This window comes from Pleurodeles waltl, chromosome 2_2 (genome assembly GCF_031143425.1).
Source record: "Pleurodeles waltl isolate 20211129_DDA chromosome 2_2, aPleWal1.hap1.20221129, whole genome shotgun sequence".
NCBI classification, from domain to species: Eukaryota; Metazoa; Chordata; class Amphibia; order Caudata; family Salamandridae; genus Pleurodeles; species Pleurodeles waltl.
The window spans coordinates 283,171,848-283,316,026 of NC_090439.1; positions in this window are offsets into that span (position 1 = coordinate 283,171,848).

A 144,179-nucleotide genomic window follows, 5' to 3' on the forward strand; every position below is an offset into this window, starting at 1 on the left:
AAGTAAAATGATCAGTGAACATTTCAGAGCCACAGCAAAATATCACAGTGACATAACCAGCTGCAGTGCAGACATTATTCACAATGAACCATATACACTAGTGGAGATTAAGAAATGAAACAGTACCTTATGGAATGCAAGTGGATTTGATTAATAGTGCAGTAAATTTGATTTGCATAGGTGAAATGTAAAAATGCTATGCCTATAATACTAGAAATTAAAATATAAGCAACATGCAAAGACATGTGTTGAACCTGGCCCTTTTGTTTTTTTTAGGTATCACCACCAGATAGCTGCCTTCTGTTCCTGAATTTGTTTTTGTTGGCATTGGGACTCGGTGGACTTTTCTTCCTGAAAACCAGTGATGGAGTGCTTGTGCTCACTCCATAAAATATGGTTCAATTGGTATATACTATATTGGTACATTTAATTTACCTGCAAGTCCCTGTTAAATGGCACTAGATGTGCCGTAGGTCTGTATATTAAATGCTTCTATTGGACAGCAGCACTCCTTGTGGTACCCACTAAAGTAGACTTTTTTTAGACAAGCCTCACGCCTGCTACTTCAACCCGTCTGTACAGTTTTAAACTGCCAATTCAACCTGGCAAAATAACCTTTTTCCAGGCCAAAACCTTTGTTTATAATACTTAGAATTCACCTTTAATGTAGACCCTAATGGCAGTGACAGGGAGTTTCGAGAATTTTCCTCTCTTGTTTGTTCAAAGTATAAGAGGCAGAGACCGGATGGACTGGGGTATGAGTGATTCAGATCTCAGACATGCACAGAACGCTGAGGTGTGTCATCCTTCCAGTGAGGATAATTATTCTCTCTCTCCATGATCAATTCTGGGATCTGGCGATCTGATGCTGATAGGAGAGAGATAAAGTAGATGTGCTTTTGCCTCATGGTGTTATCTGCTTTGCATTTTTACATATATACATAAATATAGATACATATATATGCTGTGTATATTGCAGTAGAGAATCATTTGTATATGTTTTCATTTCATTGATGTGACCATTTTTAAACATGTGCTTTCAGCATGCTAATCTCCTTTACGAACCTTGCGAAGTGAATTAATAAATGTCTTCTTTAGACTAAGAATTGCATTCCAGAGATTTTTGTCAGTGCATGAGAGTTTTAGCTCAGTGATTAGTAAAGCAAAACACCCTATCTGTCCATACTTAGTCCATGAGAGGAGCACCCACCCCCATTACCTGGTGAACAGTGAAATGTCATGCAGTGTGGATGGATATCCTGGCTGAAATGACCTCCCTGTATTCCCTTGGCCTGTAAAATGCTTTTATAAAAAACATATTTGTATTCCATGAAAGAGGCCTAACATGGACATGTGCCTAGGTGTCAGATGGCTTACATTCTCTTGAAGCAGCACTGCTAGCTGTATTATCATGTACTGTTCTTATCAGCCTTTGTCAAAGGTACATAGTGAAATGTTGTGCACAGAAATATTAAAAACACATTTGCAGGATTAATAATTAGAAAAATAAAAACATCCAGCTGAAAAGCAAGGTAACTAAAATTAATAAAAATGTATAAATTAATAAATGAAATCAGAGCACATATGTAGATGAAAAGGCACAGGCAGCAAGCCTATGATAAGCTAAGTATATGTGCTCAAGAAAGGTGTAAAATGAACCAGAAACAGCCTCCCTATTGTCAGGACAAGAGGCCAAATTCTAAAACTAAAATGCTCTAAAACTTAAAACGCTAAAAGCAAATTAAAATAGCCATAAAAGAGTTCAACATGTTGAAGTTGATAAGCCAATTTAAATGGCAATTTAGTGTTTCGTATTTCAAAAAATGCCAATGTTCGGATTTCAACAATAAATACGGTCTTGTGGGAAATATCCGATGTATTCAATGGTGATGGACGTCAAGAAGGATTCCACTTCAGAAGGCAGCAAGTTAACCAGCGCTTTAACTGCAGGATTCAAAGACTATGGGGGACATTCCAACCCTGGCGGTCGGTGTTAAAGCGGCGGCCAACCCGCCAACAGGCAGGAGGTAAAAAAAATGGAATTCTGACCCTGGCGGGAACCGCCAACACGGCCCGCCACTTTAACACTCCGACCGCCACGGAGGGGCAAACAAACAGCGCGGCGGTCACCGCCAACAGACAGGCGGGAGACAATGTACCGCCCACCCTATCACGACCCACCAATCCGCCACCTTTTCCGGGGCGGGAGCCCCACCGATAAAAACATGGCGGAAACAGACCAAGAACGGGAAAACGCTCACCTCTATACACTCCACGAGGAATCTGGACAGCATGGAACCCGAATTAAACATCCTACCAGCTATTGTCTACCTTCTCCTCTACCAGGAGCACGAACGCCGCCGCAGGAGACAACGGTGAGTACTGCACCTACGACACAGGGGAGGGGGGAGGAGAAAAGATTACGGGCACACACATACGCGACACCCCCTCCCCCCCAAATCCCCACACACCAATGCAGAGCAACAAGTCAGGGTGACACCCCCCTAACCTCCCGGAATAATTCAAAGACAAAATAAAATGATCATTAAAATAGAATTTTATTAAAGCATATTTGAACTTAAGTGAAATATGAAATTTATAAAGTAAATAAATTACAACATGAACAATGTATACATAGTCCAAAAGTCCGGCACATATTGGCTACATGCCATTGTTCGTGGGCCAATGTGCATAAACACATGGGCAAAGCCCACACACGAGACCCGATTCCATTGGAGAGAACACTGCTGGGGCATCAGATAATAAAACCACAGGCACCTCAGGGGGAAGGGAAGGGGGGGCACCTCAGCCACATGAGTCCACGACGCCAGATCCACGAGGGGCCTCCATGCCCACTGTACCATCCTGGGGAGTGCAAAGCCACAGTCTCTCAAGTCTCTACAGTGGGTGGATTGCCCACTGTACCATCCTGGGGAGTGCAAAGCCACAGTCCTTCAGGTGGATTACAGACTCCACTGGTTATGGAGGAGGCATGGTGCCCAGAGTGCTTCGTGAAGCTCTGCCCGACACAGATCCGGCCCTGCCAATGAGCTAGCAGTGCTTGAGATGAAGGGCCCAGCGGAGCGGTGCTTGACAGGAGGGGCCCAGCGGAGCGGTGCTTGAGATGAAGGGCCCAGCGGAGCGGTGCTTGACAGGAGGGGCCCAGCGGAGCGGTGCTTGACAGGAAGGGCCCAGCGGAGCGGTGCTTGACAGGAAGGGCCCAGCGGAGCGGTGCTTGACAGGAAGGGCCCAGCGGAGCGGTGCAGAGAAGGCGGGGCCCAGCGGAGCGGTGCTTGAGATGAAGGGCCCAGCGGAGCGGTGCTTGACAGGAGGGGCCCAGCGGAGCGGTGCTTGACAGGAAGGGCCCAGCGGAGCGGTGCTTGAGATGAAGGGCCCAGTGGAGCGGTGCTTGACAGGAAGGGCCCAGCGGAGCGGTGCTTGACAGGAAGGGCCCAGCGGAGCGGTGCTTGACAGGAAAGGCCAAGCGGAGCGGTGCTTGACAGGAATGGCCCAGCGGAGCGGTGCAGAGACGGTGGGGCCCAGCGGAGCGGTGCTTGAGATGAAGAGCCCAGCGGAGCGGTGCTTGACAGTAGGGGCCCAGCGGAGCGGTGCTTGACAGGAAGGGCCCAGCGGAGCTGTGCTTGACAGGAAGGGCCCAGCGGAGCGGTGCTTGAGATGAAGGGCCCAACGGAGTGGTGCTTGACAGGAGGGGCCCAGCGGAGCGGTGCTTGACAGGAAGGGCCCAGCGGAGCGGTGCTTGACAGGAAGGGCCCAGCGGAGCGGTGCTTGAGATGAAGGGCCCAGCGGAGCGGTGCTTGACAGGAGGGGCCCAGCGGAGCGGTGCTTGACAGGAAGGGCCCAGCGGAGCGGTGCTTGACAGGAAGGGCCCAGCGGAGCGGTGCTTGACAGGAGGGGCCCAACGGAGCGGTGCTTGACAGGAAGGGCCCAGCGGAGCGGTGCTTGACAGGAAGGGCCCAGCGGAGCGGTGCTTGACAGGAAGGGCCCAGCGGAGCGGTGTAGAGACGGCGGGGCCCAGCGGAGCGGTGCTTGAGATGAAGGGCCCAGCGGAGTGGTGCTTGACAGGAAAGGTCCAGCGGAGCGGTGCTTGACAGGAGGGGCCCAGCGGAGCGGTGCTTCTCACGGCGGGGCCCTGTTCAGCGGTGCTTCTCACGGCGGGGCCCTGTTCAGCGGTGCTTCTCACGGCGGGCCCTGTTCAGCGGTGCTTCTCTTGGCGTGGCCCTGTTCAGCGGTGCTTCTCACGGCGGGGCCCTGTTCAGCGGTGCTTCTCACGGCGGGGCCCTGTTCAGCGGTGCTTCTCACGGCGGGGCCCTGTTCAGCGGTGCTTGTCTTGGCGGGGCCCTGTTCAGCGGTGCTTCTCACGGCGGGGCCCTGTTCAGCGGTGCTTGTCTTGTGTTCCTAGGGAACTAGATCTGGGCCATTATTCCCGCTCAGTCGCCATCCAACCTATCGCTTGCAGGGCCCTCCTGTGCTGGACTCCTGGGCCCGTGGGTGTCCTCCGTCACACCCCAAATGGGGCTGGTGGGGCCCTCCTGGGCAGCTCGCCTGCTGCCGGACTTGTCTGCCCTGCTGCCCTTGCCCCCCTTGGCCGAATCTCTGGGGCCCTTGCCTCCCTTTGTGGATGGACCAGGTGACAGTGCAAGGGTGGTGTCCTTGGGGGCAGCCGTCTCAGGCCTGTCACGCCGGCCCTTCCCTTTTTTGGTTCTTTTCCCAGGGGGTGGGCTGGCTGTCCCCTTGCTGCTGGCCAATGTTCCTGCCCTAGGAGCTGGTGGACTCCAATAGCCCTGTACGATGGTCCTAGTAGGTGCAGGGCTTGTGGTGGCTGAGGTGCTGTTTGTACTCTTACGAGATGGAGGGGGTGGGTCAGGTGATGAAAAGAGGTTAATTTTGGAGAGGAACAACTTTTTAGGAGCAATGGGAAGGGTAGGTGCAGTGGGTATGGGAGTGGAGGAAGAGGATGTGGTTGTAGGAGAGTCAAGTGTGCTGTCTTTGGATGCAGGTGCTTGTGCTGGAGGCTGTGGTGAGGTGGATGGCTGTTGGGTGGGTGGCTGCCGGCATTTGTGTGGCTTGGAAGAGGGAGTGACAGACACACTGGGAGAGGACACAGGGGACGTGTAAATGGCAGTGGGGGTTGTGACTGCACGTGTGCGGACTGTTCTGGTGGGTGTGGTGGTGATGGAGGTACTGGCTGATGGTGGTGTGCATGCAGGTGTGAGTGGAGACGTCACAGGGAGGGAGGGGGGAGACGAGGAGGAGGGGGACACAGAGGAGGCAGTGGCTGTTGGCATGTCTGCATGTGGATGTTGCTTGGGTGAATGCTTGTGTGATCTGTGGTGCTTATGTCTGGATGAGCTGCCCTTGGGTGTTGAGGTGTGTGCAGGCTGGTCTGTAGGTGTGTCTGGGATAGGCTGAGGAGCAGGGGAGTGGGACTGGGTTGAGGAAGTTGGAGGGGGAGGCTAGAGACAGGGACAATGGCTGCCGTCAGTGCTGAGGCCAGAGCGTTGAACGATCGCTGATGGGCAGCCCGACCCGAATGAATGCCCTCCAGGTATGCATTGCTCCGATGCACCTCCCTTTCTACCCCCTGGATGGCATTCAAAAGGGTAGACTGCCCAACAATGAGCATCTGGAGGAGGTCAATGACCTCCGCACTGAGGGCAGCAGGGGTAACTGGGGCAGGACCTGAGGTGCCAGGGGCGAAGGAGATGGCCGCCTTCCTGCCCGAGCGGGCACGGGGCGGAAGCTGAGGGGCTGCTGGGAGGGCGGAGCTGGTGCGCTGGGTGGCGGCTGTACCTGTTGTTTCGGTGGGCACGGATGTTGCCGCCACCACAAGGGAGCTCCCTTCCGAGGATGTGTCGGTGTCGCTGAAGTCTCCACGGGTCCCCGTTGTGGAGCCCCCCTCGCCCTCCGTCTCACTGGTTAACTCTGAGTCGGTTGCAGGGCCCTCTGGGGCCATGTGAGATGCAGCTCCCTCGTGCGCCGATGCCACTTCTCCTGCGCCTGATGATGCTAATGCACACATGAACATGAAAACCGAAAAAAAGGGGGGGGGAGAAGAAAGAAAGACATGTTGAGTGCATGCATTGGCGGCACCGTTGGTGGAGAGGACAGACACAGAAGCCCCCTGCACTACGCTGCGCACTCGGGGTACACTACTCAATTATATTGACTTGTCCTACAAGTCTATGGACGACAAATGCACACATAGGTGAGCCCGGGCCATGGATAGCTGTACTTAGCACCCTACAGATGTGGGGGGCGGGGGCACAGGGCCATGTCTAACGGAGGGGCCTAGCCTACAGAAACCGCCCTGGCCTAGAGATAGCCACAGCCCTCCTCCCCCACCCAGACGCCTCCACTGTGCGCTAATTTAGCGGAATGTGCTGATACTCAACCCCTTGTGTCTGCTGTGATGTCCTCACGTGCCCATCCAAATCGGGGTAGGCCACCGCCAGGATCCGGGACATCAGGGGGGTCAATTGACGACTGGCACCCCTCCTACGTTGGGAGGCCATCCCCAGCAGAGCCTCGGCGGTCTTTCTGCTCCCACGGCGGATGTCCTCCCACCTCTTGCGGCAGTGGGTGCCCCATCTGTTGTGGACCCCCAGGGCCCGGACGTCCTTGGCGATGGCACGCCAAATGTCGATCTTCTGATGGGCGCTGACCTATGTGACATGTACAGGGTTGAAAAATAAATATCATCACTTTTCTGCATGGTAGATGTGAGTGGCCCCCCCTCCCCAACCTTGCCATGTGGCACATGCTCTCATCTGTCGTGCGTTGCAGTCCTCATTCGCTCCCCTCCCCACCATCTTACATCCACCCCACTCAACACAGGCATAGCCCATACTACGTGCTCCCAGTGTACTTACCTGTTGGTCTGGAGGACCGTAGAGTAGCGCATACTGGGGGAGGACCCCATCAACAAGTTTATCCAATTCCTCAGATGTGAAGGCAGGGGCCCTTTCCCCAGTCGCAGCAGCCATTGTCTCTTCCAGACCGAGTTCACAGCAGCACTTGCAGTATAGGTCCTCTCCTGTGGATGATCAGGTCTCGAGTGATTAAGCAGTTCGAAAATGGCGGTCACGCCCGCGGCGGTGCGTACCACGCCAGCGCATTGACCTCACATCCCATTGTCACACTTCACAGGTCAGGCAGCCGCCATTTCAAGGGCCCACATGGCTGAATTTCTACTGCGTCACACAGGTCTAGGCCTTGCATTGCCACTCATACAAGCCATTCAATGCATAGCGAATCGTGTACTCTGCAAGCTGTGGTTACGTACCTGTGGGTTGCTTGATTCTGTGCTCCATGTTGTCCTTCCTAGGCACCGCCGCTGGGACTTGCGAGGAGATGGAGGAATCCTCCTGTGTACAGACCGCTAGTGGACCTGTCGACAATGGAAGAAAGACATGTCATACTTACATACAGACTTGACCAAGCCACTATACAGGAACTGTGTGCCCAGCTGGAGCCAGACCTGATGTCCCCCATTCGCCAACCCACAGGGATTCCCCCTCTGGTGCAGGTTCTGTCAGTACTCCATTTTTTGGCAAGTGGATCATTCCAAACAACAGTGGCCATATCATCAGGGATGTCTCAGCCTATGTTTTCTAAGGTTTTGTCCAGAGTGTTGTCTGCCCTGATGAAATACATGCGGAGCTACATTGTTTTCCCTGAGGTGGCCGATTTGGCTACAGTGAAGCGTGATTTCTATGCCCTTGGACATATCCCCAACATCATTGGTGCCATTGATGGGACCCATGTGGCCTTGGTTCCCCCCAGTGGAAGTGAGCAGGTGTACAGGAACCGAAAAAAGTTATCATTCTATGAATGTGCAGGTGGTCTGTTTGGCTGACCAGTACATCTCCCATGTAAATGCCAAGTTCCCTGGGTCTGTGCATGACGCGTACATCATGCGAAATAGCAGCATCCCTTATGTGATGGAACAGCTACAGAGACACCGTGTGTGGCTAATAGGTGACTCTGGTTACCCCAACCTGTCGTGGCTACTTACCCCAGTGAGGAATCCCAGGACAAGGGCAGAGGAACGATACAATGAGGCCCATGGGCGAACTAGGAGGATTATAGAAAGAACCTTCGGCCTCCTGAAGGCTAGGTTTAGGTGCCTGCATATGACAGGGGGATCCCTAATGGACTCACCAAAGAAGGTGTGCCATATCATCGTGGCCTGCTGTATGCTTCACAACCTGGCTTTGCGACGCCATGTGCCTTTCCTGCAGGAGGATGGTCCAGACGGTGGTGTTGTAGCAGCTGTGGAGCCTGTGGAGAGTGAAGAGGAGGAGGACGATGGGGACGACACAGACAACAGGGACACAGTGATACAACAGTATTTTCAGTAGCACACAGGTACGAATCAACCACGCCATTTTACATTTACTTAAAGTCTCCTGCCTCTCTACTGTCTGAGTTCCCCCCCCAGTTCCTGTTAACTGAGTTGTGACTTTCCCTTCCGTTTTCAGAGCTGTGGGCCCCACTGCGTGACCTCTGCTTTGTTTGTCCATGGACTACAGCTGTGTGACAGTGGTATGTTGTCATCACAATGTAACTGAACATTTTGGCACCGTTATGTCTAATACATTTTTTCAAAATACAAGCAGACTCCAGATTTTTTTAGTGCAAGAAGTGATTTATTTAAAGTGCTAAATTTAAGGAACATGATTGTAAAACGGGGATGGGTGATGGTGGAGTAATGTCCATGGCAGAGTCCAGTTCTCAGTCGCACAGGTGCATTGTCCATATGCCTGTGGAAGGATGGAGCAGGGGCAGTTCAAGGTTGGACAGGGTGACAATGTGGGACAGTGGGATGACATCAGGGGGTATCGTTTGCTGGCGGGGGTCTTGGCATCCTACTCTGTCTTTTTGTGAGATCTCAGGTTCCGCTTGCGGGGTGGTTCTTCTTCTGCAGGAGGTGGGGTTCTGGTGGCCTGTCGTTGTGTGGGGGCCTCCTGTCCACTAGCGCCGGCGGAGGTGGTAGGCTGTTCCTGGTCCAGGCTAGTGACAGGGGCCCTTTGTGGTGCCACATGGTCCCGCAATGTGGTGACTATCTGGTTGAGGGCCACTACGATGGTCCCCATTGCGGAACTAATGCTCCTCAGTTCCTCTCTGAACCCCATGTACTGTTCCTCCTGCAGTACCTGGATCTCCTGGAACCTGGCCAGTACCGTAGCCATCGTCTCCTGGGAGCGGTGGTATGCTCCCATGATGGAGGAGAGGGCCTCCTGGAGAGTCGGTTCCCTGGGCCTGTCCCCCCCCTGTCGCACAGCAGCCCTCCCAGCTCCCCTGTGTTCCTGGGCCTCTGTCCCCTGGACAGTGTGCCCACTACCACTGCCCCCAGGTCCCTGTTGTTGTTGGGGTGGTGGGTCAACCTGGGTGCCCTGTAGTGGTGGACACACCGCTGATTGACGTGTCCTGGAGACAGAGGCATGGGCCAGCTGGGTGGGAGCTGTGCTGGTGTTCCCAGAGGGGGTTAGGTCTGGTGTAGCCTGTGGCTGTCTGTGGGGAACCGACTGTCCCGAGGTCCCCGATGGGCCGGGCTGGTCATCAGGGTCCAGGGAGACAGAGCTGCTGTCATCACTGGGGGCCTCTTCTGGGGGTGGGATGGACATCTCTGGACCCTCTGTGGTGGTGTGGTGGCATTCGGGTCCTGCAGGGGTATAAGAGTATGGTTATTGCTTCTGTGTGTGGCATTTCGTGTAATGGGTCGGTGGCCGTGTCCCCCAGTGCTGGCATTCCCTTGTGGGGGTTTTTGTGACGGTGGCTTGTGGGGGTGATGGGTGTGTGCACTGGGCAAGCTTTGGGGATTGGTGTCCATGCTTTGGGGACGCACGCAGGGCTAGGTTTTGGGATGGGTGGGATGTGATGGTGAGCCATTTGCAAGGAGTTGGTGTGCTGGGGGTGAGGGTGGGGGTATGATTTGGCATGCAGGTGGGGCGGGGGGAATGAAGTAGTGAAGATTTGACTTACCAGAGTCCATTCCTCCGCCTACTCCTGCGAGGCCCTCAGGATGCAGGATGTGCAAGACTTCCTCCTCCCATGCTGTGAATTCTGGGGGAGTAGGTGGGAGTCCGCCGCCAGTCTTCTGCACCGCAATGTTGTGCCTTGACACCATGGAACGCACCTTCCCCCGTAGGTCGTTCCACCGCTTCCTGATGTCGTCCCGATTGCGTGGATGCTGTCCCACTGCGTTGACCCTGTATACTATTCTTTGCCATAGCTCCATCTTCCTGGCAATGGTGGTGTGCTGCACCTGTGCCCCGAAGAGCTGGGGCTCTAAACAAACTATTTCCTCCACCATGACCCTGAGTTCTGCGTCAGAGAACCTGGGGTGTCTTTGGGGTGCCATGGGGTGGTGTGGATGAGGTGAGGGGTGGTGTATGTGTTGTAGAGTGTGGTGAGTGTGGTGGTGTATGGTGTTTTATGCGTGGAAATTGTGTGGGTGATGTTGTGATTTGCCTCTGTGTGATGGTCTACTCTATGCTGTGCTCTCTCTCTCTGTCCTTCACTCGCAATTGTGGTCGTAAGGGTTTGTGGGTGATGTGGGTGTGTGTTTTATATTTAATTGGGTGTGTGGGAGTGGTGTGTGTATGTGTCTCAGGTGTGTGTATCTTGAATTATCCAATGTGGTTGTGTTTTGTAAAGGTGTGTGTATTTTGACCGCGGCGGTGTGTACCGCCAATGGAATACCGCGGTTGAAAGACTGCTGCAGGGATTTGTGGGTCGGAATGGTATGGGCGTATTTCTGTTGGCGTGACGGTGGAGGTTTGGTCATCGCCAGTTTCCCACTGACCTTTGGTGTGGCGGACTTTTGTGGATGTCGGGTTTTTGGCGGTTTGCCAGTTGCGGGTCAAAATGACCGTGGCGGTTTACCGCGACCGCGGCGGTGTTATGGCAGCCTTCCGACCGGCGGTAAGCAACTTTTACCGCCGAGGTCAGAATGACCCCCTATATGTGTGCAGATGCCTCAACCAGTGGACCGGCTGAGGGGGCTACATTCCTCGCAGTGCCAAAGGTGGAAGGAACCAGGAAATCCACAAGTGGTGGCTAATAAGATGGCTTGTATATCAACAGTAGCCTCAATGGGCATGTCCACAATTGAACCCTCATCAAGAACATTAACAGATCTGTGTCCACAGAAGGCACAGGCTGCATGACAAAATACACCTTCGGGGCACACTCCAAGAAGCTCCACAAGCAGTGGAAAATTGGCTACACACAAGTTAGTATAGGTCACAATGTCAATGACCAATTCAGCTCAAGCTCCTTCAGCAGTTAAACTCCAAAGTACTGAATCATGCAATCACAACACAGGTGGGCTGATGGGGGCTCCATTAATCTGCTTTGCTGAGATGGGACAGCCATTGAATTAAAAAAACAACAACTGCAGAATTACATCAATCAATGTGAAAGCTATTGGGAATCCATCAAAGACACTCGAGAGGAGTGAATGGTTAGCTGAGGGTATCACTCCAAATACAGTCTTGAATGTGATAACAAATCCAGAACCGACAGCCTTAAAAAAGTTCACAATTCCAGCGGTGTTTGATGCATTGAAAATCCTCCTCACAAACTTTGAAAATATTTAGGGGAGTTGGTATTTCTTAAGGACTGTATCTCTGCTGATGACCTTGCTACTTGGAGGTCATTGGTCTCCCTGGCTGATGTCAGAGCCACATGTTTTTAAAACAATAGTGCCTTTATTCTGCTCAGCTTGTCAAAATTTACATTTGAAGTAGCAATGTATGGCCATATTTCTGCTACTTTTATCTCTTGTGTTAGAGACAATAACACATGGCTATAGCAAGTTGCAATTTGAGAAAACAAAATCAGTTCGGCAGTTCTAGGCTTCATCTCACAACTGCTTTCACTACTCAGTATCACATAACTTCCATCTAAAAATATCTGAAATACTGGGTGAATCAAAGGGACAGGAGTACCCATCAGATAGCAGGCCTAGTTTACTATGGTCACAGTACAAGTGGTGTGAAAGGAAATCTGCTTACCAATCATAGGCTACCTAACAGCAATCTCACATAGGCTTTGGCTAAAAAATATATCTGTTTCACTGTTTAGACATTTGTAATAAAAAGGTAACTCCCACACATCATGAATGTAACTGTCCCCTAACAGCTCAAACCTGTCAACTGCAAACTGTTTCAAAAACGTGCTAAACTGAAATATGGACATGGGCAGATTAATCATACTGCTGATGGAATTTCTGCCACAATAAAAGACAACTTCTTCAATTTCTCAATGTTAAGCATAATATAACTTGCTTCTTTTTAGCCCTTATCTGCTCTTGTCTTGTCAGATTGAAGGCAGCAAATAACTCAATAGAGTTAACATGCTGCCAGAGCACGCAGCCACTTCTAAGAACCTGTAATGTCCAACCCAGCTGTACAAGTTGACTCTGTCCATGATGTAAAAATTATGTTTCATTCTGAATGAAGTCTACTGCAGATGACATGATGTTATTTACCATGTAAATGCAGTTGGACAATGTGTTCATACCATTATTGACAACTGCAAGAGCCTTTTCCAAGTTCTCTTTATCAATCTGCCTTAAACATGCAGCAGCTTCCATTGCAAAAGTTTCCAAATTTCATTGTATGTGGCATATCAGAAATGTTTTGAGCGTGGCTTTCTAGGGCTCAACAAGTAATCTTGTAGGTCTACTTCTTCTAAAAGGAGACACAGGGGGTTATTACAACTTTGGAGGAGGTGTTAATCCGTCCCAAAAGTGATGGTAAAGTGACGGATATACCACCAGCTGTACTACGAGTTCCATAGGATATAATGGACTCGTAATACGGCTGGTGGTATATCCGTCACTTTACCGTCACTTTTGGGATGGATTAACACCTCTTCCAAAGTTGTAATAACCCCCTAAGTTTTTTTTGACAGTTGGAAATGTGGAAGTAACTACTGTTGGCAAAGATTACCCACACTATTTGGGGTAATGATACCTGAGTGTTGAACTGTCAAATAGTGAGGGTCCGGTTGGCTTGCTCTAAAAACCCGTGTGGAATTTCTAAAATGTGACTGACAATGATTTGCATCCACTGGCCACAATAACCACACACAGGGATGCGAAAGTGAGGAATTAAAGATACCATTCTGAACCCAACTAGTGAGCTGTTCTTCGATTACATTTGAAAGTGTATGACAATTGTTAAATATAGCTAGTGTCCTTTGGAAAAATAAATTGTAAAGGAATGAGGCATGTTCTAAATAAAGCTTCCTTACCCTGTTTAGAAATGGGGTATTTGGTTGGCAGTCAGGTTACCCCCTGTCCAAACAAGGACCCTCTCTCTAGTCAGGGTAAGTCACACACAATCCAAATTATCCTGTGCCCACCCTCTGATAGCTTGGCACTGAGCAGTGAGGCTTAACTTAGAAGGCAATGTGTAAAGTATTTGTGCAATAAATCATGCAGTAACACAGTATAAACACCACAAAAATACACCACACAGGGTTTAGACAAATATAGAATATTTATCTGGTTAAAATAAGGTCAAAACGATCAAGATTTGATAAGTACAAGTTGACATATCACTTTGGTAATGATAAATGGTCTTTTAGTTCTTAAAAAGCAATTTGACTCTTGCAAGCACAAAGTACCTGGTTTACGTCTAAATTATCTGCACGGCACCGCAGAGGAGGAGATGCGTGAAAAACTGGGAAGTGTGCATCGGTTTCTCCGGGTGCGCACAGACGATGCATTGATGCTTTTCCACGCAACAAGGGCATTGCATCAATTTCTGGTGTGCAAACTCAGATCCTTGTCGGTTTGCGGGGTATTTTGACGACACAGGGATGATGCAGAGAAATCCTGGCATACAGGATGAAGTAACAGGAGCTGCGTCGATCCGGTGGGTGATGTGGGGAAGTTTCTGTTGCACGGCAGGTGCTGCATCGATTCTTCTTGCAGGAAGTCGGGCTGAGTCATTCCGGCTCAGCTATGCATCGATCCAGGGTGCTGTGCGTCGAAGTTTTGGTCACAATGCTGGTGCTGCATCGATCTCCACTCAGGGAGCCGGGCTGCATTGTTCCAGTTCGGCGTGCGGTGATTTCCTCACTTCAATGCAGGCAGTGCATCGATTCCAGCAGGCTGTGCGTCGAAATTTCATCGCACAAGGAGTTCTTTGCAGATATGAAGTCTTTTTGGCCCTGAGGCTTCAGAAAACAGGAGGCAGCTCAATCCAAGCCCTTGGAGAGCACTTCTCAGCAGAGCCAGAGGGCAGCAAGGCAGCAGGGCAACAGCAAGGCAGTCCTTTGGGCAGCCAGGCAGCTTCTCTTAGCAGGTTGCAGGTGCTGGTTCACAGTTCCTTTCCAAGTAGGTATCTTGTCAAGTTGTGTCTGCAGATGTTTCTTCAGAAGTGTCTCAGTTGGTAGCGTCAGAGGCCCTGTTTAAATACCCAAATGTGCCTTTGAATTGAAGGAGACTTCAGAGAGTGACTTAGAAGTGCACAAGGTCCCCATTCAGTTCCATCCTGTCTGCCAGGGTCCCAGTAGGGGGTTTGACAGTCCATTGTGTGAGGGCAGGCCACTGTTCTTTGACCTGTAAGTGTCAGTCCCTCCACCCCCCCAAGCCAGGGAGACCCATTCAGTATGCAGATGTGGGCAGGTGTGACTGAGCATCCTGTATTTGGGGTTGTCTGAGTGAAATTAACAAGGAAGCTGTCAACTAACCCAGCTAGATGTGGATTGTAAGGCACAGAAGGATTTAAGTACAGAGAAATGCTCACTTTCCAAAATAGTAATATTAAATCCAACTTCACCAGTCAGCAGGATTTTGTATTACCATCCTGGCCATACTAAATATGACCTTGTTACTCCTTTCAGATCAGAATCTACCACTCAAACAGTATATGAGGGTAGCCTTGATGTTAGCCTATGAAAGGAGCAGGCCTCACAACAGTGTAAAACAAATTTAGGAGTTTTACACTATCAGGACGTGTAAACTACAAAGGTGCATGTCCTGCCGTTTCCCTACATAGCACCCAGCACTAAAGGTTACCTAGGGCCTGCCTTATGGGTAACTTATATGTAGAAAAAAAGGGGAGTTTTAAGGCTTGGCAAGTACTTTTAAATGCCAAGTCGAATTGGCAGTTGAACAGCACACACAGGCCTTGCAATGGCATGCCTGAGTCATGGTAGGGGGGACACTTATGTGAGTGGCACAATCAGTGCTGCTGTCCCACTAGTAGCATTTGATCTACAGGCCCTGGGCACATGTAGTACACTTTTACTAGGGACTTATAAGTAAATGAAATAAGCCAATTGGGTATGAGCCAAAGTCACCATGTTCTAAGGGAGAGAGCATATGCACTTTAGAACTGGTTAGCAGTGGTAAAGTGCGCAGAGTCCTAGAACCAGCAAAAACAGTGTCAAAAAGTGGATGGAGGCAGGCAAAAAGTTGAGGGTGATCACCCTAAGGGTGTCAGGTCTAACACCCTGTATTTGCCAATCATGTGTTCCCCATACACTCTTCACATTCATAGAGTGTTTTCAAAATTCATTACCCTCGATGACCAGCCAGGAAACAAGGGAATTTGAATAGATTAATTATGTGTTGGTTACCAATATCTATTTAACTTTTGAATGAGATCATTTAAAATAATATGGCTCTTCGTACTAGTATTAGACCCTGAAAATACTTTTCTACATATGTTTTGGAATTCCTAACTGGTGGAGTCAGACAATGCTCCTATTGTGTGCAATTAAAAATCTAATCTAGGTGTTCTAGCTTGGCACATAAAGTAATGTCTATAATGACAGTAACAGAACATTTCCCAATAATTCACTGTGTTTATATATCCTTCTTCACATTCAAATACCCACATTCAATTCAAATATTCACATTCACATTCTAATATTCTAATATTCAAGCTCAGAATCAACAGTTTTAACATCCCAGTCATCACAAACAACCCCAGCTGTAAAAATATCATTCACAGAAATTTTGAAGACATATGTAATTTGAATGACCACAGCAGAACCAAATATATCATATGGTACTTTATCCAACACAATCCCAACAGGAATCGGAGCAGCTAAAATGTTCATAAGGGACAGGTCTCTTCGGACCTCATGGTTACATAGGTAAGGTGTCAAAACCTCATTCACCAGTTCAACAAAACAGCTTTCAGGAAGATAGTGACCATTTTTCAACAAAAAGAAAACAATGAAAATCCCAATCCAAAGCAGGAAGTCAAGCAAAGTCAGTCATATCCATAGATATTACCATAGATGAACCAAATAATTGTTATTAAGCCAGTTAAAAAGCTTCCATGCTGTTGAGACAGGTGCAATCACATATGCAGAGGAATTTTTGAAGTAAAATTGTCAACAAAATAACCAGAAGTAATTTGTGCAAAAACAGGAGCCGGTGCAGAACTGGTAGATGAAACCAATTGTGGTTGTTAATATTAAACACTATCATCCATTTGTGTTGAACTGGAATAGTGAAAATCCATGTTTTTAATGTTTCTTGTTGGTGAAGTGGTGACAAGAAGTAACAAAAGTTAATTCTTTGCCCTCCCCAAGCTCGGGGAGACAATTGCACCATTGGTACTTGCTGAGCATTGTTGAGTGCTAGAAGAGGTATATCCCATTGGGTAGTGAGGGGAGCTAGGGAACTACCCAGGAATCCTCTGGGCCACTGTGCAGGATAGGCCACATGGTGCAATTGAACATTGTCAATTGAAACAAAGCAGTTTTCTTGGAACCAGGCAGCGGTGGTATGTTGACAGTTCTGTTACCATGTATTCCCAGGACTAGAACTGGAGCTCTACATGATGGGCCAAACTCTTTTTTCACAGACTTCTTTTCTTGTACTAGATCCGAACTTGGCAAATTCCTCATCCCCAAGGTGGTGGCAGGTGAATTTCCATCACGGAATTGTTGTGTTTCCTATAAATCAGTGACATATTAATTTAAGTCAAAAAGTTGTTTCTGCCCCCGCTGTGCCAGGGCTATCAAAATCTTGGATATATATATATATATATATAAATGTATCTGAAACAGGACCTTATAAGGGGTGCATCCTCCAAAAGACCTTCTGGGGAGAATATTTAGTGCTCTCTGGACCACATATAGGTAATGGAGTCATATAAGACCAGAACCTAATACCCTTGCTGTTAAGGATTGATTTAGTCTTGTTTCTTTCACTCCACACCAGAATTTCCCCCAGGAAGATATGGAGATGAGAAATGGAGTTGAACACCCACCATTGCCATGGGGTCCCTGAATGCTCTGGAGACAAATGCAGGGCTCTGGTCCGAGTGGAATGCTACTACAGCATATGTCCAGATGAAGACTTTCAAATCTTTAATAACAGTTCAGACATCAACCGATCGTTGTGACCCTACCCACAAGAATCTAGAACAAGAATCAACTGTGATGAAGATGTATTTGAATGCACCATCAGGTGGTAAGGGACCGAAATGGTCCAGGTATATAATTTGTAGTGGTTTTAGGACACTAGGAGGGGTGTCTTTGGTGGGAGTTTGATGGTGGATCCTTTAATTTCTTAACACATGTCAAAACAAAGGACATACTGTTTGGTCTGCTTGTATAGACCTGGCCACCAATTGCATTTCTGTAGCAGGTAAACAGTAGCCACCACATCAGCATGGGCAGAAGCAACACTCTCATGCACTGCTTTAATGAGATTTAGTCTCTGATCTTGGTTGGGGAACACACCATGACCCACACCTGGGATAGTTGCAAATACAATATCCTCGGCACTGAGGTGGTAGGTATGTTTAGCAGGGTATGCTTTTGGTAAAGGCTTGCATCAGCCAAAGCTTTCACAGCAACCAATGTCTCATTATCCAATCTCGTACAAGAATAAGTAATAGCAGCAACAGAAGCCGTAGCTAGTGTAGATTTGGCAGTTTCATCTGCCTAAGTGTTTCCTACAATGTGTACTCCTACACATTGATGGCCTAATTCTGTGAACAACGTGAGCTTTCGGAAGGCTGTCCTTAAGATCTGCTACCCTCCCCCACATGTTTTTGTGTTTGATGGTACTCCCTTGTGAATCTCTGAACCCATTTAGGCACCAATGATGTAAGTAAACATTGTAGGACGGGGCACAGTAGCATGAATCACACACAATCAATGTAGACTGTTCAGGATCCATATGTTCCAGTTCCAAAATTGGACCCTTCATCTCTGCAAGTTGTGCAGTGCAGTCCTCTAGGGATTGCATGTAGGGATGGTGGGGATTAAATGAACCATCTCTCATTATGCTGCGAACAGCTGCATGAGAGGCAGAGTATTGATGTTTTGTATCTACAACTAGTTGTGCCAAACCATCGTTGTACATGATTGTTTTGTGTTGATCAAGAGGAATGATATTAGAGAGCATGGGGTAACGTATTTCTACATCAATAGCAGTCAGGGAGGTTGCTCATTGAATACAATGTGGATGTAATGCTTTTGTAGTTGGAATACCAGCTTAGGCAACTGCCTCAAGGGGTAGCACCGGGGTAATGAAAGTAATGCATTTCCCTTGGGCACATGGCCTCTTCTTAATGACAGCCATCTGTGCAGTACTCAGTATTTTTTCTGTTGGTGCAATCTGTTGTTCTGCATTGGAGTATCAGAGTGATGTGTCTGCTGTGTCACTCTCATTAACTGTGACATAGGTGAGCCCGATGACACCATGAACTATTCTGATCTCCAAATTTGTTTTGTTGTCACATGTGTGTAAGTGTTGTGCTTCTATCATGTCCTCTTGTAAATCTCTGAGTATGTGTGTATGTCCTGGTGTCCAGTGTTAGCTCGAAAAATCTGGATGAATTGAATGATAAAGTGGTTTTATGCATTGTGCATAGTAAAGAGTGTATGTTCTGACAAAATTTAAAAAAACCACCAGAAATGACTGTAGTTTCTTGATGGTTTTTGGAAGTTGATGTTGAGCGCATTTTTCTAGATAGTATGGGGCTAACTCTTGCCCTCATCAGTTAGTCTGTATCCTAGAAATAGGACACTAAAAAAAGCAATTTTGGTTTTCTTGAGATTGAATGTATAGCCTTGGGCAGCCAATCCTAAAACAATGCATTCCACCCAGGTAAATGTGCATTGAGGTTATTATTTCTGAGATAGATGTAAGCGACATAAGACAATGCATTGGGCTCTATATCATGTAATATTGATGTTACACCGGCAGAAAATACCCCAGGGCTGTTCTAATACCCCTGAGGTAAATGGCAAAAGTTTCTCTGAGAGCCAAGCGCACTGAAGGCACTTGAATACCAGCTTTCAGGTACTAGATTTTGGCAGGAATAAAAACATTAGAAACGTTCAAGGTTGTTTTGTATTTCTTACTCACTAAATTGATATTTAATTGGATATTTAGGCTGGATCTGAGGAATATGATCTAATTGGTATTACATGGTAGGGAGAGTTGATATCCCACCCTATGTTGTTGCAATACAGTGCAGGAGCCTATGCCAGGGCCCAATCGGCAGCATATGCTTTGTTTACTACGTCTGGAACTAGGACTGAGAAAGTAGGCAAAATGACATCTTCCCTTTGTGGTAGCAGACGGACAAATTCAGGTGACCAGTCTATTTCTGCCAATAAAATATCATAATTTACTGTTAATTTTCTCCAGAAGATAACATTAATAGTATGCGCTATGTCTCCCTCAATCTGGATACTCTGTCAGTGGGGAGACGCGCCTGTCCGCTGTTTCAACTTCAAGGAAGTTGTTAGTCGCTGTTACATCCAGGCGATCTATAAAACTCTGGCAGCATATTGTGACCTTTTCTGCTCTGTTTAGAGGACTCACTGCCCACATCCTGTTCTTCAACAACGTTCTCAATACGAGTGGCGTCTCACTGAAATTGCGGCAACCTTTTTCTTCTTACGCTGAGGAACATGGTGAGTCCTTTTTTGGCTTCATGCACTCGCTTCGGTGTTCTGACTGCCCTCCTCTGTCACTTCCTTTATCCGGTGTGTCCTGGAAAGAACATGATTGATGACTGTCAGTATATTAATATCTATCTAGTGTTTTTAAAAGTTCCCTATTTCTAAGATTGTATCGTATCTGAGGTCTCCGGTGGTGGAGATTCTCCTCTTTGTGTTCTTCTATCTTTGTTTTGTTTTTGTTTATCCTAGTGTTTTTATCGCTCTCTTGTGCTTGCTTAGTACCCTCCTTAGTGGAAGTATTCTGTAATTGAGGTTTAGTTGGTCTGGCCCCAGGCTTTCCAGAACTATGTTAGTGTAAATTTCAGAAATAATATTTGCAAGCTCACGCTCCTGATCCCACTGAGAAACATCTGAGAACCACTGGTGAATTGCCAGAGCTGCTGCTTTCCCTTTAATACTGCTTAAAATTATTGAGGACACAGTGTCAAATTGTGCATCAATTTCATGCCCATGTTCAGGACCAGGGCTGCCCTGTGTTCATTTTGAATTCCATTTCAACTCTTCTAATCCATTTGCAAGTGTCAGTGTACCATGTGAAGTGGCATATATTGTGTCAATGACTGTTCCCCAAGTGGTACAGTCTTCTTTTGAGGCTACCATTCCAAATGGCAAGCACATTGTGAGAAGAACTGTATTTTTATCATCTTGGAGTCCAGTATAAGGAAACACTGCTTCCAGCTGGTTTGTTTTTTGCACAACCCAGAACAGAATCTTCTCCTAATCAGTGGGTACTTCTCCCATTATTGAATGGATAAGTTGTGAATGTATCCATGTCACTAAAAACTGATTTATAGCTGATGCAGCACTAGCTGGGGCAGAGTTTAAGATCCACATTACGATTTGTATAAAGCATCTATATATTGCTATTATCTCATTTTAAAATGTGCGTACTTCAGGTACCTGCAAGGCTTGCACATTGGCCTGCTGTACATATGTGGACAATGTTGGCCAGATTGGTCTGTCATTGCTTAAAGGCCCTAACCTAATAAGTTGATTTACATGTAAAAGGGCATCATTGAACCAATCTTGGTGTTCTTGATAATTTAAATATATTTCTAAGAATTGTTATGCTCTGTATTGTCGTGGTACATTTGTTATTCTGTAAACAAGAAACGTCTGCGTTTATTGCTGGGAAGGTGACCCATGAGCAAATATTTCTGTTCTGTACGTGTCTTGATCTTCAATGACGAATGTGACATACCGCCCTCATTTGTTATTCCATTAGCTAAAATAAACTGTGTAACATGGTGTCTGCAGTTCTCTCAGATGTTTACTGTTTGTGTCATATTAAAGAATACGTATCAGAGTTGGGAACATCTATGGGGGAATCATTTTAAGGTTTAAGCCTGAACAACCTACAGCCTAGATAGGTGCTCCCTATTCAGCTTAGGAGTATTTTCCCTAAGACCACGGACATCTCTGTATAATAGTACTTAGGGTACCTTTAGTATGTGTGTGAGACAGAGATACTCAGGGGACCTGTATAATTAGTGCCTTACCAACATTGGCAGTGCCATGTCATAGGACTCTCGTTATTGGAACAAGACTTCTGGATTTGGGGCTGCAGCACCACCGTTTGTGGATGACTGAGCCAATCCCATACCATCTTTGCAGCTGTTGGCCCAACCCTTTAGACTAACTAGCAGGACCTCACCCAAACATAGAAAGTAAAGGTGATTTGTGGCAGCCTAATGTATGACACTCAGTGACTTCTCAGGTGAAGTCATGGTTGACAAATCTCACCCCTTTCTCTCATTAGCAAAGGTCTGAAACACACTCATAGGTCAAAGGAAATATGCAGGATATATTTCAATACATGTATTGAAAAGACTGCAATCTACAATAAAATATATAAGCTTCAATTATTACAGGGATGAGACATAACAAGTTTGGATTTGTTGTGAGCAGCAAGAGGAAAGTAAACAACCCAAGGATATTGGAATAACATGCATGTATGAATTCTACCTCATCTCTATCTTCCAAGCGACAGCATAACAGCGATAGCCCAATCTGTCTGTACTTAGTCCATGAGAGGAGCACCATCCCCATTACCTGGAAAACACCGGTTTGCCCGCCGTCTCCGTCGCTGGTTGTAGAGACAGGGCTGAGGTCAGCTGTGAAATGTCATGCAGCATGGATGGATATATATCCTGGGCAGTATGACCTCCCTATTTTTCTTTGATCTATACAATGTTTTTTTGAGAAACATATTTCTGCACTGTGAAATAGGCCTTATGCGGGTAAGTGTCAGGCTGTTTACTTTCTCTTGTTGAGACAATGCTAGTTGTATTTTCATGTACTATTCTTATCACCTTTAGACAGAGGTATCTGGTGAAATGTTGTGCACAGAAATAGTAACGCATTCACAAAATCACAACTGATTAGTAAAATAAAAACTTTCCAGCTGAAAAGCAGGCTAACTAAAATTAATACATGAAATCAGAGCACATCTGTAGGTGAGAGGGCAGAATCCACAGGTCTAAGCTAAATATGTATGCCCAAGTAAGGTGAAAAATGAGCCCATGACAACCTTTCTATTTCACCTGTCAATAATGTGAATGAGAGAGCGCCTTGTCCTTAGTAAGTAAACTTACAAGGAGCCGCGTATAGGTCGATGAACCTTTTGATCGCATGGAGTATCCTATCTACGGTATAACCAATGTGCATCAATAATCAATGCACGATTCAATAACCAGTAAGGAAAAACATTAATCATCAGTGAATAGTGTCAACGTTTCATGAATAATCACAACTCAAATACAAGTTTTATCAATTTTATTTCCCTATTAGTTACAATACTGTCATGAGGTTAATACAAACTTAATTCAATTTAACTCAAAATTAATTAATTAGTGACCGCCAATAGCATAACCTAATCAGAACTTGAGAAAACATATGTTCTAATGCCTCAACATAAGCCAATAACAATGAATATGTTAACATGAGTAGCAGAGTTCAGCAAATCAGTCCATCAATCATTTGTCAATGAATATGTCAACGTCTCATAATCAGAACCCTACCTAACACAGATTAGCATTGGCATGTAGAACTTCAAGCGAAAACAATTTAGAACATGAATTTGGAAAAACATCTAGCTAGGAGAAAAACTATAAAAACAGCACAGTTGGTACCTAGAAAGAAAAGGCACAAAAGGTCAATCAGTCACATTGTCATAGCTACCTCTCCACAGTATGGATTCAGCGACAAAGTCAGTCTTCGTCTTCACGTCATCAATCGATCAGTAATGCATCAGGCTCTCAAATGCTTGAGCCCAATGACAGAATCTTGCATCAATTTCAGCAAAAAGTGTCTCCCCTATCATCTGCCTCTAACATGTCCCCGTCAGTTCTCTCTCTAGATCTGAAGTTTCCCCCTTTGTCATGACATTATATTAAAGTTGCCCAGTCTATCCCCCAAATCCTAATTGCTCAATTAGCCACCATATATGATGCTACCCAATACATTCAGCTCTTCAAATCTATGAATTCTAAAATTACACCGTTCTCAGGGTGTAGATTGGTTCACTGTATGATGTCCTTATCTTCCGGTTCATCAGGTATAAAAAATGTTGCATCTTCTTCTCCAGTCAGTGTCTCTACTGTTCAAGTCCTGGGAAGGTACATCTTGTCTGCTTAACACGGAATTGGATACATACTCTAGTCCTCATCTCCTGGCCGTCAATTCATTGCAGAAAATTCTAGCTAAGCAGATTTTATCAACACGAATAGTTCATGGTCAGTTCAGCAGGTTAGCTTTTCTACATTGCATGATTATTCAGCTTCTGCGTGAGGCCTGTCAAAACTAGGCCACAACTTCGGCTAAGTTAGCTCTACAATATAATTAAAAAAATATGTCATATAGCTCAATATGACATATTACTACATTATTATTATGCACTTTCAACATATCACATATTTTTTGTAATGTTTAGTGTGATTCGTGAATCTTGGTAGCCATTCTCTGTGGGCACATTTTCAAACGTGCACATTATTTTTCTACATTAATTTTCTCTACAATTTATTAATATTATTCAAAATGCATGAACACTCACTAAGAATTTTAAAGTAACATATCTGCTTCAGCAATCCCTCCTCTGATGACTAAATTTGTCATCACATTACCTTTTACCATCTTCATTTTCACAATTAAATCTCCTCAGTGTTTTGTCTCCTTCCTAAATCTTCCCTATAAATTCTTTCCCTGTCTCGTTCTTCCCTCCTCTGATTATTTTTAGAGCTTTTCAATTTAATCTTTTGCCACAATTTACATGCACCCGATAATATTAATATGCAAGTAATCACAATTATCATTCCCTGTATGATTTTTAATAATACCTCATTCCAAATGTTATTAGGCCAATTTCCCACTGAAGCAAATCCTTTTCCAACCTTTTCCCAAACACCTGGTTCGTTTAATTTCTTCAAATCCCTACTTGAGTTTGTCAGGTTAGTGAGTAAGTCCCTTATCTCCTTACTGTTATCAGGTATATAAGAGCAGCAATGCCTAGAGTTAATCATTTTACAGACTCTGCCGTCCTTCGCTAGAAGGATGTCTAAAGCAAGGCGAATCTGAAGCGTCATAGCTCTATCCGCAGCTAATTCTATATCTACCAGGAGTATTGCCCCTGTAAAATTTGTCAACATGTTATCCACAATAGTAGGCAACTTTTGTATCTTGATTGAATTCAGGATGACTCCCAGTGAAGGAATCACCTCACCAAAGATATATCCCACAACTGCAGAAGAGGTTTCCCTCCTCTGTCACTTATAATGTAATTCAGTCAATTTTGGAAACTTCTTTAAGTCATCTATCTGATAAATCTTTGGGAAAACTATCCCCAAATAACATGTCTCATACCATCCTCTTGGAAGACGATAATAAGCATTAAGTCAACAAATATAATAGATACCAGGAATAGCAGGGTCCTAACCATTCAACATAAAAGTCCACTTACTCTGAAAAAGAAACACATGCCTACATTCACTCGTTCCCACACATAAAGTGTCAGTGCATGATTTTGTCCTGTATATACAAAGCTTTCCTATGTGTAATGCATCTAATGCTAATTTCCCTTGCGTTGTAATTGCAGTGTAAGCATAATCATTCTTATAAGTTCTTTTCTCTAAGCCTTTTTCTAATCTTTCTTTTAATGCCTTTCTCCTGTCATCATTATGCCCTATGAAGCTCTTTTCTAAAGGTGTAAGCAAGCATGTGAGATTTATTTTCTGCGCATAAGCGGTTCCAAATGTTAATGCAGGATCAAAGAATCCACTAACTAATACTATGGTCCTCATTATGACATTTACGGTAAGTACCGCTTACCGCCATGCTCACTGCCGCCAACATACTGCTGCTGCAGCGGATTACCGCTACCCATATTATGACACACACACATGGCAATCCATCACTATATAGCCACACACACAAGTCCGCCAGCCCAAAAGTCAGTGATAAACTGGCGGTAGCAAAACCCACACTGTTACGCCAACAGAACTACACCCACAGCATTATGACCCATGAATCAGCACACACATACAAAACAACACTACATTGGACAATTCAAAGTACACACACCTGACACCCATACACACACCACACCCACATACCCACACCACTATAAAACACCCCCCCACGTTACCCACAACCCTTTATGACTACAAACAAGTGCCACAAGAGAGATAGCAAGACCACAGACAAGATCACAGCCACACACCACCATCACCTATACACCATCCACGCACCTTACATCACACACCCCAACACATCACTCCACACACCCTCTCCCACACCATACCACTCACACTACACTCATGGCACCACAACAACACCCCAGGTTCTCAGAGGAGGAGTTAAGGGTCATGGTGGAGGAAATCATCCAGGTAGAGCCACAGCTATTCGGATCACAGGTGCAGCAGACATGCATTGCTAGGAAGATGGAGCTGTGGCGGAGAATCATGGACAGGATCAACGCCATGGGACAGCACCCCAGAAAAAGGGATGACATCAGGAAGAGGTGGAACGACCTACGGGGGAAGGTGCGTTCCGTGGCAGCAAGACACCAAATAGCTGTACAGAGGACTCCCACCTCCTCCCCCACAACTAACAACATGGGAGGAGCAAGTCTTGGCAATCATGCATCCTGAGGGCCTTGCAGGAGTAGGAGGAGGACTGGACTCTGGTAAGCCAAATCCCTCTTACTATCACCCTCTCTACCTGTATGCCATCACATACCCCACCCTTACCCTCACTCCCATCACTCTACCACCTCCCACACACCCCACCATCACAACCCACCTGCCCCAATAAAAAGCCCTGCATGCTCTACCAAAGCATGGACCACCATCACAGATCTGCATGGACACCCATCACTAAAGCATGCACACTAGAGGGAAACAGCAAGCCCACCAAATAACTACTCACGCAAGGCAAAGCTGCCAGGGCAATAACAACCATAGAATGCAAAACACCTATGCACAAGATGTCACACGCAGAAACAATAACACTGCATTTACATCCCCACAGGTCCCCCACCCAACATCACTGGAGAGGAGGTGCCAGCAACATCCAGTCCCCCCCCAGAAAATGCCCACAGTGATGACAGCAGCTCTGGACGCCTGGATCTGGATGACCAACCTGGCCCATCAGTGATCTCCGGACAGTCAGTTACCCAGGCACAGTCCCGTACCACCACAGAGCCTACCCCCTGAGGAAACACCAGCACAGTACCCACCCAGCGGGCCCACACCTCTGTCCCCAGGACATGTCAATCAGCAGAGTGTCCACCACTACAGGGACCCGAGGCCACCCTACAAAAACAGGATGATCAGGGCCCTGGGGTCAGTGGCAGTGGGCACACGGTTCAGGGGACAGAGGCACAGGACAACAAGGAAGCTGGGAGAACTGCTGTGCCACAGGGGGAAGACAGGCCCAGGGAACCGACTCTCCAAGAGGCAATCACCAAGATCCTGTGAGCACACCACCAGGAGACGATGGGCCAGATACTGGACAAGATGCAGGAGAACCAGAGGCTGCAGGAGGGACAGGAACTGGGGATCAGGGAGGACTTGAAGTCCATTAACACCACCCTTGTCTCCATTGCAGGGGTGCTGGCAAACATGGCCAACAGTATGAGGGAGGCAGTGGCACACCGATGAACAGTCCTCCACCTCCGCTGCTGCTAGTGGACAGTAGGCCCCCCCACAGGACCAACACGCCACCAGTACCCCTCCCCCTGCAGAAGGAGAATCACCCTCCAAACGTTCTCTGCAATCCAGGCAGAAGCCAGAGACTATTGCCAAAACCCCTGCTAGGAAATAAGACTCTCCTGATTGTCACCCTTGTGTCCCACCCTGTCACCCTGTCCACCTTGAACTGCAATTACTCCACTTCCTATGCTCCCTTGGACAATGCACCTGTGATCCACATAGACAGGACTCTATCATGGACTTTCCTCCACCTTCACCCCAGCCCATTGCACATCCGCCTCTACTTATTAGCACTTAAATAAACACCATTTGAAAAAACACAAGTATGGAGTCTGTCAAATAATTTAACTATGTATTCAGTTAACAAGCTTTAAACACTGCAATACAACTGTACAGTAATTTATACATACAAATTACCTGTAGTTGGCTGCCGTCAACACAACAGGCACGATAGTGGGGCACAAATATCTGCAGATAGAGATGCCAAAGGGTACAGTAAGTGGCCATAGGAGTGGAAAAATCAGCATGCCAGTGACAATGTCAAACACAAAACTGTAAATTATAAATGAAGTTACATTGTCTTACCTGTGTGTCATTGGAAATATTGACAAATTATTGCACTTCTGTAGTCCTCATCCTCTGCCTCCTAATCTTCACTGTCCACACAGTCCACTGCTGCCACACGCCCATATCCAGCCTCATGCTCCTGCAGAAAAGGCACCTGGCAACATAAGGCAAGGTTGTGCAACATACAGCATGCCACGACGATCTGGCAGACCTTCTTGGGTGAGCAGAACAGGGAACTGCCTGTCAGATGGAGGCAATGCAACCTAGCCTTCAGGATGCCTAATATCCTCTCTATGATTCATCTTGTTTGCCCATGTGCCTCATTGTAATGTTCCTGTGCCCTTGTCATGGGATTCCGCACTGGGGTCAGTAGCCATGAGAGGATGGGATAACCAGAGTCACCTGCAAATATCGAGGGACAACTGTTAGACACACAATAACCCTTAGGGCCCACACCATACCCATACACCAACATCCACTGTGTGGGAACCAGGGCTCACCTATTAGTCACACCCTGTGCCTCTAGAGTTGAGCCATCAACTGCTATTCCTCAGGATAAAGGTATCATGGACGGATCCAGGATACTTTGCAATGACATGGGAGATGTAATGGTCCGCCAGGCACACTATCTGCACATTTATTGAGTAAAAGCTCTTTTGATTTCTGAACACCTGTTCATTTCTCCAGGGGGGGGGGGCAAATGCAATGCATGTGCCACCAATAGCACCAATATTGTTGGGGATATGTCCCATTGCATAGAAATCAGCTTTCACTGTGGCCAAATCCTCCACCTGGGGGAAAACGATGTAGCTGCACATGTGTTTAATCAAGGCAGACAACACTCTGGTCAGCACTATTGAGAACATTGGCTCTGACATTCCTGCTGCCTAGCCCACTGTCACTTGGAAAGAGCCACTTGCCAGGAAATGGAGCACAGATAGGACTTGCACAAGAGAGGTGATCCCAGTGGGGTGACGGATAGCAAATGTCAGGTTCCAATTGGGCACACAGCTCTGTGATTGTGGCCCTGTCTAGTCTATAGGTGAGGATAATGTGCCTGTCCTCCATTGTTGCCAAGTCCACCAGGGGCCTGTACACAGGGGATGTCTCCATCTCCTATTCATCTCCAGCAGTTGGAATCTAGAGGGCACAGCTGGTCAGTATCCCATATTTCCAAACACTACACTTCATTGCATGTTGTGACTGTAACAGTATATTGTTGGATAGGCACAAATGGTGCTTATGTGTACTGTGACGCAGTTAGGTGCCCCCCCTGAAATTGCATCTGTCTGTCCTGTTAGGAGGGACATGTGGAAATGAGGTAATTCCGCAGACGTTGTGCACCGTTGCGGGAGGTGGTCTAGAACTGCTGTGCAAATCCTTATTGGTTACCATTATGCCCCATGGATTACAGTGGCCAATGGTGAGGTACGCCAGCAGTGACGGTATGCACCGCCGCGGACGTGACCAGCATTTTCTGTCTGTTCACTCACTTGCTATCTGACCTTCAACAGGAGAGGACCTACAATGCATGTGCTGCTGTGACCTGTGTCTGGAACCGAGCATGGCTCCTGTCACTGGGGAAAGGGCCCTTGCCTTCACTGCGGTGGCGTTAGAGAGACTGGTGGATGGGGTCCTACCCCAGTACCGAAGGCTGTATGGGCCTGCAGACCAACAGGTGAGTACACTGTGAGCACGATGCGTGGGGCATGAATGCATGGAGAGGTGTTTGTGAAAGCCTCGTGTAGGGAGGGGGGTTCGTGGAAGGGCCCTGGGCAGCGTACTGCATGCATGCTGGGCCATGTCTGTGCATAAGGAGATGGGAGTGCTATGGTGGGCCATGAGTGTAACAGGCGGGACGGTCTAACTAATACCTTTCCCTGTGTGTATTTCCCTGCAGGTCAGCCCCCATCAGAAAAAAGGTATATGGTGTGCCATTGCCAAGGACGTGCGGACCTTGGGGGTCTACGGCAGGCAGAGCACCCACTGTCAGAAACAGTGGGAGGACCTGAGACGCTGGGCATGGAAGACTGCGGAGGCCCAGCTACGGATGGCCTCCTGTTAGAAATGGGGTCTTTGGTTGACAGTCAGGTTACCCCCTGTTCAAGCAAGGACCCTCACTCTAGTCAGGGTAAAAGAGAATCACCCTCAGCTAACCCCTGCTTACCCCCTTGGTAGCTTGGCAGAGCAGTAGGCTTAACCTCAGAGTGCTAGGTGTAAAGTATTTGTACCAACACACACAGTAACTTAATGAAAACACTACAAAATGACACAACACCAGTTTTGAAAAATAGGAAATATTTATCTAAACAAAACAAGACCAAAACGACACAAATCCGACATACACAAGTCAAGTTATGATTTTTTAGAGATTAAACTCAAAAATAGCACTTAGAAACAAAAATGCTTCGATGAGATGATAACACGGCGTGGTGACGGAGTCGTTCCCAACAAGCCAACACCAGCGGCGCCGGACACGGAGTCGTGTAGACCCCCAAGTACAGTACCTTTGGTGAAGAGTGAAAACAAGCCGATGCGCGAAGTCGGGGATCGCGGCATCTGTGCGAAACGTTGAATCCGTGCACTTCGAGTGGCGTCGGTCACGATGTGGTGCGGCAACTTCCACGGAGTCGCGGACTTCAGCGGAGCTGCTGCAGCGTCGGGCCTGCGAAGAGCGTTGCGTTCCAGCGAAGGTCACGGCGTCAGGTGCAGGCGGTGTTACCGGATTCAGCAGCGGCGTCGGTCCGGAGTCGTCCGAAGTCGATTTCTTTGGATTTCCACCAGCTTTCCTTTCAAGGGCCCAGTGACTGGATAGAGCGCCACTTGTCTGGCAGGAGCCTCTCCAGAGACTCCAGGTGCTGGCAGAGAGAAGTCTTTGCTGCCCCTGAGACTTCAAACAACAGGAGGCAAGTTCTAAATCAAGCCCTTGGAGATTTCTTCACAAGATGGAAGGCACACAAAGTCCAGTCTTTGCCCTCTTACTCTGGCAGAAGCAGCACTGCAGGAAAGCTCCACAAAGCACAGTCACAGGCAGGGCAGCACTTCTTCCTCAGCTATCAGCTCTTCTCCAGGCAGAGGTTCCTCTTGGTTCCAGAAGTGTTTCTAAAGTCTGTAGATTTGGGTGCCCTTCTTATACCCATTTTAGTCTTTGAAGTCACCTTTCTTCAAATGGGGCTCACACCTACTTGTGAAATCCTGCCTTGCCCAGGCAAGGCCTCAGACACACACCAGGGGGTTGGAGCCAGCATTGTCAGAGGCAGGCACAGTCCTTTCAGATGAGAGTGACCACTTCACCCCTCCCTCCTAGCAGAGATGGCTAATCAGGAAATGCAGGTTACACCCCAGCCCCCTTTGTGTCACTGTCTAGTGCGAGGTGAAAAACAACCCAACTGTCAAACTGACCCAGACAGGGAATCCACAAACAAGGCAGAGTCACAGAAGGGTTTAAGCAAGAAAATGCTCACTTTCTAAAAGTGGCATTTTCAAACGCACAATCTTAAAATCAACTTTACTAAAAGATGTATTTTTTAATTGTGAGTTCAGGGACCCCAAACTCCACATGTCCATCTACCCTCCTGGGGAAATCTACACTTTAATCAATTCAAAGAAGCTTTATTGCGGCTACAAGAGCCAAAAAAAGCGCGAGCAGTAATAAATACAAATAAATACACAATAAAATTGCAGGTAAATATAATGATAAAAGGGAGTAAAAGATAAGAGAAAAAAAAAAAAAATGTAATAAAAATGGAATAAAATGAGATAAAATGAAATGAAATGAGATGCGCTGCGCAGGATGTTGGGACAGTCTTATTTGGAGTCATTGTCCAGAAGAGTTTTCCCTCTGACAAGCCAACTAGCTCCGATGAATTTGGCGATAGCGATCACTAGCGTTGGCCTGGTGTCTGATCTAAGGATTCGCAGGGCTAGCGCAGAGCAGCGTACTCCCAGTAGTCTGCATGCCGGGGCCAGCCATTTCCTACGGGGGGTGGTATACGCGGGGCATGCAAAAAGGAGGTGAGGGAGATTCTCGACGGGGGCTTTGCAAGCAGGGCATGCGGTGGATTAATTGTGTGACCAGCTGCTGGTGAAAAGTCTTAATGGGAGTGTTCCAATGCGGAGCTGGAAGTACAGTTTCCTTTCCCTTGGGGCCGTGATTAGGTCCCAAAAAGTTTCGTACTTGCATGACTCTTTTAGGTTGGCAAAGTCACAAGATAATGTAGTGTGGAGTGCAGCCCGTGTGTCTTCGTGGTTGGCCATATGCCAGTATAGTTTCTTTAGTTCACTTTTCGAGGGAAAGACTGACGTGGCTGGTGAGTTCCAGAGATCATCGAGCCCGAGAGAGTATAGTAAATCCTTGATGGATCGTAGCCAGGGGATTCTGTGAAGGTGGTCGGCTTTTAGGATGACCTGTAGAGCTTCGGTGAAGATGTCAAGCTCCGTAGTGGTCCAGAGACGCTGCCAGTACAGCAGAGGTCGCAGGCGGGCTTTGTGACCAATGCGTTTGATGCTGAGATCCTTGAAAAGAGGGAACAGTGGGGTGCTTAGCAGAAGGGACACAAGGTTTCTTAGGAAGTTGTTTTCAGCGGTGGTTAGGTCTTGGGTTTTGGTATAACCCCAAAGTTCAGCCCCGTAAAGCGCTGAGGAAACTGCCTGGGCTTCGTATCACTGTAATGCTGGGCGAATTGGTTTTGTGTGTGAGAGGTGGAAATTTTTTAGTAGAGCCCCAGTTGTTTGTCTTAATTTAAGGGCTTGTTTTCCTATGTGTGGCTTCCAGGACATGTTGTCAGTGAGTGTTATGCCCAGGTAGCTGAAAATACCCACCTTCTCAAGTGAGGAGCCCTCTAAAGTAAATTTCCCTTTGAAAGATCTGTGGGGATTAAGGGTCATTAGTTTTGTTTTCGAGGCGTTGATTTCGAGTCCCTGGGATGAGCAGAAATGCTCGAAGCACGCAAGGAGTTTCCTTAGACCACTGGGGGTCTTGGATATCAAAAGAGTGTCATCGGCAAAAAGTAAGACTGGGATTTTTTGTGTGCCAAGTGAAGGTGTGTCAGCCTGCAGTCTGAGGAGGGAGGGGACAATTTCATTGATATACAGGGAAAAGAGGGTCAGGGCAAGTACGCAACCTTGCCGCACACCCCGGGAAACGTGAATTCTATCGGTTAGTTGGCCCTTGTTGCCCCACCTGACTTGTGCGTAGTTGTCCTCGTGGAGTCGTATCAAAATGGCAAGGATGTGTTCCGGGATTCCCATCCGAGAGAGCGTGACCCAAAGTTTGTTGCGAGGTACTAGGTCAAAAGCAGATTTGAGGTCCACAAAAGCTACATAAAGGCTGCCTTTACCAATGAACACTGTTTTCCAATATAATAATAGGAATCTGAGGGCTTGATCAGTGGTGGAAATCTTCTTTCGGAAACCGGCTTGGAGGGGGCTAAGGATATCGTGGTCAGTTATCCATTCTTCGATCTTCCCTAGGAGGCAGTGGCAGAAGACTTTTTGGACACAGTCAATTAGGCTAATAGGTCTATAGTTACAGGGAAGAGATCTGTCGCCCTTTTTAAAGATTGGAATAACAATGGCCGCTTTCCAAGAATCGGGAATTGGCGCCCCAGATGCTATTACGTTAGCTAGAATGGTGAGGTATCTTGACCAGGATGCTAGGTCTGTTGAGAATAGGTCTGCTGGGACGCAGTCTGATCCAGGGACCCTGCCGCGTTTTAAAGTGCTTAGAGAATAGGTTATATCACTTTGAGAGAACAACAGGGGTGCTGCGGTGGTGTGTGCTAATGAGTGAAATAGGAGGGGGCCCGTACAAATAGAGGTGGGGCTGTCATGATCAGGGGAGTACAGACTACTAAAGTGGACTAACCAGTCTCTTGGGGCAATGTTGGTTGTAATGTCCAAACCACTGGTTTCTGGGCCTCGCGCTGCCAGGGACCAGAACAGACTATAATTCCTCTTGCGCACAGCGTCACTGAGTGCTGTCCACCATTTGTTATCTTGATCACGCTTGGCTATGCATATTGCAGATTTATAGGACTTCCTAGCTACGCGGATGGCGGTGGGGTCCATGGATTTAATGGCTTGAACTAGGCGCTTGTTTAGGACCGACACGTTTTGTTGAACCAGCTGTGCCTGCCTTTGGGTCGTTTGTCGTCGTGGGCTGGGGGTGCTGAGAAGTGGGCTGCGATATCCCTAAAGCAGGAGATGTGGATTGTGCTTATTTCCTGGTGGGGAGTTGCAGAACCTGCCTCTAGGTCCATTAGTGTGGATTTTAGGGTGTTATTGGCAGCGTTGATGAGTGCAGGCCGAGCCACGATGTTGTCCCATTTTAGGTGTCTTTTGTTATTGGCCAGGCTAATACCCTCAGGTGCTACTGCTGCGGGGTTAGACGTGGCTGGGAGGTTACGTAGGGCTAATGTGTGGACAGAGAGAGGGTTGTGATCACTTTCAGTCCTTTCGATGATTGTCATATCGATGACTAGAGGCCATAATCTTATATCGAATAGGCAATAATCGATTCTGCTGGTGTGGTTCGTTTTGTTGTACGTGTGACTACCGTTGGTGTCTGAATTGGTTCTGCCATTTAGCGCCCTGAGTCCAAACTCCATGGTCAGTGATTTGACCTGAATAGCAACCGACGTCCACCTCTTGATGGGTGGGATTGACAGGGCGGGGATAGACCAGGCTTGATCTTCCTCGCGGGTGGACCTGAGATCGTCCCAGTCAAGGGGTTCGAATGTGACGTTGAAGTCCCCAGCCACAATGGTTTTGTGATGGCGGGGATAATTTTGTAAGAGGGCTACGAGGGCGCAGAGGGTTTTGGAGACTTGACCCCCCCTGACCCCTCGAGTGTAGATATTAAAGATGTTCACCACAGAGTCAGGCCCAAAGGATAGACGAAGGCCTAACAGGTCGGGAGAGACGGTAGGTAGCTGTGATATATGGCAGCTAAGTGATGTTTTGATCCAGATGGTCAGACCCCCTGAGGGCCTGCCTCTCGTGCTGGCCACAGCGGGGATGTGGAAATTTGTGTAGCCTGTTCGGAAGAGTGGGTCGAGTGACCATGTTTCCTGGAGGAGACATATGTCATGTTCGTCAATAAATGAGGAGAAGGATGGAAGGGGAAGAACAGATTTCAGACCTGCCACGTTCCATGAAACAAGTCGTACCCCAGATTGTGGCTGAGTTGTCCTGTCTAAGTGCCCGGGGTTTGTAAAGTTGGCTGTCGGGGTTGGTCTAGCAGATGTGGCTGAAGGAGCAGAGATGGGTTGATACCAATGTTTGCCCGTGAGGCTTGCGGTGGTTGGTGATGTTCCTCTGTTGGAACTGGCCTGGTCCTGATCCAGGAAGTGCTTGTGGGCCTAGGCAGCAGCACTAGGTTTGGTGGGCAATGTGCCTGCAAGATGGAAGGAGCATCGTTGTCATGATTGCTCAGTGAACCGGAAGTGTTCTCGGTGTCATGGGTAGGGGAGTGAATACATGGACAAACAGTGGTGAGGTAAAAGGGGGATCTGGGGGTGATAGATGTTAGAAGGTTGCAAGGTTTGCCTGCATAGATTTTAGGTGGGGCTGTGAGTCAATCATATTTACCAAGAGAGGATAGGTTTTCTGCTGGGTGGTAACTCGGGCACTCCTCGTGGAGCGTGGGTGACCTGGGGTATTTAAACTGGATGCGTGAGTGTGCAGGTGGGCTTGTTCTTGCGTCTAGTGCCATCAGATTGTTCACCATGGTCCTGTTCTTGAGTGTCAGTTTTAGGATATCAAAGTGAGTTCCCGGGTCTGGCCGTCGTACTACGTTAATTAGGTCCTCGCGTATTATGGATCGGCAGCCTCTAACGTGGCGAATCCAATGGATTGCCTTGTTTTTGATAGAGTCTACCCCTTCCTTGCGTGTCAATGTGGTTAACTTGGGAACGTTAACCATTAGAACTATATTACCTAAATGGGACTGATCAGTGGCAGGTTGCGCAGAGTATTTTGAGGCGGTGTTGCTCATGGGTTTGAGGGTATTATGATAGATGTCTAGTGAGTTTCCTATGCCTGGATTGTGGAAGAAGGGTGTCTGGTGAGAGTTCATGGTCTTTTCTTCGATAGGGTGAGGGCCAGCGAGGCAAGAAGCAGAGGAGTTGGGCGGGTTTGTTGTGATGCCTGATAGGGTTGGGTTTTGGGCATGGTTAGTGGTGGTCGTGTTATTTGCGTGGGTTAGCTGTTTTACTATTGCAAGTAATGAGTTAACCATATGCTTGAGTTCTGTGACTTCCTTCCTTAGAGCTTGTATGCATTCGATATGCTGTGGGGTTACATGAGGAGAGTGCATGTTGGTTGCTGCTGGCCCATCTGCCAGGGTGTCTGGGTTGATGTCGTCGTATGATTCAGGGATGTTGGTTAAGGGATTGAAGCGGTTACTGAGCTGGATGGAATCGTTGGTGGCAAGTGGTAGGTCTTCTGCTAGGGAGGGGGCGGCATGGTTGATAACATTCCTACTTTCGCCCACCCCTGTAGTGTCAGTGACTTGTTGCCCACGTTTCACGAAAATCTCAGCGATTTTCATGGAACCATCCTTCCTGTTAGTTGAAGTGGGCCCCTCCCCAGTTTCAATAGAAATATTTCCCTGGGGGCTAGTTAGTATTCCGTTGCATTCGCCCAGGAGGGAGTCGATTCTATCCATGACGCAGTTGCTAGCTGCATGCTTATGCCTTTTTCGCTTGGCTTTTAGCACTGCCCCGGCCCCTGCCTCTATTGCTTTCCTTTTGCCCATCTGATGTTAGTGTAGGTGCAAGGTTGAACGATAAGGTGTCAGTTTAAATGGAGCAGCTGACTGGGGACACAGAGTTGGAGATAACAAATGGGACTAAGTACGATGTGGCCTTCTTGGGAGATAGATGTTAGGGGGGTTGCCCAGCCCAGCCTCTGTCAGTCGCTGACGGCGGGAGCGCGAGAGAGTTTTAAAGGGCTCCTGCCCCGCCTCCTGACTTCACAGCGCTTCCCGCGACGGCGGGAGCACGAGATAGTTTTAAAGGGCTCCTGCCCCGCCTCCTGACTTCACAGCGCTTCCCGCGACGGCGGGAGTGCAAGAGAGTTTTAAAGGGCTCCTGCCCCGCCTCCTGATTTCACAGCGCTTCCCCACTTTAATCATATTTAAAGGTAGCCCCCATATTATCCTATGAGAGAGACAGGCCTTGCAATAGTGAAAACCGAAATTGGCAGTATTTCACTGTCAGGACATATAAACCACATTACTATATGTCCTACCTTATCCATACACTGCACCCTGCCCTTGGGGCTACCTAGGGCCTACCTTAGGGGTGCCTTACATGTAAGAAAAGGGAAGGTTTAGGCCTGGCAAGTTGGTACACTTGTCAAGTCGAATTTACAGTGTAAGAATACACTTACAGACACTGCAGTGGCAGGTCTGAGACATGATTACAGGGTTACTTGTGTGTGTGGCACAACCAGTGCTGCAGGCCCACTAGTAACATTTGATTTACAGGCCCTGGGCAGCTCTAGTGCACTTTACTAGGGACTTAACAGTAAAATAAATATGCCAATCATGGAGAACCAATTACGTACACATTTTAAACAGGAGCACTTGCACTTTAGCACTGGTTAGCAGTGGTAAAGTGCCCAGAGTAACAAAAACAGTAAAATCAGAGTCCAGCACACATCAACAACCTGGGGAACAGAGGCAAAAAGTTAAGGGAGACCAGGTCAAGGATGAAAAGTCTAACATCTACCAACGAAGAAGGAGTGCCCGTCGAACCCTGACCACCCTGATAGCCCGCATACTGGCGGTGGCCTATCCGGAGCTGGATGGGCGCTTGGGGGCATCACAGCAGCCACAAGAGGGTGAGTACAGTGCCCCGATACACTACTTGCGCATGGTGGGGTGGCATCAGGGTCGGGGATGGGGGCCTGTGGGTGCCCCTAGGCCAGGCCGGACATTGCAGGGTAGGTCCCATTTTGGGTGGGGTCTGATGTAAACTTCCTCCAACCAAGCTAGTAGGCATCCACTACTGAGCAGGGGTCTGTGGGTCTCAGGTATGCTGCAATTGGTGTTAGGTGTCCCTGTCCATGGGCTGGTGACTAGCATTGTGACTGTTAGAGCATTGCCTAGTGCGTAGGGCTGTTCCCTGTGTGTGTGTGTGTGTGGTGAACACCAATGGTGGAGTTGTTGCCGCCATTGACCAAGTCTATCCTTTGTCTCTTCCCCCCCTTTTTGTTTTGTTACCCTGTCCTTATGTGCATTAACATCATCTGACAGAGGAGCAGAGGCACCAGCGATGCGGAGAGCTGCATCCCACAGGACCCAGGAGCCTGAATCCACCGACGGTGAGGGCACCAGTGGGACGGAGGGCGACGAGAGCACCACGGCGGAGACTCAAGGGGACAGTTCGGACAGTGATACCTCCTCCGATGGAAGCTTCCAGGTGGTGGCGGACACCTCTGTGCCCACTCTCACTACAGGTACAGCTGCCACCCCGTACCAGCACCGTCCTCCCAGCAGCCCCTCAGCGTGTTTCCTGTGACCGCTCACCCAGGAGGGTGGGCATCTCCTTCGTCCCAGGCACCCCAGGCCCTGCCCCAGTTACCTCTGCTGCCCGGATTGAGGAGGCTATTGAACTCCTGCGATCCATCTCTGTTGGGCATGCAACCACTGTGAATGCCAGCCAGGGGCTTGCAGCCTATTTGCAACAGACAAATGCATTCCTGGAAGGCATTCACTCTGGCATGGTGGCCCAACAGAGATCAATGCAGGCTCTGGGCTCCTCCCTGATGGCAGCCATTGTCCCTGTTTCTAGCCTTCCCCTCCAACTTCCTCTACCCAATCCCATTACCCTCAACCCAAACCTATCCCAAGCACACAGGCAGACCGGCATGCATACAGGACAACACACAGGAGTGGTTCAGGCAAACACAAGCATCACACATCATCCCACAGACACTCACACAAACACCATCCAGATGCAGACATACCAATATTCAGTGCCGCCACTGTGTCCCCCTCCTCCTCCTCGTCCACCTCCCTCCCAGTAGCATCTACACTCACACCTGCATGCACTACATCCTCATCCACTACCACCATCACGCCTATCACTACACACCCCTCACTGACAGTCACCACCCCCACATCCATGCACATGTCCCCTGTGTCCTGTCCCACTGTGTCTGTGCCCCTTCCTCCCAAAGTACACAAATACAAGCACTTAGACACCCAACAGCCATCCACCTCACAACAGCATCCAGCCCATGCACCTGCACCCACAATCAGCAGACAATCTCCTCCTACAATCACTTCCTCTTCCTCCACTCTTAAACCTTTACCCTCTTCCCGCCACAATGTCCCTAAGAAGCTTTTCCTCTCCAACGTTGACCTCTTCCCTACCACTACCCCCATCCTTCATGTCTGGCAAGGGTGGTCAGAACCCAGACGAGCACCTCAGCCACCCAGTCCACGGCCACAGTAGTGTCAACAGCTACTCCAGGTAGGAGAGGATCCTGGGCACCAGACAGGCACACTGAAAGGGGGCCTGCACCAGGTGCTTCAAGGAAGGGTAAGGAGGCACCACCAGCTGCGTCTAGGAAGGGCATGGAGGCCCCACCAGCTGCGTCTAGGAAGGGCAAGGAGGCACCACCAGCTGCGTCTAGGAAGGGCATGGAGGCACCACCAGCTGCTACAGGGAAGGGCAATGGGCAATCCCCAGCTGCTGACATGAAGGGCAAGGGGCCTGCACCAGCAGGCAGGAAGGACAGGAGGCATGGTGCTGGGACTCATTCAGAGCTCCCATCACCAACCATGGAGGTTCAGCTGTCGGAGGTTACAAGGGAAGGGATGGAGCCTCCCCCTACCACTGGCAGCACCGCCACCAGCACCGCCGCCAGCAGTAGCATCCCCATTGGGCAGCCGTCCGAGGCAGCAGGGGAAGGGCAGGAGCCTCCCTTCACCACTGCCAGCACCGCCACCAGCACCGCCGCTATCTGAGGCTGCAGGGAAAGGGCTGGAGCCTCCCCCCACCACTGCCAATACCGCCACCAGCACCACCGCCAGAACTGCCACAAGCACCACCAGCAGCAGCCCCAGTGGGCAGCCGTCCAAGGCTGCAGGTGAAGGGCTGGAACCTCCCCCCACCACTGCCAGCACCGCCACCAGTACCACCACCAGCAGCAGCAGCCCCAGTAGGTAGCTGTCTGAGGCTGCAGGGGAAGGGCCGGACCCTCCCCCCACGACTGCCAACACCACCACCAGCACTACCACCAGCACTGCTACCAGCACTGCCACCAGCAGCAGCAGCCCCAGTGGGCAGCCGTCCAAGGCTGCAGGGGAAGGGCTGGAACCTCCCCCCACCACTGCTAGCACTGCCACCAGCACCACCACCAGCAGCAGCAGCCCCAGTGGGTAGCCGTCCGAGGCTGCAGTGGAAGGGCTGGAGCCTCCCCCCACCACTGCCAACACCACCACCAGCACCACTGCCAGCACTGCCACCAGTACCGCCAGCAGCAGCCCCAGTGGGCAGCCATCCGAGGCTGCAGAGGAAGGGCTGGAACCTCCCCCCACAACTGCCAGCATCACCACCAGCAGCAGCAGCCCCAGTGGGTAGCCATCCGAGGCTGCAGGGGAAGGGCTGGAGCCTCCCAACATCACTGCCAGCACCAACACCTGCACCGCCACTGCCACCACTGAGCAGCTGTCAGCGCCAGAGGGCAGTGTGTAGTCCTGCATCCATGGGCTGTTGTGCGGCCTGGGTCCTGCATATCCTGTGGGTCTGACACCCAGGTGAGAGACTGTGACCTTGCAATCCACAAGATCTGCATCACAGGGCACAATGCTCCCCCCAGAACCAGTGGAATAATCCATCCACTCACCCCATCCTTCCCAGGATGAAGCAAGGGCACAATGCTCCCTCCAGAACCAGTGGAAGAAGCCATCCACTCACCGCATCCTTCCCAGGATGAAGCACACTGGGCACAATGCCCCCTCAGGATCAGTGGGGAACCCATCCACTCACCCCATCCTTCCCAGGATGAAGCACACTGGGCACAATGCCTCCTCCAGAACCAGTGGAAGAAGCCATCCACTCACCCCATACTTTCCAGGATGAAGCACACTGGGCATAATGCCCCCTCCAGAACCAGTGGAAGTAGCCACCCACTAGAGAGACTGTGGCCATGTACTCCCCTGGACCAAGCAGTGGGCAAACCACCCACTAGAGAGACTGTGGCCTTCCACTCCCTGGGACCAAGCAGTGGGCAAACCATCCACCAGAGAGACTGTGGCCTTCCACTCCCCAGGACCAAGCAGTGGGCAAACCACCCACTAGAGAGACTGTGGCCTTGCACTCCCAGGACCAAGCAGTAGGCAAACCACCCACTTGAGAGACTGTGGCCTTGCACTTCCCAGGACTAAGCAGTGGGCAAACCACCCAATAGAGAGACTGTGGCCTTGCACTCCCCACGACCAAGCAGTTGGCATGTAGCCCCATCCAGGACCAGTGGTGCTGTGCCATCTTCTGGCTGAGGTGCCCTCCCATCCCCCATCCCCCTGAGGTGCCTGTGTATTTTCGACCTGATTCCCCGAAGTATTCTCTCCGTGTTGTTGCAGTTGTGGCCCACGGACATTGAGGACTGGGCAGTGTCCCTACATTTGTATATATGTATATACGTTTGGATTTTGATGCACTTATTCATAGTATTTTGTCGTATTGCACTCACTTTCTTCAAATCATTTTGTCATTGCACTCCGTATTCCTGAGGGGTACGGGGTGAATATGTAATGTTAGTGCCTCTGGTTGTTTGTAAGGTGTTGGGGTGGGGGTGGGGGTGTTGAGTGTGTATGTCACTCTCTTTTTCCTCCCCCTCTCTTGTGTGCTAGGCAGCAGTACTCACCGTGGTCGTCTTTGCCAGCATTGATGTTCATAATTCAGCAGAAGGTAGACAAGCAAGGGGAATATGTGAAGCTTGGGCTCCATGGGTCGTGGTTATTCCCTGAGTCTCCACAGGTGAGTCCTTTGACTTCTGATATCTGTTTCTGCCAGGCTTTTGATGTTGCTGGTACATTGTCTTCCGCCAGGGTTGTAATGAAGGCCTATATCATGATCCTTCAATCAATTAATCAATCAAAAAATGTATAGAGTGTGCTACTCACCTGTGAGGGTCTCAAGGCGCTTGTGGGAGGGGTGGGGGGGTTACTGTTTGAACAACCATGTCTTGAGGTTTTTTCTGAAGAGTAGGGGGTCTTTGGTTTTGCGGAGGTTGGTGGGGAGGGAGTTCCAGGTTGTGGGGGCGAGGTAAGAGAAGGCCCTGCCTCCTGTGGTGGTTCTTTGGATGTGGTGGACTGTGGCTAGTGCGATGTCGGCTGATCAGAGGTTGCAGGTGGGAGTGCGGAAGTTCACTCTTTCGTTGAGGTAGGTCGGGCCGGTGTTGTGGAGGCATTTGTGTGCGTGGATGAGGATCTTGAAAGAGATTCTCTTGTCTATGGGGAGCCAGTGAAGGGATTTGAGGTGTGGTCTGTCTTCCTGGTCTCTGGGGGAATCCATTTGAATTATTGTTTTTAGAGTGCGGAGTGTGTGGAAGCAGGAGGAAGTTAGTGCATTGATTTGCTGTGTCATGGAGAGGGAGGGGTCCAGGATGATGCTGAGGTTGCATGCGTGGTATTTGGGGGTGGGTACGGGGCCTAGGGCAGTGGTTTTGTTGGGGCCAAAGAGGATGATCTCGGTTTTGTTGGAGTTCAGCTTGAGGTGGTTAGTTGTCATCCAGTTGGCGGGGTCGAGGAGAGCAGCGTGAAGGTTGGTTTTGGCGGTGGTGGGGAGAGGATGAGTTGGGTGTCGTCTGCGTAGGAGAAGATGGTGATTCCGTGTGGTCGGAGGATGTTGGCTAGGGGGATCCTGTAAATGTTGAAGAGTGTGGGGCTGAGGGAGGACCCTTGGGGGACTCCGCATATAGGGGGTCATTCCTACCCTGGCGGTCCGAGACCGCCAGGGTAGGGGACGGAGGAAGCACCGCCAACAGGCTGGCGGTGCTTCTGGGGCTATTCTGACCGCGGCGGTAAAGCTGCAGTCAGAAAAGGGAAGCCGGCGGTTTCCCGCTGCCCCTGTGAATCCTCCACGGCGGCGCTGCAAGCAGAGCCGCCATGGGGATTCCGACCCCCTTCCCGCCAGCCTGGTTCTGGCGGTTTTCACCGCCAGAACCAGGCTGGCGGGAACGGGTGTCGTGGGGCCCCTGGGGGCCCCTGCAGTGCCCATGCCACTGGCATGGGCACTGCAGGGGCTCCCTAACAGGGCCCCACATTGATTTTCAGTGTCTGCTTGGCAGACACTGAAAATCGCGACGGGTGCAACTGCACCCGTCGCACACCAGCAACTCCGCCGGCTCCATTCAGAGCCGGCTTCCTCGTTGCTGGTGCTTTCCCGCTGGGCGGGCGGGCGGCCTTTTGGCGGTCGCCCGCCAGCCCAGCGGGAAAGTCAGAATGACCGCCGCGGTCTTTTGACCGTGGTACGGTCTTCTGGCGGTTCCCGCTTGGCGGGCGGCGACCGCCGCCCGCCAAAGTAGGAATGAGGGCCATAATCTTGGTAGCGGTGGAGTGGAAAGGTGGAAAGCGGACTCTTTGGGTCCAGTCGGTGAGGAAGGAGGTGAGCCATTCTAAGGCTTTGTGGCGAATTCCTGTAATGTGGACGCATGTGGGGAGTGTGTGGTGGCAGACAGTGTCAAAGGCTGCGGAGAGGTGTAGGAGGATGAGTGCAACACTCTTGCCTTTGTCGCCTTTGGTCCTGATGTCGTCAGTGCATGCAATGAGGGCGGTTTCCGTGCTGTGGTTCTTGTGGAACCCGGATTGTGAGGGGTCAAGAGTGTTGTTTTCTTTGAGAAAGTGGGATAGGAGGGCATTGACTAGTTTCTCAGCAACCTTGGCGGAGAAAGGGAAGAGGGAGATGGGGCGATAGTTGGAGAGGACCTCCGGGTCGGCTTTGTTTTTTTTAGGAGAGTGGTGATTTCTGCGTGCTAGGTGGCAGAGTTGAAAGAGGAGTTGATTATGTCACGGAGTATGGGGGCGATGGTTGGGCTGGCTTTGTTGTAGATGCGATGAGGACAGGGGTCGGTGGGGGATCCGGAGTGGATGGAGTTCATGGTTTTTCGGTTTCTTTGTGTGTGGTGGAGGCCCAGGTGGTGAGTGTGGTGGGGGGGGGTTATGAGTGGGGGTTGAGTTGGGTGAGTGAGGGGTGTGTGTGGTGGGTGTGTGTGGTATGAAGAGGTTGTGGATGTACAGGATTTTGTCGTGGAAGTGATTGGAGAGGGCGTCACATAGGGGCTCTGTGTGTGTGGGGTCTATGTTGCTGGCTTTGGGTTTGGCTAGCTCTTTAATGATGGTGAAGAGTTCTTTGCTATTTTGGGAGTTGTTGTCAAGGCGTGTCTTGTAGTGATCTCTTTTAGTGGTGCGTATGAGTTGGTGATGGGTGCGAATGGTGGTTTTCAGGGTGGAGAAGTTGTTTGTAGAGGGTTCTTGTCGCCATATTTCTCCACTTGGCGGCATTTGCACTTGGAGTTTGAGGGTGAACCATGATGCGTTCTTGATTTTGCGGGTAGCGATGTGTTTTCTGAGGGGGGCTAGTGTGTCTGCGCAGGTAGTGATCCATTTAGAGAGGTTGTTTGCTCCTGCGTTGGGGTCGTTGGTTTGGGGGGGAGGTTGTGAGCCAGTTGGGAGTTCAGGCGTTCTGTGGAGATTTTGTCCCACATGCGGTAGGGTGTGGTGTGGTGTGTTGATGGTGGTGTGTGGGGGGTTTGGTGAAGGTGATGTGGACGCAGTGGTGGTCAGTCCATTGGAGTTCGGTGGTGTGGGTGTAGGCTATGTGTTGGCTTGAGGTGAAAATTGCGTCAAGCATGTGTCCTGCTGAGTGGGTGGGTGCAGTGACCAGTTGTTTGAGTCAGAGATTTGTGAGGATGTCTATGAGGGAGGTTGAGTTGTGGTCTTGAAGGTTCTCCAAGTGAAAGTTGAAATCACCGAGGAGGATGTAGTCTGTGGAGGTGAAGGCGTGTGAGCTGATGGTGTTGGCGATGGTGTCGCAGAAGGCAGGGCGTGGTCCTGGTGGTCTGTAGATTAGTGTACCTCTGAGGGTGGAGTTGTTGTTAATGTGGATTAGGAAGTGCATGTGTTCTGTGTTGTCAATAGTGTCTTGGGAGCTGGGGGTGACTTTGATGGTGTCCCTGTGTAGGATGGCGATGCCACCACCTGGCCTGTTGAGGCGGTCTTCGCATTGGAGTTTGTATCCCTTGGGGGTGGCGATGGCTATGTCTGGTTCCGAGGAGGGGTTGGTCCAGGTTTCCGTGAGGAAGGCGATGTCAGGTGAGTGTGATGTGATGAGGTCCCAGAGTTCTATGGCATGTTTGTGAAGGGAGCAGGTGTTGAGGAGCAGGCAGTTGAGCTGGTTGTGGTGGGTGGTGTTGGTGTGGTGCGTGAGGGTGTTGGTGCGGGGTGTGTTCTGGTTGTGGGGTGGTGTGCGGTGGGGCTGGTTGGTGGGGGTGGGGGCAGAGCAGGTGAGTATTGCATTGGGGGTGTTGTGTTTGTTGTTGGGGGGTCGCTATGGTTGGTGTGTGGTGTGAGGGATGAGGAGCAGGAGAAATGACAGGTGTGGCAGGTGAAGCAGCCATGAATGTGTGTGGGGTTGGAAAGGGTGCAGGTGGGACAAGGGCCTGGGTTGAGTGAGTGGAGGGTGAGGGAGGAGTAAATTTGTCTAAGGGGGCCAGGGGGACTGGCGCTGGGTGCGGTCTTGGAGCGGAAGGGCGCAGACGGGCTTGCTTTGGCGCGGCTTCGGCGTGCCAGTGGCACGTCTGCGCCGCGGCTGCCATAAATGGGGAGGGCGAGGGAGTGGCAGCTGGGAGGAGGGATGGTTGGGAAAATGGGAAGGTTGAGGTGGTGGGGCCGCAGGGATTAGCAGTGGCGGGAGATTTAAAAAGGTAAAACCGGACGGAGAGGAGGTGGGGGGAGGTGGGAGGGGCCACGGGGAAGCAGTGGCAGGGGAATTCAAAAAGGTAAAACTGGACGGAGAGGAGGTGGGGAAGGAGGGAGGGGCCGCGGGGACGCAGCGGTAGGGGAATTTAGAAAAAGAAAAGATGAAACCGGCAAAGTGGAAGCGGCGTGGGGCGGCAGCGCGGGGTGGCGGCGCAAGGAGAAGCCTGCCTGCTGGAAGCAGGGTCAATCGTTGCTCCTGTTACTGCACCCCGGCTGCCATAAATGGGGAGGAGGGAGAGAGTGGCAGCTGGGAGGAGGGAGGGTTGGGCGAATGAGAAGGTTGGGGGGTGAGGCCGCAGGGATTAGCAGTGGCGGGAGATTTGAAAAGGTAAAACTGGACGGAGAGGAGGTAGGGGAGGAGGGTGGGGCTGCGGGGAAGCAGCGGCATGGGAATTCAAAAAGGTAAAACCGGATGGAGAGGAGGTGGGGGAGGAGGGAGGGGCCGGGGGACGCAGCTGCAGGGGAATTTAGAAAAAGAAAAAGAAAAGAAAAGATGAAACCGGCAAAGTGGAGGCGGCGCGAGGCGGCAGCGCAAGGAGCGACCTGCCTGCTGGAAGCAGGGTCAAGGGCTGCTCCTGTTACTGCGCCGCGGCTGCCATAAATGGGGAGGAGGGAGGAAGTGGCACCTGGGAGGAGGGAGGGTTGGACAAATGAGAAGACTGGGGGTGGGGCTGCATGGATTAGCAGCGGCGGGAGATTTAAAAAGGTAAAACCAGACGGAGAGGAGGTGGGGGGAGGAGGGAGGGGCCGCGGGGAAGCAGCTGCAGGGGAATTAAAAAAAGGTAAAACTGAACGGAGAGGAGGTGGGGGGAGGAGTGAGGGGCCACGGGGAAGCAGTGGCAGGGGAATTCAAAAAGGTAAAAACAGACGAAGAGGAAGTGGGGGAAGGAGGGAGGGGCCACGGGGACGCAGCGGCAGGGGAATTTAGAAAAAGAAAAAGGAAAGAAAAGATGAAACTGGCAAAGTGGAGGCGGCATGGGGCGGCGGTGGTGCAAGGAGCGACCTGCCTGCTGGAAGCAGGGTCAAGGGTTGCTCCTGTTATCACGCCACGGCTGCCATAAATGGGGAGGAGGGAGGGAGTGGCAACTGGGAGGAGGGAGAGTTGGGTTAATGAGAAGGCTGGGGGGATGAGACCGCAGGGATTAGCAGCGGCAGGAGATTTAAAAGGGTAAAACCGGACAGAGAGGAGGTGGGGGAGGAGGGAGGGGCCACGGGGAAGCAGCGGCAGGGGAATTCAAAAAGTTAAAACTGGACGGAGAGGAAGTGGGGGGAGGAGGAAGGGGCTGCGGGGAAGCAGCAGAAGGGGAATTCAAAAAGGTAAAACTGGATGGAGAGGAGGGGGGAGAAGGGAGGGGCCGCGGGGAAGCAGCGACAGGGGAATTCAAAAAGGTAAAACTGGACGGAGAGGAGGTGGGGGGACGAGGGAGGGGCCGCGGGGAAGCAGCGGCAGGGGTATTCAAAAAGGTAAAACCGGACGGAGAGGAGGTGGGGGGAGGAGGGAGGGCCCGCGGGGAAGTAGCGGGAGGGGAATTCAAAAAGGTAAAACCGGACGGAGAGCACATGGGGGGAGGAGGGAGGGGGAGCGGGGACGCAGCGGCAGGGGAATTTAGAAAAAGAAAAAGAAAAGAAAAGATGAAACCGGCAAAGTGGAGACGGCGCGGGCGGTGGCGCGAGGAGGGACCTGCCTGCTGGAAGCAGAGTCAAGGGTTGCTTCTGTTAACCTGCCGCGGCTGCCATAAACTGGGAGGAGGGAGGGAGTGACAGCTGGGAGGATGGAGGGTTGGGCAAATGAGAAGGCTGGGGGGTTGGGGCCGCAGCGATTAGCAGCGATCGGAGATTAAAAAAGGTAAAACCGGATGGAGAGGAGGTGGGGGGAGGAGAGAGGGGCCGCAGGAAAGCAGCGACAGGGGAATTCAAAAAGGTAAAACTGTTCGGAGAGGAGGTGGGGGGAGGGGGCGCAGGGAAGCAGCAGCAGGGGAATTCAAAAAGGTAAAACCGGACGGAGAGGAGGTGGGGGAAGGAGGGAGGGGCCACAGGGAAGCAGCGGCAAGGGAATTCAAAAAGGTAAAACTGTCCGGAGAGGAGGTGGGGGAGGAGGGAGGGGCCCCGGGGAAGCAGCGGCAGGGGAATTCAAAAAGGTAAAACTGGACGGCGAGGAGGTGGGGGAGGAAGGAGGGGCCGCGGGGAAGCAGTGGCAGGGGAATTCAAAAAGGTAATACCGGATGGAGAGGACGTGGGGGGAGGAGGAAGGGGCTGCGGGGACGCAGCAGCAGGGGAATTTAGAAACAGAAAAGAAAAGATGAAACCAGCAAAGTGGAGGCAGCGCGGGGTGGCGGCGCGAGGAGCAACCTACCTGCTGGAAGCAGCTACTCTACGGCTACTCTTAGCTACTCTACTCAGATATCTAATAATAGGAATAAATGAAAACACCATGTTGTAATTGGAGTAAAAATACTGTATATACTCTTGATTTTAGAACCTTGTTAGTAGCAAACTACAGCTTATTCCATAGGTTAATGGTAAGCTGTGGTACGTAACTCCTTCCTCTACTGACGAAGGAATTTACGTACACACAAGACAATCCTTTGCATCCATTGTCTCGACATACTTACTCAATAAGCGATAGAAAACATTAGAATATAACTCTCCTCAAGCATTAGTATAGTCATGCAAATACTTCTCATCTAACTTAAACCTCTGTAAAGCTGTTAGTGTAGTAGTTTCAGGAAGAGAATTAAGATTGGCTCCTTTCGTATCAAGAACAAACATTCCCACAATCAATACTATAAACAAAATGCAACACATAATCGCCAATCCAATGCTCATATATTTACAGCGCCTATCATTCCAAACTTCATTGTTTACTCAGCCATGATCTGTAAAGAATCAGAAAGTAGAAGAAACTCTCAGATAAAGTGCAGTAAAATCAAAAATAAGGAAAAATTCTTCTCTCACAGTTTAGGTTCATATACAGGAACCCTTTTCCTTTGTCAAAACAGCTTGTCACATCCGGTTTCATGTCAATCCGGTTATCAGTGTCTCTTTCGGTTTATTTTCAACAGTTTCTTTTAAGGTATTTTCAGATTGGTTCAACAATTCAGCTTCTTTTTCACCTTCAGGTTACATCAAAGTACTGACTCGGAACCTCTCTATCAAAAGAAAAGGACATAAACCTGTGTTGCCATTCATTAGTAGGTGCATACGCCCATTCAGAACCTGCGTAATGCCGACTTGCTATTCTCTTCTTTTTCAAGTTTCGATCCCCACTCATTTCTCCTTCACTCAATTCTTCTTTTCGTGTAGTATCTACTTCTTCCTCTATTGTTTCATTTATGACCAATTCCTTTCTTTTCCCTACTTGTGACTCAGGCCAATTATCTCCTTTTCTCGATCCTTCTGTCAATATTCTCCTCAGGACTGGACTCCTCTCCTTCTCTTTCTCTATGGTGTTTTCTATTGATGGACCTGCAACGGGTTCAGGAGGATTCGGATCACCTTGACTTTGATCCTTCTCAACTCTTTCCCCCTCTTGGTCTGGCACTTGCTCTGTTCGTTTCTCAACACTGTCTGCTTCTGGGAGAACCCCTGCTGCACTAGGCCCTCCTGCTGTATCCATTGAGATTGATTCTTCCGCACCCTCCTATAATTCTTCACCTTCGTCTCCCACAGGGGTAATAGAACCATCTTCCACAAGCTCTTGTTCAATTTCAGGCTTTCTTGGTTCTTTTTCTGGTTCAGGTACAGCAACCTGATTTACTGTTGTTGGTGCTCTCAACAATACTTCTTCATAATTTAGTGGACATACCACTTTCTTCGTATGACTCGTGTGTATCCAGTTCGGGAGTCCTGCACACTTCACAGCTGTTGTTGTTTTTAGGACCACCTGGTAAGGTCTTCTCCAGCGTGGCTCTAAACACGTCTTGCGAACATGTTTTTGGACAATGACCCAGTCACCAGATCTCTGATTGTGCCCTGGATCGTGGATGGGTGGCAGGGTGGTGGCCTGCACCTGCTGAGAGAAAGAGCGAACCACATCAGCCAGACCCTTGCAGTAGTCTAACACCATATTATCTGCAATATTTACAAGTGCATTGGCTGGAACTGCTGGTAATCTCATTGCTCTGCCCATGAGGATCTCATGGGGCGACAGCCCTGTCTTCCTGTCAGGTGTATTTCTCATCGACATCAACACTAAAGGCAATGCATCTGGCCATTTCAGATTCGCAGTGGCACACATCTTAGCAATTCTTGATTTCAAGGTACCATTCATCTATTCCACTAGTCCTAATGCTTCAGGGTGATAGCTGCACTGCAACTTCTGCTCAATGTTTAGTGCTGCAAATAAGAGTTTAATCACCTTGTTGGTGAAGTGAGTTCCCCTATCTGATTCTAAAGAGATCGGAAACCCAAAACGTGGTATCAACTCCCTGAGCAACAACTTTGCTACTGTGAGACTGTCATTCCTTCTTGCGGGGTAAGCTTCAATCCAGTGACTAAAAATGCACACAGTTAACAACACATACTTCAATGAATGAAATCCAATTACATTCTGATGAATGGTCCTCCTGCTCTTCCAATGTGGCTCAAATTCACCACTGTCCCTTTTCCCGCATTTAGATGATGATAAATTATACAGCGATGACATACTGCCTCTGTTGCCTGCCTAAATTTAGGATTAAACCAGTCAATTTTAAACAGACGAACCATGGCATACCTTCCAATGTGTGCCTGGCCATGATGATACCTGGCCATTTGCGACAAAAAACTATTTGGCAGAACCATTTGACCCTCTTCAGAAACCCAGAACTCATCAGGTCTTTGGACACATTTTAGTTTAGGACAAAGTCGTTTCTCTTCCTTAACATTATTTTGCAGTGTTTTCAATTCTTCCAAAGTATCAATCGCTTTAAATGCAAAACTTGTACATGTATTATCTTCTTCTGACATCAGTTCCCACTTGTCTTTGAACAATAAACAGTTCAATGCGCGAAACCCTGCAACTTGATCCGCATATCCATTTCCTACGGAGATGTAATTCTGTGTCTTTTGATGTGCAGTGCATTTCACCATGGCAATTTCTTCAGATAACTGTATTGGATACAGCAGCTCTTTTATTCTGTCGCCATTCCTTACTGGTGTACCAGTAGAGAACAGGAAATCTATTTGCAACCACAATTGACCAAAATCATGAACAATTCCAAATCCAGATTGGCTATCTGTAAAGATGGTAACTCTCAGTCTTGCAGATACGTGGCATGTTCTAGTAAGAACTATCAATTCTGCTACTTGTGCAATCATGCACACAGCATATCCTGCTCTCAATGTTCCTGTACCATCTCTGAGACATGAGCCATCAACAAAGACAATTTGGTCATTTTCTTTCAATTGGGTATCTCTGATATCTGGTCTGGGAGTTGTGCATAATTCAGTTACCTCAAGACAATCATGCTCAATCTCTTCTTCTTTTTTAATTTCAACAGTATCACTTGCAAGCAATCTTGCTGGGTTCAGTACTGTACTTCTTTTCAATGTTACATTTGGAGCACCTAGAAGGCTCGTCTCATACCTTTTCAATCTGGCACCAGTGAAATACTGTGTTTTTGTCCTTGTCAGTAAGATCTCAACAGAGTGATGTACCATTGCCGTTAGAGGGTATCCCATCACTACTCCCTCACATTGAGAAAGACTTTGACCAACTGCGGCATCTGAATGCAAACAACCTGGTAAGGCTGCTGTGACTGGGTCCAAGGTAGCTGAAAAATAGGCTACTGGGCGATAGGCACCTTTTCAATATTACATTTGGAGCACCTAGAATGCTTGTCTCATACCTTGTCAGTCTGGCACCAGTCAAATATTGTGTTCATGTCCTTGTCAGTAAGATCTCAACAGAGTGAGGTACCATTACCGTTAGAGGGTATCCCGTCACTACTCCCTCACATTGAGAAAGACTTTGACCAACTGCGGCAACTGAATGCAAACAACCTGGTAAGGCTGCTGTGACTGGGTCCAAGGTAGCTGCAAAAAAGGCTACTGTGTCAAGACAGACAAAAAACAAGCATCACATTCATGACAAAACAATATGAAAGGTTTCGTGTAATCAGGCATTCCCAGTGCTGGAGCTCTGCACAAAATCTCTCTCAACTCAGTGAATGCCTTCATCTGACACTGGTCTAAAGTAAAGGGACCTGTAACCTCCTTATGTGTCAGCTGCTGCAACGGTTTGGCAAGCTCAGCAAAATTTGGAATCCATTGACAATAATAACCTACCATTCCCAGAAACATACTGACATCTCTTTGTGAAGTTGGGGGACTTCTCTGCAATATCATTGTAATCGTTCTCTGGAAATTCTCCTCGACCCCTTCTCAATTTGGTGTCCCAGATATTTCACTGACTTCTGACAGTACTGCAATTTCAATGGTGAGACTTTATATCCAAATTTTCCCAAATGATTTATCAGGGCAATCGAGTCGTACTTACACTTGTCCCTCGTTTTGGATACAATCAGTAAGTCATCAATGTACTGCACCAGAGTCGATTGGTATGGCAACTCCAATGACTCCAGATTCTTTTTCAAGATCTGGTTGAACAGAGACGGTGACTCTGTGTACCCTTGAGGAAGCCTGCACTCTGTCTAGGAATTTGAAATTAAAAAGATACAGACTATCCTCATGAAGAGGCACAGAAAAGAAAGCTTGTGACAAGTCAACCACTGTAAAGCACTCTGCATCGCATGGAATCTGAAACAGTTTTACCGCTGGGTTCGGACTACAAGACAACACTTGACCACCAGGTCCTTCACTTTTCGCAAGTCTTGCACAATTCGTACTTTCCCACAAGGCTTCTTCATGCCCATTATCAGTGAATTACATGGACTGCTCAACACTTCCTTCAAAACGCCTTGTTTCAGAAAATCTCCAATTATCTGGGCCACTTCCATCAGAACATCCGTGGCCATATTATACTGTGGAAGCTGCGGGAACACTAGATTCGGCTTCAAAGTGATTTTATTCGGCTCCACTCCCTTGAGCAAACCCCTTCTTTATCTGACAGGTCCCACACATTTTCCTGTACTGTTCCCTGCAAATCTGCATGCAATTCTTTCGCAGTAAACATCGGGAAAAACTCAATCAACAGGTACTCTTCATTAATGGTTTGATTCTCAGTTTCAGGAGCTTGTTCTTCCTCATCATCACTATTCGTCTGAACCTCTATTCCATTAGTTGAACAACTAATAGAACATCTGGTCTTGAATAACAAGTCATTTCCCAGTAGGGATGCTGGACTTGAGTCACAGACTACAAACTTATGCATTCCCTGGAAGTTGCCAGTCTCAACCTGTACTGGATCTGTGATCAGATTTATCAACTGTCTATTCGCTACCCCCCACAACCTACACTCTTCTGCCTGAAAGAGGTAAGTTCGGCACTTCTCATTGTAGCTCGCGTAGCTCCTTGTCCACTAGAAATGAGACCCTATGACCCATCACCTTTCCCTTTACAAAAGGTCCTCTCTGGTCTACCTCTAGGGATGCTGCAAGCATAAATGGCTCCTAATCTGAACTCTCACACATCCATTTGTCATTTATGTAATTCTCACTATGTAATGGGAATTGGTGCACTGTGTCACTACTTCTGTCTTCTCTCTGACCTGTGACCTGCTGAGTAAGCATCATCTGTTGCTGTTCCATCAGGGCTTGACGTATCTGTATTTGCTGTCTAGGTTCCATAGGAACCTGCTGTTGCATTGGTTGCAACTGTGGCATTCGTGCACGTGGAAGTTGAATCTGCTGCATGGCTTGAAAAATCTGCACTTGATTCATATTATTCTGAAAATTCGGATTAAGTCCTCTCATTCTAGGGACTTTTACAGTTTGAAATGTATTGACATTGCCACTTTACTGAACAACACCATCCTGCACCATCATCGGACACTCCTGCTGCCAGTGTCCCACGTTTCCCAAAGATGACATGGCAACATCTTTTTCATCCATTGTACATCATTTTGAACCACTACGGTACTCAAATCCGGACCACGATTCATATTGATTCCGCAACCCCTTCCTCTTGCTTGGGGTTCAAACATGACAGTTCCCTGCTGGTGCAGTATCTGTTGCACTAAGGCTCCCTGCACTCCAGTTTGTGCTGCCTTAATCTGCATCACCATCACCTTCTACTTCAACTTTTTCCTCTTCAACTCAATCTCATCACTACAGTATTTCTCTTACTGCAATACCTCATCAATCGGTTTTGCTTGCCAACAAATCAAATGACTCTTAATCATCTGACCTATTGCAGTTCTCACTCCTTCCACAATCCTGAACACAAAGTGCAACATGTCTTTTGGCTCAATCGCTTCCTTACCACTGTACTCCTTGAACGCTTTCAACAACATCTCATAATAAGTGTGTATTGACTCGAAGGACTCTGGTGCTGCTGCGGGGCGGGACCTCCATACCATTACTGTAAGTGATTCTGAACTACAGGGGTTTACCTCAGATGTTGATTGACTGTGTCCTTCCAGCTCTTGTAATTCTAGCATTAGATCTGACTCACAGACTCCACTATATCATAGATCCTTGCCTAGTTTAGGAGTTCATATTCAAGGGGATCCTCAAATTGTTTCTCCTGAGAATTCTAATTCTGTACTGCATACTGAGCCCATTAATACCTATTTCCCTGTTGCTTCAACTAATGAACCCATTTGTCGCATTGTACACTCAACAGGGATGCTTTTGTCTTGGAATGTGGCTGGTATTAAGAGTAAATTAGTCGACTCCGATTGGGGGGCTTCTGTAGAAACTTTCTGTATCTGCATGTTCCAGGAAACGTGGGCGACGGAAAGTGTGTATAGACAAGGGTTTTGTTCTTATATTAAAAATGCCACACAGTCTCCTATAGGCAGGGCAATAGGGGGATTGTCTCCTTTGGTCAAGAGAACTGAGGTGGGAGAAGTAAAGGAGATTTTTGTAGATTCCCCTGACATTATGGCAATAGCAATATTGCCTAACTCTGGTAACCCAGTCTTATGTATTAACATCTACAATAGACCAGGCCCTTCCAACCATCGGTCTACTACCATTGATATCCTGTACAACCTAATTTTAGATTATCGCCCTAAATATCGTATTATTATCGCTGGAGATTTCAATGCCCCAATTAAATTCAATTCTACTTTTATTGTGGCCACCCAGATTGAAGACGAAGTGTGGAATATCACCCCTCTTTCAATTCAGCCAGTGTCATCCATTGTTTGTAGTAGAGTGCTGCAGATAATAGATCTTATTATAACTTCTGGTCTTCATCTTGGCAATGGTCGTTTTTTAGCTGACAACCCCGCTAGACCAACTTTTTTTAGGGGATCATATTGTAGTATCCCGGATTATGTCATTTTCGATTTAATGGTTTGCCACTCCATAATAGATGTGAAGGTGGCTCCACGGTACACCAGTGACCATGCGCCTCTTCAAATTGTATATGACAGATCTCTTTTATCTAGGGCAGCGTCTTTTTCTGTTTCTAAAGCTCATGGACCCCTGAAGCTATCTAGCAACAGGCACACTGTGAGGTGGGACTCGTTCCAGAAGTCTAATAAGCTATGGGACAAATTGTGTGCCTTAGTTTCCAAACACCAGCTTTTTGACGATTATCTTTTATTAACTCCACTGGAAGTTATGTCCTCTCACGCAAACCTTTTTGTGGCCCTTAAGGAGCTGTTTACTAAAACTGTCATGAATCGAAGTAACTCCTCCCCTCCATTCAGTAGCAAGTGGTTTGACAAAAGGTGCCGAGAGGCAAGGAGTTTCCTGACTAAAGCGTTAAGATCTAAGGATCGGGAAACTATATTGAGGGCAAGAAGAATTTATGTCTCCACATGCGAGATGTGCAAACTCGAGCATGAGGAGAGATTGTGGGGTGAATTGACTGAGGCTGCTAGGGCCCATGATGCCAAACTTTTTTGGCTTTTGATTATACGTAGAGATTCAAATCTTTCATTGTTTCCAGAAGGGAAACGTCCATTATGCCGAAGTTTTTATAACGAAGTCGTGGTTAACAAAAGCGGAGTTAACCACAACTTCGTTATTTATTAACTACGCATGTCCTGAACAACGAACCTGCGTGGTTAAGGTACAAACAAGGGAGTCGGCTAAGGAGGACGACGCAGATGACGAGGGGACGACTAAGGTAAGTGGGGGGTTTTAGGTTTTGGGACGGGGTGGGGGGGTGGGGCATTTTAGCTTTTGGGGAAGGGGAGGGGGTGGGGGGTTTTAGGTTTTGGGGTGGGGTTGGGGGGGTGGGGCATTTTAGGTTTTGGGGGGTGGGGGTTTTAGGTTTTGTGGTGGTGTTGGGGGGTGGGGCGTTTTAGGTTTTGGGGAGGAGGTGGGGGTCAGGGGGTTTTAGGTTTTGGGGTGGGGTTGGGGGGGTGGGGCGTTTTTGGTTTTGGGGAGGGGGTGGGGGGTCAGGGAGTTTTAGGTTTTGGGGTGGGGTTGGGAGGGTGGGGCGTTTTTGGTTTTGGGTAGGGGGCTCAGGGGGTTTTAGGTTTTGGGGTGGGGCGTTTTTGGTTTTGGGGAGGGGGTGGGGGGTCAGGGGGTTTTAGGTTTTGGGGTGGGTTGGGTTTGGGGTGTTTTTGGTTTTGGGGAGGGGTTGGGGGTCAGGGGGTTTTAGGTTTTGGGGTGGGGTTGGGGGGGTGGGGCTTTATTGGTTTTGGGGTGGGGTGGGGGGTCAGGCGGTTTTAGGTTTTGGGGTAGGGTTGGGGGGGTGGGTCGTTTTTGGTTTTGGGGAGGGATGGGGGTCAGGGGGTTTTAGGTTTTGGGGTGGGGTTGGGGGTGGGGCGTTTTTGGTTTTGGGGAGGGGGTGGGGGGTCAGGGGGTTTTAGGTTTTGGGGTGGGGTTGGGGGGTGGGGCGTTTTTGGTTTTGGGGAGGGGAGGGGGTGGGGGGTCAGGGGGTTTTAGGTTTTGTGGTGGGCTTGGGGGGGTGGGGCGTTTTTGGTTTTGGGGAGGGGGTGGGGGGTCAGGGGGTTTTAGGTTTTGGGGTGGGGTGGGGTGTTTTTGGTTTTGGGGAGGGGGTGGGGGTCAGGGGGTTTTAGGTTGTGGGGCGGGGTTGGGGGGTGGGGCGTTTTTGGTTTTGGGGAGGGGGTGGGGGGTCAGGGAGTTTTAGGTTTTGGGGTGGGGTTGGGGGTTGGGGTGAGGGATGCAGGATCAATGGTGCCTATTACTAATGCTTTTATCAGGAATGCCTTTACAACGAAATATCGTTGTTAAGGCATTCGTGGTAAAGGCATTAGAAGTAACAACGAGGTCGGTGTTCCGACCTCGTTGTTAAGACACTCGTTGTTTCGGAAGTCGGTGTTCCGTCGTACAACCATTCCAGAATGCCATATTACTGCTGATATCTGGCTAACTCACTTTAGGGAGCTGTATGGCTCCACATCTGATTCCGCTGTTACCAGCTCTGGAGAGATATCGCCACTACATCCTTTGGCGATCCCTTTGCTTCCTTTCACTCTAAAAGAAACCGAGTTGGCAATTCTTGCCCAAACATCAGGGAAAGCCTCTGGCCCAGAGGGAATTCCCTCAGATTTATATAAGTCCGATTTGCTTAAATGGACTGGGTATATAAATAGGATTTCGAACACTGCCCTGTCCAATAGATCTTACCCTGATTCCTGGAAGGAGGCAATAATCGTGCCCATCCACAAGAAAGGCGAGAAAAACCTTCCAGGGAATTATAGACCCATCAGTCTTCTAGATAAGTTGCAAAAACATTTTTGCTACCAGCTGTTAAGTAGACTGAAGCATTGGATAGAGGAAAATCAGGCATTAAGCCATCTCCAGGGAGGTTGGACAGATAAGGTCAGCACTATCAACCAGGTTTTCCGCTTTATTACTATAAAGTGGAACACCGTAGATGTGGACTCAGGCCGCCTCTGTTGACTTGAAATCCGCTTTTGACCTTGTCCCGCACCATAAACTATGGGAAGTCATGAGCAAAGCTGGAGTCCCCAGCTCCATGCTTAATATAATCAAAGATCTTTATTCAGGCAATTGCGCCAGAGTACGATGGAGTTTGGCAGGCGAACTGACTTCAGCATTTCCCACAGTTCGTGGTGTGAGACAGGGTTGTGTACTTGCGCCCACTCTATTTCTTTTATTTATCAACGCATGTATTTCTTACCTTTTGGACTGTTCTAGTGATGCCCGTATTTTTGGAGGGCAGAAGCTTCCATGTCTTTTATTCGCTGATGACACTCGGTTACTTTCTCGAACAGCCATGGGCCTTTCAAATTTGCTTGCAAGATTTGTGGAGTTTTGTAAAGACCATGGTCTGGAAATCAACTCATTAAAACCTAAATATATGGTTTTTGGAGACAAAAAGCATAAAATGAAAAGACCTGTTCATCTAGAAGGCACCCCATTGGAAAGGGTGGGCACTTTGACTACTTAGGTGTCAAACTAGAAGACTCTCACTACTGGCATGTCCACCTCCAGAAATCATTGATATGCTTGAAGCAAAGGGCGGGCGGCATTGCGAGATTTGCAACCCTCTCCCCTAGCTTTGCCTTGACCCCTGCTCTCGAAATATATAAATTACAAGCCGGGGGGGGGGGCTTTGTAAGGCGCTGAGTTATGGGGCCAGTGCAATTTGGAGGATCTGGCTAGGGCGGAAAAACTGTTCTTAAAGACGCTGTTAAGAGTTCCTTCAAGTACTCCTTCTTTGCCCATCCAAATGGATTTAAATCTTTTTCCAATTAACCAGATCGCCGTTTTAGGGCCACTACTGTTCTGGATCCGGTTATGGTCAACCGATGCTCTTATTTTATTTAGATGTGGGTTGCCCAAATTGATGGGCACTAATTCTAATGCCAAAATTAAGTGTTGAGCTTATGTTGAACAGTCCTTATTCCATCTTGGCCTAGGGTCCTATTGGAAGGATCCCTCTTCTATTCTCAAAAATGCCATTCAGACCTTGAAGGACGCTTTCTGGCTTAAAGTTCAAACTGCACAAATGACTGAAGTTGTGCCTTCTTCTATGACTGACAGGTTTCTGCAATTTAAATGTCACTATGCGTTTGAGCCCTATATGGATGCAATACTCTCCCCACTTGCGCACGCTCTTTTCATCAGATTTAGAATAAGATCTCTTCCTTTGTGTTCTTTAACTTACAAATGGCCCAATTCTACTAACAAGTCTAAGTTATGTCCGATGGGCTGTAAGTATGAAGAGACTGATCTTCAGGTTCTCTTTCAATGTCATGCATATGGTAAACAGAGGGCCCTTTGGATCACTCCTTTATGTAAACAAATGGGTTTTAGGAACTGTCTATCTGCTGAGAGAGTATTTAAATCAGACCTATCCGTACAAATAGTTTGCTCTCTGGCAAAATTCCTTGAATCAATTTGGCGATTTAGACTAGCGATTTTAAAGAATAAGATTTTGTAGCAGATTTTAGAACCAGGTAATAGTGCATAACCGTTGTATTTAAGTGTAAGACCGTTTGTCCGATGTTTTAGTTGGGACTGGATGTCTTTTAAGTATTATATTTATAGAAAAAAATGTATCTTGTTGTTTTATCTCGTTTTAATATCTTATTTCAAGAGTTTGTAATAAATTTTATTTGCATTTCCCTTCCACTATTTTTCCCTTGGATTGCATGTATTGTACTTTTATGGTATGTTTTTACCGAAATAAAGTAAATGATGATGATGCTGATGATGACTCCTTGACTTCCTGCACTCTCCTGTCAATTCTACTATTTACTGGATCTTTTTCTTTCTGAACGCTCTCAGACCCTTCTTGTGAATCTCGTTTCTGTTTATCCTTCTTCTTTGCCCGTCTGCCTTCCCACTCCTCCAGTGCTCCCCAGATCTGAGCACTGTGCAATAATTCTTTGAGATGCACTTTCATCCCAGCTGACCTCATGTGTTCAAAGTCTATTGCCTCAAAATCTAACCTGTAGCTACGTTTCAAATGCTTAGTTTTTTCAATTTCTATGCCATGTTTATCTGACACATCTGCCAATCTCTGATGCATCTTGCCCACTTCTCTCATAATTCTCGGAAACAAATATCTCAGCTCTTCTTCTGTATAGGATTCTAACCTAATCACACCCATCAACCCTTCGACTAATTCAGTTATTTTGGTAGCCAGCCTTACACAATCAATCTGCTCTTCACCCTTGGATGTATTTCGAGGGGAATTCAGACTGATTAACCACTCATATAACTGCTGTGCTGTTAGTCCCTATAATGAAATACTACTCACGTTCTGCAATGTTGTACCACTGCTCCTGGAGTTTGCGGTGTCAAAAACTTCAATCTCTGACTTACACTCGAGTCATTTATGGCACTGAAAGTGCAACAAGTTGACTAAGGTCCATTAATGACCTGGATCTATCAAATGTCTGACCCATAGATGAAACCACCTGCACATGAGCGCTCTCAACCCCCTCCTCACGAGGCTTTGTGACATTTCACCCTGTTCTGCAATCAGCTTCTTTTGCGCAAACAATGGTACCACTGGTCCAACAGTAATCAGCAGCGATATTGCATCTAGTGCCGCTCTGACACCCGCATTTTGTGGAAGGGCTACTCCCATAGTCTGATTCATCACTGGTGTCACATCTGACTGTGTCGCTGTCATTGGTGTGAACTTTGGCAAACCCTGTGGCTATGCCTGAGGCAACAACATGGGAGTCGGTTCAGTCTGAACTAGCATTGGCCTCTGAACCACTAAGTTCGAAATTGTCTCAAGAATTTCAAGAATTGGTATTTCTGGATAAATTCTCTGTATAGGTGGTGGGTGCATCTGTGCTTGGATCACCAACGTAGTTACTGCATTAGGAGTACTCTGCACTCCCCCTCATACCTGTCCATTATCTGTTTGCACTGGTCCCGCTGTCCCCGACACCTGAGCTGGGGTAGTTGGAGCAGAACTAGTACTTGAACCCCCTTCATGTGTCGCATATGGCAGAGGTCGGTCTTTCAACACTTGAGTAATAAGATCCTCAACATCTGAATCTTCTTCTTCCACATGTCTTTTTCTTCTTCTTTCCCCCTGACAAACTCTTATCACTCTTGCTTGTATCCTCTTTCTCTTCTGACTCATCTTCTTCTGTGATAGCAGGAAACAACTTAACACCCTTGGAATGTCGCCATTCTCCACTTCTTCTGTTCCCAATCCCATCTTGCCTCTGCTAAAGACTTCTCGACCTTCCTTGCTCTCCTCTGGAATTTCATTTCTTGCTGTTATCTTGCTATGAGCGCCCAAACTGCTAATGCCTCCAACTGTGCTGGTCTCAGAAGTGGCTTTGTCTCATATAATGTCATTCGCAACGGGTCCAAAATTCTCAAATTAAACGTTCCATGCTCTGGAGACGCTAGAGCTCCCCGTTTCTCTGTCAATTTGCACCACTGCTTTAACCAAAGACATGGCGCGACACCTTGCTCCTCCATCACAATAAATGCCAGAGAATTTTCTGGTGGGGTAAGATCCCCCACTGTCGCCTTAATGTATGTATCAACTTTCATGGCACTCCTGAACACTTTGAAAAACTTCAACTTTCTCTATCGTATTTATTTGATTCGATAAGGAAATGACTTTCACTCCCAATATTCTCTTCACCTGCTTTCTCAAACAATTGCCTCTAACGGACAGCTACCAATCCGCTTGCGACTCTTATCACTAACTAACCTATCCAAGTGTTGCTCACTCTGATGTCACACCCACACACTGCAGCTTGTCCTCCTGATCTTCAACTCACACAAAACTAATGCAAAAATATTGCGAGCACTTAACCAAAAACCAATAACCAAAACAAATCAGCTGGTTTACTACAGGAAGGTACACAATCGCTTTAGAGACCTTACAGATTTTCACTGATGGCTCTTTCGCTCATGCAGCTATTCCTCTTTTTCAGTCTCCCACGTTCGCAAGTAAAATTCGACTCACAAATTTCACTCTCAACTGATCAATGGGTCTATCCTGGTGCACATATAACTTTCCAAACTTCAGTCTAAATGTTCTCTTACTCACTTAACTCACACACCGACTTGTTGACCACACCCGATCAACCTACTAAACCAGACCGATTACAACATATAACCAAGTGTCTCCTACAGTTGTTGATATAATCCGGAGTTTTAAACCATGCAGGGTCCTTACACCACCAACAACCATGTGGACAGTTGTTTAGCACAAAGCGCCACACACATGAAGTTCAACGACTTCCTTACTCTAACACTGCAGAGTACACACACTCCTACTAAACTTCAACTGAAGTACACATACTCCCTACTTTCCTCACATACATCACAATTCACCTGCCATTTGCGTAAGTCTTTGAAAGCGCAACATACCCCTTTCACCCTATCACTAGAATGGTGAGAACATACCCAACTTTACTGGCGGGGTCCAGGACCTGGGAAATTCATTTCTGGGCTTAAAGTGACATCATCTTTGCTACAATTGTCATTTCAGAAAACAAAATTAAAATCTTAAAAAATGAATAACTAACCCTAATTTAAACTACCACCATAACCATCGGTCACCACATAACTAGTTCTCCAAGGAAACTAACCATCAAGGTTCTACCAAAACTGCTAGCGCGCCTGGCCCTTAGTAAGTAATATTACAGGGGGACGTGTATAGGTCGATTAACCTTTTGATTCATATGGAGTATCCTAGCTAAGGTGTAACCAATGTACATCAATAATCAATACACAAATCGATAACCATTAAGGGAAAGCATTAATCATCAGTGAATATTGTCAACATTTCACGAATAACCACAACTCAATTATAGTTTTTATCAATTTTATTTCCATATTAGTTACAATACTAAGTCATGAGGTTAATTCAAACTTTATTCACAATTAATTAATTAGTGACCACCAATAGCATAACCTAATCAGAACTTGAGAAACCATATGTTCTAATGCCTCAACATAAGCTAATAACGATGAATATGTTAACATGAGTAGCAAAGTTCAGCAAATCAGTCCATCAATCATTTGTCACTGTATATGTCAATGTCTCAGAATCAGAACCCTACCTAATACAGATTAGCATTGGCATGTGGGACTTCATGAGAAAACAGTTTAGAACATGAATTTGGAAAAACATCTAGCTCGGAGAAAAACTATAAAAACAGCACAGTTGGTACCTAGAAAGAAAAGGCACAAAAGGTCAATCAGTCACATTGTCATAGCTACCTATCCAAGGTATGGATTCAGCAAAAAGTCAGTCTTCGTCTTCAGTTCATCAATCGATCAGCAACGCATCAGGATCTCAAGAGCTTGAGCCCAATGAAAGAATATCGCATCAATTTCAGCAAAAGGTCTCTCCCTGATCATCTGCCTCTAACATCTTCCTATCAGTTCTCTCTAGATCCAAAGTTTCCCCCTTTGTCATGACATTATATTAAAGTTGCCCAGTCAATCCTCCAAATCCTAATTGGTCAATTAGTAACCAGATATGATGCTACCCAATACATTCAGCTCTTCAAATCTATGAATTCTAATATTGCGCCGTTTTAAGGGTGTTGATTGGTTCCCTGTACGATGTCCTCATCATCCGGCTCATCAGGTATCGAAAATGTTGCATCTTCTTCTCCAGTCAGTGTCTCTATTGTTTGAGTCCTGCGAAAGTACATCTTGTCTGCTTTACACTGAATTGGACACATACTCTAGTCCTCATCTCCTGTCTGTTGGTTCATTGCAGAAAATTCTAGCTAAGCATATTTTATTAACACAAATAGTTCAGGGTCAGTTCAGCCCGTTAGCTTCTCTACATTGCGTGATTATTCAGCTTCTGTATGAAGCCTGGCAAAACTAGGCCACAACTTCGGCAAAGTTAGCTCTACAATATAATGTAAAACATACGTTATATAGCTCAATATGACATATTACTACATTATTATTGCGCATTTTCAACATTTCACATACTTTTAGTCATTTTTTGTATAATTCGTGAATATTGGTAAGCATTCTCCGTGGGCACATTTTCAAATGTGCACATTATTTTTCTACATTAGTTTTCTCTACAATTTATTATTATTATTCAAAATGCATAAACACTCATTAATAATTTTTTAGTAACATATCTGCTTCAGCATTATTGACATTTCTCCTTTCAGAATTCTGAGGCTGAATGCTGAAGTTTAAATATAGAAATGGTAATAACATGAAAAAGTACCACAGTCTGTTGAAAATTGCTTTTATGATCTCCTATGGGAGTTCAAAATAATCCACAGGAGAATTGAAACATGGATTTCAGTGAATGTATCTCAAACCTTCAAGTTTAAGACAGGGTCAAACTGGCCTAAAGGGAATCAGGCAGTGCCAGATGAACTGCTCAGACAGGGCAGTGTGTAGCCTGTTTTATGGTCTGCTGGCCCAGTTCTTAGTGTTAATTTCCATGATATTAAAGCAAACACTGCCTGCAGCAAGCTCAATCAATGCATTCTTACATACCTTGAAACATACGTATACACTGTGTCTTTATAAGTTTGACACTACAACAATTTGAAGACATAGACCACTTTATAGCCATCTAATTCTGTATTAAGGGACAGTATTATTTTGGAAGCCAGACCTATTTTCAGTCTCCATAACCAGTGTCATGACTTAAGCTGTCATATGGATATTACCATTGTCCCTTACCTAAGTTTACTTTATAGATAAAAAAAGAACTTGTACTCCATTTACCATGATGCACGGGGCTGACTGCATGCTAGATTGTGAGGCAGGGTGCTCCCTTTCTGGTTTTTCTGTTTGATGCAACGAGCTGCCGAGCTCTGGTTAAAGCACCTGCGTGCCAGTGACTGGTACACAAACCTGAGAGGACGTTTGGCAGCATTTCCAGCAACCCCACAGACAAAGCTGCTCTCTGCTGATGAAGGGCCTACTCAGAAACACTTGTTCAGAAAATTTACAGCACTTGCTGCACCTACTAAAGTGAAAAACTTTAGTTTACTTTATGGATAAAAAACAAATTTGTACTGCATTTACCATGATGCATGAGGCTGGCTGCTTTGATGGCAGTGTGCTCCATTTTGTTTTGGTTTACATTCTTGTTTAACCCTATAAGATGAACAAGCTAACAGATGTACCCAAACATTTACTTTTATTGATGTACTAATTTATGACTTCATTGATGCTTTCCTGTAAAGGGACTATGGACAAAATGTCTACTTTCTAAGTGTAAGAAGGACCTACACTTACTATCAGGGTAATTTGGTTATGGACAGTGGGAATTGTTCAAACTTTCTGAAGCACAATTTTATTTTATAAATAAGGTTCTTGAGTTAAAATCTGAAAACTGTCTTGAACTGCTGTCAATAAGTTCAAAAGAGAATTGTGCTGTGTTCTTTTAAATTGTTCTCATTATCTATGCAGTTACAATAACAGATACTAATGGAAATGTTGTAAAACCGTTTAGTAAACATGTATTACATAAAGGGTAAGTTAAGGTATTAACATGTTACTAGCCTTTCTGGCATTCCCAGGGCGGTGAGGTTACTGACGGGTTTAGGGCTATACATGAAACTAATATGAAGATTGTTAGAAATTGTGTCTCTGTTTGGCAGAGGTATGCACCCTATCCAAGTAGGGACCACAATCCTACTCAGGGTAAGTTAATCAATCAATCAGGATTTGTGAAGTATAGCTAATCACCCTATAGGGTATCCAGGTGCTTGCAGGTCCTGAAGGCTAATTCGAACTGCCAGGTCTTGAGGGCCATTTGAAATTCTAGAAGTGAAGTTATGGTTTTTACTGCAATGTGAGAGAAGAAACGTCCTCCACTTATGCTTCGGTAGATGCCGCTAGTATGAGCAAGTGAAAGAAAGGCAGAGCATAGTCATCTCAATCGTTAGTGGACGTTCAGGTGATGGTTATTGTATGTGAATCCTTGGTTCTGTAGAGCCTTGTGTGCATGGGTCAGCAGCTTAAATTGGCATCTATTCTGTATGGGGAGCCAATGGAGCTGCCTGAGATTGGGTGTGATGTGGGTTCATCGGGGAAGGCCAAGGAAGAGTGTAGCTGTGGCTTTCTGTATGGTCAGAAGTCTCTGTAGGAGATGTGATGGGATTCCTACATAGAAGGTGTTGCCATAGTCTAGTCGGCTTGCAATAAAGTCCTGTGTCATGGTGCATCTCGTGTGTAGGGGTAGCCACTTGAAGATCTTATGTAACATGCGCAAAGTGAGGAAGCAGGCGGAAGAGATGTGTTTTCATGGTGAGCTTGTGTTCATTGATAATTCTGAGGTTTCGGGCATGGTCGGGAGGAGTGGGCGCGGGCCTAAATCTGATGGCCACCAGAAGTTATTCCATGTATTGCCGCTGGTGCCAAAGATTAATACTTCTGTCTTGTCTGTATTTAGCTGCAGGCAGGTGTTAACCGGTGCTCACCCTCTGGTAGCTTGGCACAAAGCAGTTAGGCTTAACATAAGAGGCAATGTGTATAGTATTTGTGCAACACATAATTACAGTAACACAATGAAAGACACCACAAAATGACACAACACCAGTTTAGGATAATAGAGAATAGTCATCTGAATTAAACAAGATCAAAACAACAAAAATCCAATTAGTGGAAGTCAAGATAAGAATCATTAAAGAAACAGTACTTAGAAGTCTGTATCAGTAGAAAGGTTACTTGAGGTCACGGAGGACCAGTGCAAATCCAAAATTCAGACCTATCAAGATGGGGAGGATGGCGGCTACAGAACCCATGCAGGGTCCACTGAACAATACCTTTGTTTGAGCAATGACTTGATGGTGGGGAGATGCATCAATATTTCTCCAATACTCGGGCAGTGCATCATCGTGAGTATCTGTGGAAGTAAAGGCGATGCATCATCAGTGATACACTGTTGTTGGGTAGCTGCTGCAACGTCATCGGGGATGAGATGTGCCGATTGTCCTGCTGAACTCAGGGTGATGCGCTAATTCTTCAGGTTTGTAGCTGTAGATGCAATGCATCATTACCTTGAGGTGAAGCATTGGTTTTTCTGCTGCACTCAGGGCGATGCACCCCTTTTTGCAGTTTGCAGCTGCAGAACCCACTTCTGAGGCCCAGGACAAGAAGGGGCAACTCAGGTAATTGTAAGACTCACAGATGGCAGCACCAGGAGTATTGCAAGCATTCTTTATGTCCCTAAGACTACTGAAGAGCAGAGGGCAATTAAGCAAGCCCTTGGAGACACTTCCATGCAATGATGTAGAGAACAGGTCCAGTCTTTTCTTACTGCAGGACAGAAGCAGCAGGTAGAAGACCAACACAGCAAAGCAACTAGCAAAGTGGCAGTCCCTCCTGGTAGCACAGCAATTCTTCTTCCTGGCAGAGTGCCCTTGGATCTAGTAGAGATCTGATTTGGTGGGGTTTGGGGTCCATTATTTATACTTTGGTGCCCAGGTTCAGGAAGGTAGGGGAACTTCCAGGCCTGCATTTGAAGTTCACAAGGTTCCTGTCCTGCCCTCCTTAGCTCCAGCTACTATACAGGGGGTTATGCAGCCCTTTGTGTGAGTAGAAGGTGCAGCCCAATTCCGGAGCATGTGCCAGCTCCTCCCATCCATCTAGCCCTGGTGAGACCCATCAGCGTGGTGATAGGCCATCAGTATGCAAATGCCACACCCAAACTCCCTTTGTGTGTGACAGTCTAGTCAGAATATGCAAAGCCCAGCTGTCATCTACCCCATACATATATTCAGAGACAGGCAGAGGCACAGAATGATCAAAGTAAAAAAATGCCAACTTTCTAAAAGTGGCATTTTCAGACTTACAATGTAAAATCTGACTTCGCCGTAAGTTGTGATTTTAAATTGTTAGTACAGGGACACCAAACTCCATATGTCTATCTTTTCCCAGAAGGAAATGACACCTAAAAGATGTTTTAAGGTAATCTCAACACTATGTTATGGGAGAGATAGTCCTTACAATAGTAAAAAATTAATGTAATGGTTTTTCACTATCTGGACATGGTTAACTTAAAGGGGGCATGTCCAACATTTTAAATACAATGCACCCTGCCCTTGGGGCTGGCTATCACCTACATTAGGGGTGACTTACATGTAATAAAGCAATACAATAATCTTTATTCGATTATTAAAAAGATCAACACTACAATAATGCATCTTAACAGTCACAGTTCATTAACATACTAAACCTTCAGATCAAAGTAAAATCCATCACATAACATCAACATTTAAATCATATAGAAGTGGCCATCCAAACTCATATCTACCTAGCTAAGTGCCCTCCATTGATTTTCTGCTGTAGATAGCCAGCTTTGAAAAGCAACACACTCTAAAGCAGATGTCAGGGTTTTTAACATTTGAAGAAAAATTAAGGTTGCTCTACCTTTCCGAAAAGCTACATTTTTTTATAAAGGTTTAAGGCAAAACTGAAAAAAACCTATGATAAAAGCTACAAAAAACATAAAATGCAGCAAAGAGTGTTCTTGCATGTAATAAAAAGGAAGGTTTGGGCTCGACAAGTAGGTACAGGTCGAAATGTCAGCTTAAAACATTAAAACTGCACACCCAGGCTCTGCAGTGACAGGCCCGACACATGTTTGAGAAGCTACCATAGTGTGAGGCACAATCAGTGCTGCAAGCCCACTAGTAGCATTTAATTTATAGGCCCTGGGCACATATAGGGGGTCATTACGACCCTGGCGGAACAAGTCCGCCAGGGCCGTGGGACGCGGTGGCACCGCCGACAGGCCGGCGGTGCCCCGCGGGGCATTCTGACCGCGGCGGCTCAGCCGCGGTCAGAGAAGGGAAACCGGCGGTCTCCCGCCGGTTTCCCGCTGCCCCAAAGGAATCCTCCAAGCCGGCGCAGCATGCTGCGCCGGCATGGGGATTCCGACTCCCCCTCCCGCCATCCAGTTCCTGGCGGTTCTCCCGCCGGGAACCGGATGGCGGGAGGGGGAGTCGCGGGGCCCCTGGGTGCCCCTGCCGTGCCCATGCCTATGGCATGGGCACGGCAGGGGCCCCCGTAAGAGGGCCCCTAAAAGTATTTCAGTGTCTGCAAAGCAGACACTGAAATACGCGACGGGTGCAACTGCACCCGTCGCACCTTCCCACTCCGCCGGCTCTATTACGAGCCGGCGTCATCGTGGGAAGGGAGTTTTCCCCTGGGCTGGCGGGCGGTCTTGTGAAGACCGCCCGCCAGCCCAGGGGAAAACTTGGAATACCCTCCGCGGTCTTACGACCGCGGAGCGGTATTTCGGAGGGGGGAAGCCTGGCGGGCAAAAATTAAATCATACATCAGGAGGACAGTGGGCAAAAAGTTAGGGGAAATCACATCAAGGATGGCAGATCTAACAAACATTATTGATAGATTTCTGACAAATAAATCAGTGATAAGACTGTTTACTAAATGAGCATAATCATATTTTCAGCATGATAGTGGTATTAGTCAGCTTGGAATGATGGAAATCTGCTTAAATTACTTACAAACATGCCATTAAAGGGGCATGGCCAAGCAAGATGTCCGAATAGACCTTTCTCTGTGAGCTCCCATCTATCCCTGACAAATCCTGTTAGAATCCTGCCTTGCTCCTTGCCATCATCTCTCCCTGTGTACTCCTAAGCCTGCCTGGAGAGTGGGAGAGGCTCCCAAAAGTGTTTTTGCGACCCTTGTGGGCCAGGATGGCAGCCTTGAGACTCTGACAATGCGGATCTGCTAGGCAGCCAAAATAGGCAGTGATGACTACAGGCTGGAATAGTGGACGAATTGTAAATGTGGTGACTGGTGTTGCCTGGGTGCATGATAAATAATAATCTGCCTGGGATTGAGAGCACCGGGTCCCTTGTGGGTGTGGTGGCAGACTGCTCCTCCGGCCTTACGGTGCCGGCTCCACCTCAAGCTCGCAGAGCTGTGACAGCCACTGTGCTGCTGGGATACCTACAGTGGCCATGAGCCCCAGACAAGATGGTCCCTGCTTGTGAGTGGCCAGTTTGAGAAAACCTGACCTCTTTACAAGGGGCTACATGACCGTTGGGCCTGCAGAATGTGGTGTGATTTGCTGGTCACCCTCCCACAGAACTCAGGTCAAAGTACTGGCCAACAGACCCACTAGCCCATTGTGGCAGTCTACCCATCACCAGGGAGGCCATCGGAAAATCCAGGAAGGCCCTCGATGATCCAAAAAAATCATGGTGTGCTCAGATGGAATGCTCCAAAATACAGACGTTGTTTCAGAACCGAGGGAGTCCATTCAATGTTGCTGCAGCACCTCGGGAACAGCTAGTGACAGCACTGGCATAGAATGATCTCAAGGGCGTGCCAGATGATTACTGAGTAGTGTGTGACCCTGTGATAGAGCCCCTACTGCATGGATTACTGTACCGCCTTGAAACAGGACTAGCTAGAGTAGCCTCAGGCAATAGGATATATTTATTTGCGAATACAGAAAATCACTGAACTCTAGACATGGGGGGAGAGATTGGATGAGTGATTATATTCCATAATTCATGTTTATCCTATTGCATGATCCTGATAACGGGATTCTGTAGGAGAGAGCTGTGTGATATAGAGAGGGAGCTTGAGTGTATTTGTGCTTGCACCCACTATTGTGCCCACATATCTAGCATTGCAGATTATTTCCTTATTTGTTTTTATTTCTGCTCTGATCTAGTTTATGTATTTATGTGGAGAAATGGGGCAGCCATTGATATCCCTCAACTGCCATGGCACTAGGTGGGTGGACGTAGTACAGTTGCCCATGGAGTGGGGGAGTTGGGTGTTTACTTGATGTTAATGGAGTTCTTGGTATGGGATATTGTATTCTGCTCTTGTGCATCAAGGACACAATTCTTACCTCAGGCTATCCCTCTTGAAGGGCCACTAGAGATATGGCAGTCCCATTTGGAGGTACAGGGAAGGGTACCACTCTTTATTGATGGCAGGCCACAATGTTAACCCCTTCGCTGCCAGGCCTTTTCCCCCTCCTGTGCCAGGCCTTTTTTTGCCTATGTGGGGCAGTTCGCGCTTAGGCCCTCATAACTTTTTGTCCACATAAGCTAACCAAGCCAAATTTACGTCCTTTTTTTCCAACATCCTAGGGATTCTAGAGGTACCCAGACTTTGTGGGTTCCCCTGAAGGAGGCCAAGAAATTAGCCAAAATACAGTGAAAATGTCGTTTTTTTCAATAAATTGGAAAAAGTGGCTGCAGAAGAAGGCTTGTGGTTTTTCCCCTGAAAATGGCATCAACAAAGGGTTTGCTGTGCTAAACTCAGCAGCTTCCCAGCTTTCAGGAACAGGCAGACTTGAATCAGAAAACCCAATTTTTCAACACAATTTTGGCATTTTACTGGGACATACCCCATTTTTGCAATGTTTTGTGCTTTCAGCCTCCTTCCAGTCAGTGTCAGAAATGGGCATGAAACCAATGCTGGATCCCAGAAACCTAAACATTATGAAAAGTAGACAAAATTCTGAATTCAGCAAGGGGTCATTTATGTAGATCCAACAAGGGTTTCCTACAGAAAATAACAACTGGAAAAGAAAAATATTGAAATTTAGGTGAAAAAAACATCAATTTTTCTCCACGTTTTACTCTGTAACTTTTCCCTGCAATGTCAGAATATCGAAAGCAATATACCGTTACGTCTGCTGGACTCCTCTGGTTGCGGGGATATATAGGTGTGGAAATACGGTTTATGAATGGACGAAAGCTCCTCCATTTTGTGTTTCCCAGTCACCATTTTGTGTTAGCACTTTTCTAGTTTGCCACCTCGGCACATATAATTCCGCTTCATCCGCACAAAGAAATGCTGATATATTAAATGACCCCAGAGCATATGTTTGTTCTTTTCTTGATAACGTGCAAATAGAGAAGGGCACGTTGACACAAGGTCAATGACTCATTTGTTTAACTTTCCTAACGAAAGATTGCTGATGGTAACAGAATATTGTTGACAGAAGAAATGTGACCTTTTGTTCCATATCCAGATGAATAATGAAGTGAGCGCCTGACTCTGTAACCACAGGCATATCTATGTTTATAGTTTGTCACAAGTTATACTCAGTTCTGCTTTATTTTGTTTTCCATAGAAATACTGATGATTGATGGAATTTAGGGCCAGATGCAGGAAACAAATAGCGAGTCGCAAACGGCAAAAATTGTTGTTTGCGACTCGCTGTTCGCGTTTCCCAATGCAGAAAAGCATATTGCGAGTTGGTACCGACTCGCAATATGCATTTCAGAATCGCAAATAGGAAGGGGTGTTCCCTTCCTATTTGCGATTCTGAGTGGTATGCAATACCATTTGCGACTGCATATGTGGTCGCAAATGGTGTCGCAGTTACCATCCACTTCAAGTGGATGGTAACCCACTCGCAAATTGGAAGGGGTCCCCATGGGACCCCTTCCACTTTGTGAATGGACCCACAAATATTTTTTCAGGGTAGGTAGTGGTCCAAGGGACCACTACCTGCCCTGAAAAAAAACCGAAACTAAAGGTTTCATTTTTTTTTTAAGTGCAGCTCGTTTTCCTTTAAGGAAAACGGGCTACACTTAAAAAAAAAGAAACTGCTTTATTTAAAGCAGTCACGAACATGGAGGTCTGCTGACGACAGCAGGCCTCCATGTTTGCGAGTGCCTAGACTCGCTATGGGGCCGCAATTAGCGACCCACCTCATGAATATTAATGAGGTGGGTCATTGCGACCCCATAGCGAGTCGCAGTCGGTGTCTGAGACACCGTACTGCATACCAATTTGCGAGTTGCAAATTGCGAGTCGCAGGGACTTGCAATTTGCAAGTCGCAAATTAGCATTTTGCTACATCTGGCCCTAAGTGAGTAATCTTATATTTGTGCTCTGTATGCCACGTATACACATCTACAGAGGAACTGGCCCTGACCAGTTCATGATACTGTCCTGAGATCATTAATTATCTTTGGCAGTTGCTAATCCTTCATAGCTACTCCCACCCACTCTTGTTCCAGCACAACCATATACAAGGCCACCTGTGACTGTTTACCTCCGACTGCTGGTCTTCCTTGTTGTAAGCGTACCTGGGTGAAGAAAGAAAAGATTTACTTTCACAAATTGGAGACTCTGGTGGGACCTCTCCGTGGGACATCCAACGGCTAGTTAAATCTGTGGTTGGAAGGTGCGACCGAGGACCGAATGATCGTGGGGGCCCCTGCACGGAGGAGACAGCGTTTCTCCGCAGCAGCTGCCATCTGAAGTCCCGACAGGCCTTTCGACACAGGATTCCCCGGCAGAGGTCCACGAGCTGATCCCTTCTGAAATAGGCGTGTTGTTCGAAGACCAACAGTCGGACGATCCAAGGACCACAAGGAACACCACAGATTGATGAGATTGTTCTGTTGCATATTATTGTTGGAAGGTTTTGGTCAATTAAGTCGGTTAAAGATTGTGGAAAAGGTATAGTTATAACTAGAAATAGTAGGAACAATGAAGAAATGCATTTCTAAAACGTTTTGTTGTATACGTTCAGGTTATAGGTTGGACGAAAGTATCCCCACTCCTGTTGAAGATAGTCCTGGTTGGATATTAATGATAAAGAAAGGAGTGAATGTGAACTTTACAATAAAATATGGCATGAGTACACAAAAAAGGATAAGGAATTACAGTTTACTATTGATGGCACTTTTGATTTAGCTAAATTACAGTATCTACAACAATGTATGATGGAACGAAAGGTTCGACCTGCTATGTTCGAGGTATTTCAAACATGGGAAAAATCCGCCAGAACACGGAATATGAAGCAGAAAAAAGATAGGGAAAGAGAACAAAATAAAACACCTATGGCCAAGGTAGCAGAATATAATAATATGCAGATAAATGAAAATATTGAACAGCATGACAGAGAATTTAGGATGAAAACAGAAAAATGTTTTGTTGCGGTAGAGAAAAAAAAGTGCCCGCCAGTCGATGAGGTATTGGAGGAGTTGTTAGATAAACCACCTCCGTATAATATTGTTCAAATACCTGCACCCCCAGGTCCAGGACCTGCGGGTCAACAAGCAAATGTTAATGCTCAGCAAGCTCAGCAGGTGATCCCTCCTGTTGTACCGACTTCCCAATTAGCCACTCCAGTTGTACAAACTCAGCAGATAAACACTCCGGTCACTAATACACAGGGTACCTCAGGACCTCTAGGCTATACCATAGCAACACCTTCCGCTCCTCCACCAGTATCTTTAAGCACAATGACACAATGCACCATGCAATGTAATTCCCCCGCAGTAAATCCACCAAGAACACACCACTGGACGGATTCCCCTTACTCTTGCTCACTAACTAGGGATAGTTCGTCACCAAATAAGTACGTCAGACAATCCTGACTAGGTAACTTAGAAAAAAATACCATAAAAGAAATGACAAGAAAATGGATGGACCTAGGAGACATAACTAAAAGAGAAGCCAAGGAAACATTTGAAGGAATGCAAGAATTAAGAGCAAAAAATTTCGTCATTAATGCTATGGTGGAACGACTGTTTGATCACTGTCATCTTTTATCAGAGGTCAGTAACATCAACGTCAACATGACGGAGAGTTTGAATAAATTATGGAGAAATAGGAACCATTCCACATTAACGCTCACACAATGTGAAACTGCGTTTAATAATTGTTACCATTATCAAAAGGAGCTAGATGATATTGCATGTGAGGCCACCAATAAAACACCTCCACCAGCATTATGGCCCTATGAGAGAGATGCATCCAATTCCAGATCCTAGGGCTGGAAACCATCCACCTATTCCCCAATATGTTCATACTCCTTGGACTAGAGCTGATTTGCTGGCTATGAAAAAAGAGTTGCCTGATCCCCGAAAGAATCCAAGAATATTTTACGAACAACTGGAATCCGCTATTAATTTAACACCTATGATATTAAAGGATATTGATTTTTTGTTTGATTTTTTGGTACCTCAAGATATATGGCGCCAAGTAAGAGACGTAGATTGCCCAACCATTAACTGGCAAAATATAATAAATGATGACACTGCTAGACAACCGGGAGGGGAGGTGCCTCAATTATTAAAGAACTTACCAGGGCTTATTATAACACGAATGCAGGAAATATTGCCCAGAGAAAAGGTGGATTGGGATAAATTGATTGCATGTCGGCAGAAGGAGGGAGAAGAAGTCACTGATTTTTTCAGTAGAATGGAAGAGGTTTTCAAAGGATATAGCGGACAAAATATACAGACAGTACAAGGAAAGCGCATTTTTGCAAATCAATTCATGCATAATCTCTTACCTGATTTATCAGACAGTATAAAGACATACGAAAGTACATGGACTGCTAAAGATCCAGCTGAACTATTGACAATGGCCTGCTATTATGAGAATAAGAGAAATGCAGAGAAAGGAAAAAAGGATAAGCAAATAAAAGAGTTAAAAACAAAAGCATTAATGCAGCAAGCTTTTCCTGACAGAGGAAGGTCACTAGAACGTACAAATTTTCAGAGGGGAGGTGGACGTAGTAGAGGGGCTGGTCGAGCTGCTTCAGCTCCAACGCAGCAGAGAGCAGGGTTAGGGTACAATACATGTGCCAATTGCTATCAGGAGGGTCATTGGAAGAACGAGTGCCCTTTGTTACAGGGCCAAGGTCAGGCTATGAGAAATAATACAAATACTTACAGAGGAAATACAACACACCATGCAGACAGAGGGAGAGGTACGGGACAACAGAGAAATTACAACTACGCAGAAAAGTCAAATTATTTTGATAAAAGAAATAATGCGTATTTTACACAGGATTACGCACAAGATGATGAATTTCAAGATTGGACACAATAGGGATGCCCAGGAGAGGACAGGGAGCGAGTGCAGATACCAGTGGATTCTTCAGGGCCATATGTAAAAATGGTAGTTGAAGGTGAAAAGAGCGTATTTCTTCTAGATACTGGTGCCACTAATACATCCATTTCCCACCGCTTGCTCCCCCATGCTCCTCTCTCGGGAAAGTTAGATAAGTCAGTGGGATTTTCTAATGCCGTTGTCACAAGCCCCATTTCACGACCATTGGACTTCACAATAGTCCCATAACAGGGAGTATGCCATTTGTATTAACTGAAATATTTTCACTTAATTTACTAGGTCTGAAGGCTTTGAAAATGATGCATGCAACTATATACTGTACACCAGATGGTGTCTACCTCACTTGTAAGAAAATACATAAGCAAAAAAGTCTATCTAGACAATACATGGTTTTAGACAAAAATGACATTCCACCTGAACTTCATGACATAGATCCAAAACTATGGGCACATGGACCAAATGATGTAGGAATAATGGATATTGACCCAGTACATATTCAAGTAAAACGAAATGCTAGATTACCTCGTATTCCCCAATATAAAATTTCAAAAGAAGGTGAGGAGGGACTGAAAATTGTCATATCAGACTTGCTGCAACGACAAATAATAAAGGAAGTGACAAGTAGCTTATGTAATAGCCCCATTCTACTTGTGGTTAAACGTGATGATGGAACAGGACGGGTCCAATATAGGATGGTTGTTGATTTACGAGCCATTAATAAAATAGTGGAACCCCAATACCCTGTTGTACCTGACATTACTGCTATGTTTTCATCTGAGCCACCTTCAGCCCAGTGGTTCACTGTAATCGATCTCAAAAACGCCTTCTTTAGTATTCCAATACACCAAGATAGCCAATACTTATTCAGTTTCAGTTTCTAAGGAACATCGTACCAATTTGGCAGAGTTCCTCAGGGCTATACAGAAATTCCGAGCATCTATAGCCAAGCATTAAAAAGACAATTAGATAATTGTGTAATGCCACCTGGTACAGTATTATTACAATATGTGGATGACTTGCTAATAACAGCTGAAACGGAGGACATCTGTAAACAGGCTACGCATGCTGTTTTAACATTTCTCGCTCTGCATGGACATAAGGTTTCGCCAGCTAAACTGCAGTATTGTCGACAGGAGGTGACATGTTTAGGTCATCTCCTGTCGAAAGGAGGGAGGAGATTATCATCTGACAGAATACAAGCAGTGCAGAGCATTCCCAGACCTAGAACTCAAAGAGATGTGCGTGCATTTCTAAGAATGGTCTCGTTTTGTAGACAATGGGTACCAAATTTTTCTTACCTGGCCAAACCATTACTGTCCTTAACCCACAAAGGTGTGAAAGATCCTGTCCCTTGGGAGAAAGAGCATCATGATAGCTTCATGGCTTTAAAGAATGCTTTATGCAACACACCTGCTTTGGGCACACCACACTACACTAAAGACTTTGCATTGTTTGTGTATGAAAGGGAAGGGTGTGCAATGGCTGTACTAACCCAGAAAAATGTAGAGAAGAATAGACCATGTGCCTATTTTTCCTCAACATTGGATCCGGTAGCAAGAGGCCTACCAATCTGCCTCAAAAATATTGCTGCTGCGGCTGCTGCAGTAAAACAGGCAGATTCTATTGTCCTTGGACATCCAGTTATGGTTCACGTACCTCATTCAGTGGACATACTATTAAACAAAAGCAAAACTCAGCATTTAACTAATGCTAGGTTGACTCACTATGAGCTGATACTAATGGCCACTAACGTGACCTTACAACGATGTAATACGATCAATCCAGCTACTCTGATGCCTCTCCCTTCGGAGCAGGATGAAGTACAACATGATTGCGTGATTGTTACTGAAACTGAAACGAAAGGTCGAGTAGATGTGGTAGATGAACCTATGCCCACAGTGGATGGTACACTATTTGTGGATGGCTCTTACCTAAAGAGACCAGATGGAACTACCTCTGCAGCCTATGCAATCACAACCAACACAACAGTGGTTGAGACATGTAAAATACAACAAATGTCTGCACAGGCAGCCAAGCTAATTGCTCTAACTAGAGCATGTGAGCTTTCAGAGAAATTAGTAGTAAACATCTACACCGACAGGCAGTATGCCTGGGGGGTGGCTCACAACTTCGGGAGACTATGGGCCGAGAGAGGGTTCATTACATCTGGGGGTGCCAAAATACAGCATGGCACCTTGATTACAAGACTATTAAATTCTATTGCATTGCCAACAAAGTTAGCTATTATGAAGTGTAGTGCACATAAGAAAATCACAACTGATGAACATCGGGGAAATGCCTTTGCAGATGAAACAGCAAGACAAACTGCTTTAAATGAGTACACCTTAACTTATGTAGTGTCGAGTGCAGAGGAAGAGAAAAAAAGATGAAATTGATCCTTACAAAGAGATAAAGGAGATTCAGGGATTAGCAAGCGAAGATGAAAGAAAGCAATGGGTAAAAGAAGGACATTACTTTAACACACACCTTGGGGCTTGGATGAATACACTTGGGACAAAATGGATCTTGCCCGATAGTTTCCTCCTTCCCATGCTTCAGATGGTTCACGGTCCCGCACATCTGGGGGCTGATGGGATGACAAATACAATTGAAAAGATATGGGAAAACAAAAGCCTAAGAAAGACAGCTGTAAAACTTTCAAAGCATTGTATGACATGTGCTCTGCATAATGTGGGGAAAGGGATACAAGTACCACCTGGCCATTTCAGATTACCAGAATACCCCTTTGAATGCCTTCAGATGGATTACATAGAAATGCCCCCTTCCAATGGCAAAAGATATGTTTTGGTTACTATATGTAGTTTTAGTAACTGGGTGGAGCCATTCCCTTTGAAAGATAACACTGCATTAAGCACAGCCAAGATGTTGTTAAAAGAGTACTTCCCCCGCTACGGCTTGCCAAGAAGTCTGTGGAGTGATAATGGAGTACATTTTTCAAATAAAATAATGGACCTAGTATGCCACGGACTGGGCCTTAAACAAAAATTCCATTCAGTTTATCACCCAAAAGCGGCAGGACTTGTAGAGCGCTGCAACGCTACATTAAAAAATAAAGTGCAAAAAATATGTGCATCAAGCACTCTCAGTTGGGTAGACGCTTTACCCTTAGCTTTGTTCTCCATGAGAACAACTGTTACTTCCAAAAACCGTCTCTCTCCCTATGAGCTTGTTATGGGGAGACCAGCAAATGTGTATGGGTTTGCCTCTCCACCAAAGTTGAAAGAATTGACTCATTCCGCTTTATTGGATTATTGTAAAGAACTAACTTCTGCCTTGTCTACCATTCGCCAACAGGTAAAATAAGGACACTGCCGGCGAAGATAAAGAAGGAGCATAAACGAAATACCTCCCAAGCCCAAAGACCCATAGGAGGAGAGGGTGCGAGGTTGAATTTTGTCAAAGAATACCAATTGTAGAGCCTGTAACAGTGAGGCCTATAACGAACACTGTTGAACTACCGCATATGTGAAATTGTATATATCGAATGGTATTACTATTTGGAAGAACGACAAACCACATTCCTTTGGTAGACATGGAGGATACATATTCTACCCTAAAAGTGAATAAGAAAGGGCCTTGGTACTCCAAAATAAGAATGTTATGTTTGCTATTCTGTGTAATGTCTTTGGTTATCGGACTGTTATATCTTCTAGAGCTCTACCTCCCTATAAAAAATCAAGCCCCACTTCCCTCTGAGTTTCCCACAGATATTATCCCTTCAATTACAGTAGCACCCGAGGATATGGATCACAGGGAGGAAATGCATCATAACTCTTTTCTTACCCTACTTCATCAGACCCATAAAATAATAGACAAGAATAATTGCTGGATATGCATGCAATTTCCAGCCTATGTAGACGAAGGAATACCCCTTCTCCAAGTACCCCTGCCATTTGAAGTATCTTGCTGTGCATTACACATTGTCGTGCTGAAAATAGAGCTAATAGGTGTCTTCGGTAAATTAGTCACCTCCCGCTCTAGCACTATGACATCGACAGTCTCCCTGTACAACCGTTATCATAGTGACATCCTTGAGTCAGGGAATTGCACTGAAGTTATCTTGCCTAATGCAACGTTCCCCTTTTCTAATATATTTACCCCACTGTTTTTGGTAAATAATGACAGTACAACTCCGCTTGATAGGGACACCATGAAAATACCTTTTCTAAAAATAAGGCAACGTGGGGTGCTTGGGAGTATATGTATTAGGAGCAACGGTACTGCCAATATGGGGAATAGTACAAATTGCAATATTACTTTTGAGGTAACTTCTCAGGAAATATCTGTTCCACTTTATGTCGGTGACTCAGTTTATTTCATTTGTGGTTCCAGAGCCTATACTTGGTTGCCAGTGAATTGGGGTGGCTGTTGTCATCTAGGACTTGTAACACCAGCCATGTCTGTCAAAAATACCCAGGAAATAAATAGAGTGTCTAAGACTATAAGGGATAGGCGGAGTGTTGACCAAGGAGATACGAAGTCTGAGATAGCTGGTGATGTGCTGAAGGCGTTTGTTCCATGGTATGGCCCTGCCATAAATTCCAGGAATATTCGCAGATTATCCCGTCTCTTAGAAGAAACTATAGAGGAGACAGCGGGAATTATTGAGAACATCACAGGCCGTCAGATTAGTTTCCCTTCAGAACCGGATGGTTCTAGACATGATGTTAGCAGAACGGGGTGGAGTCTGTAGGGTGAAAGGGGCTTCACGCTGTACATATATACCTGACTCCTCCACATCAGTTAGGGAAGCTGTCAAAAGACTGTATGATATAGGAACACAGGCCCATAGTGATGTTGGCTCATGGGACCCTGCGGGCTCCTTTTGGGACACGTTATCTGCATGGGGCTGGAAAATAGGGATGTTCCTAGTGACTATGGCCCATATTTATACTTTTTGACGCTAAACTGCGCTAACGCAGTTTAGCGTCAAAAAGTTTTGCGCCGTCTAACGCCATTCTGAAGCGCCATGCGGGCGCCGTATTTATTGAATGGCGTTAGCCGGCGCAAGCAGACCGGCGCTGCCTGGTGTGCGCGAGAAAAACCACGTACACCAGGCAGCGCCGGCGTAGGGGGAAAATGGCGCATGGGCGTCTTAAAATGGGGCAAGTCAGGTTACGTCGAAAAAATCGTCGTAACCCGACTTGCGCCATTTATTTTCGACGCCCATCCCCCATCAACATGACTCCTATCATTGTAAAGATAGGAGTCATGCCCCCTTGCCCAATGGCCATGCCCAGGGGACTTCTGTCCCCTGGGCATGGTCATTGGGCATAGTGGCATGTAGGGGGGCACAAATCAGGCCCCCCTATGCCACAAAAAATAAAAAAAAAAATACTTACCTGAACTTACCTTAATGTCCATGGGATGGGTCCCTCCGTCCTTGGGTGTCCTCCTGGGGTGGGCAAGGGTGGCAGGGGGGGTCCCTGGGGGCAGGGGAGGGTACTCTGGGCTCATTTTGAGCCCACTTGTCCCTTAACGCCATGCCTGACCCAGGCGTTAAAAAGCGGCGCAAATGCGCCGTTTTTAGCCACGCCCACTCCCGGGCGTCTCTTTTGCCCGGGAGTATAAATACCACGTAAAGGCCTGGGAGTCATTTTTTAGACGGGAACGCCTCCCTTGCATATCATTAACGCAAGGAAGGGGTTCACGCTAAAAAATGACGCACATTCTGGGAACTTTGGCGCTAGACGCCTCTAACGCCATAGTATAAATATGGCGTTAGTTGGCGTTAGTTTAGCGTCGAATTTGCGTCGAAAAAAACGACGCAAATTCGGCGCAAACGGAGTATAAATACAGCCCTATCTTCCTTATCGTGGTTGGTTGCTGTATTCTCATTAATTGCCTACCCATGTGTTGTCAGTGTTTGGGGCGTCTGTTGAAACCACCCCGATGCCCCCAGTGACTCTAACAAATGCTCTTATCATGAGGGATGTTGTAACGCAGCAATTGATGGATATCGACATTTCGGAAAACGCCCCATCAAGCGTGAATACGGTTGATTATGTGAATGAGCGCAATGATGCCCACTATAGTAACAGCCGGCCTATTTATGAGCATGTGCGCTAGAAGCTGCACCAAAATGTTGGACCTTGCGTCCAATGGGTCGATTGTGGAAATACGGTTTATGAATGGACGAAAACTCCTCCATTTTGTGTTTCCCAGTCACCATTTTGTGTTAGCACTTTTCTAGTTTGCCACCTCGGCACATATAATTCCGCTTCATCCGCACAAAGAAATGCTGATATATTAAATGACCCCAGAGCATATGTTTGTTCTTTTCTTGATAACGTGCAAATAGAGAAGGGCACGTTGACACAAGGTCAATGACTCATTTGTTTAACTTTCCTAACAAAAGACTGCTGATGGTAACAGAATATTGTTGACACAAGAAATGTGACCTTTTGTTCCATATCCAGATGATTAATGAAGTGAGCGCCTGACTCTGTAACCACAGGCATATCTATGTTTATAATTTGTCACAAGTTATACTCAGTTCTGCTTTATTTTGTTTTCCATAGAAATACTGATGATTGATGGAATATAGTGAGTAATCTTATATTTGTGCTCTGTATGCCACGTATACACATCTACAGAGGAACTGGCCCTGACCAGTTCATGATACTGTCCTGAGATCATTAATCATCTTTGGCAGTTGCTAATCCTTCATACCTACTCCCACCCACTCTTGTTCCAGCAAAACCATATATAAGGCCACCTGTGACTGTTTACCTCTGACTTCTGGTCTTCCTTGTTGTAAGCGTACCTGGGTGAAGAAAGAAAAGATTCACTTTCACATAGGGCTTGTAGGTTCATCAAGAACCAGAGGAACCCAGAGCCAATAAATGAGCTCCACCCTGCAGTGCGTTTTCATTCTATACCGGGTATACAGCAATTCATTTGCTGAAATATAAACAGTAAAAAATTGCTATCAAGAAAACCTTTGTATTTCCAAAAAGGGCACAAGATAAGGTGTTGAGGAGCAGTGGTTATTTGTACATCTCTGAATTCCGGGGTGACCATACTAGCATGTGAATTACAGGGCATTTCTCAAATAGATGTCTTTTTTACACACTCTCCTATATTTGGTAGGAAAAAATGTAGAGAAAGACAAGGGGCAATAAAACTTGTTTTGCTAATCTATGTTCCCCCAAGTCTCACAATAAAAATGATACCTCACTTGTGTGGATAGGCCTAGCGCCCGTGACAGGAAACGCCCCAAAACGCAACGTGGACACATCACATTTTTTTGAAAGAAAACATAGGTGTTTTTTGTGAAGTGCCTACCTGTAGATTTTGGCCTCTAGCTCAGCCGGCACCTAGGGAAACCTACCAAACCTGTGCATTTCTGAAAACTAGAGACCTAGGGGAATCCATGATGGGGCGACTTGTGGGGCTCAGACCAGGTTATGTTACCCAGAATCCTATGCAAACCTCAAAATGTGGCTAAAAAAACACATGTTCCTCACATTTCTGTGGCAGAAAGTTCTGGAATCTGAGAGGAGCCACAAATTTCCTTCCACCCAGCGTTCCCCCAAGTCTCCCGATAAAATTGATACCTCACTAGTGTGGGTAGGCCTTGCGCCCGCAACAGGAAATGCCCCAAAGCGCAACGTGGACACATCCACATTTTTGAAAGAAAACAGAGGTGATTTTTGCGAAGTGCATACCTGTAGATTTTGGCCTCTAGCTCAGCCGGTACCTAGGGAAACCTACCAAACCTGTGCATTTCTGAAAACTAGAGACCTAGGGGAATCCAAGATGGGGTGACTTGTGGGGCTCGGACCAGGTTCTGTTACCCAGAATCCTTTGCAAACCTCAAAATTTGGCTAAAAGAACACATGTTCCTCACATTTCTGTGGCAGAAAGTTCTGGAATCTGAGAGGAGCCACAAATTTCCTTCCACCCAGCGTTCCCCCAAGTCTCCTGATAAAAATGATACCTCACTTGTGTGGGTAGGCCTTGCGCCCGCGACAGGAAACGCCCCAAAGCGCAACGTGGACACATCCACATTTTTTAAAGAAAACAAAGGTGTTTTTTGCGAAGTGCCTACCTGTAGATTTTGGCCTCTAGCTCAGCCGGCACCTAGGGAAACCTACCACACCTGTGCATTTCTGAAAAATAGAGACCTAGGGGAATCCATGATGGGGTGACTTGTGGGGCTCGGACCAGGTTCTGTTACCCAGAATCCTATGCAAACCTCAAAATTTGGCTAAAAAAACACATGTTCCTCACATTTCTGTGGCAGAAAGTTCTGGAATCTGAGAGGAGCCACAAATTTCCTTCCACCTAGCGTTCCCCCAAGTCTCCCGATAAAAATGATACCTCACTTGTGTGGGTAGGCCTTGCGCCCGCAACAGGAAACGCCCCAAAGCGCAACGTGGACACATCCACATTTTTGAAAGAAAACAGAGGTGATTTTTGCGAAGTACCTACCTGTAGATTTTGGCCTCTAGCTCAGCCGGTACCTAGGGAAACCTACCAAACCTGTGCATTTCTGAAAACTAGAGACCTAGAGGAATCCATGATGGGGCGACTTGTGGGGCTCAGACCAGGTTCTGTTACCCAGAATCCTATGCAAACCTCAAAATGTGGCTAAAAAAACACATGTTCCTCACATTTCTGTGGCAGAAAGTTCTGGAATCTGAGAGGAGCCACAAATTTCCTTCCACCCAGCGTTCCCCCAAGTCTCCCGATAAAAATGATACCTCACTAGTGTGGGTAGGCCTTGCGCCCGCAACAGGAAATGCCCCAAAGCGCAACGTGGACACATCCACATTTTTGAAAGAAAACAGAGGTGATTTTTGCGAAGTGCATACCTGTAGATTTTGGCCTCTAGCTCAGCCGGTACCTAGGGAAGCCTACCAAACCTGTGCATTTCTGAAAACTAGAGACATAGGGGAATCCAAGATGGGGTGACTTGTGGGGCTCGGACCAGGTTCTGTTACCCAGAATCCTTTGCAAACCTCAAAATTTGGCTAAAAGAACACATGTTCCTCACATTTCTGTGGCAGAAAGTTCTGGAATCTGAGAGGAGCCACAAATTTCCTTCCACCCAGCGTTCCCCCAAGTCTCCTGATAAAAATGATACCTCACTTGTGTGGGTAGGCCTTGCGCCCGCAACAGGAAACTCCCCAAAGCGCAACGTGGACACATCCACATTTTTTAAAGAAAACAGAGGTGTTTTTTGCGAAGTGCCTACCTGTAGATTTTGGCCTCTAGCTCAGCCGGCACCTAGGGAAACCTACCACACCTGTGCATTTCTGAAAACTAGAGACCTAGGGGAATCCATGATGGGGTGACTTGTGGGGCTCGGACCAGGTTCTGTTACCCAGAATCCTATGCAAACCTCAAAATTTGGCTAAAAAAACACATGTTCCTCACATTTCTGTGGCAGAAAGTTCTGGAATCTGAGAGGAGCCACAAATTTCCTGCCACCTAGCGTTCCCCCAAGTCTCCCGATAAAATTGATACCTCACTAGTGTGGGTAGGCCTTGCGCCCGCAACAGGAAATGCCCCAAAGCGCAACGTGGACACATCCACATTTTTGAAAGAAAACAGAGGTGATTTTTGCGAAGTGCATACCTGTAGATTTTGGCCTCTAGCTCAGCCGGTACCTAGGGAAACCTACCAAACCTGTGCATTTCTGAAAACTAGAGACCTAGGGGAATCCAAGATGGGGTGACTTGTGGGGCTCGGACCAGGTTCTGTTACCCAGAATCCTTTGCAAACCTCAAAATTTGGCTAAAAGAACACATGTTCCTCACATTTCTGTGGCAGAAAGTTCTGGAATCTGAGAGGAGCCACAAATTTCCTTCCACCCAGCGTTCCCCCAAGTCTCCTGATAAAAATGATACCTCACTTGTGTGGGTAGGCCTTGCGCCCGCGACAGGAAACGCCCCAAAGCGCAACGTGGACACATCCACATTTTTTAAAGAAAACAAAGGTGTTTTTTGCGAAGTGCCTACCTGTAGATTTTGGCCTCTAGCTCAGCCGGCACCTAGGGAAACCTACCACACCTGTGCATTTCTGAAAAATAGAGACCTAGGGGAATCCATGATGGGGTGACTTGTGGGGCTCGGACCAGGTTCTGTTACCCAGAATCCTATGCAAACCTCAAAATTTGGCTAAAAAAACACATGTTCCTCACATTTCTGTGGCAGAAAGTTCTGGAATCTGAGAGGAGCCACAAATTTCCTTCCACCTAGCGTTCCCCCAAGTCTCCCGATAAAAATGATACCTCACTTGTGTGGGTAGGCCTTGCGCCCGCAACAGGAAACGCCCCAAAGCGCAACGTGGACACATCCACATTTTTGAAAGAAAACAGAGGTGATTTTTGCGAAGTACCTACCTGTAGATTTTGGCCTCTAGCTCAGCCGGTACCTAGGGAAACCTACCAAACCTGTGCATTTCTGAAAACTAGAGACCTAGAGGAATCCATGATGGGGCGACTTGTGGGGCTCAGACCAGGTTCTGTTACCCAGAATCCTATGCAAACCTCAAAATGTGGCTAAAAAAACACATGTTCCTCACATTTCTGTGGCAGAAAGTTCTGGAATCTGAGAGGAGCCACAAATTTCCTTCCACCCAGCGTTCCCCCAAGTCTCCCGATAAAAATGATACCTCACTAGTGTGGGTAGGCCTTGCGCCCGCAACAGGAAATGCCCCAAAGCGCAACGTGGACACATCCACATTTTTGAAAGAAAACAGAGGTGATTTTTGCGAAGTGCATACCTGTAGATTTTGGCCTCTAGCTCAGCCGGTACCTAGGGAAGCCTACCAAACCTGTGCATTTCTGAAAACTAGAGACCTAGGGGAATCCAAGATGGGGTGACTTGTGGGGCTCGGACCAGGTTCTGTTACCCAGAATCCTTTGCAAACCTCAAAATTTGGCTAAAAGAACACATGTTCCTCACATTTCTGTGGCAGAAAGTTCTGGAATCTGAGAGGAGCCACAAATTTCCTTCCACCCAGCGTTCCCCCAAGTCTCCTGATAAAAATGATACCTCACTTGTGTGGGTAGGCCTAGCGCCCGCGACAGGAAACGCCCCAAAGAGCAACGTGGATACATCCCATTTTTTTAAAGAAAACAGTGCCTACCTGTAGATTTTGGCCTGTAGCTCAGCCGGCACCTAGGGAAACCTACCAACCCTGTGCATTTTTGAAAACTAGAGACCTAGGGGAATCCAAGATGGGGTGACTTGTGGGGCTCGGACCAGGTTCTGTTACCCAGAATCCTTTGCAAACCTCAAAATTTGGCTAAAAAAACACATGTTCCTCACATTTCTGTGGCAGAAAGTTCTGGAATCTGAGAGGAGCCACAAATTTCCTTCCACCCAGCGTTCCCCCAAGTCTCCTGATAAAAATGATACCTCACTTGTGTGCGTAGGCCTAGCGCCCACGACAGGAAACGCCCCAAAGCGCAACGTGGGCACATCCAAATTTTTTAAAGAAAACAGAGATGTTTTTTGCGAAGTGCCTACCTGTAGATTTTGGCCTCTAGCTCAGCCGGCACCTAGGGAAACCTACCAAACCTGTGCATTTCTGAAAACTAGAGACCTAGGGGAATCCAAGATGGGGTGACTTGTGGGGCTCGGACCAGGTTCTGTTACCCAGAATCCTTTGCAAACCTCAAAATTTGTCTAAAAAAACACATGTTCCTCATATTTCTGTGGCAGAAAGTTCTGGAATCTGAGGGGAGCCACAAATTTCCTTCCACCCAGCGTTCCCCCAAGTCTCCTGATAAAAATGATACCTCACTTGTGTGCATAGGCCTAGCGCCCACGACAGGAAACGCCCCAAAGCGCAACGTGGACACATCCAAATTTTTTAAAGAAAACAGAGGTGTTTTTTGCGAAGTGCCTACCTGTAGTTTGTGGCCTCTAGCTCAGCCGGCACCTAGGGAAACCTACCACACCTGTGCATTTCTGAAAACTAGAGACCTAGGGGAATCCATGATGGGGTGACTTGTGGCGCTCGGACCAGGTTCTGTTACCCAGAATCCTTTGCAAATCTCAAATTTTGGCTAAAAAAACACATGTTCCTCACATTTCTGTGGCAGAAAGTTCTGGAATCTGAGAGGAGCCACAAATTTCCTTCCACCCAGCGTTCCCCCAAGTCTACCGATAAAAATGATACCTCACTTGTGTGGGTAGGCCTTGCGCCCGCGACAGGAAACGCCCCAAAGCGCAACGTGGACACATCCCATTTTTTTTAAAGAAAACAGTGCCTACCTGTGGATTTTGGCCTGTAGCTCAGCCGGCACCTAGAGAAACCTACCAACCCTGTGCATTTTTTAAAACTAGAGACCTAGGGGAATCTAAGATGGGGTGACTTGTGGGGATCGGACCAGGTTCTGTTACCCAGAATCCTTTGCAAATCTCAAAATTTGGCTATAAAAACACCCTTTCCTCTCATTTCGGTGACAGAAAGTTCTGGAATCTGAGTGGAGCCCCAAATTTCCTTCCACGCAGCGTTCCCCCAAGTCTCCCGATAAAAATGATACCTCACTTGTGTGGGTACGCCTAGCGCCCGTGACAGGAAACGCCCAAAAGCGCAACGTGGGCACATCCAAATTTTTTTAAGAAAACAGAGATGTTTTTTGCGAAGTGCCTACCTGTAGATTTTGGCCTCTAGCTCAGCCGGCACCTAGGGAAACCTACCAAACCTGTGCATTTCTGAAAACTAGAGACCTAGGGGAATCCAAGATGGGGTGACTTGTGGGGCCCGGACCAGGTTCTGTTACCCAGAATCCTTTGCAAACCTCAAAATTTGGCTTAAAAAAACACATGTTCCTCACATTTCTGAGGCAGAAAGTTCTGGAATCTGAGAGGAGCCACAAATTTCCTTCCACCCAGCGTTCCCCCAAGTCTCCTGATAAAAATGATACCTCACTTGTGTGCGTAGGCCTAGCGCCCACGACAGGAAACGCCCCAAAGCGCAACGTGGACACATACAAATTTTTTTAAGAAAACAGAGGTGTTTTTTGCGAAGTGCCTACCTGTAGATTGTGGCCTCTAGCTCAGCCGGCACCTAGGGAAACCTACCACACCTGTCCATTTCTGAAAACTAGAGACCTAGTGGAATCTAAGATGGGGTGACTTGTGGGGCTCGGACCAGGTTCTGTTACCCAGAATCCTTTGCAAACCTCAAAATTTGGCTATAAAAACACCCTTTCCTCTCATTTCGGTGACAGAAAGTTCTGGAATCTGAGTGGAGCCCCAAATTTCCGTCCACCCAGCGTTCCCCCAAGTCTCCCGATAAAAATGATACCTCACTTGTGTGGGTACGCCTAGCGCCCGCGACAGGAAACGCCCCAAAGGGCAACGTGGGCTCATCCAAATTTTTTTAAGAAAACAGAGGTGTTTTTTGCGAAGTGCCTACCTGTAGATTTTGGCCTCTAGCTCAGCCGGCACCTAGGGAAACCTACCAAACCTGTGCATTTCTGAAAACTAGAGACCTAGGGGAATCCATGATGGGGCGACTTGTGGGGCTCAGACCAGGTTCTGTTACCCAGAATCCTTTGCAAACCTCAAAATTTGGCCTCACATTTCTGTGGCAGAAAGTTCTGGAATCTGAGAGGAGCCACAAATTTCCTTCCAACTAGCGTTCCCCCAAGTCACCCGATAAAAATGATACCTCACTAGTGTGGGTAGGCCTTGCGCCCGCAACAGGAAATGCCCAAAAGCGCAACGTGGACATATCCACATTTTTGAAAGAAAACAGACGTGATTTTTGCGAAGTGCCTACCTGTAGATTTTGGCCTCTAGCTCAGCCGGTACCTAGGGAAACCTACCAAACCTGTGCATTTCTGAAAACTAGAGACCTAGGGGAATCCAAGATGGGGTGAATTGTGGTGCTCGGACCAGGTTCTGTTACCCAGAATCCTTTGCAAACCTCAAAATTTGGCTAGAAAAACACATGTTCCTCACATTTCTGTGGCAGAAAGTTCTTGAATCTGAGAGGAGCCACAAATTTCCTTCCACCCAGCATTCCCCCAAGTCTCCTGATAAAAATGATACCTCACTTGTGTGGGTAGGCCTAGCGCCCGCGACAGAAAACGCCCCAAAGCGCAACGTGGGCACATCCACATTTTTTAAAGAAAACAGAGGTGTTTTTTGCGAAGTGCCTACCTGTAGATTTTGGCCTCTAGCTCAGCCGGCACCTAGGGAAACCTACCAAACCTGTGCATTTCTGAAAACTAGAGACCTAGGGGAATCCATGATGGGGTGACTTGTGGGGCTCAGACCAGGTTCTGTTACCCAGAATCCTATGCAAACCTCAAAGTTTGGCTAAAAAAAACACATGTTCCTCACATTTCTGTGGCAGAAAGTTCTGGAATCTGAGAGGAGCCACAAATTTCCTTCCACCTAGCGTTCCCCCAAGTCTCCCGATAATAATGATACCTCACTTGTGTGGGTAGGCCTTGCGCCCGCAACAGGAAACGCCCCAAAGCGCAACGTGGACACATCCACATTTTTGAAAGAAAACAGAGGTGATTTTTGCGAAGTACCTACCTGTAGATTTTGGCCTCTAGCTCAGCCGGCAACTAGGGAAACCTACCACACCTGTGCATTTCTGAAAACTAGAGACCTAGGGGAATCCATGATGGGGTGACTTGTGGGGCTCGGACCAGGTTCTGTTACCCAGAATGCTTTGCAAACCTCAAAATTTGGCTCAAAAAACACATATTCCTCACATTTCTGTGGCAGAAAGTTCTGGAATTTGAGAGGAGCCACAAATTTCCTTCCACCCAACGTTCCCCCAAGTCTCCCGATAAAAATGATACCTCACTTGTGTGGGTAGGCCTAGCGCCCGCGACAGAAAACGCCCCAAAGCGCAACGTGGGCACATCCACATTTTTTAAAGAAAACAGAGGTGTTTTTTGCGAAGTGCCTACCTGTAGATTTTGGCCTCTAGCTCAGCCGGCACCTAGGGAAACCTACCAAACCTGTGCATTTCTGAAAACTAGAGACCTAGGGGAATCCATGATGGGGTGACTTGTGGGGCTCAGACCAGGTTCTGTTACCCAGAATCCTATGCAAACCTCAAAATTTGGCTAAAAAAAACACATGTTCCTCACATTTCTGTGGCAGAAAGTTCTGGAATCTGAGAGGAGACACAAATTTCCTTCCAACTAGCGTTCCCCCAAGTCTCCCGATAAAAATGATACCTCACTTGTGTGGGTAGGCCTTGCGCCCGCAACAGGAAACGCCCCAAAGCGCAACGTGAACACATCCACATTTTTGAAAGAAAACAGAGGTGATTTTTGCGAAGTACCTACCTGTAGATTTTGGCCTCTAGCTCAGCCGGTACCTAGGGAAACCTACCAAACCTGTGCATTTCTGAAAACTAGAGACCTAGGGGAATCCAAGATGGGGTGACTTGTGGGGCTCGGACCAGGTTCTGTTACCCAGAATCCTTTGCAAACCTCAAAATTTGGCTCAAAAAACACATATTCCTCACATTTCTGTGGCAGAAAGTTCTGGAATTTGAGAGGAGCCACAAATTTCCTTCCACCCAACGTTCCCCCAAGTCTCCCGATAAAAATGATACCTCACTTGTGTGGGTAGGCCTAGCGCCCGTGACAGGAAACGCCCCAAAGCACAACGTGGACACATCCCATTTTTTAAAAGAAAACAGAGGTGTTTTTTGCGAAGTGCCTACCTGTAGATTTTGGCCTCTAGCTCAGCCGGCACGTAGGGAAACCTACCAAACCTGTGCATTTCTGAAAACTAGAGACCGAGGGGAATTCAAGATAGGGTGACTTGAGGGGCTCGGACCAGGTTCTGTTACTCAGAATCCTTTGCAAACCTCAAAATTTGGCTAAAAAAACACATGTTCCTCACATTTCTGTGGCAGAAAGTTCTGGAATCTGAGAGGAGCCACAAATTTCCTTCCAACCAGCGTTCCCCCAAGTCTCCCCATAAAAATGATACCTCACTTGTGTGGGTAGGCCTAGCGCCCGCGACAGGAAACGCCCCAAAGCGCAACGTGGACACATCCCATTTTTTTAAAGAAAACAGAGGTGTTTTTTGCGAAGTGCCTACCTGTAGATTTTGGCCTCTAGCTCAGCCGGCACCTAGGGAAACCTACCAAACCTGTGCATTTCTGAAAACTAGAGACCGAGGGGAATTCAAGATAGGGTGACTTGAGGGGCTCGGACCAGGTTCTGTTACCCAGAATCCTTTGCAAACCTCAAAATTTGGCTAAAAAAACACATGTTCCTCACATTTCTGTGGCAGAAAGTTCTGGAATCTGAGAGGAGCCACAAATTTCCTTCCACCCAGCGTTCCCCCAAGTCTCCCGATAAAAATGATACCTCACTTGTGTGGGTAGGCCTAGCGCCCGGGACAGGAAACGCCCCAAAGCGCAACGTGGACACATCCAATTTTTTTAAAGAAAACAGAGGTGTTTTTTGCGAAGTGCCTACCTGTAGATTTTGGCCTCTAGCTCAGCCGGCACCTAGGGAAACCTACCAAACCTGTGCATTTCTGAAAACTAGAGATTTTGGGGAATTCAAGATGGGGTGACTTGTGGGGCTCGGACCATGTTCTGTTACTCAGAATCCTTTGCAAATCCTCAAAATTTGGCTAAAAAAACACATGTTCCTCATAATTTTGTGGCAGAAAGTTCTGGAATCTGAGAGGAGCCACAAATTTCCTGCCACCCAGCGTTTCCCCAAGTCTCCCGATAAAAATGATACCTCACTTGTGTGGGTAGGCCTAGCGCCCACGACAGGAAACGCCCCAAAGCGCAACGTGGACACATCCCATTTTTTGAAAGAAAACAGTGCCTACCTGTGGATTTTGGCCTGTAGCTCAGCTGGCACCTAGGGAAACCTACCAACCCTGTGCATTTTTTTAAACTAGAGACCTAGGGGAATTCAAGATGGGGTGACTTGTGGGGCTCGGATCAGGTTCTGTTACCCAGAATACTTTGCAAACCTCAGAATTTGGCTATAAAAACACCCTTTCCTCTCATTTCGGTGACAGAAAGTTCTGGAATCTGAGAGGAGCCACAAATTTCCTTCCACCCAGCGTTCCCCCAAGTCTCCCGATTAAAATGATACCTCATTTGTGTGAGTAGGCTTAGCATCCGCGACAGGAAACGCCCCAAAGCGCAACGTGGGTACATCCACATTTTTTAAAGAAAACAGAGGTGTTTTTTGCGAAGTGCCTACCTGTAGATTTTGGCCTCCAGCTCAGCCGGTACCTAGGGAAACCCACCAAACCTGTGCATTTCTGAAAACTAGAGACCTAGGGGAATCCATGATGGGGTGACTTGTGGCGCTCGGACCAGGTTCTGTTACCCAGAATCCTTTGCAAATCTCAAATTTTGGCTAAAAAAACACATGTTCCTCACATTTCTGTGGCAGAAAGTTCTGGAATCTGAGAGGAGCCACAAATTTCCTTCCACCCAGCGTTCCCCCAAGTCTACCGATAAAAATGATACCTCACTTGTGTGGGTAGGCCTTGCGCCCGCGACAGGAAACGCCCCAAAGCGCAACGTGGACACATCCCATTTTTTTTAAAGAAAACAGTGCCTACCTGTGGATTTTGGCCTGTAGCTCAGCCGGCACCTAGAGAAACCTACCAACCCTGTGCATTTTTTAAAACTAGAGACCTAGGGGAATCTAAGATGGGGTGACTTGTGGGGATCGGACCAGGTTCTGTTACCCAGAATCCTTTGCAAATCTCAAAATTTGGCTATAAAAACACCCTTTCCTCTCATTTCGGTGACAGAAAGTTCTGGAATCTGAGTGGAGCCCCAAATTTCCTTCCACGCAGCGTTCCCCCAAGTCTCCCGATAAAAATGATACCTCACTTGTGTGGGTACGCCTAGCGCCCGTGACAGGAAACGCCCAAAAGCGCAACGTGGGCACATCCAAATTTTTTTAAGAAAACAGAGATGTTTTTTGCGAAGTGCCTACCTGTAGATTTTGGCCTCTAGCTCAGCCGGCACCTAGGGAAACCTACCAAACCTGTGCATTTCTGAAAACTAGAGACCTAGGGGAATCCAAGATGGGGTGACTTGTGGGGCCCGGACCAGGTTCTGTTACCCAGAATCCTTTGCAAACCTCAAAATTTGGCTTAAAAAACACATGTTCCTCACATTTCTGAGGCAGAAAGTTCTGGAATCTGAGAGGAGCCACAAATTTCCTTCCACCCAGCGTTCCCCCAAGTCTCCTGATAAAAATGATACCTCACTTGTGTGCGTAGGCCTAGCGCCCACGACAGGAAACGCCCCAAAGCGCAACGTGGACACATACACATTTTTTTAAGAAAACAGAGGTGTTTTTTGCGAAGTGCCTACCTGTAGATTGTGGCCTCTAGCTCAGCCGGCACCTAGGGAAACCTACCACACCTGTCCATTTCTGAAAACTAGAGACCTAGTGGAATCTAAGATGGGGTGACTTGTGGGGCTCGGACCAGGTTCTGTTACCCAGAATCCTTTGCAAACCTCAAAATTTGGCTATAAAAACACCCTTTCCTCTCATTTCGGTGACAGAAAGTTCTGGAATCTGAGTGGAGCCCCAAATTTCCGTCCACCCAGCGTTCCCCCAAGTCTCCCGATAAAAATGATACCTCACTTGTGTGGGTACGCCTAGCGCCCGCGACAGGAAACGCCCCAAAGGGCAACGTGGGCTCATCCAAATTTTTTTAAGAAAACAGAGGTGTTTTTTGCGAAGTGCCTACCTGTAGATTTTGGCCTCTAGCTCAGCCGGCACCTAGGGAAACCTAAAAAACCTGTGCATTTCTGAAAACTAGAGACCTAGGGGAATCCATGATGGGGCGACTTGTGGGGCTCAGACCAGGTTCTGTTACCCAGAATCCTTTGCAAACCTCAAAATTTGGCCTCACATTTCTGTGGCAGAAAGTTCTGGAATCTGAGAGGAGCCACAAATTTCCTTCCAACTAGCGTTCCCCCAAGTCACCCGATAAAAATGATACCTCACTAGTGTGGGTAGGCCTTGCGCCCGCAACAGGAAATGCCCAAAAGCGCAACGTGGACATATCCACATTTTTGAAAGAAAACAGACGTGATTTTTGCGAAGTGCCTACCTGTAGATTTTGGCCTCTAGCTCAGCCGGTACCTAGGGAAACCTACCAAACCTGTGCATTTCTGAAAACTAGAGACCTAGGGGAATCCAAGATGGGGTGAATTGTGGTGCTCGGACCAGGTTCTGTTACCCAGAATCCTTTGCAAACCTCAAAATTTGGCTAGAAAAACACATGTTCCTCACATTTCTGTGGCAGAAAGTTCTTGAATCTGAGAGGAGCCACAAATTTCCTTCCACCCAGCATTCCCCCAAGTCTCCTGATAAAAATGATACCTCACTTGTCTGGGTAGGCCTAGCGCCCGCGACAGAAAACGCCCCAAAGCGCAACGTGGGCACATCCACATTTTTTAAAGAAAACAGAGGTGTTTTTTGCGAAGTGCCTACCTGTAGATTTTGGCCTCTAGCTCAGCCGGCACCTAGGGAAACCTACCAAACCTGTGCATTTCTGAAAACTAGAGACCTAGGGGAATCCATGATGGGGTGACTTGTGGGGCTCAGACCAGGTTCTGTTACCCAGAATCCTATGCAAACCTCAAAGTTTGGCTAAAAAAAACACATGTTCCTCACATTTCTGTGGCAGAAAGTTCTGGAATCTGAGAGGAGACACAAATTTCCTTCCAACTAGCGTTCCCCCAAGTCTCCCGATAAAAATGATACCTCACTTGTGTGGGTAGGCCTTGCGCCCGCAACAGGAAACGCCCCAAAGCGCAACGTGAACACATCCACATTTTTGAAAGAAAACAGAGGTGATTTTTGCGAAGTACCTACCTGTAGATTTTGGCCTCTAGCTCAGCCGGTACCTAGGGAAACCTACCAAACCTGTGCATTTCTGAAAACTAGAGACCTAGGGGAATCCAAGATGGGGTGACTTGTGGGGCTCGGACCAGGTTCTGTTACCCAGAATCCTATGCAAACCTCAAAATTTGGCTAAAAAAACACATGTTCCTCACATTTCTGTGGCAGAAAGTTCTGGAATCTGAGAGGAGCCACAAATTTCCTTCCACCTAGCGTTCCCCCAAGTCTCCCGATAATAATGATACCTCACTTGTGTGGGTAGGCCTTGCGCCCGCAACAGGAAACGCCCCAAAGCGCAACGTGGACACATCCACATTTTTGAAAGAAAACAGAGGTGATTTTTGCGAAGTACCTACCTGTAGATTTTGGCCTCTAGCTCAGCCGGCAACTAGGGAAACCTACCACACCTGTGCATTTCTGAAAACTAGAGACCTAGGGGAATCCATGATGGGGTGACTTGTGGGGCTCGGACCAGGTTCTGTTACCCAGAATGCTTTGCAAACCTCAAAATTTGGCTCAAAAAACACATATTCCTCACATTTCTGTGGCAGAAAGTTCTGGAATTTGAGAGGAGCCACAAATTTCCTTCCACCCAACGTTCCCCCAAGTCTCCCGATAAAAATGATACCTCACTTGTGTGGGTAGGCCTAGCGCCCGCGACAGAAAACGCCCCAAAGCGCAACGTGGGCACATCCACATTTTTTAAAGAAAACAGAGGTGTTTTTTGCGAAGTGCCTACCTGTAGATTTTGGCCTCTAGCTCAGCCGGCACCTAGGGAAACCTACCAAACCTGTGCATTTCTGAAAACTAGAGACCTAGGGGAATCCATGATGGGGTGACTTGTGGGGCTCAGACCAGGTTCTGTTACCCAGAATCCTATGCAAACCTCAAAATTTGGCTAAAAAAAACACATGTTCCTCACATTTCTGTGGCAGAAAGTTCTGGAATCTGAGAGGAGACACAAATTTCCTTCCAACTAGCGTTCCCCCAAGTCTCCCGATAAAAATGATACCTCACTTGTGTGGGTAGGCCTTGCGCCCGCAACAGGAAACGCCCCAAAGCGCAACGTGAACACATCCACATTTTTGAAAGAAAACAGAGGTGATTTTTGCGAAGTACCTACCTGTAGATTTTGGCCTCTAGCTCAGCCGGTACCTAGGGAAACCTACCAAACCTGTGCATTTCTGAAAACTAGAGACCTAGGGGAATCCAAGATGGGGTGACTTGTGGGGCTCGGACCAGGTTCTGTTACCCAGAATCCTTTGCAAACCTCAAAATTTGGCTCAAAAAACACATATTCCTCACATTTCTGTGGCAGAAAGTTCTGGAATTTGAGAGGAGCCACAAATTTCCTTCCACCCAACGTTCCCCCAAGTCTCCCGATAAAAATGATACCTCACTTGTGTGGGTAGGCCTAGCGCCCGTGACAGGAAACGCCCCAAAGCACAACGTGGACACATCCCATTTTTTAAAAGAAAACAGAGGTGTTTTTTGCGAAGTGCCTACCTGTAGATTTTGGCCTCTAGCTCAGCCGGCACGTAGGGAAACCTACCAAACCTGTGCATTTCTGAAAACTAGAGACCGAGGGGAATTCAAGATAGGGTGACTTGAGGGGCTCGGACCAGGTTCTGTTACTCAGAATCCTTTGCAAACCTCAAAATTTGGCTAAAAAAACACATGTTCCTCACATTTCTGTGGCAGAAAGTTCTGGAATCTGAGAGGAGCCACAAATTTCCTTCCAACCAGCGTTCCCCCAAGTCTCCCCATAAAAATGATACCTCACTTGTGTGGGTAGGCCTAGCGCCCGCGACAAGAAACGCCCCAAAGCGCAACGTGGACACATCCCATTTTTTTAAAGAAAACAGAGGTGTTTTTTGCGAAGTGCCTACCTGTAGATTTTGGCCTCTAGCTCAGCCGGCACCTAGGGAAACCTACCAAACCTGTGCATTTCTGAAAACTAGAGACCGAGGGGAATTCAAGATAGGGTGACTTGAGGGGCTCGGACCAGGTTCTGTTACCCAGAATCCTTTGCAAACCTCAAAATTTGGCTAAAAAAACACATGTTCCTCACATTTCTGTGGCAGAAAGTTCTGGAATCTGAGAGGAGCCACAAATTTCCTTCCACCCAGCGTTCCCCCAAGTCTCCCGATAAAAATGATACCTCACTTGTGTGGGTAGGCCTAGCGCCCGGGACAGGAAACGCCCCAAAGCGCAACGTGGACACATCCAATTTTTTTAAAGAAAACAGAGGTGTTTTTTGCGAAGTGCCTACCTGTAGATTTTGGCCTCTAGCTCAGCCGGCACCTAGGGAAACCTACCAAACCTGTGCATTTCTGAAAACTAGAGATTTTGGGGAATTCAAGATGGGGTGACTTGTGGGGCTCGGACCATGTTCTGTTACTCAGAATCCTTTGCAAATCCTCAAAATTTGGCTAAAAAAACACATGTTCCTCATAATTTTGTGGCAGAAAGTTCTGGAATCTGAGAGGAGCCACAAATTTCCTGCCACCCAGCGTTTCCCCAAGTCTCCCGATAAAAATGATACCTCACTTGTGTGGGTAGGCCTAGCGCCCACGACAGGAAACGCCCCAAAGCGCAACGTGGACACATCCCATTTTTTGAAAGAAAACAGTGCCTACCTGTGGATTTTGGCCTGTAGCTCAGCTGGCACCTAGGGAAACCTACCAACCCTGTGCATTTTTTTAAACTAGAGACCTAGGGGAATTCAAGATGGGGTGACTTGTGGGGCTCGGATCAGGTTCTGTTACCCAGAATACTTTGCAAACCTCAGAATTTGGCTATAAAAACACCCTTTCCTCTCATTTCGGTGACAGAAAGTTCTGGAATCTGAGAGGAGCCACAAATTTCCTTCCACCCAGCGTTCCCCCAAGTCTCCCGATTAAAATGATACCTCACTTGTGTGAGTAGGCTTAGCATCCGCGACAGGAAACGCCCCAAAGCGCAACGTGGGTACATCCACATTTTTTAAAGAAAACAGAGGTGTTTTTTGCGAAGTGCCTACCTGTAGATTTTGGCCTCCAGCTCAGCCGGTACCTAGGGAAACCCACCAAACCTGTGCATTTCTGAAAACTAGAGACCTAGGGGAATCCATGATGGGGTGACTTGTGGCGCTCGGACCAGGTTCTGTTACCCAGAATCCTTTGCAAATCTCAAATTTTGGCTAAAAAAACACATGTTCCTCACATTTCTGTGGCAGAAAGTTCTGGAATCTGAGAGGAGCCACAAATTTCCTTCCACCCAGCGTTCCCCCAAGTCTACCGATAAAAATGATACCTCACTTGTGTGGGTAGGCCTTGCGCCCGCGACAGGAAACGCCCCAAAGCGCAACGTGGACACATCCCATTTTTTTTAAAGAAAACAGTGCCTACCTGTGGATTTTGGCCTGTAGCTCAGCCGGCACCTAGAGAAACCTACCAACCCTGTGCATTTTTTAAAACTAGAGACCTAGGGGAATCTAAGATGGGGTGACTTGTGGGGATCGGACCAGGTTCTGTTACCCAGAATCCTTTGCAAATCTCAAAATTTGGCTATAAAAACACCCTTTCCTCTCATTTCGGTGACAGAAAGTTCTGGAATCTGAGTGGAGCCCCAAATTTCCTTCCACGCAGCGTTCCCCCAAGTCTCCCGATAAAAATGATACCTCACTTGTGTGGGTACGCCTAGCGCCCGTGACAGGAAACGCCCAAAAGCGCAACGTGGGCACATCCAAATTTTTTTAAGAAAACAGAGATGTTTTTTGCGAAGTGCCTACCTGTAGATTTTGGCCTCTAGCTCAGCCGGCACCTAGGGAAACCTACCAAACCTGTGCATTTCTGAAAACTAGAGACCTAGGGGAATCCAAGATGGGGTGACTTGTGGGGCCCGGACCAGGTTCTGTTACCCAGAATCCTTTGCAAACCTCAAAATTTGGCTTAAAAAAACACATGTTCCTCACATTTCTGAGGCAGAAAGTTCTGGAATCTGAGAGGAGCCACAAATTTCCTTCCACCCAGCGTTCCCCCAAGTCTCCTGATAAAAATGATACCTCACTTGTGTGCGTAGGCCTAGCGCCCACGACAGGAAACGCCCCAAAGCGCAACGTGGACACATACAAATTTTTTTAAGAAAACAGAGGTGTTTTTTGCGAAGTGCCTACCTGTAGATTGTGGCCTCTAGCTCAGCCGGCACCTAGGGAAACCTACCACACCTGTCCATTTCTGAAAACTAGAGACCTAGTGGAATCTAAGATGGGGTGACTTGTGGGGCTCGGACCAGGTTCTGTTACCCAGAATCCTTTGCAAACCTCAAAATTTGGCTATAAAAACACCCTTTCCTCTCATTTCGGTGACAGAAAGTTCTGGAATCTGAGTGGAGCCCCAAATTTCCGTCCACCCAGCGTTCCCCCAAGTCTCCCGATAAAAATGATACCTCACTTGTGTGGGTACGCCTAGCGCCCGCGACAGGAAACGCCCCAAAGGGCAACGTGGGCTCATCCAAATTTTTTTAAGAAAACAGAGGTGTTTTTTGCGAAGTGCCTACCTGTAGATTTTGGCCTCTAGCTCAGCCGGCACCTAGGGAAACCTAAAAAACCTGTGCATTTCTGAAAACTAGAGACCTAGGGGAATCCATGATGGGGCGACTTGTGGGGCTCAGACCAGGTTCTGTTACCCAGAATCCTTTGCAAACCTCAAAATTTGGCCTCACATTTCTGTGGCAGAAAGTTCTGGAATCTGAGAGGAGCCACAAATTTCCTTCCAACTAGCGTTCCCCCAAGTCACCCGATAAAAATGATACCTCACTAGTGTGGGTAGGCCTTGCGCCCGCAACAGGAAATGCCCAAAAGCGCAACGTGGACATATCCACATTTTTGAAAGAAAACAGACGTGATTTTTGCGAAGTGCCTACCTGTAGATTTTGGCCTCTAGCTCAGCCGGTACCTAGGGAAACCTACCAAACCTGTGCATTTCTGAAAACTAGAGACCTAGGGGAATCCAAGATGGGGTGAATTGTGGTGCTCGGACCAGGTTCTGTTACCCAGAATCCTTTGCAAACCTCAAAATTTGGCTAGAAAAACACATGTTCCTCACATTTCTGTGGCAGAAAGTTCTTGAATCTGAGAGGAGCCACAAATTTCCTTCCACCCAGCATTCCCCCAAGTCTCCTGATAAAAATGATACCTCACTTGTCTGGGTAGGCCTAGCGCCCGCGACAGAAAACGCCCCAAAGCGCAACGTGGGCACATCCACATTTTTTAAAGAAAACAGAGGTGTTTTTTGCGAAGTGCCTACCTGTAGATTTTGGCCTCTAGCTCAGCCGGCACCTAGGGAAACCTACCAAACCTGTGCATTTCTGAAAACTAGAGACCTAGGGGAATCCATGATGGGGTGACTTGTGGGGCTCAGACCAGGTTCTGTTACCCAGAATCCTATGCAAACCTCAAAGTTTGGCTAAAAAAAACACATGTTCCTCACATTTCTGTGGCAGAAAGTTCTGGAATCTGAGAGGAGACACAAATTTCCTTCCAACTAGCGTTCCCCCAAGTCTCCCGATAAAAATGATACCTCACTTGTGTGGGTAGGCCTTGCGCCCGCAACAGGAAACGCCCCAAAGCGCAACGTGAACACATCCACATTTTTGAAAGAAAACAGAGGTGATTTTTGCGAAGTACCTACCTGTAGATTTTGGCCTCTAGCTCAGCCGGTACCTAGGGAAACCTACCAAACCTGTGCATTTCTGAAAACTAGAGACCTAGGGGAATCCAAGATGGGGTGACTTGTGGGGCTCGGACCAGGTTCTGTTACCCAGAATCCTATGCAAACCTCAAAATTTGGCTAAAAAAACACATGTTCCTCACATTTCTGTGGCAGAAAGTTCTGGAATCTGAGAGGAGCCACAAATTTCCTTCCACCTAGCGTTCCCCCAAGTCTCCCGATAATAATGATACCTCACTTGTGTGGGTAGGCCTTGCGCCCGCAACAGGAAACGCCCCAAAGCGCAACGTGGACACATCCACATTTTTGAAAGAAAACAGAGGTGATTTTTGCGAAGTACCTACCTGTAGATTTTGGCCTCTAGCTCAGCCGGCAACTAGGGAAACCTACCACACCTGTGCATTTCTGAAAACTAGAGACCTAGGGGAATCCATGATGGGGTGACTTGTGGGGCTCGGACCAGGTTCTGTTACCCAGAATGCTTTGCAAACCTCAAAATTTGGCTCAAAAAACACATATTCCTCACATTTCTGTGGCAGAAAGTTCTGGAATTTGAGAGGAGCCACAAATTTCCTTCCACCCAACGTTCCCCCAAGTCTCCCGATAAAAATGATACCTCACTTGTGTGGGTAGGCCTAGCGCCCGCGACAGAAAACGCCCCAAAGCGCAACGTGGGCACATCCACATTTTTTAAAGAAAACAGAGGTGTTTTTTGCGAAGTGCCTACCTGTAGATTTTGGCCTCTAGCTCAGCCGGCACCTAGGGAAACCTACCAAACCTGTGCATTTCTGAAAACTAGAGACCTAGGGGAATCCATGATGGGGTGACTTGTGGGGCTCAGACCAGGTTCTGTTACCCAGAATCCTATGCAAACCTCAAAATTTGGCTAAAAAAAACACATGTTCCTCACATTTCTGTGGCAGAAAGTTCTGGAATCTGAGAGGAGACACAAATTTCCTTCCAACTAGCGTTCCCCCAAGTCTCCCGATAAAAATGATACCTCACTTGTGTGGGTAGGCCTTGCGCCCGCAACAGGAAACGCCCCAAAGCGCAACGTGAACACATCCACATTTTTGAAAGAAAACAGAGGTGATTTTTGCGAAGTACCTACCTGTAGATTTTGGCCTCTAGCTCAGCCGGTACCTAGGGAAACCTACCAAACCTGTGCATTTCTGAAAACTAGAGACCTAGGGGAATCCAAGATGGGGTGACTTGTGGGGCTCGGACCAGGTTCTGTTACCCAGAATCCTTTGCAAACCTCAAAATTTGGCTCAAAAAACACATATTCCTCACATTTCTGTGGCAGAAAGTTCTGGAATTTGAGAGGAGCCACAAATTTCCTTCCACCCAACGTTCCCCCAAGTCTCCCGATAAAAATGATACCTCACTTGTGTGGGTAGGCCTAGCGCCCGTGACAGGAAACGCCCCAAAGCACAACGTGGACACATCCCATTTTTTAAAAGAAAACAGAGGTGTTTTTTGCGAAGTGCCTACCTGTAGATTTTGGCCTCTAGCTCAGCCGGCACGTAGGGAAACCTACCAAACCTGTGCATTTCTGAAAACTAGAGACCGAGGGGAATTCAAGATAGGGTGACTTGAGGGGCTCGGACCAGGTTCTGTTACTCAGAATCCTTTGCAAACCTCAAAATTTGGCTAAAAAAACACATGTTCCTCACATTTCTGTGGCAGAAAGATCTGGAATCTGAGAGGAGCCACAAATTTCCTTCCAACCAGCGTTCCCCCAAGTCTCCCCATAAAAATGATACCTCACTTGTGTGGGTAGGCCTAGCGCCCGCGACAGGAAACGCCCCAAAGCGCAACGTGGACACATCCCATTTTTTTAAAGAAAACAGAGGTGTTTTTTGCGAAGTGCCTACCTGTAGATTTTGGCCTCTAGCTCAGCCGGCACCTAGGGAAACCTACCAAACCTGTGCATTTCTGAAAACTAGAGACCGAGGGGAATTCAAGATAGGGTGACTTGAGGGGCTCGGACCAGGTTCTGTTACCCAGAATCCTTTGCAAACCTCAAAATTTGGCTAAAAAAACACATGTTCCTCACATTTCTGTGGCAGAAAGTTCTGGAATCTGAGAGGAGCCACAAATTTCCTTCCACCCAGCGTTCCCCCAAGTCTCCCGATAAAAATGATACCTCACTTGTGTGGGTAGGCATAGCGCCCGGGACAGGAAACGCCCCAAAGCGCAACGTGGACACATCCAATTTTTTTAAAGAAAACAGAGGTGTTTTTTGCGAAGTGCCTACCTGTAGATTTTGGCCTCTAGCTCAGCCGGCACCTAGGGAAACCTACCAAACCTGTGCATTTCTGAAAACTAGAGATTTTGGGGAATTCAAGATGGGGTGACTTGTGGGGCTCGGACCATGTTCTGTTACTCAGAATCCTTTGCAAATCCTCAAAATTTGGCTAAAAAAACACATGTTCCTCATAATTTTGTGGCAGAAAGTTCTGGAATCTGAGAGGAGCCACAAATTTCCTGCCACCCAGCGTTTCCCCAAGTCTCCCGATAAAAATGATACCTCACTTGTGTGGGTAGGCCTAGCGCCCACGACAGGAAACGCCCCAAAGCTCAACGTGGACACATCCCATTTTTTGAAAGAAAACAGTGCCTACCTGTGGATTTTGGCCTGTAGCTCAGCCGGCACCTAGGGAAACCTACCAACCCTGTGCATTTTTTTAAACTAGAGACCTAGGGGAATTCAAGATGGGGTGACTTGTGGGGCTCGGATCAGGTTCTGTTACCCAGAATACTTTGCAAACCTCAGAATTTGGCTATAAAAACACCCTTTCCTCTCATTTCGGTGACAGAAAGTTCTGGAATCTGAGAGGAGCCACAAATTTCCTTCCACCCAGCGTTCCCCCAAGTCTCCCGATTAAAATGATACCTCACTTGTGTGAGTAGGCCTAGCATCCGCGACAGGAAACGCCCCAAAGCGCAACGTGGGTACATCCACATTTTTTAAAGAAAACAGAGGTGTTTTTTGCGAAGTGCCTACCTGTAGATTTTGGCCTCCAGCTCAGCCGGTACCTAGGGAAACCCACCAAACCTGTGCATTTCTGAAAACTAGAGACCTAGGGGAATCCAAGGTGGGGTGACTTGTGGGGCTCGGACCAGGTTCTGTTACCCAGAATCCTTTGCAAACCTCAAAATTTGGCTAAAAAAACACATGTTCCTCATATTTCTGTGGCAGAAAGTTCTGGAATCTGAGAGGAGCCACAAATTTCCTTCCACCCAGCGTTCCCCCAAGTCTCCCGATAAAAATGATACCTCACTTGTGTGGGTAGGCCTAGCGGCCGCGACAAGAACCACCCCAAAGCGCAACGTGGACACATCCACTTTTTGAAAGAAAACAGAGGTGATTTTTGCGAAGTGCCTACCTGTAGATTTTGGCCTCTAGCTCAGCCGGCACCTGAGGAAACCTACCACACCTGTGAATTTCTGAAAACTAGAGACCTAGGGGAATCCAAGATGGGGTGACTTGTGGGGCTCGGTCCAGGTTCTGTTACCCTGAATCCTTTGCAAACCTCAAAATTTGGCTAAAAAAACACATGTTCCTCACATTTCTGTGGCAGAAAGTTCTGGAATCTGAGAGGAGCCACAAATTTCCTTCCACCCAGCGTTCCCACAAGTCTCCCGATAAAAATTATACCTCACTTGTGTGGGTAGGCCTAGCGGCCGCGAAAAAAGACGCCCCAAAGCGCAACGTGGACACATCCACTTTTTGAAAGAAAACAGAGGTGATTTTTGCAAAGTGCCTACCTGTAGATTTTGGCCTCTAGCTCAGCCGGCACCTAGGGAAACCTACCAAACCTGTGCATTTCTAAAAACTAGAGACCTAGGGGAATCCATGATAGCGTGACTTGTGGGGCTTGGACCAGGTTCTGTTACCCAGAATCCTTTGCAAACCTCAACATTTGGCTAAAAAAACACATGTTCCTCACATTTCTGTGGCAGAAAGTTCTGGAATCTGAGAGGAGCCAGAAATTTCCTTCCACCTAGCGTTCCCTCAAGTCTCCCGATAAAAATGATACCTCACTTGTGTGGGTAGGCCTTGAGCCCGCAACAGGAAACGCCCCAAAGCGCAACGTAGACACATCCAAATTTTTGAAAGAAAACAGAGGTGATTCTTGCGAAGTGCCTACCTGTAGATTTTGGCATCTAGCTCAGCCGGTACCTAGGGAAACCTACCAAACCTGTGCATTTCTGAAAACTAGAGACCAAGGGAAATCCAAGATGGGGTGACTTGTGGGGCTCGGACCAGGTCCTGTTACCCAGAATCCTTTGCAAACCTCAAAATTTGGCTATAAAAACACCCTTTCCTCTCATTTCGGTGACAGAAAGTTCTGGAATCTGAGTGGAGCCCCAAATTTCCGTCCACCCAGCGTTCCCCCAAGTCTCCCGATAAAAATGATACCTCACTTGTGTGGGTACGCCTAGCGCCCGCGACAGGAAACGCCCCAAAGGGCAACGTGGGCACATCCAAATATTTTTTAAGAAAACAGAGGTGTTTTTTGCGAAGTGCCTACCTATAGATTTTGGCCTCTAGCTCAGCCGGCACCTAGGGAAACCTACCAAACCTGTGCATTTCTGAAAACTAGAGACCTAGGGGAATCCATGATGGGGCGACTTGTGGGGCTCAGACCAGGTTCTGTTACCGAGAATCCTTTGCAAACCTCAAAATTTGGCCTCACATTTCTGTGGCAGAAAGTTCTGGAATCTGAGAGGAGCCACAAATTTCCTTCCAACTAGCGTTCCCCCAAGTCTCCTGATAAAAATGATACCTCACTAGTGTGGGTAGGCCTTGCGCCCGCAACAGGAAATGCCCAAAAGCGCAACGTGGACACATCCACATTTTTGAAAGAAAACAGACGTGATTTTTGCGAAGTGCCTACCTGTAGATTTTGGCCTCTAGCTCAGCCGGTACCTAGGGAAACCTACCAAACCTGTGCATTTCTGAAAACTAGAGACGTAGGGGAATCCAAGATGGGGTGAATTGTGGGGCTCGGACCAGGTTCTGTTACCCAGAATCCTTTGCAAACCTCAAAATTTGGCTAAAAAAACACATGTTCCTCACATTTTTGTGGCAGAAAGTTCTGGAATCTGAGAGGAGCCACAAATTTCCTTCCACCCAGCATTCCCCCAAGTCTCCTGATAAAAATGATACCTCACTTGTGTGGGTAGGCCTAGCGCCCGCGACAGAAAACGCCCCAAAGCGCAACGTGGGCACATCCACATTTTTGAAAGAAAACAGAGGTGATTTTTGCGAAGTACCTACCTGTAGATTTTGGCCTCTAGCTCAGCCGGTACCTAGGGAACCCTACCAAACCTGTGCATTTCTGAAAACTAGAGACCTAGGGGAATCCAAGATGGGGTGACTTGTGGGGCTCGGACCAGGTTCTGTTACCCAGAATCCTTTGCAAACCTCAAAATTTGGCTAAAAAAACACATGTTCCTCACATTTCTGTGGCAGAAAGTTCTGGAATCTGAGAGGAGCCACAAATTTCCTTCCACCCAGCGTTCCCCCAAGTCTCCTGATAAAAATGATTCCTCACTTGTGTGCGTAGGCCTAGCGCCCGCGACAAGAAACGCCCCAAAGCGCAACGTGGACACATCCAATTTTTTTAAAGAAAACAGAGGTGTTTTTTGCGAAGTGCCTACCTGTAGATTTTGGCCTCTAGCTCAGCCGGCACCTAGGGAAACCTACCACACCTGTGCATTTCTGAAAACTAGAGACCTAGGGGAATCCATGATGGGGTGACTTGTGGGGCTCGGACCAGGTTCTGTTACCCAGAATCCTTTGCAAACCTCAAAATTTGGCTCAAAAAACACATGTTCCTCACATTTCTGTGGCAGAAAGTTCTGGAATTTGAGAGGAGCCACAAATTTCCTTCCACCCAACGTTCCCCCAAGTCTCCCGATAAAAATGATACCTCACTTTTGTGGGTAGGCCTAGCGCCAGTGACAGGAAACGCCCCAAAGCACAACGTGGACACATCCCATTTTTTTCAAGAAAACAGAGGTGTTTTTTGCGAAGTGCCTACCTGTAGATTTTGGCCTCTAGCTCAGCCGGCACCTAGGATAACCTACCACACCTGTGCATTTCTGAAAACTAGAGACCTAGGGGAATCCATGATGGGGTGACTTGTGGGGCTCGGACCAGGTTCTGTTACCCAGAATCCTATGCAAACCTCAAAATTTGGCTAAAAAAACACATGTTCCTCACATTTCTGTGGCAGAAAGTTCTGGAATCTGAGAGGAGCCACAAATTTCCTTCCACCCAGCGTTCCCCCAAGTCTCCCGATAAAAATGATACCTCACTTGTGTGGGTAGGCCTAGCGCCCGCGACAGGAAACGCCCCAAAGCGCAACGTGGACACATCCCATTTTTTTCAAGAAAACAGAGGTGTTTTTTGCGAAGTGCCTACCTGTAGATTTTGGCCTCTAGCTCAGCCGGCACCTAGGGAAACCTACCACACCTGTGCATTTCTGAAAACTAGAGACCTAGGGGAATCCATGATGGGGTGACTTGTGGGGCTCGGACCAGGTTCTGTTACCCAGAATCCTATGCAAACCTCAAAATTTGGCTAAATAAACACATGTTCCTCACATTTCTGTGGCAGAAAGTTCTGGAATCTGAGAGGAGCCACAAATTTCCTTCCACCCAGCGTTCCCCCAAGTCTCCCGATAAAAATGATACCTCACTTGTGTGGGTAGGCCTAGCGCCCGCGACAGGAAACGCCCCAAAGCGCAACGTGGACACATCCCATTTTTTTAAAGAAAACAGAGGTGTTTTTTGCGAAGTGCCTACCTGTAGATTTTGGCCTCTAGCTCAGCCGGCACCTAGGGAAACCTACCAAACCTGTGCATTTCTGAAAACTAGAGACCGAGGGGAATTCAAGATAGGGTGACTTGAGGGGCTCGGACCAGGTTCTGTTACCCAGAATCCTTTGCAAACCTCAAAATTTGGCTAAAAAAACACATGTTCCTCACATTTCTGTGGCAGAAAGTTCTGGAATCTGAGAGGAGCCACAAATTTCCTTCCACCCAGCGTTCCCCCAAGTCTACCGATAAAAATGATACCTCACTTGTGTGGGTAGGCCTAGCGCCCGCGACAGGAAACGCCCCAAAGCGCAACGTGGACACATCCAATTTTTTGAAAGAAAACAGAGGTGTTTTTTGCGAAGTGCCTACCTGTAGATTTTGCCCTCTAGCTCAGCCGGCACCTAGGGAAACCTACCAAACCTGTGCATTTCTGAAAACTAGAGACCTAGGGGAATTCAAGATGGGGTGACTTGTGGGGCTCGGACCAGGTTCTGTTACCCAGAATCCTTTGCAAATCCTCAAAATTTGGCTAAAAAAACACATGTTCCTCACAATTTTGTGGCAGAAAGTTCTGGAATCTGAGAGGAGCCACAAATTTCCTGCCACCCAGCGTTTCCCCAAGTCTCCCGATAAAAATGATACCTCACTTGTGTGGGTAGGCCTAGCGCCCGCGACAGGAAACGCCCCAAAGCGCAACGAGGACACATCCCATTTTTTTAAAGAAAACAGTGCCTATCTGTGGATTTTGGCCTGTAGCTCAGCCGGCACCTAGGGAAACCTACCAACCCTGTGCATTTTTTTAAACTAGAGACCTAGGGGAATTCAAGATGGGGTGACTTGTGGGGCTCGGATCAGGTTCTGTTACCCAGAATCCTTTGCAAACCTCAGAATTTGGCTATAAAAACACCCTTTCCTCTCATTTCGGTGACAGAAAGTTCTGGAATCTGAGAGGAGCCACAAATTTCCTTCCACCCAGCGTTCCCCCAAGTCTCCCGATTAAAATGATACCTCACTTGTGTGAGTAGGCCTAGCATCCACGACAGGAAACGCCCCAAAGCGCAACGTGGGTACATCCAAATTTTTTAAAGAAAACAGAGGTGTTTTTTGCGAAGTGCCTACCTGTAGATTTTGGCCTCCAGCTCAGCCGGTACCTAGGGAAACCCACCAAACCTGTGCATTTCTGAAAACTAGAGACCTAGGGGAATCCAAGGTGGGGTGACTTGTGGGGCTCGGACCAGGTTCTGTTACCCAGAATCCTTTGCAAACCTCAAAATTTGGCTAAAAAAACACATGTTCCTCATATTTCTGTGGCAGAAAGTTCTGGAATCTGAGAGGAGCCACAAATTTCCTTCCACCCAGCGTTCCCCCAAGTCTCCCGATAAAAATGATACCTCACTTGTGTGGGTAGGCCTAGCACCTGCGACAGGAAACGCCCCAAAGCGCAACGTGGACACATCCAATTTTTTGAAAGCAAACATAGGTGTTTTTTGCGAAGTGCCTACCTGTAGATTTTGCCCTCTAGCTCAGCCGGCACCTAGGGAAACCTACCAAACCTGTGCATTTCTGAAAACTAGAGACCTAGGGGAATCCAAGATGGGGTGACTTGTTGGGTTCGGACCAGGTTCTGTTACCCAGAATCCTTTACAAACCTCAAAATTTGGCTAAAAAAACACATGTTCCTCACATTTCTGTGGCAGAAAGTTCTGGAATCTGAGAGGAGCCACAAATTTCCTTCCACCCAGCGTTCCCCCAAGTCTCCCGATAAAAATGATACCTCACTTGTGTGGGTAGGCCTAGCGGCCGCGACAAGAACCACCCCAAAGCGCAACGTGGACACATCCACTTTTTGAAAGAAAACAGAGGTGATTTTTGCGAAGTGCCTACCTGTAGATTCTGGCCTCTAGCTCAGCCGGCACCTGAGGAAACCTACCACACCTGTGAATTTCTGAAAACTAGAGACCTAGGGGAATCCAAGATGGGGTGACTTGTGGGGCTCGGTCCAGGTTCTGTTACCCTGAATCCTTTGCAAACCTCAAAATTTGGCTAAAAAAACACATGTTCCTCACATTTCTGTGGCAGAAAGTTCTGGAATCTGAGAGCAGCCACAAATTTCCTTCCACCCAGCGTTCCCACAAGTCTCCCGATAAAAATGATACCTCACTTGTGTGGGTAGGCTTAGCGGCCGCGACAAGAGACGCCCCAAAGCGCAACGTGGACACATCCACTTTTTGAAAGAAAACAGAGGTGATTTTTGCAAAGTGCCTACCTGTAGATTTTGGCCTCTAGCTCAGCCGGCACCTAGGGAAACCTACCAAACCTGTGCATTTCTAAAAACTAGAGACCTAGGGGAATCCATGATAGGGTGACTTGTGGGGCTTGGACCAGGTTCTGTTACCCAGAATCCTTTGCAAACCTCAACATTTGGCTAAAAAAACACATGTTCCTCACATTTCTGTGGCAGAAAGTTCTGGAATCTGAGAGGAGCCACAAATTTCCTTCCACCTAGCGTTCCCCCAAGTCTCCCGATAAAAATGATACCTCACTTGTGTGGGTAGGCCTTGAGCCCGCAACAGGAAACGCCCCAAAGCGCAACGTGGACACATCCACATTTTTGAAAGAAAACAGAGGTGATTTTTGCGAAGTGCCTACCTGTAGATTTTGCCCTCTAGCTCAGCCGGCACCTAGGGAAACCTACCAAACCTGTGCATTTCTGAAAACTAGAGACCTAGGGGAATCCAAGATGGGGTGACTTGTTGGGTTCGGACCAGGTTCTGTTACCCAAAATTCTTTACAAACCTCAAAATTTGGCTAAAAAAACACATGTTCCTCACATTTCTGTGGCAGAAAGTTCTGGAATCTGAGAGGAGCCACATATTTCCTTCCACCCACCGTTCCCCCAAGTCTCCCGATAAAAATTATACGTCACTTCTGTGGGTAGGCCTAGCGGCCGCGACAGGAACCACCCCAAAGCGCAACGTGGACACATCCACTTTTTGAAAGAAAACAGAGGTGATTTTTGCGAAGTGCCTACCTGTAGATTTTGGCCTCTAGCTCAGCCGGCACCTCAGGAAACCTACCACACCTGTGAATTTCTGAAAACTAGAGACCTAGGGGAATCCAAGATGGGGTGACTTGTGGGGCTCGGTCCATGTTCTGTTACCCTGAATCCTTTGCAAACCTCAAAATTTGGCTAAAAAAACACATGTTCCTCACATTTCTGTGGCAGAAAGTTCTGGAATCTGAGAGGAGCCACAAATTTCCTTCCACCCAGCGTTCCCACAAGTCTCCCGATTAAAATGATACCTCACTTGTGTGAGTAGGCCTAGCATCCACGACTGGAAACGCCCCAAAGCGCAACGTGGGTACATCCAAATTTTTTAAAGAAAACAGAGGTGTTTTTTGCGAAGTGCCTACCTGTAGATTTTGGCCTCCAGCTCAGCCGGTACCTAGGGAAACCCACCAAACCTGTGCATTTCTGAAAACTAGAGACCTAGGGGAATCCAAGGTGGGGTGACTTGTGGGGCTCGGACCAGGTTCTGTTACCCAGAATCCTTTGCAAACCTCAAAATTTGGCTAAAAAAACACATGTTCCTCATATTTCTGTGGCAGAAAGTTCTGGAATCTGAGAGGAGCCACAAATTTCCTTCCACCCAGCGTTCCCCCAAGTCTCCCGATAAAAATGATACCTCACTTGTGTGGGTAGGCCTAGCACCTGCGACAGGAAACGCCCCAAAGCGCAACGTGGACACATCCAATTTTTTGAAAGCAAACATAGGTGTTTTTTGCGAAGTGCCTACCTGTAGATTTTGCCCTCTAGCTCAGCCGGCACCTAGGGAAACCTACCAAACCTGTGCATTTCTGAAAACTAGAGACCTAGGGGAATCCAAGATGGGGTGACTTGTTGGGTTCGGACCAGGTTCTGTTACCCAGAATCCTTTACAAACCTCAAAATTTGGCTAAAAAAACACATGTTCCTCACATTTCTGTGGCAGAAAGTTCTGGAATCTGAGAGGAGCCACAAATTTCCTTCCACCCAGCGTTCCCCCAAGTCTCCCGATAAAAATGATACCTCACTTGTGTGGGTAGGCCTAGCGGCCGCGACAAGAACCACCCCAAAGCGCAACGTGGACTCATCCACTTTTTGAAAGAAAACAGAGGTGATTTTTGCGAAGTGCCTACCTGTAGATTCTGGCCTCTAGCTCAGCCGGCACCTGAGGAAACCTACCACACCTGTGAATTTCTGAAAACTAGAGACCTAGGGGAATCCAAGATGGGGTGACTTGTGGGGCTCGGTCCAGGTTCTGTTACCCTGAATCCTTTGCAAACCTCAAAATTTGGCTAAAAAAACACATGTTCCTCACATTTCTGTGGCAGAAAGTTCTGGAATCTGAGAGCAGCCACAAATTTCCTTCCACCCAGCGTTCCCACAAGTCTCCCGATAAAAATGATACCTCACTTGTGTGGGTAGGCCTAGCGGCCGCGACAAGAGACGCCCCAAAGCGCAACGTGGACACATCCACTTTTTGAAAGAAAACAGAGGTGATTTTTGCAAAGTGCCTACCTGTAGATTTTGGCCTCTAGCTCAGCCGGCACCTAGGGAAACCTACCAAACCTGTGCATTTCTAAAAACTAGAGACCTAGGGGAATCCATGATAGGGTGACTTGTGGGGCTTGGACCAGGTTCTGTTACCCAGAATCCTTTGCAAACCTCAACATTTGGCTAAAAAAACACATGTTCCTCACATTTCTGTGGCAGAAAGTTCTGGAATCTGAGAGGAGCCACAAATTTCCTTCCACCTAGCGTTCCCCCAAGTCTCCCGATAAAAATGATACCTCACTTGTGTGGGTAGGCCTTGAGCCCGCAACAGGAAACGCCCCAAAGCGCAACGTGGACACATCCACATTTTTGAAAGAAAACAGAGGTGATTTTTGCGAAGTGCCTACCTGTAGATTTTGCCCTCTAGCTCAGCCGGCACCTAGGGAAACCTACCAAACCTGTGCATTTCTGAAAACTAGAGACCTAGGGGAATCCAAGATGGGGTGACTTGTTGGGTTCGGACCAGGTTCTGTTACCCAAAATTCTTTACAAACCTCAAAATTTGGCTAAAAAAACACATGTTCCTCACATTTCTGTGGCAGAAAGTTCTGGAATCTGAGAGGAGCCACATATTTCCTTCCACCCACCGTTCCCCCAAGTCTCCCGATAAAAATTATACGTCACTTCTGTGGGTAGGCCTAGCGGCCGCGACAGGAACCACCCCAAAGCGCAACGTGGACACATCCACTTTTTGAAAGAAAACAGAGGTGATTTTTGCGAAGTGCCTACCTGTAGATTTTGGCCTCTAGCTCAGCCGGCACCTCAGGAAACCTACCACACCTGTGAATTTCTGAAAACTAGAGACCTAGGGGAATCCAAGATGGGGTGACTTGTGGGGCTCGGTCCAGGTTCTGTTACCCTGAATCCTTTGCAATCCTCAAAATTTGGCTAAAAAAACACATGTTCCTCACATTTCTGTGGCAGAAAGTTCTGGAATCTGAGAGGAGCCACAAATTTCCTTCCACCCAGCGTTCCCACAAGTCTCCCGATAAAAATGATACCTCACTTGTGTGGGTAGGCCTAGCGGCCGCGACAACAGAGGCCCCAAAGCGCAACGTGGACACATCCACTTTTTGAAAGAAAACAGAGGTGATTTTTGCAAAGTGCCTACCTGTAGATTTTGGCCTCTAGCTCAGCCGGCACCTAGGGAAACCTACCAAACCTGTGCATTTCTAAAAACTAGAGACCTAGGGGAATCCATGATAGGGTGACTTGTGGGGCTTGGACCAGGTTCTGTTACCCAGAATCCTTTGCAAACTTCAACATTTGGCTAAAAAAACACATGTTCCTCACATTTCTGTGGCAGAAAGTTCTGGAATCTGAGAGGAGCCACAAATTTCCTTCCACCTAGCGTTCCCCCAAGTCTCCCGATAAAAATGATACCTCACTTGTGTGGGTAGGCCTTGAGCCCGCAACAGGAAACGCCCCAAAGCGCATCGTGGACACATCCACATTTTTGAAAGAAAACAGAGGTGATTTTTGCGAAGTGCCTACCTGTAGATTTTGGCCTCTAGCTCAGCCGGTACCTAGGGAAACCTACCAAACCTGTGCATTTCTGAAAACTAGAGGCCTAGGGGAATCCAAGATGGGGTGACTTGTGGGGCTCGGACCAGGTTCTGTTACCCAGAATCCTTTGCAAACCTCAAAATTTGGCTAAAAAAACACCCTTTCCTTTCATTTCGGTGACAGAAAGTTTTGGAATCTGAGTGGAGCCCCAAATTTCCTTCCACCCAGCGTTCCCCCAAGTCTCCCGATAAAAATGATACCTCACTTGTGTGGGTACGCCTAGCGCCCGCGACAAGAAACGCCCCAAAGCGCAACGTGGGCACTTCCACATTTTTTAAAGAAAACAGAGGTGTTTTTTGCGAAGTGCCTACCTATAGATTTTGGCCTCTGGCTCAGCCGGCACCTAGGGAAACCTACCAAACCTGTGCATTTCTGAAAACTAGAGACCTAGGGGAATCCATGATGGGGCGACTTGTGGGGCTCAGACCAGGTTCTGTTACCCAGAATCCTTTGCAAACCTCAAAATTTGGCCTCAAATTTCTGTGGCAGAAAGTTCTGGAATCTGAGAGGAGCCACAAATTTCCTTCCACCCAGCGTTCCCCCAAGTCTCCCGATAAAAATGATACCTCACTAGTGTGGGTAGGCCTTGCGCCCGCAACAGGAAATGCCCCAAAGCGCAACGTGGACACATCCACATTTTTGAAAGAAAACAGAGGTGATTTTTGCGAAGTGCATACCTGTAGATTTTGGCCTCTAGCTCAGCCGGTACCTAGGGAAACCTACCAAACCTGTGCATTTCTGAAAACTAGAGGCCTAGGGGAATCCAAGATGGGGTGACTTGTGGGGCTCGGACCAGGTTCTGTTACCCAGAATCCTTTGCAAACCTCAAAATTTGGCTAAAAAAACACATGTTCCTCACATTTCTGTGGCAGAAAGTTCTGGAATCTGAGAGGAGCCACAAATTTCCTTCCACCCAGCGTTCCCCCAAGTCTCCTGATAAAAATGATACCTCACTTGTGTGGGTAGGCCTAGCGCCCGCGACAGGAAACGCCCCAAAGCGCAACGTGGACACATCCAAATTTTTTAAAGAAAACAGAGGTGTTTTTTGCGAAGTGCCTACCTGTAGATTTTGGCCTCTAGCTCAGCCGGCACCTGGGGAAACCTACCACACCTGTGCATTTCTGAAAACTAGAGACCTAGGGGAATCCATTATGGGGTGACTTGTGGGGCTCGGACCAGGTTCTGTTACCCAGAATCCTATGCAAACCTAAAAATTTGGCTAAAAAAACACATGTTCCTCACATTTCTGTGGCAGAAAGTTCTGGAATCTGAGAGGAGACACAAATTTCCTTCCACCTAGCGTTCCCCCAAGTCTCCCGATAAAAATGATACCTCACTTGTGCGGGTAGGCCTTGCGCCCGCAACAGGAAACGCCCCAAAGCGCAACGTGGACACATCCACATTTTTGAAAGAAAAGAGAGGTGATTTTTGCGAAGTACCTACTTGTAGATTTTGGCCTCTAGCTCAGCCGGCACCTAGGGAAACCTACCAAACCTGTGCATTTCTGAAAACTAGAGACCTAGGGGAATCCATGATGGGGCGACTTGTGGGGCTCAGACCAGGTTCTGTTACCCAGTATCCTATGCAAACCTCAAAATTTGGCTAAAACAACACATGTTCCTCACATTTCTGTGGCAGAAAGTTCTGGAATCTGAGAGGAGCCACAAATTTCCTTCCACCCAGCGTTCCCCCAAGTCTCCCGATAAAAATGATACCTCACTAGAGTGGGTAGGCCTTGCGCCCGCAACAGGAAATGCCCCAAAGCGCAACGTGGACACATCCACATTTTTGAAAGAAAACAGAGGTGATTTTTGCGAAGTGCATACCTGTAGATTTTGGCCTCTAGCTCAGCCGGTACCTAGGGAAACCTACCAAACCTGTGCATTTCTGAAAACTAGAGGCCTAGGGGAATCCAAGATGGGGTGACTTGTGGGGCTCGGACTAGGTTCTGTTACCCAGAATCCTTTGCAAACCTCAAAATTTGGCTAAAAAAACACATGTTCCTCACATTTCTGTGGCAGAAAGTTCTGGAATCTGAGAGGAGCCACAAATTTCCTTCCACCCAGCGTTCCCCCAAGTCTCCTGATAAAAATGATACCTCACTTGTGTGGGTAGGCCTAGCGCCCGCAACAGGAAACGCCCCAAAGCGCAACGTGGACACATCCAAATTTTTTAAAGAAAACAGAGGTGTTTTTTGCGAAGTGCCTACCTGTAGATTTTGGCCTCTAGCTCAGCCGGCACCTAGGGAAACCTACCACACCTGTGCATTTCTGAAAACTAGAGACCTAGGGGAATCCATGATGGGGTGACTTGTGGGGCTCGGACCAGGTTCTGTTACCCAGAATCCTATGCAAACCTCAAAATTTGGCTAAAAAAACACATGTTCCTCACATTTCTGTGGCAGAAAGTTCTGGAATCTGAGAGGAGCCACAAATTTCCTTCCACCTAGCGTTCCCCCAAGTCTCCCGATAAAAATGATACCTCACTTGTGTGGGTAGGCCTAGCGCCCGCAACAGGAAACGCCCCAAAGCGCAACGTGGACACATCCAAATTTTTTAAAGAAAACAGAGGTGTTTTTTGCGAAGTGCCTACCTGTAGATTTTGGCCTCTAGCTCAGCCGGCACCTAGGGAAACCTACCACACCTGTGCATTTCTGAAAACTAGAGACCTAGGGGAATCCATGATGGGGTGACTTGTGGGGCTCGGACCAGGTTCTGTTACCCAGAATCCTTTGCAAACCTCAAAATTTGGCTCAGAAAACACATGTTCCTCACATTTCTGTGGCAGAAAGTTCTGGAATCTGAGAGGAGCCACAAATTTCCTTCCACCCAGCGTTCCCCCAAGTCTCCCGATAAAAATGATACCTCACTTGTGTGGGTAGGCCTAGAGCCCGCGACAGGAAATGCCCTAAAGCGCAACGTGGAAACATCCCATTTTTTAAAGAAAACAGTGCCTACCTGTGGATTTTGGCCTGTAGCTCAGCCGGCACCTAGGGAAACCTACCAACCCTGTGCATTTTTGAAAACTAGAGACCTAGAGGAATCTAAGATGGGGTGACTTGTGGGGCTCGGACCAGGTTCTGTTACCCAGAATCCTTTGCAAACCTCAAAATTTGGCTATAAAAACACCCTTTCCTCTCATTTCGGTGACAGAAAGTTCTGGAATCTGAGTGGAGCCCCAAATTTCCTTCCACGCAGCATTCCCCCAAGTCTCCCGATAAAAATGATACCTCACTTGTGTGGGTACGCCTAGCGCCCGCGACAGGAAACGCCCCAAAGCGCAACGTGGGCACATCCAAATTTTTTAAAGAAAACAGAGGTGTTTTTTGCGAAGTGCCTACCTGTAGATTTTGGCCTCTAGCTCAGCCGGCACCTAGGGAAACCTACCAAACCTGTGAATTTCTGAAAACTAGAGACCTAGGGGAATCCAAGATGGGGTGACTTGTGGGGCTCGGACCAGGTTCTGTTACCCAGAATCCTTTGCAAACCTCAAAATTTGGCTAAAAAAACACATGGTCCTCACATTTCTGTCTCAGAAAGTTCTGGAATCTGAGAGGAGCCACAAATTTCCTTCCACCCAGCGATCCCCCAAGTCTCCTGATAAAAATGATACCTCACTTGTGTGCGTAGGCCTAGCGCCCGCGACAGGAAACACCCCAAAGCGCATCGTGGACACATCCAAATTTTTTAAAGAAAACAGAGGTGTTTTTTGCGAAGTGCCTACCTGTAGATTTTGGCCTCTAGCTCAGCCGGCACCTAGGGAAACCTACCACACCTGTGCAATTCTGAAAACTAGAGACCTAGGGGAATCCATGATGGGGTGACTTGTGGGGCTCGGACCAGGTTCTGTTACCCAGAATCCTATGCAAACCTCAAAATTTGGCTAAAAAAACACATGTTCCTCACATTTCTGTGGCAGAAAGTTCTGGAATCTGAGAGGAGCCACAAATTTCCTTCCACCCAGCGTTCCCCCAAGTCTCCTGATAAAAATGATACCTCACTTGTGTGGGTAGGCCTTGCGCCCGCAACAGGAAACGCCCCAAAGCGCAACGTGAACACATCCACATTTTTGAAAGAAAACAGAGGTGATTTTTGCGAAGTACCTACCTGTAGATTTTGGCTTCTAGCTCAGCCGGTACCTAGGGAAACCTACCAAACCTGTGCATTTCTGAAAACTAGAGACCTAGGGGAATCTAAGATGGGGTGACTTGTGGGGCTCGGACCAGGTTCTGTTACCCAGAATCCTTTGCAAACCTCTAAATTTGGCTATAAAAACACCCTTTCCTCTCATTTCGGTGACAGAAAGTTCTGGAATCTGAGTGGAGCCCCAAATTTCCTTCCACGCAGCATTCCCCCAAGTCTCCCGATAAAAATGATACCTCACTTGTGTGGGTACGCCTAGCGCCCGCGACAGGAAACGCCCCAAAGCGCAACGTGGGCACATCCAAATTTTTTAAAGAAAACAGAGGGTATTTTTTGCGAAATGCCTACCTGTAGATTTTGGCCTCTAGCTCAGTCGGCACCTAGGGAAACCTACCAAACCTGTGCATTTCTGAAAACTAGAGACCTAGGGGAATCCAAGATGGGGTGACTTGTGGGGCTCGGACCAGGTTCTGTTACCCAGAATCCTTTGCAAACCTCAAAATTTGGCTAAAAAAACACATGGTCCTCACATTTCTGTGGCAGAAAGTTCTGGAATCTGAGAGGAGCCACAAATTTCCTTCCACCCAGCGTTCCCCCAAGTCTCCTGATAAAAATGATACCTCACTTGTGTGCGTAGGCCTAGCGCCCGCGACAGGAAACGCCCCAAAGCGCAACGTGGACACATCCAAATTTTTTAAAGAAAACAGAGGTGTTTTTTGCGAAGTGCCTACCTGTAGATTTTAGCCTCTAGCTCAGCCGGCACCTAGGGAAACCTACCACCCCTGTGCATTTCTGAAAACTAGAGACCTAGGGGAATCCATGATGGGGTGACTTGTGGGGCTCGGACCAGGTTCTGTTACCCAGAATCCTTTGCAAACCTCAAAATTTGGCTCAAAAAACACATGTTCCTCACATTTCTGTGGCAGAAAGTTCTGGAATCTGAGAGGAGCCACAAATTTCCTTCCACCCAGTGTTCCCCCAAGTCTCCCGATAAAAATGATACCTCACTTGTGTGGGTAGGCCTTGCGCCCGTGACAGGAAACGCCCTAAAGCGCAACGTGGACACATCCCAATTTTTAAAGAAAACAGTGCCTACCTGTGGATTTTGGCCTGTAGCTCAGCCGGCACCTAGGGAAACCTACCAACCCTGTGCATTTTTGAAAGCTAGAGACCTAGAGGAATCTAAGATGGGGTGACTTGTGGGGCTCGGACCAGGTTCTGTTACCCAGAATCCTTTGCAAACCTCTAAATTTGGCTATAAAAACACCCTTTCCTCTCATTTCGGTGACAAAAAGTTCTGGAATCTGAGTGGAGCCCCAAATTTCCTTCCACGCAGCATTCCCCCAAGTCTCCCGATAAAAATGATACCTCACTTGTGTGGGTACGCCTAGCGCCCGCGACAGGAAACGCCCCAAAGCGCAACGTGGGCACATCCAAATTTTTTAAAGAAAACAGAGGGTATTTTTTGCGAAATGCCTACCTGTAGATTTTGGCCTCTAGCTCAGTCGGCACCTAGGGAAACCTACCAAACCTGTGCATTTCTGAAAACTAGAGACCTAGGGGAATCCAAGATGGGGTGACTTGTGGGGCTCGGACCAGGTTCTGTTACCCAGAATCCTTTGCAAACCTCAAAATTTGGCTATAAAAACACCCTTTCCTCTCATTTTGGTGACAGAAAGTTCTGGAATCTGAGTGGAGCCCCAAATTTCCTTCCACCCAGCGTTCCCCCAAGTCTTCTGATAAAAATGATACCTCACTTGTGTGGGTACGCCTAGCGCCCGCGACAGGAAACGCCACAAAGCGCAACGTGGGCACATCCAAATTTTTTAAAGAAAACAGAGTGTATTTTTTGCGAAATGCCTACCTGTAGATTTTGGCCTCTAGCTCAGTCGGCACCTAGGGAAACCTACCAAACCTGTGCATTTCTGAAAACTAGAGACCTAGGGGAATCCATGATGGGGCGACTTGTGGGGCTCAGACCAGGTTCTGTTACCCAGAATCCTTTGCAAACCTCAAAATTTGGCCTCACATTTCTGTGGCAGAAAGTTCTGGAATCTGAGAGAAGCCACAAATTTCCTTCCACCCAGCATTCCCCCAAGTCTCCTGATAAAAATGATACCTCACTTGTGTGGGTAGGCCTAGCGCCCGCGACAGAAAACGCCCCAAAGCGCAACGTGGGCACATCCAAATTTTTTAAAGAAAACAGAGGTGTTTTTTGCGAAGTGCCTACCTGTAGATTTTGGCCTCTAGCTCAGCCGGCACCTAGGGAAACCTACCAAACCTGTGCATTTCTGAAAACTAGAGACCTAGGGGAATCCATGATGGGGCAACTTGTGGGGCTCAGACCAGGTTCTGTTTCCCAGAATCCTATGCAAACCTCAAAATTTGGCTAAAAAAACACATGTTCCTCACATTTCTGTGGCAGAAAGTTCTGGAATCTGAGAGGAGCCACAAATTTCTTTCCAACTAGCGTTCCCCTAACTCTCCTGATAAAAATGATACCTCACTAGTGTGAGTAGGCCTTGCGCCCGCAACAGGAAATGCCCCAAAGCGCAACGTGGACACATCCACATTTTTGAAAGAAAACAGAGGTGATTTTTGCGAAGTGCCTACCTGTAGATTTTGGCCTCTAGCTCAGCCGGTACCTAGGGAAACCTACCAAACCTGTGCATTTCTGAAAACTAGAGACATAGGGGAATCCAAGATGGGGTGACTTGTGGGGCTCGGACCAGGTTCTGTTACCCAGAATCCTTTGCAAACCTCAAAATTTGGCTAACAAAACACATGTTCCTCACATTTCTGTGGCAGAAAGTTCTGGAATCTGAGAGGAGCCACAAATTTCCTTCCAACCAGCGTTCCCTCAAGTCTCCTGATAAAAATGATACCTCACTAGTGTGGGTAGGCCTAGCGCCCGCGACAGGAAACGCCCCAAAGCGCAACGTGGACACATCCAAATTTTTTAAAGAAAACAGAGGTGTTTTTTGCGAAGTGCCTACCTGTAGATTTTGGCCTCTAGCTCAGCCGGCACCTAGGGAAACCTACCAAACCTGTGCATTTCTGAAAACTAGAGACCTAGGGGAATCCATGATGGGGCGACTTGTGGGGCTCAGACCAGGTTCTGTTACCCAGAATCCTATGCAAACCTCAAAATTTGGCTAAAAAAACACATGTTCCACACATTTCTGTGGCAGAAAGTTCTGGAATCTGAGAGGAGCCACAAATTTCCTTCCACCCAGCGTTCCCCCAAGTCTCCTGATAAAAATGATACCTCACTTGTGTGCGTAGGCCTAGCGCCCGCGACAGGAAACGCCCCAAAGCGCAACGTGGACACATCCAATTTTTTTAAAGAAAACAGAGGTGTTTTTTGCGAAGTGCCTACCTGTAGATTTTAGCCTCTAGCTCAGCCGGCACCTAGGGAAACCTACCACCCCTGTGCATTTCTGAAAACTAGAGACCTAGGGGAATCCATGATGGGGTGACTTGTGGGGCTCGGACCAGGTTCTGTTACCCAGAATCCTTTGCAAACCTCAAAATTTGGCTCAAAAAACACATGTTCCTCACATTTCTGTGGCAGAAAGTTCTGGAATCTGAGAGGAGCCACAAATTTCCTTCCACCCAGCGTTCCCCCAAGTCTCCCGATAAAAATGATACCTCACTTGTGTGGGTAGGCCTAGCGCCCGTGACAGGAAACGCCCTAAAGCGCAACGTGGACACATCCCAATTTTTAATGAAAACAGTGCCTACCTGTGGATTTGGGCCTGTAGCTCAGCCGGCACCTAGGGAAACCTACCAACCCTGTGCATTTTTGAAAACTAGAGACCTAGAGGAATCTAAGATGGGGTGACTTGTGGGGCTCGGACCAGGTTCTGTTACCCAGAATCCTTTGCAAACCTCTAAATTTGGCTATAAAAACACCCTTTCCTCTCATTTCGGTGACAGAAAGTTCTGGAATCTGAGTGGAGCCCCAAATTTCCTTCCACGCAGCATTCCCCCAAGTCTCCCGATAAAAATGATACCTCACTTGTGTGGGTACGCCTAGCGCCCGCGACAGGAAACGCCCCAAAGCGCAACGTGGGCACATCCAAATTTTTTAAAGAAAACCAAGGGTATTTTTTGCGAAATGCCTACCTGTAGATTTTGGCCTCTAGCTCAGTCGGCACCTAGGGAAACCTACCAAACCTGTGCATTTCTGAAAACTAGAGACCTAGGGGAATCCAAGATGGGGTGACTTGTGGGGCTCGGACCAGGTTCTGTTACCCAGAATCCTTTGCAAACCTCAAAATTTGGCTAAAAAAACACATGGTCCTCACATTTCTGTGGCAGAAAGTTCTGGAATCTGAGAGGAGCCACAAATTTCCTTCCACCCAGCGTTCCCCCAAGTCTCCTGATAAAAATGATACCTCACTTGTGTGCGTAGGCCTAGCGCCCGCGACAGGAAACGCCCCAAAGCGCAACGTGGACACATCCAAATTTTTTAAAGAAAACAGAGGTGTTTTTTGCGAAGTGCCTACCTGTAGATTTTAGCCTTTGGCTCAGCCGGCACCTAGGGAAACCTACCACCCCTGTGCATTTCTGAAAACTAGAGACCTAGGGGAATCCATGATGGGGTGACTTGTGGGGCTCGGACCAGGTTCTGTTACCCAGAATCCTTTGCAAACCTCAAAATTTGGCTCAAAAAACACATGTTCCTCACATTTCTGTGGCAGAAAGTTCTGGAATCTGAGAGGAGCCACAAATTTCCTTCCACCCAGTGTTCCCCCAAGTCTCCCGATAAAAATGATACCTCACTTGTGTGGGTAGGCCTTGCGCCCGTGACAGGAAACGCCCTAAAGCGCAACGTGGACACATCCCAATTTTTAAAGAAAACAGTGCCTACCTGTGGATTTTGGCCTGTAGCTCAGCCGGCACCTAGGGAAACCTACCAACCCTGTGCATTTTTGAAAGCTAGAGACCTAGAGGAATCTAAGATGGGGTGACTTGTGGGGCTCGGACCAGGTTCTGTTACCCAGAATCCTTTGCAAACCTCTAAATTTGGCTATAAAAACACCCTTTCCTCTCATTTCGGTGACAGAAAGTTCTGGAATCTGAGTGGAGCCCCAAATTTCCTTCCACGCAGCATTCCCCCAAGTCTCCCGATAAAAATGATACCTCACTTGTGTGGGTACGCCTAGCGCCCGCGACAGGAAACGCCCCAAAGCGCAACGTGGGCACATCCAAATTTTTTAAAGAAAACAGAGGGTATTTTTTGCGAAATGCCTACCTGTAGATTTTGGCCTCTAGCTCAGTCGGCACCTAGGGAAACCTACCAAACCTGTGCATTTCTGAAAACTAGAGACCTAGGGGAATCCATGATGGGGCGACTTGTGGGGCTCAGTCCAGGTTCTGTTACCCAGAATCCTATGCAAACCTCAAAATTTGGCTAAAGAAACACATGTTCCTCACATTTCTGTGGCAGAAAGTTCTGGAATCTGAGAGGAGCCACAAATTTCCTTCCAACTAGCGTTCCCCCAAGTCTCCTGATAAAAATGATACCTCACTAGTGTGGGTAGGCCTTGCGCCCGCAACAGGAAATGCCCCAATGCGCAACGTGGACACATCCACATTTTTGAAAGAAAACAGAGGTTATTTTTGCGAAGTGCCTACCTGTAGATTTTGGCCTCTAGCTCAGCCGGTACCTAGGGAAACCTACCAAACCTGTGCATTTCTGAAAACTAGAGACCTAGGGGAATCCAAGATGGGTTGACTTGTGGGGCTCGGACCAGGTTCTGTTACCCAGAATCCTTTGCAAACCTCAAAATTTGGCTAAAAAAACACATGTTCCTCACATTTCTGTGGCAGAAAGTTCTGGAATCTGAGAGGAGCCACAAATTTCCTTCCACCCAGCGTTCCCCCAAGTCTCCTGATAAAAATGATACCTCACTTGTGTGGGTAGGCCTAGCGCCCGCGACAGGAAACGCCCCAAAGCGCAACGTGGACACATCCAAATTTTTTAAAGAAAACAGAGGTGTTTTTTGCGAAGTGCCTACCTGTAGATTTTGGCCTCTAGCTCAGCCGGCACCTAGGGAAACCTACCACACCTGTGCATTTCTGAAAACTAGAGACCTAGGTGAATCCATGATGGGTTGACTTGTGGGGCTCGGACCAGGTTCTGTTACCCAGAATCCTATGCAAACCTCAAAATTTGGCTAAAAAACACATGTTCCTCACATTTCTGTGGCAGAAAGTTCTGGAATCTGAGAGGAGCCACACATTTCCTTCCACCTAGCGTTCCCCCAAGTCTCCCGATAAAAATGATACCTCACTTGTGTGGGTAGGCCTTGCGCCCGCAACAGGAAACGCCCCAAAGCTCAACGTGGACACATCCACTTTTTTGAAAGAAAACAGAGGTGATTTTTGCGATGTACCTACCTGTAGATTTTGGCCTCTAGCTCAGCCGGTACCTAGGGAAACCTACCAAACCTGTGCATTTCTGAAAACTAGAGACCTAGGGGAATCCAAGATGGGTTGACTTGTGGGGCTCGGACCAGGTTCTGTTACCCAGAATCCTTTGCAAACCTCAAAATTTGGCTAAAAAAACACATGTTCCTCACATTTCTGTGGCAGAAAGTTCTGGAATCTGAGAGGAGCCACAAACTTCCTTCAACCCAGCGTTCCCCCAAGTCTCCTGATAAAAATGATACCTCACTTGTGTGGGTAGGCCTAGCGCCCGCGACAGGAAACGCCCCAAAGCGCAACGTGGACACATCCAAATTTTTTAAAGAAAACAGGTGTTTTTTGCGAAGTGCCTACCTGTATATTTTGGCCTCTAGCTCAGCCGGCACCTAGGGAAACCTACCACACCTGTGCATTTCTGAAAACTAGAGACCTAGGGGAATCCATGATGGGGCGACTTGTGGGGCTCGGACCAGGTTCTGTTACCCAGAATCCTTTGCAAACCTCAAAATTTGGCTAAAAAAACACATGTTCCTCACATTTCTGTGGCAGAAAGTTCTGGAATCTGAGAGGAACCACAAATTTCCTTCCACCCAGCGTTCCCCCAAGTCTCCTGATAAAAATGATTCCTCACTTGTGTGGGTAGGCCTAGCGCCCGCGACAGAAAACGCCCCAAAGCGCAACGTGGGCACATCCAAATTTTTTAAAGAAAACAGAGGTGTTTTTTGCGAAGTGCCTACCTGTAGATTTTGGCCTCTAGCTCAGCCGGCACCTAGGGAAACCTACCAAACCTGTGCATTTCTGAAAACTAGAGACCTAGGGGAATCCATGATGGGGCGACTTGTGGGGATCAGACCAGGTTCTGTTACCCAGAATCCTATGCAAACCTCAAAATTTGGCTAAAAAAACACATGTTCCTCACATTTCTGTGGCAGAAAGTTCTGGAATCTGAGAGGAGCCACAAATTTCCTTCCAACTAGCGTTCCCCCAAGTCTCCTGATAAAAATGATACCTCACTAGTGTGGGTAGGCCTTGCGCCCGCAACAGGAAATGCCCCAAAGCGCAACGTGGACACATCCACATTTTTGAAAGAAAACAGAGGTTATTTTTGCGAAGTGCCTACCTGTAGATTTTGGCCTCTAGCTCAGCCGGTACCTAGGGAAACCTACCAAACCTGTGCATTTCTGAAAACTAGAGACCTAGGGGAATCCAAGATGGGTTGACTTGTGGGGCTCGGACCAGGTTCTGTTACCCAGAATCCTTTGCAAACCTCAAAATTTGGCTAAAAAAACACATGTTCCTCACATTTCTGTGGCAGAAAGTTTTAGAATCTGAGAGGAGCCACAAATTTCCTTCCACCCAGCGTTCCCCCAAGTCTCCTGATAAAAATGATACCTCACATGTGTGGGTAGGCCTAGCGCCCGCGACAGGAAACGCCCCAAAGCGCAACGTGGACACATCCAAATTTTTTAAAGAAAACAGGTGTTTTTTGCGAAGTGCCTACCTGTAGATTTTGGCCTCTAGCTCAGCCGGCACCTAGGGAAACCTACCAAACCTGTGCATTTCTGAAAACTAGAGACCTAGGGGAATCCATGATGGGGCGACTTGTGGGGCTCAGTCCAGGTTCTGTTACCCAGAATCCTATGCAAACCTCAAAATTTGGCTAAAAAAACACATGTTCCTCACATTTCTGTGGCAGAAAGTTCTGGAATCTGAGAGGAGCCACAAATTTCCTTCCAACTAGCGTTCCCCCAAGTCTCCTGATAAAAATGATACCTCACTAGTGTGGGTAGGCCTTGCGCCCGCAACAGGAAATGCCCCAATGCGCAACGTGGACACATCCACATTTTTGAAAGAAAACAGAGGTTATTTTTGCGAAGTGCCTACCTGTAGATTTTGGCCTCTAGCTCAGCCGGTACCTAGGGAAACCTACCAAACCTGTGCATTTCTGAAAACTAGAGACCTAGGGGAATCCAAGATGGGTTGACTTGTGGGGCTCGGACCAGGTTCTGTTACCCAGAATCCTTTGCAAACCTCAAAATTTGGCTAAAAAAACACATGTTCCTCACATTTCTGTGGCAGAAAGTTCTGGAATCTGAGAGGAGCCACAAATTTCCTTCCACCCAGCGTTCCCCCAAGTCTCCTGATAAAAATGATACCTCACTTGTGTGGGCAGGCCTAGCGCCCGCGACAGGAAACGCCCCAAAGCGCAACGTGGACACATCCAAATTTTTTAAAGAAAACAGAGGTGTTTTTTGCGAAGTGCCTACCTGTAGATTTTGGCCTCTAGCTCAGCCGGCACCTAGGGAAACCTACCACACCTGTGCATTTCTGAAAACTAGAGACCTAGGTGAATCCATGATGGGTTGACTTGTGGGGCTCGGACCAGGTTCTGTTACCCAGAATCCTATGCAAACCTCAAAATTTGGCTAAAAAACACATGTTCCTCACATTTCTGTGGCAGAAAGTTCTGGAATCTGAGAGGAGCCACACATTTCCTTCCAACTAGCGTTCCCCCAAGTCTCCCGATAAAAATGATACCTCACTTGTGTGGGTAGGCCTTGCGCCCGCAACAGGAAACGCCCCAAAGCGCAACGTGGACACATCCACTTTTTTGAAAGAAAACAGAGGTGATTTTTGCGAAGTACCTACCTGTAGATTTTGGCCTCTAGCTCAGCCGGTACCTAGGGAAACCTACCAAACCTGTGCATTTCTGAAAACTAGAGACCTAGGGGAATCCAAGATGGGTTGACTTGTGGGGCTCGAACCAGGTTCTGTTACCCAGAATCCTATGCAAACCTCAAAATTTGGCTAAAAAAACACATGTTCCTCACATTTCTGTGGCAGAAAGTTCTGGAATCTGAGAGGAGCCACAAATTTCCTTCCACCCAGCGTTCCCCCAAGTCTCCTGATAAAAATGATACCTCACTTGTGTGGGTAGGCCTAGCGCCCGCGACAGGAAACGCCCCAAAGCGCAACGTGGACACATCCAAATTTTTTAAAGAAAACAGGTGTTTTTTGCGAAGTGCCTACCTGTATATTTTGGCCTCTAGCTCAGCCGGCACCTAGGGAAACCTACCACACCTGTACATTTCTGAAAACTAGAGACCTAGGGGAATCCATGATGGGGCGACTTGTGGGGCTCGGACCAGGTTCTGTTACCCAGAATCCTTTGCAAACCTCAAAATTTGGCTAAAAAAACACATGTTCCTCACATTTCTGTGGCAGAAAGTTCTGGAATCTGAGAGGAGCCACAAATTTCCTTCCACCCAGCGTTCCCCCAAGTCTCCTGATAAAAATGATACCTCACTTGTGTGGGTAGGCCTAGCGCCCGCGACAGAAAACGCCCCAAAAGCGCAACGTGGGCACATCCAAATTTTTTAAAGAAAACAGAGGTGTTTTTTGCGAAGTGCCTACCTGTATATTTTGGCCTCTAGCTCAGCCGGCACCTAGGGAAACCTACCAAACCTGTGCATTTCTGAAAACTAGAGACCTAGGGGAATCCATGATGGGGCGACTTGTGGGGCTCAGACCAGGTTCTGTTACCCAGAATCCTATGCAAACCTCAAAATTTGGCTAAAAAAACACATGTTCCTCACATTTCTGTGGCAGAAAGTTCTGGAATCTGAGAGGAGCCACAAATTTCCTTCCAACTAGCGTTCCCCCAAGTCTCCTGATAAAAATGATACCTCACTAGTGTGGGTAGGCCTTGCGCCCGCAACAGGAAATGCCCCAAAACGCAACGTGGACACATCCACATTTTTGAAAGAAAACAGAGGTTATTTTTGCGAAGTGCCTACCTGTAGATTTTGGCCTCTAGCTCAGCCGGTACCTAGGGAAACCTACCAAACCTGTGCATTTCTGAAAACTAGAGACCTAGGGGAATCCAAGATGGGTTGACTTGTGGGGCTCGGACCAGGTTCTGTTACCCAGAATCCTTTGCAAACCTCAAAATTTGGCTAAAAAAACACATGTTCCTCACATTTCTGTGGCAGAAAGTTCTAGAATCTGAGAGGAGCCACAAATTTCCTTCCACCCAGCGTTCCCCCAAGTCTCCTGATAAAAATGATACCTCACTTGTGTGGGTAGGCCTAGCGCCCGCGACAGGAAACGCCCCAAAGCGCAACGTGGACACATCCAAATGTTTTAAAGAAAACAGAGGTGTTTTTTGCGAAGTGCCTACCTGTATATTTTGGCCTCTAGCTCAGCCGGCACCTAGGGAAACCTACCAAACCTGTGCATTTCTGAAAACTAGATACCTAGGGGAACCCAAGATGGGGTGACTTGTGGGGCTCGGACCAGGTTCTGTTACCCAGAATCCTTTGCAAACCTCAAAATTTGGCTAAAAAAACACCCTTTCCTCTCATTTCGGTGACAGAAAGTTCTGGAATCTGAGAGGAGCCACAAATTTCCTTCCACCCAGCGTTCCCACAAGTCTCCCAATAAAAATGATACCTCACTTGTGTGGGTAGTCCTAGCGCCCGCGACTGGAAACACCCCAAAGCGCAACGTGGGCACATCCACATTTTTTAAAGAAAACAGAGGTGTTTTTTGCGAAGTGCCTACCTGTAGATTTTGGCCTCCAGCTCAGCCGGTACCTAGGGAAACCTACCAAACCTGTGCATTTCTGAAAACTAGAGACCTAGGGGAATCCAAGATGGGGTGACTTGTGGGGCTCGGACCAGGTTCTGTTACCCAGAATCCTTTGCAAACCTCAAAATCTGGCTAAAAAAACACATGTTCCTCACATTTCTGTGGCAGAAAGTTCTGGAATCTGAGAGGAGCCACAAATTTGCTTCCACCCAGCATTCCCCCAAGTCTCCTGATAAAAATGATACCTCACTTTTGAGGGTAAGCCTAGCGCCCGCGACAAGAAACGCCCCAAAGCGCAACGTGGACACATCCAAATTTTTTAAAGAAAACAGAGGTGTTTTTTGCGAAGTGCCTACCTGTAGATTTTGGCCTCTAGCTCAGCCAGCAAATAGGGAAACCTACCACACCTGTGCATTTCTGAAAACTAGAGACCTAGGGGAATCCATGATGGGGTGACTTGTGGGGCTCGGACCAGGTTCTGTTACCCAGAATCCTTTGCAAACCTCAAAATTTGGCTAAAAAAACACATGTTCCTCACATTTCTGAGGCAGTAAGTTCTGCAATCTGAGAGGAGCCACAAATTTCCTTCCACCCAGCGTTCCCCCAAGTCTCCCGATAAAAATGATACCTCACTTGTGTGGGTAGGCCTAGAGCCCGCGACAGGAAACGCCCCAAAGCGCAATGTGGACACATCCAAATTTTTGAAAGAAAACAGAGGTGTTTTTTGCGAAGTGCCTACCTGTAGATTTTGGCCTCTAGCTCAGCTGGCACCTAGGGAAACCTACCACACCTGCGCATTTCTGAAAACTAGAGACCTAGGGGAATCCATGATGGGGTGACTTTTGGGGCTCGGACCAGGTTCTGTTACCCAGAATCCTTTGCAAACCTCAAAATTTGGCTAAAAAAACACATGTTCCTCACATTTCTGTGGCAGAAAGTTCTGGAATCTGAGAGGAGCCACAAATTTCCTTCCACCCAGCGTTCCCCCAAGTCTCCCGATAAAAATGATACCTCACTTGTGTGGGTAGGCCTAGCGCCCGCGACAGGAAACGCCCCAAAGCGCAACATGGACACATCCCATTTTTTTAAAGAAAACAGTGCCTACCTGTGGATTTTGGCCTGTAGCTCAGCCGGCACCTAGGGAAACCTACCAACCCTATGCATTTTTTTAAACTAGAGACCTAGGGGAATCTAAGATGGGGTGACTTGTGGTGCTCGGACCAGGTTCTGTTACCCAGAATCCTTTGCAAACCTCAAAATTTGGCTATAAAAACACTCTTTCCTCTCATTTCGGTGACAGAAAGTTCTGGAATCTGAGAGGAGCCACAAATTTCCTTCCACCCAGCGTTCCCACAAGTCTCCCGATAAAAATGATACCTCACTTGTGTGGGTAGTCCTAGCGCCCGCGACTGGAAACACCCCAAAGCTCAACGTGGGCACATCCACATTTTTTAAAGAAAACAGAGGTGTTTTTTGCGAAGTGCCTACCTGTAGATTTTGGCCTCCAGCTCAGCCGGTACCTAGGGAAACCTACCAAACCTGTGCATTTCTGAAAACTAGAGACCTAGGGGAATCCAAGATGGGGTGACTTGTGGGGCTCGGACCAGGTTCTGTTACCCAGAATCCTTTGCAAACCTCAAAATCTGGCTAAAAAAACACATGTTCCTCACATTTCTGTGGCAGAAAGTTCTGGAATCTGAGAGGAGCCACAAATTTGCTTCCACCCAGCATTCCCCCAAGTCTCCTGATAAAAATGATACCTCACTTTTGAGGGTAAGCCTAGCGCCCGCGACAAGAAACGCCCCAAAGCGCAACGTGGACACATCCAAATTTTTTAAAGAAAACAGAGGTGTTTTTTGCGAAGTGCCTACCTGTAGATTTTGGCCTCTAGCTCAGCCAGCAAATAGGGAAACCTACCACACCTGTGCATTTCTGAAAACTAGAGACCTAGGGGAATCCATGATGGGGTGACTTGTGGGGCTCGGACCAGGTTCTGTTACCCAGAATCCTTTGCAAACCTCAAAATTTGGCTAAAAAAACACATGTTCCTCACATTTCTGAGGCAGTAAGTTCTGCAATCTGAGAGGAGCCACAAATTTCCTTCCACCCAGCGTTCCCCCAAGTCTCCCGATAAAAATGATACCTCACTTGTGTGGGTAGGCCTAGAGCCCGCGACAGGAAACGCCCCAAAGCGCAATGTGGACACATCCAAATTTTTGAAAGAAAACAGAGGTGTTTTTTGCGAAGTGCCTACCTGTAGATTTTGGCCTCTAGCTCAGCTGGCACCTAGGGAAACCTACCACACCTGCGCATTTCTGAAAACTAGAGACCTAGGGGAATCCATGATGGGGTGACTTTTGGGGCTCGGACCAGGTTCTGTTACCCAGAATCCTTTGCAAACCTCAAAATTTGGCTAAAAAAACACATGTTCCTCACATTTCTGTGGCAGAAAGTTCTGGAATCTGAGAGGAGCCACAAATTTCCTTCCACCCAGCGTTCCCCCAAGTCTCCCGATAAAAATGATACCTCACTTGTGTGGGTAGGCCTAGCGCCCGCGACAGGAAACGCCCCAAAGCGCAACATGGACACATCCCATTTTTTTAAAGAAAACAGTGCCTACCTGTGGATTTTGGCCTGTAGCTCAGCCGGCACCTAGGGAAACCTACCAACCCTATGCATTTTTTTAAACTAGAGACCTAGGGGAATCTAAGATGGGGTGACTTGTGGTGCTCGGACCAGGTTCTGTTACCCAGAATCCTTTGCAAACCTCAAAATTTGGCTATAAAAACACTCTTTCCTCTCATTTCGGTGACAGAAAGTTCTGGAATCTGAGAGGAGCCACAAATTTCCTTCCACCCAGCGTTCCCACAAGTCTCCCGATAAAAATGATACCTCACTTGTGTGGGTAGTCCTAGCGCCCGCGACTGGAAACACCCCAAAGCTCAACGTGGGCACATCCACATTTTTTAAAGAAAACAGAGGTGTTTTTTGCGAAGTGCCTACCTGTAGATTTTGGCCTCCAGCTCAGCCGGTACCTAGGGAAACCTACCAAACCTGTGCATTTCTGAAAACTAGAGACCTAGGGGAATCCAAGATGGGGTGACTTGTGGGGCTCGGACCAGGTTCTGTTACCCAGAATCCTTTGCAAACCTCAAAATCTGGCTAAAAAAACACATGTTCCTCACATTTCTGTGGCAGAAAGTTCTGGAATCTGAGAGGAGCTACAAATTTGCTTCCACCCAGCATTCCCCCAAGTCTCCTGATAAAAATGATACCTCACTTTTGTGGGTAAGCCTAGCGCCCGCGACAGGAAACGCCCCAAAGCGCAACGTGGGCACATCCAAATTTTTTAAAGAAAACAGAGGGTGTTTTTTGCGAAGTGCCTACCTGTAGATTTTGGCCTCTAGCTCAGCCGGCACCTAGGGAATCCTACCAAACCTGTGCATTTCTGAAAACTAGAGACCTAGGGGAATTCATGATGGGGCGACTTGTGGGGCTCAGACCAGGTTCTGTTACCCAGAATCCTTTGCAAACCTCAAAATTTGGCCTCACATTTCTGTGGCAGAAAGTTCTGGAATCTGAGAGGAGCCACAAATTTCCTTCCACCCAGCGTTCCCCCAAGTCTCCTGATAAAAATGATACCTCACTTGTGTGGGTAGGCCTAGCGCCCGTGACAGAAAACGCCCCAAAGCGCAACGTGGGCACATCCAAATTTTTTAAAGAAAACAGAGGTGTTTTTTGCGAAGTGCCTACCTGTAGATTTTGGCCTCTAGCTCAGCCGGTACCTAGGGAAACCTACCAAACCTGTGCATTTCTGAAAACTAGAGACCTAGGGGAATCCAAGATGGGTTGACTTGTGGGGCTCGGACCAGGTTCTGTTACCCAGAATCCTTTGCAAACCTCAAAATTTGGCTAAAAAAACACATGTTCCTCACATTTCTGTGGCAGAAAGTTCTGGAATCTGAGAGGAGCCACAAATTTCCTTCCACCCAGCGTTCCTCCAAGTCTCCTGATAAAAATGATACCTCACTTGTGTGGGTAGGCTTAGCGCCCGCGACACGAAACGCCCCAAAGCGCAACGTGGACACATCCAAATTCTTTAAAGAAAACAGAGGTGTTTTTTGCGAAGTGCCTACCTGTAGATTTTGGCCTCTAGCTCAGCCGGTACCTAGGGAAACCTACCAAACCTCTGCATTTCTGAAAACTAGAGACCTAGGGGAATCCAAGATGGGTTGACTTGTGGGGCTCGGACCAGGTTCTGTTACCCAGAATCCTTTGCAAACCTCAAAATTTGGCTAAAAAAACACATGTTCCTCACATTTCTGTGGCAGAAAGTTCTGGAATCTGAGAGGAGCCACAAATTTCCTTCCACCCAGCGTTCCTCCAAGTCTCCTGATAAAAATGATACCTCACTTGTGTGGGTAGGCTTAGCGCCCGCGACACAAAACGCCCCAAAGCGCAACGTGGACACATCCAAATTTTTTAAAGAAAACAGAGGTGTTTTTTGCGAAGTGCCTACCTGTAGATTTTGGCCTGTAGCTCAGCCGGCACCTAGGGAAACCTACCACACCTGTGCATTTCTGAAAACTAGAGACCTAGGGGAATCCATGATGGGGTGACTTGTGGGGCTCGGACCAGGTTCTGTTACCCAGAATCCTTTGCAAACCTCAAAATTTGGCTAAAAAAACACATGTTCCTCACATTTCTGTGGCAGAAAGTTCTGGAATCTGAGAGGAGCCACAAATTTCCTTCCACCCAGCGTTCCTCCAAGTCTCCTGATAAAAATGATACCTCACTTGTGTGGGTAGGCTTAGCGCCCGCGACACGAAACGCCCCAAAGCGCAACGTGGACACATCCAAATTTTTTAAAGAAAACAGAGGTGTTTTTTGCGAAGTGCCTACCTATAGATTTTGGCCTCTAGCTCAGCCGGTACCTAGGGAAACCTACCAAACCTCTGCATTTCTGAAAACTAGAGACCTAGGGGAATCCAAGATGGGTTGACTTGTGGGGCTCGGACCAGGTTCTGTTACCCAGAATCCTTTGCAAACCTCAAAATTTGGCTAAAAAAACACATGTTCCTCACATTTCTGTGGCAGAAAGTTCTGGAATCTGAGAGGAGCCACAAATTTCCTTCCACCCAGCGTTCCTCCAAGTCTCCTGATAAAAATGATACCTCACTTGTGTGGGTAGGCTTAGCGCCCGCAACACAAAACGCCCCAAAGCGCAACGTGGACACATCCAAATTTTTTAAAGAAAACAGAGGTGTTTTTTGCGAAGTGCCTACCTGTAGATTTTGGCCTGTAGCTCAGCCGGCACCTAGGGAAACCTACCACACCTGTGCATTTCTGAAAACTAGAGACCTAGGGGAATCCATGATGGGGTGACTTGTGGGGCTCGGACCAGGTTCTGTTACCCAGAATCCTATGCAAACCTCAAAATTTGGCTAAAAAAACACATGTTCCTCACATTTCTGTGGCAGAAAGTTCTGGAATCTGAGAGGAGACACAAATTTCCTTCCACCCAGCATTTCCCCAAGGCTCCCGATAAAAATGATACCTCACTTGTGTGGGTAGGCCTAGCGCCCGCGACAGGAAACGCCCCAAAGCGCAACGTGGGCACATCCAATTTTTTGAAAGAAAACAGAGGTGTTTTTTGCAAAGTGCCTACCTGTAGATTTTGGCCTCTAGCTCATCCGGCACCTAGGGAAACCTACCAAACCTGTGCATTTCAGAAAACTAGAGACCTAGGGGAATCCATGATGGGGTGACTTGTGGGGCTCGGACCAGGTTCTGTTACCCAGAATCCTTTGCAAACCTCGAAATTTGGCTAAAAAAACACATGTTCCTCAAAATTTTGTGGCAGAAAGTTCTGGAATCTGAGAGGAGCCACAAATTTCCTTCCACCCAGCGTTCCCCCAAGTCTCCCGATAAAAATGATACCTCACTTGTGTGGGTAGACCTAGCGCCTGCGACAGGAAACGCCCCAAAGCGCAATGTGGACACATCCCATTTTTTTAAAGAAAACAGTGCCTACCTGTGGATTTTGCCCTGTAGCTCAGCCGGCACCTAGGGAACCCTACCAACCCTGTGCATTTTTGAAAACTAGATACCTAGGGGAACCCAAGATTGGGTGACTTGTGGGGCTCGGACCAGGTTCTGTTACCCAGAATCCTTTGCAAACCTCAAAATTTGGCTAAAAAAACACCCTTTCCTCTCATTTCGGTGACAGAAAGTTCTGGAATCTGAGAGGAGCCACAAATTTCCTTCCACCCAGCGTTCCCATAAGTCTCCTGATAAAAATGATACCTCACTTGTGTGGGTAGGCCTAGAGCCCGCAACAGGAAACGCCCCAAAGCGCAATGTGGACACATCCAAATTTTTGAAAGAAAACAGAGGTGTTTTTTGCGAAGTGCCTACCTGTAGATTTTGGCCTCTAGCTCAGCTGGCACCTAGGGAAACCTACCACACCTGTGCATTTCTGAAAAATAGAGACCTAGGGGAATCCATGATGGGGTGACTTTTGGGGCTCGGACCAGGTTCTGTTACCCAGAATCCTTTGCAAACCTCAAAATTTGGCTAAAAAAACACATGTTCCTCACATTTCTGTGGCAGAAAGTTCTGGAATCTGAGAGGAGCCACAAATTTCTTTCCACCCAGCGTTCCCCCAAGTCTCCCGATAAAAATGATACCTCACTTGTGTGGGTAGGCCTAGCGCCCGCGATAGGAAACGCCCCAAAGCGCAACATGGACACATCCCATTTTTTTAAAGAAATCAGTGCCTACCTGTGGATTTTGGCCTGTAGCTCAGCCGGCACCTAGGGAAACCTACCAACCCTGTGCATTTTTTAAAACTAGGGACCTAGGGGAATCTAAGATGGGGTGACTTGTGGTGCTCGGACCAGGTTCTGTTACCCAGAATCCTTTGCAAACCTCAAAATTTGGCTAAAAAAACACCCTTTCCTCTCATTTCGGTGACAGAAAGTTCTGGAATCTGAGAGGAGCCACAAATTTCCTTCCACCCAGCGTTCCCCCAAGTCTCCCGATAAAAATGATACCTCACTTATGTGGGTACGCCTAGCGCCCGCCACAGGAAACGCCCCAAAGCGCAACGTGGGCACATCCAAATTTTTTAAAGAAAACAGAGGGTGTTTTTTGCGAAGTGCCTACCTGTAGATTTTGGCCTCTAGCTCAGCCGGCACCTAGGGAAACCTACCAAACCTGTGCATTTCTGAAAACTAGAGACCTAGGGGAATCCATGATGGGGCGACTTGTAGGGCTCAGACCAGGTTCTGTTACCCAGAATCCTATGCAAACCTCAAAATCTGGCTAAAAAAACACATGTTCCTCACATTTCTGTGGCAGAAAGTTCTGGAATCTGAGAGGAGCCACAAATTTCCTTCCAACTAGCATTCCCCCAAGTCTCCTGATACAAATGATACCACACTAGTGTGGGTAGGCCTTGCGCCCGCAACAGGAAATGCCCCAAAGCGCAACGTGGACACATCCACATTTTTGAAAGAAAACAGAGGTGATTTTTGCGAAGTGCCTACCTGTAGATTTTGGCCTCTAGCTCAGCCGGTACCTAGGGAAACCTACCAAACCTGTGCATTTCTGAAAACTAGAGACCTAGGGGAATCCAAGATGGGGTGACTTGTGGGGCTCGGACCAGGTTCTGTTACCCAGAATCCTTTGCAAACCTCAAAATTTGGCTAAAAAAACACATGGTCCTCACATTTCTGTGGCAGAAAGTTCTGGAATCTGAGAGGAGCCACATATTTCCTTCCACCCAGCGTTCCCCCAAGTCTCCTGATAAAAATGATACCTCACTTGTGTGGGTAGGCCTAGCGCCTGCGACAGGAAACGCCCCAAAGCGCAACGTGGACACATCCAAATTTTTTAAAGAAAACAGAGGTGTTTTTTGCGAAGTGCCAACCTGTAGATTTTGGCCTCTAGCTCAGCCGGCACCTAGGGAAACCTACCACACCTGTGCATTTCTGAAAACTAGAGACCTAGGGGAATCCATGATGGGGTGACTTGTGGGGCTCGGACCAGGTTCTGTTTCCCAGAATCCTATGCAAACCTCAAAATTTGGTTAAAAAAACACATGTTGATCACATTTCTGTGGCAGAAAGTTCTGGAATCTGAGAGGAGCCAAAAATTTCCTTCCACCTAGCTTTCCCCCAAGTCTCCAGATAAAAATGATACCTCACTTGTGTGGGTAGGCCTTGCGCCCGCAACAGGAAACGCCCCAAAGCGCAACGTGGACACATCCACATTTTTTAAAGAAAACAGTGGTGATTTTTGCGAAGTACCTACCTGTAGATTTTGGCCTCTAGCTCAGCCGGTACATAGGGAAACCTACCAAACCTGTGCATTTCTGAAAAGTAGAGACCTAGGGGAATCCATGTTGGGGCGACTTGTGGGGCTCGGACCATGTTCTGTTACCCAGAATCCTTTGCAAACCTCAAAATTTGGCTAAAAAAACACATGTTCCTCACATTTCTGTGGCAGAAAGTTCTGGAATCTGAGAGGAGCCACAAATTTCCTTCCACCCAGCGTTCCCCCAAGTCTCCCGATAAAAATGATGCCTCACTTGTGTGGGTAGACCTAGCGCCCCCGACAGGAAACGCCCCAAAGCGCAACGTGGACACATCCCATTTTTTTAAAGAAAACAGTGCCTACCTGTGGATTTTGGCCTGTAGCTCAGCCGGCACCTAGGGAAACCTACCAACCCTGTGCATTTTTGAAAACTAGATACCTAGGGGAACCCAAGATGGGGTGACTTGTGGGGCTCGGACCAGGTTCTGTTACCCAGAATCCTTTGCAAACCTCAAAATTTGGCTAAAAAAACACCCTTTCCTCTCATTTCGGTGACCGAAAGTTCTGGAATCTGAGAGGAGCCACAAATTTCCTTCCACCCAGCGTTCCCACAAGTCTCCCGATAAAAATGATACCTCACTTGTGTGGTTAGGCCTAGCGCCGCGCAACGTGGACACATCCAAATTTTATAAAGAAAACAGAGGTGTTTTTTGCGAAGTGCCTACCTGTAGATTTTGGCCTCTAGCTCAGCCGGCACATAGGGAAACCTACCACACCTGTGCATTTCTGAAAACTAGAGACCTAGGGGAATCCATTATGGGGCGACTTGTGGGGCTCGGACCAGGTTCTGTTACCCAGAATCCTTTGCAAACCTCACAATTTGGCTAAAAAAAAACATGTTCCTCACATTTCTGTGGCAGAAAGTTCTGGAATCTGAGAGGAGCCACAAATTTGCTTCCACCCAGCGTTTCCCCAAGTCTCCTGATAAAAATTATACCTCACTTTTGTGGGTAAGCCTAGCGCCCGGGACTGGAAACGCCCCAAAGCGCAACGTGGACACATCCAAATTTTTTAAAGAAAACAGAGGTGTTTTTTGCGAAGTGCCTACCTGTAGATTTTGGCCTCTAGCTCAGCCGGCACATAGGGAAACCTACCACACCTGTGCATTTCTGAAAACTAGAGACCTAGGGGAATCCATGATGGGGCGACTTGTGGGGCTCGGACAAGGTTCTGTTACCCAGAATCCTTTGCAAACCTCACAATTTGGCTAAAAAAAACATGTTCCTCACATTTCTGTGGCAGAAAGTTCTGGAATCTGAGAGGAGCCACAAATTTCCTTCCACCCAGCGTTCCCCCAAGTCTCCCGATAAAAATGATACCTCACTTGTGTGGGTAGGCCTAGCGCGTGCGACAGGAAACGCCCCAAAGTGCAGCGTGGACACATCCAAATTTTTGAAAGAAAACAGAGGTGTTTTTTGCGAAGTGCCTACCTGTAGATTTTGGCCTCTAGCTCAGCCGGCACCTAGGGAAAACTACCAAACCTGTGCATTTCTGAAAACTAGAGACCAAGGGGAATCCAAGATGGGGTGACTTAAGGGGCTCGGACCAGGTTCTGTTACCCAGAATCCTTTGCAAACCTCAAAATTTGGCTAAAAAAACACATGTTCCTCACATTTCTGTGGCAGAAAGTTCTGGAATCTGAGAGGAGCCACAAATTTCCTTCCACCCAGCGTTCCCCCAAGTCTCCTGATAAAAATGATACCTCACTTGTGTGGGTAGGCCTAGCGCCCGCGACAGGAAACGCCCCAAAGCGCAACGTGGACACATCCACATTTTTTAAAGAAAACAGAGGTGTTTTTTGCGAAGTGCCTACCTGTAGATTTTGGCCTCTAGCTCAGCCGGCACCTAGGGAAACCTACCAAACCTGTGCATTTCTGAAAACTAGAGACCTAGGGGAATCCAAGATGGGGTGACTTGTGGGGCTCGGACCAGGTTCTGTTACCCAGAATCCTTTGCAAACCTCAAAATTTGGCTAAAAAAACACATGTTCCTCACATTTCTGTGGCAGAAAGATCTGGAATCTGAGAGGAGCCACAAATTTCCTTCCACCCAGCGTTTCCCCAAGTCTCCCTATAAAAATGATACCTCACTTGTGTGGGTAGGCCTAGCGCCCGCGACAGGAAACGCCCCAAAGCGCAACGTGGACACATCCAATTTTTTGAAAGAAAATAGAGGTGTTTTTTGCGAAGTGCCTACCTGTAGATTTTGGCCTCTAGCTCAGCCGGCACCTAGGGAAACTGACTAAACCTGTGCATTTCTGAAAACTAGAGACCTAGGGGAATCCATGATGGGGCGACTTGTGGGGCTCAGACCAGGTTCTGTTACCCAGAATCCTATGCAAACCTCAAAATTTGGCTAAAAAAACACATGTTCCTCACATTTCTGTGGCAGAAAGTTCTGGAATCTGAGAGGAGCCACAAATTTCCTTCCAACTAGCGTTCCCCCAAGTCTCCTGATAAAAATGATACCTCACTAGTGTGGGTAGGCCTTGCGCCCGCAACAGGAAATGCCCCAAAGCGCAACGTGGACACATCCACATTTTTGAAAGAAAATAGAGGTTATTTTTGCGAAGTGCCTACCTGTAGATTTTGGCCTCTAGCTCAGCCGGAACCTAGGGAAACCTACCAAACCTGTGCATTTCTGAAAACTAGAGACCTAGGGGAATCCAAGATGGGTTGACTTGTGGGGCTCGGACCAGGTTCTGTTACCCAGAATCCTTTGCAAACCTCAAAATTTGGCTAAAAAAACACATGTTCCTCACATTTCTGTGGCAGAAAGTTATAGAATCTGAGAGGAGCCACAAATTTCCTTCCACCCAGCGTTCCCCCAAGTCTCCTGATAAAAATGATACCTCACTTGTGTGGGTAGGCCTAGCTCCCGCGACAGGAAACGCCCCAAAGCGCAACGTGGACACATCCAATTTTTTAATAGAAAACAGAGGTTTTTTTGCGAAGTGCCTACCTGTAGATTTTGGCCTCTAGCCCAGCCGGCACCTAGGGAAACCTACCAAACCTGTGCATTTTTGAAAACTAGAGACCTAAGGGAATCCAAGATGGGGTGACTTTTGGGGCTCGGTCCAGGTTCTGTTACCCAGAATCCTTTGCAAACCTCAAAATTTGGCTAAAAAAACACATGTTCCTCACATTTCTGTGGCAGAAAGTTCTGGAATCTGAGAGGAGCCACAAATTTCCTTCCACCCAGCGTTTCCCCAAGTCTCCCTATAAAAATGATACCTCACTTGTGTGGGTAGGCCTAGCGCCCGCGACAGGAAACGCCCCAAAGCGCAACGTGGACACATCCAATTTTTTGAAAGAAAACAGAGGTGTTTTTTGCGAAGTGCCTACCTGTAGATTTTGGCCTCTAGCTCAGCCGGCACCTAGGGAAACCTACCACACCTGTGCATTTCTGAAAACTAGAGACCTAGGGGAATCCATGATGGGGCGACTTGTGGGGCTCGGACCAGGTTCTGTTACCCAGAATCCTTTGCAAACCTCAAAATTTGGCTAAAAAAACACATGTTCCTCACATTTCTGTGGCAGAAAGTTCTAGAATCTGAGAGGAGCCACAAATTTCCTTCCACCCAGCGTTCCCCCAAGTCTCCTGATAAAAATGATACCTCACATGTGTGGGTAGGCCTAGCGCCCGCGACAGGAAACGCCCCAAAGCGCAACGTGGACACATCCAAATTTTTTAAAGAAAACAGGTGTTTTTTGCGAAGTGCCTACCTGTAGATTTTGGTCTCTAGCTCAGCCGGCACCTAGGGAAACCTACCAAACCTGTGCATTTCTGAAAACTAGAGACCTAGGGGAATCCATGATGGGGCGACTTGTGGGGCTCAGTCCAGGTTCTGTTACCCAGAATCCTATGCAAACCTCAAAATTTGGCTAAAGAAACACATGTTCCTCACATTTCTGTGGCAGAAAGTTCTGGAATCTGAGAGGAGCCACAAATTTCCTTCCAACTAGCGTTCCCCCAAGTCTCCTGATAAAAATGATACCTCACTAGTGTGGGTAGGCCTTGCGCCCGCAACAGGAAATGCCCCAATGCGCAACGTGGACACATCCACATTTTTGAAAGAAAACAGAGGTTATTTTTGCGAAGTGCCTACCTGTAGATTTTGGCCTCTAGCTCAGCCGGTACCTAGGGAAACCTACCAAACCTGTGCATTTCTGAAAACTAGAGACCTAGGGGAATCCAAGATGGGTTGACTTGTGGGGCTCGGACCAGGTTCTGTTACCCAGAATCCTTTGCAAACCTCAAAATTTGGCTAAAAAAACACATGTTCCTCACATTTCTGTGGCAGAAAGTTCTGGAATCTGAGAGGAGCCACAAATTTCCTTCCACCCAGCGTTCCCCCAAGTCTCCTGATAAAAATGATACCTCACTTGTGTGGGTAGGCCTAGCGCCCGCGACAGGAAACGCCCCAAAGCGCAACGTGGACACATCCAAATTTTTTAAAGAAAACAGAGGTGTTTTTTGCGAAGTGCCTACCTGTAGATTTTGGCCTCTAGCTCAGCCGGCACCTAGGGAAACCTACCACACCTGTGCATTTCTGAAAACTAGAGACCTAGGTGAATCCATGATGGGTTGACTTGTGGGGCTCGGACCAGGTTCTGTTACCCAGAATCCTATGCAAACCTCAAAATTTGGCTAAAAAACACATGTTCCTCACATTTCTGTGGCAGAAAGTTCTGGAATCTGAGAGGAGCCACACATTTCCTTCCACCTAGCGTTCCCCCAAGTCTCCCGATAAAAATGATACCTCACTTGTGTGGGTAGGCCTTGCGCCCGCAACAGGAAACGCCCCAAACCTCAACGTGGACACATCCACTTTTTTGAAAGAAAACAGAGGTGATTTTTGCGATGTACCTACCTGTAGATTTTGGCCTCTAGCTCAGCCGGTACCTAGGGAAACCTACCAAACCTGTGCATTTCTGAAAACTAGAGACCTAGGGGAATCCAAGATGGGTTGACTTGTGGGGCTCGGACCAGGTTCTGTTACCCAGAATCCTTTGCAAACCTCAAAATTTGGCTAAAAAAACACATGTTCCTCACATTTCTGTGGCAGAAAGTTCTGGAATCTGAGAGGAGCCACAAACTTCCTTCAACCCAGCGTTCCCCCAAGTCTCCTGATAAAAATGATACCTCACTTGTGTGGGTAGGCCTAGCGCCCGCGACAGGAAACGCCCCAAAGCGCAACGTGGACACATCCAAATTTTTTAAAGAAAACAGGTGTTTTTTGCGAAGTGCCTACCTGTATATTTTGGCCTCTAGCTCAGCCGGCACCTAGGGAAACCTACCACACCTGTGCATTTCTGAAAACTAGAGACCTAGGGGAATCCATGATGGGGCGACTTGTGGGGCTCGGACCAGGTTCTGTTACCCAGAATCCTTTGCAAACCTCAAAATTTGGCTAAAAAAAACACATGTTCCTCACATTTCTGTGGCAGAAAGTTCTGGAATCTGAGAGGAACCACAAATTTCCTTCCACCCAGCGTTCCCCCAAGTCTCCTGATAAAAATGATTCCTCACTTGTGTGGGTAGGCCTAGCGCCCGCGACAGAAAACGCCCCAAAGCGCAACGTGGGCACATCCAAATTTTTTAAAGAAAACAGAGGTGTTTTTTGCGAAGTGCCTACCTGTAGATTTTGGCCTCTAGCTCAGCCGGCACCTAGGGAAACCTACCAAACCTGTGCATTTCTGAAAACTAGAGACCTAGGGGAATCCATGATGGGGCGACTTGTGGGGATCAGACCAGGTTCTGTTACCCAGAATCCTATGCAAACCTCAAAATTTGGCTAAAAAAACACATGTTCCTCACATTTCTGTGGCAGAAAGTTCTGGAATCTGAGAGGAGCCACAAATTTCCTTCCAACTAGCGTTCCCCCAAGTCTCCTGATAAAAATGATACCTCACTAGTGTGGGTAGGCCTTGCGCCCGCAACAGGAAATGCCCCAAAGCGCAACGTGGACACATCCACATTTTTGAAAGAAAACAGAGGTTATTTTTGCGAAGTGCCTACCTGTAGATTTTGGCCTCTAGCTCAGCCGGTACCTAGGGAAACCTACCAAACCTGTGCATTTCTGAAAACTAGAGACCTAGGGGAATCCAAGATGGGTTGACTTGTGGGGCTCGGACCAGGTTCTGTTACCCAGAATCCTTTGCAAACCTCAAAATTTGGCTAAAAAAACACCCTTTCCTCTCATTTCGGTGACAGAAAGTTCTGGAATCTGAGAGGAGCCACAAATTTCCTTCCACCCAGCGTTCCCACAAGTCTCCCGATAAAAATGATACCTCACTTGTGTGGGTAGGCCTAGAGCCCGCAACAGGAAACGCCCCAAAGCGCAATGTGGACACATCCAAATTTTTGAAAGAAAACAGAGGTGTTTTTTGCGAAGTGCCTACCTGTAGATTTTGGCCTCTAGCTCAGCTGGCACCTAGGGAAACCTACCACACCTGTGCATTTCTGAAAAATAGAGACCTAGGGGAAT